The sequence below is a fragment of the Ursus arctos genome, unplaced genomic scaffold (genome assembly GCF_023065955.2).
Source record: "Ursus arctos isolate Adak ecotype North America unplaced genomic scaffold, UrsArc2.0 scaffold_3, whole genome shotgun sequence".
NCBI classification, from domain to species: Eukaryota; Metazoa; Chordata; class Mammalia; order Carnivora; family Ursidae; genus Ursus; species Ursus arctos.
Genome location: NW_026622985.1, coordinates 43,722,368 through 43,866,546, shown reverse-complemented (window position 1 = coordinate 43,866,546; position 144,179 = coordinate 43,722,368). Strand labels below are relative to the sequence as shown.

Genomic DNA, 144,179 nt, shown 5'->3' with positions numbered 1-144,179 from the left:
CAGGTCATAATAGGTTCATGAGCTCTGGGTCAGGCTCCATGCTCAGCGGGAGTCTGCTTCTCCCTCTCCCTCTGCCCCTCCCGTGGCTTGTGCACTCTTTCTTTCTCTCTCTCTCTCTCAAATAAATAAATCTAAAAAAAGGGAGGAAAGGAGGAAGGGAGGGAGGAAGGGAGGGAACAGAAATCATCCATCTAACAAGCACTGCAGTTGAGCTATCTGAGAGCTACAGTAACTTGCCCAAATCATGCTGTTAAGAATGACACTGGGTCCAGCAATAGGTTGGACTAATTCTTTGTCCAAATGAGTTATATATTTATTTTGTCATGAATTAGTACATTTATTTTTCACTTTTGTATAAGGATATTGTATAACCTTGTATAAGTTTATTCTGCTTCAATAATGCTGTATCATCAAGGATCACAGATTTTTATTGGTATACAACGAGAAGCATTGATCCGCACGTTTAGGAATCTGCTGTTGATGGTGCTCTGCTGAGCTACATTGAGTTCTCAGATGCGTCAGCTGGGCTTAGCTACAGACTGGCAGTTGGGTTCAGGTTCTTCACGCATCTTCTTTTGGGGGGCCAAGCTAATGCGGCAGCAGCTACCTGAGGCATTCCTTTCTTGGCATATCACTGGTCCTCAAGACATAGACTGAACTGTCACACTGTCATTTATGCCCACATTCCATTGGCCAAAGAAAGTAATTTGGCAAAACCCATAAAAATTTATCACTATTGAAATTTAGTTTCTATATCTCCATTATGAAACTGGAAAAAAATATGTTTAATTCTGTCTTCATACTTGACAAAATTTTTATAAGATTGGCCTACACTAATCATTCTATTTTACTCGTAATTCTACCAATGTGAGAAATTACAGTGATTTCATTCATGCTAGCAATTTAAAAGAGTAAAACTATACTTTAAAATATTAAGGGATTTGGATTTTGTTTCCTGTTTGCACCAACAAACAGAAGAATGAAAAGGAATAATTTTTAATTTGCAGTGATAAAATTCATGAGAAAATTGCTTAAGATATGAATTTTTAATAATTACCCTGGTTGAGTCTGATGCATGTGGCCTAACATCAGTTTCAGTACACCCGTCCTTAACGGAAACTTCATGGAGCATGTTTATATAAATACACTGCAGAATATTTTACACATTTAAATTGTCTTCTATGTGAAAATGACCTCATTGAAATATTCAACAAAATATTCAACATTTATTAATTTTACCATACCTTTGCCTCCCTGAGTACTTGCCAGTGATTGTCTATAGTCTTAAGTAAAATATTATATAAGAACAGTTTGTTAGGCTATATTCCTTTGCTATGATATTTAATAAGATCTATAACATGCATTTAGCTATACATTTTCTTAACAATTCTGGGACGGTCAAAACTTTACATTCCTTTCTAGTCTTTTGTGTATAAGATAGAACAGTTTTAGAAAGCTCAAAATAATGAAAATTTAGGGCTTAATCTGCTTCACATTTTTCTTCTTGGAAATTAACATGCAACTAGTAACTATTACATAGTAGTTATACTTAAGAGCCTGGGTCTGAAAACAGCATGAAGAGTTGTTTAAAAAGTATTATTGCCACAAATTTAAAGATCCAATATTCTCTTTAACTCTGAATTCTGAATTCTCTTTAACTCTCAATTATTTTGTATCTGTTTGAACTGCCTACCAAAAACCCTTAGCCCAGCTTTATTATTAACTTCATGTCGAAAAGAGCCTTGCGGTTCGGCCTTTGTTTTTCTTTTGCCGCATACAGTTTAATAACTGCTGGCTCTCTCTCTTTTTTCCAGGAGTTCAGAAGAGTGCGTCCCATCGGATGTGTTGTTTGCTCCCGCTTGCCATGAATAGAGAACAGGTGAGAGAAATACCCTAGGAAAATAAGCCCCCAAACTATCATTCCAGCATTAAAGAGGGAACAGAAAGAAATTGACTTATCCCAGTCTAAGCATTTTTACTGTCTGTTGTCTCTGTAAGGTGGGATGGAGAGGCAGGAAGTATGTTCTAACTTGAAGAAATTTGTAATAAAAATGAGTCCTTTATTTCTATATGATTAGTCACTGTCGTATTGTTAGATTTTGTGTCTGTGTGTGTGGTGTTTGATTTTTAACTAGGGTTCAGACCTAGATCAGGCAAGAGCTAAGTGCAAGTTACCTGAAACCATAGTCAGCTTTGACAGTGTTGGTGCTTTAAAAAGTTCTCTGGCTTTCATTACCATCATTTATTCACATTCATAAGGAAAAGTGTTTGAATTTTTCAGTACAAAGAATGCTGGATTGGTAATTAATACTACCTTTACTGAAGTATGTACATGATAAGAAGAAGGATATCTCACTTTGATTCTTAATTTCATTTTTTATAAAATGAAGAATTAGAATTGTATCAGCTCCAGGGTTACCTCTGATAATAGGATGTTGTGATAAAGAATTGTGTTTAGCCATTATTTGTGACCAGTGTACACACCATATTTGTGAGGGTTTTGAGTGTAGAGCGTGTGACAGGATAATTTATTGAGATATTAATTTGTGTTTCATTTTCATTGCTATGAAAGGATCAGAAAAAACAAGAGTTGTTTTTATTTTGGGATCTCTATTTCACACCCTTCCTCATTCCAGAATTTGTGTTCCTTTTGTTACCTAAAGAGAAACTTCCCCCCCATTGCTTGTTTCAAAAGTCTCAGTTTATTGAAGAATTATGCTGGAGGCTAGAGAGAAAGGAATGGAGGAAGATACAGAGGAGCAGAAACACTCAAAGTAGAAAGAGATTGTCTCAACCTGGAAGGTGATGAGCGGCTTTTGGACCCATGATTAACAGGGGTCCCTCCGTCAGTCCTTGCTGACACCACAAGAGTGTGGAAGGATCTACGGTAGGTTAGTTGAGAACATGGGTCTTCTAGGAGGCAGGTCTTGAAGTACTTGACAAAGCTCCTTTGACTGGCAACACCTACCTTTAAGAAGAAGTAGGCTCGCATATTGAGTATGTCATCAGAGTCTGCTTGACTAAAGAACCGAGGCCTTCCCCATGTTCCAGTCATCCTGGAAAACTCCTGCATTCCTTTGTGGTCCCAGAAAGGCAGGTAGATGTTGTCAAAATGACTGAAGTTGGATCTCTTACTAACCAAACAAGAAGAAGCTTGGAGTCAGATTGAGTTTGATATAATGACAAGAAAGATAATGTGACATTTATTGCTTGTGAGTTTAGGAACTAAAAATTTTAATGGCAGCAAGTATTGAGCAGTAAAAAATTCTTTGAAAATGAACTATAAGCATAACTCTGAATAATTAAATTAGAATTATCTTCCTTCCCTCTAAGCATCAAAAAGCAAAATTCAAACTATAGAGAGAGAGAGGGAGACTGAAAATAGTGTTATTGTTTGTTAGAATGGATGATTGCAGATATAAATTCTCTAGGATTTTTTAATGCACAGAAAAATTTAAAGCTCTCAAACTTGTTTTTACACACCCAAGGGGTAAAAATCACCTTTTTTTTTTTTTTTTTTTTTTTTTTAGCTCTTATGAGTGTACATCACTACACATTCAAGAGATTTGCCTTTAAAAAGCTTAGCTACTTCCAGAGAGAGTGCGGTGAACTTGTCACCGTGATGCAGTGGTGGGAAACACCCTCTGCTGTGTCTCAAGTATCCTGACTACTCCCTGTTTCTGACCTTAACTCTATGGACTTGGTTAAATTACTTAACTTCTCTGATTCTCAGTGGTAACGAGAGATGCCAAAGCTTTAGCTAACTTGAATTTTTTATTTTTTCAAATACTTTATTTTCCTGAGTTTTAGCCAAATATCCTAGGAACTACCGTATTCACTGCCATTCATCTGTCAATCTCGCCAGTTAAGGAAGTCTCTGATTCTCGCATCAGCTAACAACTTCAGAATACCCTTTTCTTGTTGTTTTCAGAGTCTATGGGAGTTCCACAACAGAGTGTCAATACTATGACTTTAAACTCACACCAATGTTTTTTACAGATTTTATTTATTTATGTGTCAGAGAGAGCGCACAAGCACGGGGAGCACCGGGCAGAGGGAGAAGCAGGCTCCCTGCTGAGCAGGGAGTCCAGTGATGCCGTTTTTGGGATCATGACCCAAGCTGACAGCAGATGCTTAACCAGCTGAGCCACTCAGGCGTCCCAACCAGTATTTGAACAAAGGCAACATTACCCACCTCTTTTTATTCACAAGATGCCCCCCAAATGGTTTAAGTTGTTTGGAAGAAAACACACATTCAAAGACTCTCTTATATTAAAATTATTCAACAAAAATATGTTGTCAGCATTGCTGACATCTACAAACGATGAAATCTGAGAGTATTTTAGGCAATGGCAGTGTCTTGAAATAAGTATCATCCTTTCATTTATATATTGTATTCATTTCACTAAATATAAGGAATGTAAGTTTGCCTTATTTAGGATTTTCTTTCTTTTTTTGTTTTGAAACATCAGTCAGTTTTTATTAACTGTAGGAAGTACTAGGCGAAGGCCAGAAAAAGTACGTATTTAGATCATTTGCTCTTGTTCAAAATCAAAAGTAATGATATGATACTTATATCAATGTTTAGCAAAAAAAGCTTCATTTTTCTTCATATGTACATTTTTTTTCAGAGATTTTATTTACTTGAGAGAGAGTGAGAGAGAGCATGAGGGGGGAAGGGTCAGAGGGAGAAGCTGACTCCCCACTGAGCAGGAAGCCTATGCGGGGCTCAGTCCCAGGACCCCAGGATCATGACCTGAGATGAAGGCAGACGCTTAACAGACTGAGCCACCCAGGCGCCCCTCTGCATATGTACATTTAACTGAACAGAAGACTATACTTCAGAAATGTAGGGAGGCTGAACTGGAATTTCTGAACTAATTTATTAGAAGGTGAAAAGTAGTAGTTCAAGCATATTTTGTTTTCTCAACACATTGAATATTTTCCTTTTATTTTTTCTTTTTAAAAATTTTCTTTCTTTTTTATTTTTACTTAATCTCTAGAAGTAGTAAATGACAAATATAAATGTGGATATATTAATTAAAGTTGTAACAGCAATACTAGAAAAACTAAAAACAATGTGTATAGCTTTTCAAGACTCCAAGTAAGAAAATAAACATACCAACGTATGCAGGAAGACATGGTAAGCAAAAAACACCCCAGTATTTATGGAAATGCCAATTTCAATCAGGATTTCTAGAGAAGATCTAGATCTCAGAAGAGATAATGACTTAAACTAATAAAACACACCAGAGAACATGCAAAATCATGAATATATTTTTAATTTTTTTATTTGAGTATAGTTGATTTACATGTTACTTTAGTTTCAGGTGTTTACCATAGTGATCCAACATCTATATAAGTTACTCTGTGCTCGCCACAAGTGTAGCTCCCAGTAATCATACATGATATTACAATATAAATGACTGCATTCTCTTTTTTTTTTTTAAAGATTTTATTTATTTATTTGACAGAGACAGCCAGTGAGAGAGGGAACACAAGCAGGGGGAGTGGAAGAGGGAGAAGCAGGCTCCTAGCGGAGGAGCCTGATGTGGGGCTCAATCCCAGAACGCCGGGATCACGCCCTGAGCCGAAGGCAGACGCTTATCGACTGCACCACCCAGGGGCCCAAATGACTGCATTCTCTATGCTGTATTTTTATTCCCATGACTGGAAGCCTGTTTCTCCCATTCCCCTTCCCCCATTTTGCCCATCCTTCCACCTCCCTTCCCTCTGGCAACCATCACTTTGGTCTCTTTATCTATAGGTTTGATTCTACTTTTTTGTTTGTTATTTGTTGTTTTGTTTTCTAGATTCCACATATGAGTGAAATCATATGATATTTGTCTTTCTCAGTCTGACTTATTTCACTTAGCATCATACCCTCTGCACTCATTCATGTATCACAAATGGCATGATCTCATCCTTTTTATGTCCATGTCAAATCCCTTTATGTGTGTGTTTGTGTGTGTGTGTTTGTGTGTGTGTGTTTGTGTGTGTGTGTTTGTGTGTGTGTGTTTGTGTGTGTGTGTTTGTGTGTGACATCCTCCTTATCCACTCATCTATCAGTGGACACTTAGGTTGCTTCCCTATCTTAGCTATTATAAATAATGCTTCAGTAAATATAAGAGTGTATATATCTTTTCAAATTAGCATTTTTTGTTTTCTTTGGGTAGATATCCAGTAGTGGAATTACTGAATCATATGGTATTTCTATTTTTAATTTTTTGAGGAACGTCTGTACTGTTTTCACAGTGGCTGTGAAATTTACTTTGCCACCAACAGTGAAGAGGGTTCTTTTCTCTCCTCATCCTTGCCAACACATGTTGTATCTTATCTTTTCTATTTTAGCCATTCTGACAGGTATAAGGTGATGTCTCATTGTGGTTTTGATGTGCATTTCCCTGATGATTAGTGATGTTGAACAGCTTTTCATGTGTCTGTTGGTTATCTTTTTAAGGGGCTCCTGGGTGACTCAGTGGTTAAGCGTCTGCCTTTGGCTCAGGTCATGTTCCCAGGTTCCTGGGATGGAGCCCCCCATCGGACACCCTGCTGCTCCCACTGCTTGTGCTCTCTCTCTTTCTATAAAATAAATAAAATATTTTCTTAAAAAAAGAAAATATTTTTTCAGGTCCTCTGCCCATTTTTTTAATGGGATTGTTTAGGTTTTTTGCTGTTGAGTTGTATAGGTTGTTTACATATTTTGGATATTAACCTCTTATCAGATATATCATTTTTACAATGATACATATTTATATATATAATATATATAGTATGTAATAATATATAATATAAAAATAATATATATATTTACAAATATCTTCTCATTTAGTAAGCTACGTTTTTGTTTTGTTGATGGTTTCCTTCTCTGTGCAAATCTTTTTATTTTGATGTAGTCTCAACAGTTTATTTTTGCTTTTTGTCCCCTTTCCTTAGGATAGATATCTGGAAAAATGTTGCTATGGCTGATGTGAGAGGAATTGCTGCCTGTGTTATATTCTAGAATTTTTATGGTGTCAGGTCTCACATTTAGGTCTTCAAAACAGTTTGAGTTTATTTTTGTGTATGGTATAAGAAAGTGGTCCAGTTCATTCCTATGCATGTTGCTGCCTAGTTTATTGAAGAGACTGTCTTTTCCCCATTGTATATTCTTGCCTCCTTTGTCACAAATTAATTGATCATATAAGCATGGGTTTATTTCTGGATGCTCTATTTGGTTCTACTGGTCTATAGATCTATAGATCTATGTATCTGTTTTGGTGCCAGTACCATACTGTTTTATTTAAACTACTGTTGTAGTTTATCATAAAACCTGAAATTGTGATAGATCCAGCTTTGTTCTTCTTTCTCAAGATTGCCTGTTCAGGGTCTTTGTGGTTCCATACAAATTTTGGTATTATTTGTTCTAGTTCTGTAAAAACTGCTGTTGATGTTTCAATAGGAATTGCATTGAATCTGTAGATTGCTTTGGGTACTATAAACATTTTAACAATATTAATTCTTCTAGTCCTTCTAGCATGGAATATCTTTCCACTTCTGTCATCTTCAATTTCTTTCATCAGTGTTTTTTAGTTTTTAGAGTACAGGTCTTTCACCTACTTCATTATGTTTATTCCTAGGTATTTTATTATTTTTAGTACAGTTGTAAATGCAATAGTTTCCTTAATTTCTCTTACTGCTACTCTGTTATTAGGGTGTAGAAACACTACTGATTTCTGGGTATTAATTTTGCATCCTGCAAATTTACTGAATTCATTTATTACTTTTAATAGATTTTTGGTGAAGTCTTTAGTGCTTTCTATGTATAGTAGTGCAAATAGTGACAGTTTAACTTCTTCCTTACCAATATGGATGCTTCTTACTTCTTTTTCTTGTCTGATTGTAGTGGCTAGGACTTCCAGTATTATGTTAACTAAAACTGGAGACAGTGGACATTTGTTGTCTTGTTCTTGATCTTAGAGGAAAAGCTCTTAGTTTTTCCTTTGAGTATAATGTTCTCTGCAGATTTTTCTGTATGGCTTTTATTATGTTAAGGTATGTTCTCCCTATTCCCACATTGTTGAGAATTTTTATCATGAACAGATGTTGAATTTTGCTAAATGCTTTTCCTGCATCTATTGAGATGATCACATAATTTTTATTTTTTGTTTTGTTGATGTGTATCACATGGTCATTTAAGTTTGAACTTATTCTTTAAAAAAAAGTTTTTTACTCTCTCCTCCATATCTTATGCGTATGCTGCTATATTTTACATCTATTTATTCATAACTTCCTTGTTCTTTCTTTTGGAACAAATTCCCCTGCCTCCCCATTTTGCTCGACATTCTGTGTTTGTTCGTATAGATTAGGCAGAACAGCTACTTCTTGTAAACTTGAAGGAATGGATTATTTCTCTTGCTATTCTCTTTTGTCATTCATCATTCGCTCTGTCTTTTGTTGTATGGAAGTTGTTCCATCAGCCTTCAGTTCTTCTTCAGGAGGAACTGCTCTCTAAGCAGGTATAATACAGTGTGTTCTATGGAGGAGGCGAATTCAAGATCTTTCTATATCACCATCTTGGACCAGAATCTTTATTTATTATTTTCTTTGAGAAATGCCCTTTTAGAGAGGCATCTGTAGATGTACTGGATTTGTCCACAGGATTTGAAGGCAGGCAAGAAAGCAGAAAAAGGTAATAATTCCATTTTATAGTTAGAAAAGCTAAAGCAGAGACATCATTAAGTGAGTTCCACAAAGTTAGAGAGTAGGCAATGTTAAGTCTAGAACATAAAGAATCTTAAGCCATTATCTTTCAGTCTATGAAAATTAAGTCAGAAGAATTAATTCCGGGTGCCTGGGTGGCTCAGTCGTTTAAGTGTCTGCCTTCTGCTCAGGTTATGATCCTGGGGTCCTGGGATCAAGTCCCACATCGGCCTCCCAGCTCAGTGGGGAGTCTGCTTTTCCCTCTACCGTTCCCGTCTGCTTGTGATCTCTCTCTCTCACACATACATAAATAAAATCTTAAAAAAGAAGAAGAAGAAGAAGGGGAAGGAGAAGGAGAAGAAGAATTAGAAGAATTAGAAGAAGAAGAATTAGAAGAAGAAGAATTAGAAGAAGAAGAATTAGAAGAAGAATTAATCCTCTCAGGAAAACTTCCTGGCCACACTTTGTACTTACGGAAGTACAAGAATTTCTAGCCTATAAAGTAAGTTTTCACCCACTCCCTGAAGAAATAATAATACAAATAGCTAACTACAAATATAAATAACCTTAAATAAATAATACCGTGGTGGGATGCAGCCTGTCTTATGAAGTATCTTTGAAATTTTTACATCACCAGAGAAGTCATCCTTGGTTTCCTTAAACCACAGAAAATAAGCTAAGCAGTCAAACTGTAGGAAAATCTCATATAATAGACAAATATGTTGTAAATACTTTCCTCTGCCCCATATTTTTAAAAGGTATTTATATATTTACGTACACACAGAAATTTATCTGATTTAAAATTTTCAACTTTTTTCTTTGTAGAAAATGCCAGAATATAGGACTTCAGTTGGAAAGCAAATCTTTTTAATAGTACATAAACCACCTCCTGACAATATTGGTAGTCCCTTCTTAATTCCATATATTGTATTCATTTTATCCAACAGGAAATGCAAATTCCCCTTCTTTGTTATTCTTCCATTAAAGATATGCCACTTCATTGAATTAGAGACTTTTGTTGAACACAAGCCAACCATTAAAATGAGATTATGAATATACATCCTACCCCTTTCATTCTTAAAAGTGCTGCCATCTTGTGTCCCCGCATGCGTGCACCTAATTTTAGCTGCTCTGCCCCAGACCCCCTGAGCTCCAACCCTATCACCCTGCAATGAAAGAAACTATCATGAACTAGGAGAAACTCGCCAGACTGCGAGCACAAGTGCGCGTTGGCGGGAGAGGAATTGCTCGTGGAAAGAAGGCGGTGGTTCATAGAATGGCTACAGCAGATGACGAAAAACTTCAGTTGTCCTTAAAGAAGTTAGGGGTAAACAATAGCTCTGGTATTGAAGAAGTGACCAAGGAACCAAGGAACAGTGATCCACTTGAACAACCCCGAGATCAGGCATCGCTGGCCGCGAACACTTCCACCATGACAGGCCATGCTGAGACAGAGCCGCTGACAGAAACGCTGCCCGGGATCTTCAACCAGCCGGGTGCAGACAGTCTGACTAGTTGAAGAGGACCGGCTGAAGCTCCGCGCACACCATCTGTGGATGGAAAAGCACCACTTGCTTCTGGAGAGGAGGAGGAGGAGGATGAAACTCCAGATCTTGGGGAGAATTTTGATGAAGCTTCCAAGGAGGAAGCAAACTGAATTGAGTCAGCTTCTGAAGAAGATAAAACTTGAAGAAGTTACTGGGAGCTGCTATTTTATATTATGACTGCTTTTTAAAAAATTTTGTTCATGGATCTGATAAAATCTAGATCTCGAATATTTTTAAGCTCAAGCCCCTTGGACACTGCAACTCTTTTCAGTTTTTGCTTATACACAATTCATTCTTTGCAGCTAATTAAGCTGAAGAAACCTGGGAATAAAGTTTGAAACAAGGTTAATAAAGTTCTTTGCCTGGAGAGAAAAAAAAGTGTGGAAGAACAGAAGAGACTAAGAGAGAATAATGAAACATCTAAGCAGTCCTGTCCTAACACAAGAGGGGACTCAGCACTTTCCAGGACCCCACACCTGCATGGGCCTTCATTTGTATTTTTCTCCCAAAATATTATTTTATCTTGAAAATATTGAGGATTGGCTTGCATATAAATGTTTCAGTTCTTCTTGAAAATGCTCATTTATCTGAGATTCTTCTTTAGAACCAATGATATGTACAGCAAATTAATTGGAGGTTAAACTTAACATTTCTTTCCTACATCCTGACTTGTTTCTCCCTACCTCCCGGACCCCTCCCACCTTTTTTTTTTTTTTTCAGTAACAGCTAAATTGGTAATACAAATTAAGAAAGGATTTATGTTCGTGGATATTAGTGAGAGAATGGTGAGAAAGATAATTTTTTTTTAAGATTTTTTATTTATTTGAGAGCGAGAGTGAGTGAGAGCATGAGCAGGAGGGAGGGTCAGAGGCAGAGGGAGAAGCCGACTCTCCACTCAGCAAGGAGCCCGATAGCAGGGCTCCATCCCACTAGGACATGACCTGACCAAAGGCAGACGCTTACCCGACTGAGCCACCCAGGCGCCCCAAGAAAGATAATTTTTTAATGATAGAGTTTTTATTTATGTCGTAGGATTTCCTTAGTGTTCAAGTCTCATATTTCTTTACACACTTTGAATCAAGGGAGGAACAGGAGACCACTGTAGTCTCCCTATTGACTGCTGTCACTCGACAGAGTTGGAACCGTGAGCTGGATTCCCAAAAAAGGTGGCAGTAAAAAGGGAGAAGTGGAAAAGTTATGAAGAAATAAATTTTATTATTTATTACATAGCCACCATTATTAAGTATATCCTTAAATGGTTATTTAAGCCAACAATAGCCTTGTAAATTACATGCTATTTTTAATCTATATTTCAAAAGTATAGAAACAGGGCTTAGAGAGATCAAACAGCCTGGCTAGGATCACACACAGCTATGAAGGCCCAGAAGCAAGCTCTGGAATCAGGCAGCCCAGCCCCAAGAATGTATCCCCTCTCAGTGTCTTCTCTCCACAGAATCCGACATAGCTTTTTTATTATTATTTGTCTTCCTAGGCAAGAAGCAGCTAGCTTCCATTCAGAAAAATTTCAGCTGTGATATCAAATTTTTTTAAATAATCAAATAAATGTGTGTATCATCTCGGGGCAAGTGAATGTGACAAGCATTGATCTGCCTGACAAAAGATAATGCTTTTTATCCTTTTATCAACACCGTGATGTAGATATTTTATTTTCCCATTTTGCAGAATAAATGAGGGTGCAGAAAAGTAAAGTAACTTACCTCAGGTCACACATCTGCTAAGCAGAGAAGCTACGATTTGTACCAATGCAGTCTGGCTCTAGAATCTTTGTTCTTAACAGGGGCTGACTTATCCATTAGGCATATAGATACAGTGCCACGGGCCCACCATATTTTAGGGGGTCACAAAAATGTTTCAGTTTGAATTTCCTCTAAAATCAGAAGTAAAATAATATAATAACATTGATTATATAATAAATATAATGAATATAATAATATTGAATAATATTAATATAATAATATAATATAGTAATGATTCCTTATGCCAACAAAAACAAAATATAACAATAAAATTATATATATTTTTTAAATTTAATTTTTTAATTAAATAAATTTATATATATATATAAATTTTTTTTCAATGAAGGAAGCAGTCCATGAAAGCAAATATATTCAGGGCCCACAGATGTCAAACTACAGCCATGTTCTTAACTGCTGTGCTATGCAGCCTCTCATTAATAAATAAAGTTCACAGACACTCATTCTTCGGTTTAGCTGTGGAAATAATCTTCTCCCACAGTTACCTACTTATTATTTACCACTCTTCCTAGTTCCCAGTTAATGGCATTCCATCTACTCTTCCCAACCAAAAGGGATTAAGAAATATGAATCTTCCTTTCCATGCAGATTTCACTCATTACTGCTAAACCCCATACTCAGAATCATAAGAGAAAGTGCTTGTAGACAATAAAATGTAGCTGAGGTCAATTTCACAAAACATAAGACTGAGGTCAAATTAAGTTATTTCACTAAACCTCACTAATTCAGTGGAGAGCCATATTTGGGGGTAGGGGTTAGGGATTGATGACATAGATCTGAAAAAACTATGAAAATCAAAAGGTAGTTTAAATGTTGCATCCTGATCTTTACCGATGTCAAGCCTTGTTACAGTCTACATTTACTTTTTTGTGTGTGTGAATATCCATGTTTTATTGGAGAAATAGTGCTATATTATATTCCAGAGTTCCATACCCTTTAAGTGTTATGTAATATGCAGTGTATTGAGGTATGTATTTCTTTTCTGTGCTCTGAAAAATAATGAGGGTTTTAAATAAGAGATTGAGGGCCCATACTTTGGTTTGGGGATTCACGTTAGGAGAGTGGTTCCCCACTTCTCTCTCAAAGTCAAGTGCCTATACAGTAAAATCTTTTCACAAGTTGTTATGGGCTGCATATTTATGTCCTCCCCAAATTCGTATATTGAAACCCTGTCCACCAATATGGTGGAATTAGGAGGTCAGGCATTGGGAAATAAATAGATTAAGTCAGATAAAGCCCTCATGAATAGGATTAACATCCTTATAGAAGTTGCAGGACTGCTGTCTCCATCATCTGCTGTGTGAGAATACAAGAGAAGTAGGGAATTTGTGATCCAGAAGAGGGCTCTCCCTGGAATATGGCCATGTTGGTGCCTCGATCTTGGACTTGTATTCTTAATGTTCGTAAGTCAGCCAGGGCATGTTTGTTTTAGCAGCTTGAAGAGACTAAGTCACCGACACACATACATACGTATGTACTACATGGGTAGTATGAGATCATAGTAGCTAATTTACAGAATTTTCTCAAGTATATGCTCTTTGGACTTTTAAAATGTTTTGTTAAAATGTATTCTTCCTTCCTTTATAAAAGAATTTTACAGTCAAAGGTAGTATTTCCCCTCTCCAGTGATATCCACCAGCCCCCACCCCTGCCTTTTTTGTTATTCTTGGGTTCTTATCTGGCAAAATAAAGACTGTTAGCTTATGTTAACCCTTTTGTTTTGTTTTAATTTTACCAATCCCCAATCAGACCAAACTGATGAACTACTCAAGAACCCCCAGCTCTTTATAAAGGATGCTCTGGTATTCTAAGTGATGAGCAATTTCTCCTTTTTCCTGAATGAGCTCATTAAGGCTCTAGGTGCCTGAGAGACTGATTGCCTTAGGGCACTACAGAAGAAAAACAAAAACAGAGATGCAAGAAGGGGCCAGGGGCAGCGGTGTGGGTGCAGGGAATCGTTTCATCATATTAATCGATACCAAGTTTCTCCTATTCTTGTTATAACCGTTTCTTAGAAAAGAATGTCTTTTATGTCCACATGGTGATATTGAGTCAATAGCATTAGTAGCTAGTGGTAGACTCCTGCTGCTTTGCTGCTTTGTTTTTGCTCAGGTAATTTACACAACAATTTCACCAACTCTAATCCATAGAGATTTAGTCCTACACAATGTTCCGCCAGGGAAAACTATTAGATGTTCACATACTTGCGTTAGGTTTACTCTGTCTCAACCCCATCCCCCCACCATCCCCATCTCTAGGTGGCCCTAAATCACCTCCACTGAAATTTAGTTCACTGGGGACATTAGCATATGAAAGGCTCTGATAAGTGCCAAAGGGTTATTTATTTTATTTGAAATTGACTTAATTTCATTCAACTCCACATTTCTCAAACTTTCCGCAGCAAACCCCTCCCTCCCCCCAGATGACAGCTATTAGTTTTCCAAGATAATATCCTTCCCTCAGGACAAACTTAGAGAAATTAAAAAAAAAAATTCCCATCCAATTTTTTATAAATTCTGAGGAAATCGTCTACTTTACTCATCTTAGGTTAGTGGGCTACCTGTGATTTCCATGACTACTGAAAAAATAATTTTACATGAGACTAATTGCAAAGCAGATCAATTTTTAGAATAAATGTCCTCGAAAATGTCTCTTTAATTTCCATTTAATTGGAACAGATTCATTCGCCGTCCTTATTCATGCAAAACTCCCATTGACATCACTTAGTTCCAAACTAAATTAGGTAATGTAAATGATAAAAGCAAAATCACTGCACGGAAGCAAGAATACTAGGCTCATTCTGTGGCTCACCGCAAAAGCTAGCAGAAGGGGACTCGGCAAAGCCAAGCCTGTGACCAAAACACAGAGGGGCAAGACCCTAAGCGAAAGCATAAACAAGGGAAAGTAGAATTTGAGGGCCTGTCATGGCCATTCTGAAACAGGATTTATAGAAGAGAGTAAAAGATTCCAGCTCGCCTTGATCATACTTCTAGTGAACTGTATTCACTCGTGTGTGTGGTGCATGCTTAGTTTGAGGCAAGTTCAGTTCTAGGCAGGCTTGTCAATAAAATAATTGTGAAGACCCCCGGGATCCACCCTCCTTTCCAGAGCTTACATCTGGTAGTAGGCAGAGGTAGAGAGAGGAGGGGTCAGGAAGCAAACAAAAACTAGGGACACGTATATACACAAGTAGGAAAATTTTAAGCTAAATCCTATGATGAAAATAAAACAGATTAATATGCTAGAGAGAGAATGAGTTAGGAGAAACATGGGGAGATGTCATGAAAGGCCCCTCCAAAAGGGTGTTTTGCTGTTATTTTATCTCTAAGTTTATGCTTTCCATTTGCTTGGGGGTGCTATATTATCTGTGTATTTCTCATATAATACAATGCCTGGTACACTGTGGTAATGAATGCTGAATAGAGAATTTAATAGGGGGAAATAAATTTAAACTTCGGCATAAGGGATTTAGTTTAGCTATTATTAGACATATCTCAACCCTGAGGTTAATTAAATCCCTAAATGGTATTGTTACTCTAAGTTCTGGATTTCCTTTGTGTCTTAGTCTGCGCAGCCTGCCATTACAAAATACTACAGAATAGGTGCCTTAAATGACTGAAATTTATTTTCTCATTGTTCTTAATATTGGAAATCCAATATCATGGTGCCAGCATGGTCATGTTCTGGTGATCTCTCTTCATGGATTGGCTTTTCACTGTGTACTAACATGGCTTGCTTGTGGAGAGAGGGAGAAGGGGGAGGGAAGAGGTTGAAAAGGAGAGGGACCTTTGGGGCGGAAAGGAGGGAAGAAGAGAGGGACTGAGGGAAGGAATGGGGTGGGGGGTGGGGGGGAGAGAAATCCCTTTCTCTTTTTTTAAAGCCCCTAATCTGTCTTGGGGCCCCACTCTAACAATCTAATTTAACCCAAATTACCTCCCAAAGGCCTCATCTGCCAATGCTATCACATTTCAGTTTGGGCTTCACTATATGCGTTTTGAGAGCTATACAAATATTAGGTGCCTGGAATATTGTTTTAGCAGCTTTAAAAATAGGATGTGTTTACTAAATCTTTCAAGTCATCACTCAATTATGAGTAGGAATACAACCACGAATAAGATAAAGTCCCTGTTGCCCTAGAGCCTTAAGTCTAATTGTGGAAGCCATTTTGAATAAATTAGAATGATAAATCTGTTCACTCTGTGATAGTTTGGACATTTTAAGAGAAAAAAGTCCTTATAGGGGTGCTTGGGTGGCTCAGTAGGTTAAGCATCTGCCTTAGGCTCAGGTCGTGATCCAGGGTCCTGGGATTGACCAGGGAGCCTCCTTCTCCCTCTCCCTCTGCCCCTTCCCTCCACCTCCTTCCCTGCTTATGTTCTCTCAAATAAGTAAATAAATAAAATCTTAAAAAAAAAAAAGTCTTATAGAGACCTCTAAATGGTCCCCAAATGGTCACAGCCTTCTGATAGTCACAGCTTTGTGCCATCCCTCTCTCACATTGTATTGGTCTGTGTGACCAATTGCACATGGTAGAGCTGATGGTTTGTCACTTCCAAGATTGGGTAATAAAAGACCGGGGCCTCCATCTTAACCTTTCTGTCTTTTGGATTATTTGCACTTGGGAAGTCATGTCATCAGCAGCCCTACCGAGAAACCTGCATGGTGGAAAAACTGAGCTGTATAGCCAGTAGTCACAAGGAACTGAGACTGCCAACCACCACATGAGCAAACTTAAAAGCAGATTTCCCTCCAGATGACTGCGGCTCTAGCCCACAGCTTGACTACAATCTCAAAAGAGACCCTGAGCCAGAAACACCCAACTGAGTTGCTTCTAGATTCTTGATTGATAGATACTGTGAGATAATAGTTGTAGATTGATTTAAGCTGCTAAATTTGGAGGGTGTTTGTGACTCAGTATAGATAACTAATGAGGGTCTTTCATTGCAGTTAGTTTGAGAAACAATGATGTGGAGTATTGTTGACAATTAGATATTGAAGGCTTAAGAATTAACAAATTCTTATTAAATATGGCTGGATGTGTTGGAGGATAAGACCAGTTATGGCACTGATATCAAACTAGGTGAGCAACCGATGCGTCTTCCTGATGTAAGATTAAATTATCCAGAATCCAAGCACTAATATCTCCAATATCGTCACAAATGAGTCAAATAAGAGAGCTATTTATAATGAATGTCATGGCCTTTTCCTCTATTTTAACTGATAACACTTGTTATTTTAAGAATTCTGAGTAGATTTCAGTAGGAGGGGGTGTGAGAATGTGTGTATATATGGAAAAAAATATCTGTTTTAACTCTAAATGCAAAATTATTTTTAGTTCTCACCCTATACACATACCTGAGGCAATGGGGTTCTGCTTCCTGAATACCTTTCTGATAATGCCTTCCTTTATTGACTCAAATGATACCCATCTTTCCTAACAAAGGTAAGGCTTTCATTCATAAATAACTTATCTTCTGGGTGGACTATGTTGCCCCGAAATATATTTGATAAACCAATAAGCATTGATAATATTTGACAGAATAGAAACAGGGAGTAACTTCAATTTGGAATATAAAAGTGAACCAAGAATAAAAACCTGAGTTTTATTTAGAGTGTGTCATACAGATACAAAGAAGATTTGTAGCTTTCTTTGATGTGCTTACATGAAATGCCTGTAGTCAAACGGCTATTTTTAAACTTGAGAAGGAATTCAGGACAAAAGGAACATTTTAAATATAAAAGGGAATTCAGGAAGATCACAAAGAAGTGAAATCACTATTACAAAGTTCAAAGACACATTGTTCTTCAAATACCAAGAAGCTGACTTAAGTATGATTGGTGACCCTCATTCAAGGAAGACTTTCCAGGTTTCAAGGAAGTTATGGACATGAGGCCATTCTTTTGCCCCCTTTTCAGAAACTGCTCTGTTTTGGACAACTATTCTGTTTTACTTTCTTGAGATTAATTCCTCTGTTGTGCATTCTTGTCAATTCTTTCTCTCCTTCAACTACTATGCTAGACTTTTTGAACTCAATAATGAGATCTTAAAGGCAAGATCACTGGCTTGTTGTGTCAGGCCTCAAGTCAGCCAAACCACCAGAAAGCAGGGGGAGGGTTCTGGCGTGTCAGTCCCTGTCCTGAGTAGGGTAAGTATTGGAGACCAGGAATTGGCCCCCACATAGATGGCAAGGTAGAAAATTGTTTTAAACATGGGTAGGAAGTCAGGCTGAGTGTTCCCAGGTGTCAAGGACATTTCTAAAAGTCATCTGGAAGGTCATAGAGATATAACTATGGCATCAGTGAGGACTAAGAGTTGAGATCTGTCGTCTGACGTTAGAGAAAAGTTCCAACAGACAAGGAAGGTGACTTTTATGGAGTACCAACTCTGCAGTTCAAATACGTTAGCTCATTTCTTCCCCACAGCAATTTTGAAAAATAGATTTTATATCCATTATATAGATGGGGAAGGTGAGACTTAGAGAAAATGATTTGGCTTGTGGTGGAGCCAGTATTCAAATTCATGACTCTCTGATGCCAAATCCTCATTCTACTATACTGTTTTTTTCTCCCTACCTGTGGTTGAGTTCAACACAGCCATTGATTAAAAATAAGAAAGTCAGGGGATTGCTTTCATAAGGTTTCTAAGGGCTTCACGTATAAACCCTTCATTTAATACACTTTAAAAAGTCATATTTGTACAAACTATGATTCTGAATTACATATTTCAGATACTTTGCTTCTGGCCACATACATATCGCTGCCTTAGAAATCAAAAAGAATGTTTTTGTTTTGCTTTTTTTTAAAAATGAGACAAACCTACAAATATGAGAAATACATTCAGTTGAGTGCAGCTTTTAATTTTCTTTTTGACAATAATTTTAAGAGCAAACTTATCCCAAAGCCATTTCAACTCAGGTAGCCCTTTTCAATTGCCAGTAAACTTTTGTCTGTTTTCAGAAAGTCACTGCTCATTACATTGCTTAAATATTTGAAATTTGTTTATATTTGTAGAGCAAGGCAGTTCAGCATACTATCCATTTACTGATTCTTTCATCCTGCAACAAGCATTTAACGCCTTCTATATGTCAATGACTAAGGACACAATTGGTAATCAAGATCCTTAGGAGTTTATCAAATGAAAGACACTAAGAAACATTTACACATAATTTAGAGCTAAGGAAAAATGTCAGCTTTGAGAGCCCATGAGGAGGAATTCTCCTAATTCTCCTTTGGGAATCTTAACTGAGTAAAACAAACTCTTTCCAGGAAGACTTTCTAGAGGAGGTGCCTTGGGAAGCCAGCCTGGAAATACTATTCCTCCCAATGTCTAATACACGTAAAAGGTTAACTTGTTAGTGATTTAGAGTGTTCTAAATCAAGTTGTGTCCCAGAAGAATAAAATTTCATTTCCTAGAATGGACCTTAGAACCCTTTTTGCCTTTGTTAACTAACCCGTCGTTTACATTTGAGGAAAGCATAACAACCGTATCTTCATTTCTTATTGTGGTCCAGAAGACAGCTATAAGGAACTTTGTTGGTATTTTGCTGTTTTTATTTTATTTTATTTTATTTTTTATTTATTTTATTTTATTTTATTTTATTTTATTTTATTTTATTTTATTTTATTTTTTGCTGTTTGTTTTAAAGTTACCAATGCCATGCTTTTGGTTTTAAAAGAAATGTAAGGTGTCCCCTTTCTAAAGGAAAGTAAAGGATTTGTATTTTGTTCTTTGCTTGTTAATTATTCCAAATTATGTATCACTTAGAAGTTATGACCCCTGACCACCTACATGTATTGCTGTCCTACAAACGGAAACTTCTTCTGTTCTTACAAAACTAATTCTAATTTAAACTACCAATTTATTCATTCTTCCAATGGATTAAAAAACGTGACTATAATACATGCATATTGTACTCAACCATTCTAAGTACTAGAAGAAAAATTCAGTTATCTTCTACTTCACATGAATCAGATCTACTAGAGGTACATGTGAATGAAAATAAAAATGGATGTATCTTTTCTGATGATAAAAAAATCAACATGTTTAGGTAAATATAGTATCTATAGAAAGAAAAAAGAAGTATAGATATATATTGTACATGCTCAGTGGGGGTGATATTGCTCCCAAGTATTGAAAATTGATTCTTGGAGGGATGGATGTTAGGTATTATAATAGTTTGTGACTCTCCAAAGAATTACAGGACATGAACAGATATGCAGTATATCTTTGATATTAAAATTTAATGGGAGAAGGGCAGTTAGGAACAAAAAATGTCCGAAACGTTCATTAAGGGGAAATAATGAAACAGTGTTGAGAAACACTGGTATATATGTACGTATATATATATGTGTATGTGTATATATATATATGAATTTGTATATGTGTATATATGTATACCTTTATGTGCGTTATTTTCAATTTTGAACAAAAAGAGGATATATTATCTCTTTATTCTGTCTCATGCTTTTTTCACTTGACATGATTTGTCACATGTAAATCAGGGTTGACACATTCAAATGCTTACATGGGTCAGCTGGGTAACATGAACAAGAAAAACAGGGATTGGGAAAGAATGTGGACCATAGCAATATTGAGAGCCCATGCTCCTTTATCCTTCATCCTTTAAGGAGTAGCAATGTTCAGCTCCAGCTAATGGTAGCAGTGAAGGAATTTGGACTCAGTGTTATTATATTCTCTGATTTGTCGAGCAGTACTGGAAATCTGAATTTTAGAAGTTGACCGTGATTTCCCCATGAGGGTCAACATTATGTGGGTCGGGTCAAGCCAAACATATCCTTGCTAATAAACATGCAGGCCTCCCTTTGGATTTTAGTAGAAGTCCAATCCGGGGTTTCTTAAGAAAGATTCAGAAACCAGTCACAACAAAATCCCCTGCAACAGAATTTGTATGTGATATGTTTGCTGGGCCCCAGCTGAGGCCTACTGAGTTAGAAACTCTACGGATCTACCCAGGAATATGAACTTTTAACAAGGAGTTTCTTATGCAATCTCAAGTTTGTGAACCAAGGACTTTGCATACTTTTTAACAGCTACACAGCCAGAATTGAACTCCAAAGCATGAAACTCTCATACTTTGTTAAAACCATTCCCTTATTTATACCACGTCTTCTTTATCCATGCATCAATTAATTGATGGATACTAGGCTGCTTCCATGGTTGGACTATTTTAAATAATGCTGCTATAAACATAGGGGCGCATGTATCCCTTTGAATTAGTGTTCCTGTATTCTTTGGGTAGATACCCATAGTGCCATTGCTGGATCATAAGGTAGCTCTATTTTTAACTTTTTGAGGAAACTCCATACAGTTTTCCACAGTGTCTGCGCCAGTTTGCATTCCCACCAGTCATGCACCAGGGTTGCTCTTTCTCCAAATCTTCCCCAACACTTGCTGTTTTTTGTGTTGTTGATTTTAGCCGTTCTGACAGGTGTGAGGTGATACCTCATTGTGGTTTTGATTTGCATTTCCCTGATGATCGGTAATGATGAGCATCTTTTCATGGGTCTCTTGGCCATTTGTGTGTCATCTTTGGAGAAGTGTCTGTTCATGTCTTCTGCCCATTTCTTGACTGGATTATTTGTTTTCTGAGTGTTGAGTTTTATAAATTCTTCATATATTTTGGATAGTAACCCTTTATTCTATATGTCATTTGCAAATATCTTCTCTCATTCCATAGACTGCGTTTTAGTTTTGTTGATTGTTTCCTTCATTATGGAGACGATTTTCATACAATGGAGTCTTATTTAGCCATAAAAAAATAAATAAAATCTTGCCATTTGCAATGACGTGGATGGAGCTAGAGAGTATAACACTAAGCGAAATAAGTCAGAGAAAGGCAAACACCATATGATTTCACTCATGTAGAATTTAAGAAACAAAACAAACAAGTAAAGAAAAATAAATGAGAGACAAATCAAGAAACAAACTCTTAATTATAGAGAATAATTGTTACCAGAGGGGAGGGCTGAGGTGGGATGGGTTAAATAGGTGATGGGATTAAAAGAGTGCACTTGTGAAGAGCAGTGGGTGATATATAAAAGTGTTCAATTACTATATTGTACACCTGAAACTAATATAGCACTGTATGTTAGCTACTGGGAGTGAAAACAAAAACTTGAAAAAAAAAACCATTCCCTTATTGATGGGTATTGAAATTGCTTCTAAATTTTTCCCTCTATAAATAATACTTCAACAAATGTCCTTATGCGCATTGCTTTTATTTTTATAGGGTAGATTCCAAATCCGATTATGGGGGGTCTAATTTTAGGATCCAGTAGATATTGTAAAATTACTTTAAAAATGTTGCATAAAGTCACATTCTGACCAGCAATATATGTGAGTGTCCTTATCCCAACATTGACATCCGTGGGTATTAAACATTTTTTTTTAACATTCTTTATTTATTCTTTTAAAAATTTGTTAAAAGATTTTATTTGACAGGGAGAAAGAGCACAAGCAGGGGGTGGGGCAGGCAGAAGGAGAGGGAGAAGCAGACACCTTGCTGAGCAAGGAGCCCAGATGTGGGGCTAACATTTTTTTATTTTTTAAATGCATAATATCCTGACTTCTAGTGCAGTTAAGAATTTTTTAATCACGTGTTGGCATTTCCTCTTCTTGGGGAGTTTGCAGATATCCCCAAGCTTACAATGGCACATTTGAGGGTGGGAGCCGAGACATTCTACACAACATCAGTTTCTTTGATACCCTTCGCTTCTTCCTATGCTCCACCCTCCCATCAAATCCCTGCTTTTTCTTCTCACAGGGAGTCCACTAAGCCACTAATTATCTTTCACCATTCTGGCAGGTCTCTAAGTTTTCTTTTGGAATTATAGTCATCTGTTTATTTCCTTTGCACATTTGGCGACTTAGTAGTCGATTTTTCTCTTACCTATTTGATGTAGCCCTGTGCAAGCTAGGCCATTAACAATTTGCTTTATATAATATTTTATTTTATTTTTTTTAAAGATTTTATTTATTTATTTGACAGAGATAGAGACAGTCAGCGAGAGAGGGAACACAAGCAGGGGGAGTGGGAGAGGAAGAAGCAGGCTCATAGCGGAGGAGCCTGATGTGGGGCTCGATCCCAGAACGCTGGGATCACGCCCTGAGCCGAAGGCAGACGCTTAATCGCTGTGCCACCCAGGCGCCCCTATATAATATTTTAAAGCAACAAATTATAAAAGTTATCTTACTTAATAATCAACCCAATTTGAACAAATTTTATTTAATTTTAATCATATTAGTAATTTAAAACAAGCAGTATCCTTTTTCTTTTTTTCTGCTTTTAGAAACTCACTTCATTTACCATGCATTTTCAGTATAATGCTATAATAAGTTAACTGCAGAAAAGCCACTAATGAATATTATTTTATTTTATTAAATAACAGCAAAGGAACTGCAAGGATTTAAGTAGCTTATATGAAAGTTAAAAACTTTCCAAACTTGGATATGGATTTTTTTTTAAGGGGGAGCTTTCTCTCAAGAGCTCCTATTTCAAAACCCAAATGGGATTTCAAAATACAAGTAAATAAATGTCAAAGCCTCTTGGCCTCTGCTCTGCCATTCTTTGCCTGAAATCCTGCCAAAATGAAATTTTCCATTCAAGGACTGGCATTTACTAAGTTGATTTTTTTAAAGACTCACTTTCAAAAGTAGTGGAAATTCTGTGCAACTTTTGACGTTCCTCTGTGGATAGAACAGCTGCCTCTCTAGACATTTTCCACAATGGTAACTTTTTCTGAAAAATGAATTTTCAGTCCTTGCAATGTCTTCAGCATCTAGGTCTATTGGGTTTTTTCCCCAGTGCCAAGCACAGAAGATAAACAGCAGCCAAACTAAAAGCTAGTGCTTCACTAGGTATCACAGCACAAAAAGGAAAGAGAAAGGACAGAAGAGAAAGTGGGAGAAAGGAGCATGATCCAATAGTTCACTTGCTAGAGGGGCACATTTATCTCAGAAAAATTGTGCTGTCTCAACAAAACTGAGCTGTAATGAGACTGACTGCTTATTCACATAACATCATTTTCAATTACTGTTAAGATCAAATAGTTGAGAGCCGAGTGCGTTTAAAGAATCCAAAGGCGGAAATATGGAGCCCCCTCACTACAGAGGAAAATCGGAGGATTAGGGCGCAGCTTCTGTTTGCCAGTCCAGCGTTGGTGGGGAGAAGAGGGAGTGCTTTGGGGAGCCCGTGAAAGTTAGAACTTGGGAAATGGAAACTAAAACTGTCAGCCAGAAAAATCCTGCAGTATTCCTAAATGAAACTCAGAAAGTTAACAAGAAAACTGGGATAAATTAAAGGTAAAATTGAAAACTACAGAAAGTTAGGTGAGAAAACTAAAATCTATCTGCAACTGAACTGTTTGCACTTCTGAAAGAATGGCTTGAGGCAGCAAGCAAGTTGCTAGTCTGTCTTTAGGCTTTCTCCCCACTCTCCTTTTCTCTTCCTTTCCTCTTTCGCAGCTTTTCTCGTAGGCAGTGCACTCTGAGATTTTCGCCCTGTGAGCCTTCCTTCAATTTCCGAGTTATTTCTTTCTTTTGCTCTTGTTCTCAGACCTAAGCCTCCTTTTTCTCAGAGTTTTTGTTCAGGGACGAATCATAGAGCAGGTAGAGGGGTAGAAAAAAGTTTTTTGGTTTGGGGAACTTGGGCCTTTGTTGTGTCATTTCCCCTGCCCCTCCACGCCCCCAACCACGTGACCAGGAAAGGCCGGAATTTTGTGAATGGAGCCGAAAGGTGGCTGCAGAGGCGGGACAAGCTCCGCCCCTTCCCTGAAGCGGCCAATCTCCTAGCGGAGCGCTGCGAGGTCAGCAATAAACAACAATGGGCTGGGAACATAAGATACGTTATTGGCTGAGGCGAGAACCTCGCGGGGGCCTACCCTGAGGCTCCGCCCCCTCTCGGTTACCCTGGATACCCGTCAGGCTCTGGCCGCTGAGAAGGTCTTTGGAAACTGTTGCTCACGTTACAGAGGCTGGTTTTTCCCGGGAATGCTGGGCGGCGGGACACCCGTGCTATTGGCTCCTCGCCTGATTGCACCCTCTGAATGTACCCCTCAGCCTCACTATTCCGCTTGGAGAATCAGGCTGTGCCCGGAACCCCTTCGTGGCCGAGGTTAAAGTGCAGTTCCCGCTCAAAATGCTTGTATGTGCTCGCGTTTGCAGGGGCTACTTGGATTAACTAGTTTCAGGGAATGCATGGTGGGTGTCCTTGGCTGTCCACAGTTATTGGGTCTTTCCCCAGTAATACTTTTTCTGTTGTTTATTTAAAAAAATATATATATTTTTGACAGATATTTACCTTTCTAGTTCCCTGCATGGGTCCGGAATTGAGTCCTGTGGGCTCACACTCTCATTTAAATGCGTGTCCATCACGTTCCATTTAAGGAAGGAAACTTTCAAATAGAAATTGAGAACTCCAGCACGTTTCCCTACGGGCGGAACAGCTGCCGGAAACGTCCTTTGGGCTCCAGCTCTGGTCGCCATCAGGATCACAAGTGAATTTCAACACCACAAAGTCCCTGGTCTCATCCCCACGGCCTCCCCATCCACTGTTGGGCCGAGGCTGCTTCCTAAGCGACTTTTTAGAGCTCCAAGCCTCATAGGCGCGTCAAGGCAAAGTGGTTTCAGAGTTGCAGCCCACACTTTTTAACGTCCCGATCATTGTCCTTGAAACCCGAGCCTCATCACCGCTCGCCCCCAGCTCCGGGCTCTGGCGGTTTAAAAGCTGGAGAGGAAGTGAAAGCGTCAAGTACAGTAAGTGACACCCTCCGCCTCCGTGTGTACATAACAAAAGCTCAGGAAACGTGCGGGTCCCTAGGATATCCGAGCCACCCCATTCCCTCCCTGGTCCTCCCCACCTCCACAGTGGACTGGAAGCACCTTGTCCCAGTGCACACGTGGGACACATTTGTTTTTTATACTTTTCCTCACCTAGATTGCTCTGTGGTCCTGCTAAATTTCCCTCCCAACGCAACCGCTCCTAACAAGCAATTCCTCAGTTCCCAGGTGCTTTGGCTCATAGATTCTTTATTTTACTGTCCCATGAACGATAGGATCTTGTTTTACTTGAGGGTGGCCGTTAAAAAGTGGTGCTGGGTGTTGAAAAACGGGAAAATAATTTGGGCCAAAAGCTTAGTGGGAAGGAGTCTGTCGAGCGAGGTGAGCTCCTTATCAGATTAAAAGTGGGGGGGGGGGGAGCTGGAGATCTTGAGGGAGAGGATTCGGGGGAGTAAGGAGGCGTGGGCTTGGTGGATCGCACTTCAGAGTATATACCCAAACCGAACAAAAGTGATTTAGGGAATCAGCCCAATAGTGGACGGAACACACCAGTAAGGAATACTAACGACTCGATACACATGGCTTCAGTGTCCCGGACGCCTAAACAATAAGCCGCGCGTTAGGAAGGCAGTTGATTTCCTCTGTGGCGTTCGTAGGCTGTGGATACTGCGCCAGCCCGCGGAGCATCCGCTAGGAAGAGGGGCGCGAGAGATCCACGAGAAGGGGCAGCAAGCCGCCTGATTGACAGCTAGAAATCTGATCTTGTGAAAGAGACGCGGAGCCAATGGGAGGCAGCGATCCATCAGTTTGGATTGGAGGCCCCTGGAGGAGAAGTAGAGGAAAAACCACCGAATTGAGCTCTGTCAGAGGCGCTTTCGGCTTCCAAAGGGGAAGTGCTGGGCAATAATTAATGTTTTTATTAAATTTGGAGGGAATTTTTTGCAGCCGTTCGCCTAGCGTGGCCTTCAGGTGGGTCTTTCCAACAACTTTTTATGTCTCTCCAGATAATTGCATGGTTGTGGGTTGCAAAAACTATCCTTATGAAAGAGGTGTCTCCGTCTCTTTAGTCCCGTTAGGTGCAAAGCAAGTCTCGTTGATCGCCATTGCTAGTTTTGCACACGTTTGCGAATCAGAGCTGCCCGGGGTACACCGACCGCGCAGGGAAACATCGAGAGTGTAAATAAATACATCGCCTCTTGTTCGGATATTTGCTACTGCCGAAAATATGTAAATTGTGAACTCTCTTGGCTCTCTTTGGATCCAGGTGAAGGAGGCGGTGTAGGGAGGGTTATTTTTGTGAATGGGACTGTCGGAGGGTAATTAGCTATGCAAATTCAAGAGCTTCATTCATGATTTTTTTTTTTTTTTTTTTAGCCTAAAAGCCATCTTGTTCCCCTCTAGGTTGATAGAAGTCCAGATCCCGAGGAAATCTCCAGCTAAATGCTCAAAATATAAAACACTCAGCTGAGATTTGCGAAGAGCAGCAGAATGGATGGATTTTATGACCAGCAAGTGCCTTACATGGTCACCAATGTGAGTGATCAGTTCGAAAGTTGCTGTTTATAAACTTGACTCCAACGGGAGGGGGGGCGGGGGAGGAGGGAGAGAATGAGAAGGGAGGGGGTAAGGGGGCTGGAATTGCAGATACTTTATCTGCTTTGTTGCCACTGTAGGGCGACTCTGCTTCTAGAAGCCCAATCTTCAAAATGAGCTTACCTTTCAGTGATTTGGATAAGGCATAGTTTTGTTTTTAAGACCCCCCCCCTTTTTTTTTCTGATTAAAGTGCCCAAGATGAGTGGAAGAGGAGATGGAGGGCAGCAGCAGCTGCTGCACTCAAAGTTTTTGGCTGGGTTTGTCTGCCACATTGAAAAGAATGAAGTTGAGACAAATGCTGACACTTTCTGTTTACATGGGGTGTTTTTGTTTCTTTTTTTATCGTCTCATTTTTTTCCTCATGTTTTTTATTTCACCACTCTATTTTTATTTTTTGTTTTGGGGGGTGGTATCAGAGAGAATGAAATTCACGGTATTTTAGTCTAGCTTTGATCCAGCTAAAAACGACTTTAAGTGTGATTGCTTAATGTTGTTTTGATGCTGAGATGCCATGAATATATGACTGATAAGTAGTCGTGTGTTACGCTTGGCGCTGGGAAGCAACTCTCCCTGGTTGTTGAATTTTCAGCCTAAGCTTTCACTGTCAAGTGAACGGTGAAAATGAGTATTAGAATTGATACTATGGACTTTTATTTTTCTATTTAGAGAGAGGATCCAGTAGACTTATGTATGCATGTGGTTTTTTGTGTGTGTGACATCTGAGGTTTACATTTTTTTTAAAGGATTTTATCTTTCCCTTTGTAGAATCAGCGTGGGAGAAATTGTAACGAGAAACCAACAAATGTCAGGAAAAGAAAATTCATTAACAGAGATCTGGCTCATGATTCAGAAGGTGAGGTTTGATTTTGGGTTGAATCCCCCCTCTTTACCTATACTCCCCATCCTCATAAAGGTGAGGAGCACTTCAGTCTTAGCTTAAAAATAAGACTCTTTCAAATTACTGCATTTAACTGAGACTTTTACTTGGAGCAATTAACAATGTGACAGTTTGCATTGGAGGGTATTTTATGGCCCTGTCACAAACTAATGAAAGAAGGAAATAAAAACTTAATAGTGGCATCCTTCTTTTAATCATTCTTTTGTGTTTAAGTACTTGTGTCCATATGGCACATAACTAATCCCATACACTGAGGTAACAATTTTAAAATACCCAACGCGGTGGGACAAAGTAAGCAGCTAGGTATACTACTTAATTTCTCCTTTCTACTTTATTAGAAGTTAAAGGATGTAAATCATTGTTTGATTTCCCCTTCCCCTTACACTAAAACCATTTACTGTTATCAAACTTTTCATGGATGATTTTAATGACTTCAGGGTGAGGTCATAATATCTTGTTTATAGGCCTTCAAGTGTTCACTGAATCATAATTAAGGCCTAATTTATAATTAGAATACCTATTTGGGAAATTAGGTTATAGATTTTTTTTTAATGCACTGTTAGGAGGTCAATATATTATAAAGTATTCTAGCCATACGGGAGCATTCATAATGAACTTAATATACTTAGATTTAATTATCAAAGTTCAGTTTGCCGTTTTGATTAGGCATGTTGAATTCTGAAACTTAAATCTTCATACATATTGGACACCCTCTCTCTCCCACTATGACAGAATACACAGTTTCGGACTTGATAATAAACAGGTGCCAGAGAATTATCTCACTTTGACTTTTGTAAATCTGTTAATGTAGAGAATTAAGATCTTGTATTTTAAAAGTTGTCCCTTTTAGTTTTGAGGCATTGAAACTCAAAACATACAGTGCTTTAAGAATTATACCATGTACTGTTACATCTTTTATATAAGGTTCAGAAGATAGAAAAGAAGGTGATTGTCAGCCTTTCTACTCTTTCCTCTGCAAGAGTTGAGTCTATTTAAGAAAGGTTTACCGGAATAGACACACCTTCACCTTGGCCTTTTTGTGAATCCTAGCGCATGTGTGTTTAGTGTCCCTGAGCTTATTTATTGTTTGTTAAAAGGGGAAAATACTGCCTTCATTATTTAATTCACTAAAAGAATTTCTTAAAGAAGTGTTGCTTAATAGCCATTAAAATGGCAGGATTATTGAGCTATTTAAGCCATGAATCCTATTTTCTTTTTATATTGACTCCCCTCCCCAAATTAAATTGATACTTAATACCAATTTCATGACAAACATTTCCATTTAATGGAGCCTAAAGGTTTTTCAAATCTTTTGTTTATGTCTCTGACTTGTTTTTTAGAACTCTTTCAAGATCTAAGTCAATTACAGGAAACATGGCTTGCAGAAGGTAAGGCAAAAAATTGCTTTAAAAGGAGGGGAAAAGCAACTCTAGAAGGGGGGGAAAAAGTCCTGAACTTGCTGTCTTAATGTTCAGCCCAATTAATTGAGCTCTAAAAGAGCCACCTCATGTGTCATGCATACATTAGAGTCTCTGATGAGTTTGTCTTTGGGGAATCTGGGGCTGCACTACCCAGTGTCATCACAAATTACCAGGAGAAATTGCTTCCAGCTCACAATCACATCTGCTTTTGGCAAGAACTAATGCACCAAGACTTCAAGTTCTAAGCCTCTGTTCAGATTTTAATTGCAATTGATCAGGTTTATATTATTGTACCTCGAGAGACCTCCTAGAGCCAGAACCCGGCTTGCTGTTTCTTTTAGAGCAGCGCATATCATTATTTGGTGTTCTGGTGGAGGACTTTTCTGATGGCAGAAATTAGTTTCTCTGGGTTCATCAGGACGGGATGCTTCAAGATTTAAGTGCAAGTGTCTTCTTTCCACCTTGTTCACAACACAGAACGTTAGGTGTGTATCCAATACTTAGGAAATCTATGGCTTTAAAAGAAATCTTTGGGGGATTTGAGGATTTAAAGAAATGTTTTCTATTTGTTACTATTATGTGATATTTGCTGAAATTGATTTTTGCTTTTGTGTCACTTTTATTAGGATTTATTTAATACAGCAAAGTGACATCTAAAGGCATTACTCTTATTTTTAATTACCTTTTACTAAAATTGTGTGTTGCAATCTATTGTTATCTTTTATTGGGTGAAACTTTATTTTATAGGAACAATGAAATATTGCTTCAATACAGCTTACTATAACTTGAGAAATGCCTAATGTTGAGGGACTTCTGTTGCTGTCCACAATTTGAAATTTTTCTTTTCAATTTGTCATAGATGTGAAATATTACTTTTGTCCTATGATGTGTTTTATGGGAAATACAAAGAGAAAATTACATCTATTTAAGCATTGAGTATAATTTGTCTTTCTTTCTGTATTTTATCTGGGAAACACGCAATTTTTGGAACAGATTTTTAAGGTTGTTAGGAGAGACTCTTTAAATGGAACCCAAGTGTTGCTGTTGCTACTTTGAGCCAGACTGCAGTGTTTTATCGGTGGTCTTGCTTGCAGTTCATCAAGTTGCTGTTAGCATGTAAAATAAGTTTCTTTGTTTTGCTGATATTCTAGTTCTCCAAAAAGCTTTTGCAGCCGTTATAGATCTTTTAAGTTAAATAGCTCTTCTAGTAGCCCTTTGAAAGGGTGATTGTATTTGCATGTTCGTAAAAGGTAAGTATTCATGAAAGTTTTAGTTATTTAAAGATCATTTTGCTTGTCTCTGTAAATGAAACTTATTGCAATAGATTACTTACTATTGCAACATAAACCATATATGCAAACCTAACTTTTTCAAGAAAAATGTGCACAGAGGTCGTTGTGTTAACTTTGATCTGTTAGTTTTGCAAAGTTGAAGGTTGTGAGGACATTACATTTATGAGGAAATTTGTTCGCTTCTCTAAAATAACTTGCAATAGCTATTTTAATTGTTCTCGAAGGTTAGTTCTTAGATGTTTAAGTCTCATTGATTCCAAGTCAGTGCACTTGCTGGCAGATTTTGCATGTGCATAGCAACTCTTTTCTGGAATTTTAAAGTGTGGATTCTGTGACAGACTCTTGCCATTTTACAATCAGTTTTAGTACAGTCTCGTACTTTTGACTTGTTTTGTTTATTTGTCGCTCGGTAAGTGATTTGAATAACTTACCAAGTTAATCTTTTAAAACTGCGCTGAATATATTCTTACCCATGATTATTAACATACCTGTAAATCAGCTCTCAAGATTTAACTTTATATAAAACAAACCTAGAAAATGACTGATGTATTTGGAGGAACATGGATGTTTACTTAGAAAATAATTCATAAGCTTAAATAAGTTAAGGAATTAATCCTCGGAGTGTTTTATTGAATACCCAGGTGGGCGACTGTTTACAGACTATGGATAAGACTGCATTTTAGAATAATGTAAACAGTTTTCAAAATAGTTTACATTAATTTATCCTATCATGATATAAGCAAAATATTGTTAATAGGACTTTTAAAATCTAATAATGGAAAGAGAGTTCTTTTTTTTTTTTTTTACTACTTGTTAATAGACTGCATATTTATTTTTATTTTTAGCAATTCTGTATCATTATATTATTTGCTTTGGCATTTTAACTTGACTTATCCCACGTCTTGAACTAAGAAGAGATCTTAAAATTACACTAGGTTTTTTGTAGCTAGATTTGTCCATTTCTGTCCTTCTGGACATCCAGAAGTTAAAACATTGCCAAATTGGCAGACTAGGGTCTGTTTATATATTTCTTTTCATAATGCTTGGTAGCCAAGAAAGTGACCATGGAATTTTTAAGTCATCTTGACCCTTTTAAAAAAGATCATTGGCAATTAACCAAGTTTCTCTCATGAGTTAGAATCCCACTGGGAAGTTAAACAGGTCTAAAAATCTTATTAGACGTGAGAGTCAAGTCGTGTCATATGAAAATCATGTTTTTAAAAAGTGATTAAAGCCCTGAATACTTGGGAAATGATATACACCAAGCTGTTTGTTTTTTCCTAGAAGAATTTTTATAAATTAGAGTTAAAGTGCAACATATGGATTAGTCATAGGTAAATTATTATGGATTATGAAATGTGTTTTATATCTAAGGACCATTCGGGGTAGATAAGGCTGGACTATTTGAGGGCGAGGGTTGGAGCCAGTATTCTCAGTTTGCTGAAGTCCTGTAATTTGGGGCGATGCATGGAAATATATTTTTAATTTCCAAACGGGGATCAAAAATGTTTGTAAAGGATATAACTTTGTATTAGTGTCACTTTCTAAGTACTAACACTGCAATTTAAATATTTTTGACATATCTGCCACATTCAAATATATTCACACCTCATCCTAAAGAAAATTGAAAAGATGTTTTCAGTGACCACAGTAGCGCTTAAAAAAAAAAAGTGTCTATTTTAAATTTTGCCATAGCTACTTTATATTATAATTTTACTATGTACAATTCTTTATTGATTCTTTGTCTTTTGAGTTAGATTGCTGCTGACAGAAAGGCAATTTCAATTATTTGATCCCATGAAATAATGAGTTCATATATCAATCCTATCAGCATCGTGGTAACGTCTTATTCTTAACCCTCTGTTTTAAGTGGTGCTTTAGTGAATGGTGTCCTAAAAATTCATAGTTAAAATGGACCCTTTTGTGCGTGAGGGAGAGAAACAGAAGGATAGAAAATTGAGTTTCAAAAGGATTGCATTCTTCTAAAATTGCTGATTAGAGCTTACCTACTAACAACTGGAAGAGAAGTACTAAATTTCCTGTGTATCTAATATAAATGCGTAGCAACTTTTGAACATTGTTTTTGATGTGGATCTAGGTGTTCTTGAGGTCCCTTTTCATCAGTGAGAGTAAGGACGAAAGTCAACAGTGATTTGCTGCCACAGGGTAGGATGTTTTTCAATGGTGTTACATAGTAAGTCAAGTTTCCTGCTGCCCCCACACTTGAATCAAAGTTTTATCTCCAAGAACAACCTTTCTACACCAAAGGTTATTACTTCGTGCAGATAAGGCTTGTTTTCTTTTGTTTTGTGTGACCTTCAAATAATAGGTTAACTTAACTGTAGAGATGTCATTGTATCCTCTCCATTTACTTCAGAAGCTGATATTAAATTTACATTCAAAATAATTTCCTGTGAAGTTCCTTTAAATAATGTGTGCTGTTGTTACTCACTATCCATGTCATCTGCAAGGCACAGTAGTCATACTGTACTCATTTTTATTTTTCAAACAATTATACTGTTTCTCGTTAAAGTGGAGCATAAATTGGATATGTGCTCATTAATTTTTTTATGTGATATGGTAAGAGCTAAAGACTTTAAAAACTACATTATTTTATGTGGTTTACATGAAAAAGGAAATGAGAATTAAGCATTAAATTACAGAAGTCCATACTTTTTCTTAGTATTGAGCAAGAATTATTTCGTGTGTAGGGGGAGGGGCGCTACTTCGGCCCTTTTTGTTGTACCAGGAAATACTCTAAAATATGAAAAGAAGACTTTTTATTTGGACTTGATTAAAAGAGAGCAGGTAGAGTAAATGTATTATATTTTAAAATAGTTGTTGAAATTATATAAATGTCTTTTCATCTAGGGTCTACTTGCAAAATAAAAAAAAAAAGTTTGTTAAAAATAGAACTTGGATGTGGTATAGCTTTGATATACTTTCCCAGAGGGTCCTAATCAGTGTTAATGAAATATTGCTTTTCTGGTTCAGTTACAAGACATGTGTATTTTCTTGAATTTCATAATTTTATTTCCTTTGACCTGTGTACAAGCTTACAATTAAAAGAATGATAATAATAAAGTCAGACCTCCATAGTATTAGAAAATAGAAACAACAGCTCTTAAGCTGTGCTTGTTTCCAAGTCACTGTAGTAGGTCAGTGTAGAGTTAGAAATGGAAGCTGATCTGAGACTGAAGACAGCTGAAACTTACTGTTTTCTTTCTTTTAGAGCATCAAGTATTAAAGATGTTTCTGTTATGGGGAAATAGCCCCCCCCCCCCGCTTTTTTTTTGTTTGTTTGTTTCTTTAAATATGTTTATACTACTGTATTAATTAATGCTTATACGTCGGTACAATCATTTTTAATTTTAAAAGTGGATGTGGTATAAAACCAGGCTTAGTGGCTTCATGATTATTTTGTTCCATGGCCTGAAGCTTCGTTTCAGGAGTATACAGAATACCACCGTGCAAAGGTTGATTTTCCTGTTGTTTTGCTTTTATTTAAAATAAAATTCAAGTTTATTCAGAGAAACTTGTTGCTAATTCTTTGATTCAAAGTGATATGCTACAAAGTTCAACAATAATCTGTTACCTCAGGAAAAAGAAAATCTGAATAATAGGTAAGAAAAATAAGACATTTCTTGAATGATTTTTTCCTCCCTCCCTCCCTCCACTCTCTTAGTTTCCTTCCTTCCTTCCTTCCTTCCTTCCTTCCTTTTTTCCTTCCTTTTCAGTTTTATACAATTATGGTTTTGTGAATAGTTACCCTATAAAGCCGGATGGGTTAAATATATATATGTATATATATATTTAGATGGATAGATAGATATAGATGTCTGTCTAGCTCTAGATAGATTTAATTTTGTAAACTTGCCACTTATTTAAATGTATACCTTAACAGATCTGAGCAGTATTTGAGATAGAGCAATAAAATTGGTGTGTTTATTGCAAGTTCAAGTTGACTTGCTTTAGCTCTCTGGAAGGGTGTGACATGAAAAGATTGCGGTTGGGCCACATGGCTCATGCTGGACTGTGTTTTTGTGAATGGAGGCAGAACTCCAGTTCTGCCTGCTTGTCTGGAGGAATTGCTGAGGAGATCAGCTGTCTCATTCACAGGCAGAAAGAATGACTCATACATCTTCCGCCTTGTTTGGCTCCAGGTCATTGTTACAGTGGATAGAACTGGTTTTAATTAACTATTAACCCCTTTTATACTTGACATTTGTTCCATTTGTAATTTTTCCACTTTTTTCCTAGCTTTAAAAGAAAACTCCACGGACCCCTAGTTTGTAAGGAACAGAGGATTCTTACTTAACTGCAGCCAACCTTGGAAAATATTTAAAACTCTCACCTTTTCTTAAGTAATTAGTATTTCATTTGAAAGTTTAAGCATAAAATAAAGGAACTCTATTTAAAAATCGCCCTCGCCCCCCGGAAATGTTAGTTAAGGAAGTATGCTGAAGCTAAAAATGAGGATTACTGATTCTGTGGCATCTAGATCATGATTAATATTTTCATGAGCTTATTTCTTATAGTATGTATTGCTATGCAGTAAAAGAGAGAGAGAAAAAACACAACAACTTTGGATAATAATCTAGGTAAAGCAAAGAGCTGAGAGAGCAGATCCTACCCTTTTAAAGCCGGAGTCCTGAGACTTGATGGCAACTTGTCTATTAATGTGCAATGAACTGATAGAGCTGTTCCAGCTATTACCAATAAAATCCACATGCTTAATCTTCTTGAAAGCCTTTTATTGGTCTTTTGGTCTATACTTTTCCCCCTTGTCCTTTCTTACTCTTCCCCTTCCTCTTTAATTACATAGTGTGGGGAAACATTTTCATTCCCCAAAGGTGATTATTCCAAGCCTAGTTTATAGTAGATAGCAGTGAAAATAGTGTTTTTTAAAGGTTGGCCTCTATGGTTAATTTTCCGCTTTGGAGTTGGTATGGCTTGCCACAGATTTTCAGGCGGCTGTAGTTTGCTGCTTCACAGAATTCCCGTGAATTGAGGAAAAAAGGAAACGTATGATATGAGTGTGGCAATACTTTGTCATATTTTCCTTGCCCAGATCCAACGTGTGTTTTTCGTTAACTGCTTTCCTTTTACTCTAACTTGAAATTAGAAGTATACTTAAGCCTTTGTCTATTTAAGTAGCATGCTGCTTCATTTGGTCTAGTCCGTTTCTTAAGATTAGCTTCTGTGAAAATGTGAGTCATATGTTTTTTGTTAAAATGCTGTAATATGTTCAGGCATAAGTGTGAAGTATTTATTCAGTATGTTAAGGAGTTAGAACAGAAATAGCAATTCTTATAGCAATTCTTATTCTTTTTACAAATTGTTATGGACCTATTTTCTATATATTTGTGAAGTATAACTTCCTGCCTCTTCTAAAAATTTGGCTTTTCTCCCCCCCCATGCTTATCCCAACACATACCACATATCCATCAGTGATTTTTATGTCTTTCTTGCAGTGAAACATATCACAGAGTTGCAATTTTGTCTTATGATATGATAGTAAGGAAAAAATAATGTCTGGCCTTTAGGACATTCATACCAGCATATTTGGTTACAAATATATTTTTGTTACTCACCAGCTATTTTTAACTATTCCTGTAAAGGGATATTACACTTTTATTAGATTCTTGTAAATGTTGGCTTTTTATAAGCATAGTAATTGCTGTGGTTGATAATTTTGCATCTCGATAGTTATGTCTGTTTAGCTGTTAATTTAGAAGGAAAACCAAAACATGTGGGTATGATGGAAAAAATGTGTAGGATTTGGTTCTGTCTACCTGCTGTTATTTATTAAATAGATATTGAAAACATTTTTGTATTTTTTTGGTGTGAAGACTTGTTTTAAAGGCTATTTCTCCACTTAGATGAATCTGTGAGAAAAATGAAGCTTGCTATAATGTTAAAAATGTTTATAGTTAAGGGAATACCAATGTACACATTTTAGCTGTTATTTTTATCTCTTTCCAGTGTAATTCAGGAGAAGTGAAGATTTTAAACTTGCATTATAATGACTGAAGTAGTTTTGTGTGTGTGAATTGAAAGAAATGGGTGGGAGGTGAAAGTTTGGAAAAAAGAAGTAACATTTAGGATTTAATTTAATCGCCACAAAAAACCTGTATTACCACTATTAAACTGATGAATAAAATACAGTTCAAATAGGTTAAAATAGTGTACATACTTTACATAGATAGGAAGTCATAGAACTGTGACTTGAAGTTTGCATGGCTTTAGTTGCCCATGGTAGCAGACGTTAGTGGAATATGAAAAGAAAAAAATCTCATCTTCCATTATATGCTGATCATTTATAACTTGGAAGAAAGTTCTTAATTTTTTTGGTGACAGAGGATAGAATTTGTCTTTAATAGGCTGAAGTATTGGTGTACAGAGAACGTTAGGAAATAATTTAATGTCAGGCTGTATATATTTTAACAATCGGCAGGATTATCATTGGTTCTGCTCCTATAATACGATGTAAGTTTTATTGAGCCAAATAGTTCTGCTTTTAAAAATGTGATTAAGCTGATACACAAGAATGTTTAGTCCTGTCTATGTTGTATTTCTTTTTTATATAAATTTTTGAATAGAGAATTTCTTTTTATAGGGAATTTTTTTTAACTCATTCAGCTACCAACCCGAAACTTTTTCCACAGCGAATGATTATGTTCATAAACATTTCCCATTCATAGTAGGCTCTTTTTAAAAAATTAATTGACATCTATTTTAATATGACTTGACTGGATAAAACATTTCAGTATTAGATATTACTAATAAAGTAGTACTAGTAATCAGATCATAGCTAAAGTTAAATAGGATAGCTCCTCTATTTTTTACCAAATTAAAAGGAACTAAATTCTATTTTATGTCGTTTATGTGTGTATGAGGGTGTATATTTGTGTGTGCACGTGAAAACTTGTTTTAGTAATATATTATCAATTTGGAATAGGTTATTTTTATGTCTAAATCAACCGCAATGAAAATATTTTAGAAGTGAAAACGTGTACTTGTGTTTTGATTGCTGCCGAATACATTAAGTCCTTGCTCTTCAGTATTTTTTTCCTTTACTAAAAATAGGGAAGTTCTTTGACACAAGGACTGATGAAATAGTGATATTCTTTTCATGAGTGTTGTATAGTTGCCAGGAAAATATTTTGCAAGAAAAGATGGAATTTATTATTTATAATTTTATTATTATGACATAATCCCTAAAATATATTATTTTCTTCTATATGACCAAAATCAATGGATATGCTTTCAGTAAAAAAAAAAAAAAAAAGCTTTGTAGCATATTTTGGCCAAATTTAGGTCAAACGCTTTTAATTATGGTAGTCTTATTTGCAATTGACTGAGTAGACCAAATGCAGGCATTTCTGTCAAAGCAGAGGGATGTGTGTAAGTGCACATCATTTGAAAGAAGGCTGTAGTTATGGGCTGCTGCAGCACTGGCAGTGGGTGAATTGAACTACTTCTTACTCCCTTCTTGCAGAGAAGCCCCACAGCTAATAGAAATCCTGTAGCTTCTTCTATTTTGTTTGTCTCTTTTATTTCCATCTGGCAGGTGATATTCAGAAGGACCACAACTGCCACAATTAGATTTCTGACACTTGTGTTTTCTAGTTGACATCCATGGTTGCTTCTATTTTCCCTCCCAAGTGTTGCTGTCAATACCATTTTAAACAGGAGCTCATTGGCAAATAATCATAGGTTTGACCTGAGCCGAAAAAGATCTTACTTGACATTCCTTATGCCTTGGCAGTTTCTCTCTTAATTTTTTTTTTAATTTTTTTTTTCTTCAGCTCAGGTACCTGACAATGATGAGCAGTTTGTGCCAGACTATCAGACTGAAAGTTGTAAGTATAGTATGACTCATCTCTTGAATTTTTCTGTCTTTCTTGTTTCCTTCTTTCATTCTTTCTCTTTGGTTGGTTTCCACCTCCAGTGTCTGTTCTCGCGTTACGTTGGTACCTTTTTAGCGTATAGTCAAGAGGTGATTCTGTTTGTGGAGTTGTGACACCAGCGGAATCCCTGTATGATCTGAGTGGAGCTCCACATAGTAGCTGAGGAAAACTGTTCTGATGAAAAGATGGTCCTGTATTTGGTTAATACCTTTGAAGAAGAAATAGTGTGTGATCTATGAATGTGCAAGTGTTTACTTTCAGCTTTTTGGTATGTTCATGAGAAAAAGTCTGAATGCTGATGGGAGAAAGTCAGTAGTTAAGATCCATGGGAGACTGTGTATTGAGTAACTTATAAAAATTTGTTGGTTTGTATTATTTTACATTCATGAACTTTCACCTACTTTGATGTAATTTTTAGCTTCATTTTCTGCCTCCTGGTTGCAGTAAGACAAATGGAAGTAACCCATGGCTTGTCTTAGGATCCCTTCAGTGTTTCTTTCCCTGAGCCTTGCTCCATGGCCTGTCAGAAAATGCATGAGTTGTGATTCATGGGACAGTCGCCTCCTGGTAATCCCTGAGTGAGCGTTATGCCTGTACAAACATGGCTGCCTCCGGCTTCCCTCCTCATATTTATGCTCTGCCATTCTACCAACTAACTGAGGCTGTTGACCTGACATGTAAAGAGTAAAGAAAGGGGTATAAATGCCATCTTGATGACGAAAGTGACCTAATACGTTTTCATTCTGTCAGTATCATTTAGAGCTCTAACTTGTTTCATTTTTCCAGACCATTGACAGTTTCACAGGGGGCAGTATCAGCAGCAACTAGAGATGCTTACTACCTTACAGCTTTTCAGACCCATATTCTCACACGTAATCTCACACGTCTAATACAAATACCTATGTGCTTCAAGGAGCAGATGTCTGTGAGCAATGTTGTCCACTTTTATGTTTGGTATTTTAAATTTCCCAGGTGTCAAGGGTTGTAAGAAGTTACATGCAGATTCCCTCCTGTGTTTAGTTCAGCTTCATTAAAATTTTTTTTGTTCTATTGTGGTAAAGTATACATAAGAGAAAATTTACCATTTTAACCATTTTTTAAGCCTGCAGTTCAGTGGGACTCATATTGTTGCATAAATATCAACACTGCCCACCTCTAGAACTTTCTCATCATCTCATTCTGAGCTCTGTACTTACTAAAAAATAACTTCTCACTGCCCCAAGCCCCTGGTAACTGCTGTTCTGCCAGCTTGATTTTTGATCTAAGAAGAGAATTTTGTGTGCTGTTTGATCTTGGAATATATTTATTAGGCGATTTCAGGAAACCTATTCAGCAATGATATAGACCTTTATTTGAGATCCTTAGAAATTTCCAGAAAGATGACAGCCAAGGACGATGGCTAGGGAAGGCCTTCCTTTCTTCTTTAAAGTGTGGGAAGGGAACGGTCACATTTCCAGCATTTCTCTTTCTTTGGGACACTTGAGTCCTTTCTAAAAGCTAAACCTGTCATCTGAGTGGGAGAATTATTCTCATTGAGTCATTTTACATCTGAAGAAATTGGTAATGATTCCAATACTATACCAAATGCCAGGGTAAAATCACTACCAGAAAGAAATTTTTGTTCTTATCTGACCTCTTTTCATTTTTTTGTATTCTTGACTCTTCCGTCTTCTTGAACTCTTCTCTTGGTCCACGTGGGATGATTTTTCCTTTCTCTTTTAACTACTTTGATTACTTCTTCTCCCTCCCTCCTCTTTCCCCAGGAGGAGGGGAAAGCCTTTGCTCTTTTCTAACATGGACCATCCCTGCACAGTCCCGTAGAACTATCTATGATGATGGAAATCATCTGTTTCTGACCATTCAGTATAGTAGCCACTAACCACGTTGTTCACTGAGACCTGAACTGTGGTTAATGGGACTGAACAAATGAATTTTTTGTTTTATTTAATTTCTGCTACTTTAAAGAGACACATGTGGCTCTTGGTTGCTGTAGCGGTCAGCGCACTTCTGTATAGTGATGTTTCCTACATTGTTATCTCTGGCCTGGGTGTCCCCCTGCCCCCGTCTACTGGGCATCTTCCCCTGATCCTCCATGTGATTCTTGTGCCAAGTCAGAAAAACGCAACACCTTGGGACTCAACCCTCAGCCCTTAGCTAAGCATTGGCATAAAACACCATAACACAAGATGCTCCACAGACAATTCCCACTCGGCTAGGCCAATGTGGAAATTGTTACTACTGTTTTTCCCGATCAGTGTCTCTTTGGACTTCTCTTGCCTTTCCAGGTTGATGGCATAACCAGCTAAGCTGAAAATGTTTATCTGCAATTCTTCCAAGTTCTTTACCGTAGACCTCCACTTGCTTACCAAGTTGTCCATTCTAGCTTTCAAAAATATCTTAATTTTGTGGTTGTTACTTATCTCTATTTGACTGAGTTCACATCCACATTCTGCCTTGACTGATCTTGTGAGTAAGCCTTTTGGTTGGTGTTCTTCTTTTCAGTTTTCCCTCCTCCCAGTCCATTCTCTGCAGGGGCGGTAATGCATAGCTGTCTGACCTTGCTAATTTTCTCCTTAAACTTTCTTCAGAGCAAAGTCCTACAGAACATGATTCTACCATCTGGGCCTTGACTTGTTTCAGTTTTAACTCTTGCCATCCCAGCACCTGGTTCCTCCCTGTCCCCCGAGCTCGAGCCCTTCTAATTTTTCAGTTCTCCAAACAGGTGGAGCTGGTTTATGTCCCTCCGCCTTTGCACATGTTGTTCATTTTGCTTTATAAACTTTTACTTTTGCTTTGTGGTATTGGTAGAGCTCCTCCTCCAGGCTCAGCTTAGACTTGACCACATTGAAGTCTTTCTTGACTTATTCTTGCTATCCTTACCTGCAGAGTTAGACACTACAGTATCTTGTGTCTGGTACTTATTGTAACATTTTAGATACATGTATTTCTTCAATAAGACTGTAAACCTCTGGAGGTTTAGGAGCATGTCCTGCCTAGCACGTTATAGAAGTAAGTAAAACTGATCACATGAATGTGGTCAGGCTCCTAGTGCTCTTCTCCTCCTAAGTGCTTTCAAAACCCTAATTCCCTTCTTAAAGGGAAAGTATATGATCATGCCTTAACACACTAGATGTAGTCTCATTCTGGAAAAACATGCTAAAACCATGAATGTTAAGCATTTTCAGAATGCTGAGGTTTTATTTTTCTTCAATAGTGAATATTTACAGTTTAACAAATATGGCTCTGGGACTTGTGAATAAAGCCCCTAATTTTAAAGGAAACCTCTAAACAAAGGTAAAAATAAATCTGAAATAGTCTAATAAAAAGAAAATGGAGGTGTGCTTTATTTCACGTTTCCACTCTCATAAAGGACTATTGTTCGAAGATGGTGAAAAGCTAATTTCAATGTTCATTGAGAACAGAACAAAGGGAAATGATTCAAAAAGAGAAATAGGGTATATGGATTAAATTCTAATGATTTCTGGATGGAGGAGGTTATCAAACATTGGAACCGAAAGGTTAGATTGTCTGCTAAATGCCTTTTACAAATGTTTGGTTCTTCTCTGGGAATGCTTCGTGGAGCAGAGGGATCCTATCTCTAGGAATAGAAAGAAACCCCACCCCGTCTGTGTGCCCGTCTGTAGACTCTGTGGGGCTGTTTTTTCAAACATAAATGATCAGACTTCCTTACATACCTCAAACAAATAAAATGCCTCTCTTTTTATTGCTTCAGTCCTTTGGTAAATGTAGGTTAGGAGAATGAACAGCCAAAGTCTGTTTGACCATAATGTGTAAATCTATGTGGAAGAGGAGAGAACAGAGAGTTCAAAATTGTGAGAAATGATATTAAACCATAACACTTGGGGATTCTCTAAAACTCTTCCCAAACATTCTTGATTTTTACTTACAAAATACATCAACTGGAAATCTAGAATCTAAAGACCTGTAGCTTGCTGCTAACCTTTGAAGGGTGCTGACTTTTGAAGCACCTGTAGGCACTGAAGGCAAATGAAAACAACTCCCTACAAGTCCATCCTAAGAAGTGAATGGAGGCTGAGAAAAGCTTACTTGGCTCTAACAAAATTGTTTATTTCTTAGAAACAAATCTTTTCAGAACTCAGCCACTGCTGAAAAAAGCAGGATTACTTTAAGATATGCTTTAGTCCAGAGGAAGTAGAAATCTGTCTTTTCAGAAAAGAGAATTTAAAGAGTATTTAGAACATAAATTAGCCTTATCTTTCCAAAGTGGACACAAATTTGTACATAAACTGAATTTTTGTAAATTATGTGTTTTAAATTTAATACATTAATAATCTTATATTTCAAATCACATACTTTAAACATAGTTACAGCATTCATCTTTTGAAATGTACTATCTCTCATTTTTTTCATTACAGTAATATGTTATAATTTTTCCAACTGGTTTGTTTCCATTTGGGTACACTTTCAGTGTTTTCTCTACAGTGATTCACAGGATAGATGATGTTCACATTTACCTTTTACCTCTTCCCAGAACATTCCCAGGGGTATAACCAGGGTTCTGCAAAAATTCCCAGCAGGATAGGTCTTTGTAACTCTACTCCTTTCTCTTGTACTCCAGAAAGAACACAGGAATGCAGGTCAGTTAGAATAGTGTCATTAAAGGAATAACAATAACCTTGACTCTGATATGTTTATATATCAGAAAGTAAACATTGAAAGTTTGCAAGTTTGTATACTTCAATTGAAATTCATAATACAGTACTGGTGACCCAACTGAAAAGAATCAGGGCAAACCAGTGTGTGGGATCTCAACTTAGAGCCACTATTACATGGATGAGTCTTTGTTCAGGTAAATAAAAGTCATAGCTATACTTCAGTTTCTTAGGAATTAAAAAAAAATACAGTAATACTTGGGTCCCTTTTGCAGTTATGTTGGGTGGGGGCAGGGGGTACCTTAACAGATAATGACCACAAATCTGCTTTTTAAAACACTGAAGTCAGAGAAGTCTCCATGCAGACCCTGACTAAATAATTTCTTTTATATTAACCTGTCCTTGCCCTGGATTGGGAAGTTCCATTGGTGGTTTGTGTTTCTTACTTTTCTGCTTTTCTACTAAGCCACCTTCTTGGGTTGTGTTCCTTTTTACACACCTAGTGAGTACTTGATAAAAGTTGGCTTTTTATTACTAATTTTGAAACCTTTCTTGCCTGATTAAATTTTTGGATATGACTGGCTGGGAAGACTTTGTCTGTAATTCCTACAGTTTCTTTTACCAGAAGGTAAGCATACATTCGAAGAGGAAGTCTATTTCTGGGATATGAGAACATGAGTTTGTTACTGTGTCTTGTTTTCTTAAAAAAAAAAAAAAAAAAAAAAAAAGAGGCATGTTTAAACATGCCACTGTACAGACCCAAACTATCCACTTCAAGGATGAATAGCCTGGTGCCTTCCTCATCTTAGAGAGTCTTACTTGAGATCTAAGCTATAACCAGCTCTTGAAGGTTCTGTTTCCTTTGTGTAAGGTTTTTGTTGTTTCAGTTGTTTTGTGTTTGTTTGTCTTTTTTGTCTTTCGCTTTTTTCTTTTTTATATTTTACCAAAGCATTATGTTTACAGAGTGGGGGAAAAAAACACAAATAAGATTGTTCAACAAAGTCCTATTCTCTATAGCAACTTTTTTTTTATGCCTTTCATTTGTCCCACATGCTAAATAATATCCTTACACTGCAACTTCTTGATTTATCAGTTTTAGATTTTTATCTGGCACCCCATTCAGGAAAGTAAGCGTTTGAGATGTGTTTTAATTATTTTACTGAAAGTAATCAGCTATGTAATTCTGCATGAGTCCAGTAATCTTGATTCACATTTGAGTATGAACAAGCATCATTTGGGAAGCCAGTTCAAATGCAGCTCCATTTTCCCTATCCTATGAGAGTTTGACTTTCGGGTTTGGAATTGGGCCCGCACATTTCTAGTGAGCTGTTAGACGATTCTGATGCAGGCTTTCCGTGCAACACAAAGTTAGATCTGTGGCTTATCTTGTCATTTACTTATTTGTGGAACAGTGACAGCGGTGTCAGTCTTTTGAAGTTAAATTGTAGGATGGACTCTCCTGTTCATACACGGATGCAATTCACAAAGTGATAAGAGTTTCTGAAAATGTTTATAGAAGTAATGCACTGTTATTTTGTTATTTAAGTATGCTAGGGAATTAAAAAATGAAGTCTACCTAAAAATGATATTGTTAAAATAGTTTAATTTTTGTCATCTTTGCTAGAATTATTTGTACTATCCAGTTCCAGAGACTGTTTTTTACTTATTTTCTCTTGCTTTACCTGGAGGAAGTGCTCACTGTAGATCCCTGTCGTGCTAGAAACAGCTCTAGTTTAGAAGGAATCCTCCCCTTGCCACTGAAGGAGAGCCAAGCGTTGGTGGCCCCACCGCATCCCAGGTGCCTGGGGGTTTTCATCGTCCGACGGTCTACTCTTTCATTGTTAGTGTACATCTCACCCGGGCTGGGCACAGTTTAGAGTCCAGTGGCCGCCTTTTCAGGAAAACACACATTTTGGTGGGTGCTTGATTGTTTCACAAAGAACATATTTTTCAAATGAAAACAGAAACCCACTGGAAAAAAAGCTACCTCTTACAAGAGATTTTGTTTTAGATAACGAGCTGGAACTATCAAGTTCCATAGAAGAAACGAACTCTAAATCATATACCTCGGGCATGTCAGTTAACCTTTATTTACTTATCTGCAAAATGACAAGGAAATAATAATCTCTCAGGCCCAGAACACATTATGAGTCTATGGTACTTCTTCCACATTCAAGGAAAAAAAGAAAAGATAATATCTAAATATGGTGAATGCTTGCTGAATATAAAAAGGTAGATTTTAGAAAAAACACAATTAATGGGGAAATACATGTAATTAGAAATTACTGTTGGGGCTCCTGGGTGGCACAGCGGTTAAGCGCCTGCCTTTGGCTCAGGGCGTGATCCCGGCGTTATGGGATCGAGCCCCACGTCAGGCTCCTCCGCTGTGAGCCTGCTTCTTCCTCTCCCACTCCCCCTGCTTGTGTTCCCTCTCTCGCTGGCTGTCTCTATCTCTGTCAAATAAATAAATAAAATCTTAAAAAAAAAAAAAAAGAAATTACTGTAAATGACTATGTATAGCTAGAAAATTGCATCAGTTTTAATAAAGTCTTCTCAGGTAGATCCTTTTCAAACTTTTTAGTTTTATGAGCTCCTTCTTCCTCAGGTAGATAGTTCAGATTTAATGCCAAGGTGAAAGCCAAAAAACAGAGCAATGCCAAACCCCCCACAAAACTGGAGTTTGTGGCTGTGTTATAGCTGGAAGCTGAAATTGTATATTTCACCTCAAGTTTTTAGCTTTTTCTTTCCTGTTTTATTTATCCTCTTAAATGTTGCCTTTGGTTTAACCCATTGTCCTAGAAATTGACTTCAGAAACATGATCCAAGGAAGTATGCCAACAAATCTTTTCCACTTACTCTGCCTATAATTAGTAATAAATTATTTTGAGGCAAGTGATCTATGCCATCTTTGGTTAAATTTTGCTTAATATTAAATAAGTATATTGCTGTGCAATTACTGGAGTGGTTAGGCTGAAAGCCCAACAGTATTTGTTGGAAAGTTTAGGTAAAGGATAATGGTGGGAAGTTATTTGCAGGACCAAATATTATATTCTTTGTTCCAGTGTTTTTAATATATATACATATACTTATGCATAGTGGTGATTACAAATAGCAAACACAGCATTTGCTAGTATTTGCAAATAAGGCCAAAGCAGTCATGAAAATGACTACATTTCTGGACCACCATTTCATAGAACATGTGAATTTACAAAATCAGATATAAAGAAGTCATCTGAGCTAAAGTAGTACATGTGAACCTGTATGTCATAACTGTGTGGCTAGTGTTTTTATAGTTTTTATTTTTATCATTTTGCCACTTTTCCCCTTTTATAACATTTAACATCTTAAGATGCACAATGCATATTTGCTTCTGTTACTGAATTTTCTCTTAACGAGAGTTTGTGCTGCGTCTCAGTAAGTAAAAATGATTGGTTTCGTGTGTTTGCCTTTTTTTTTTCTTTTTGGTGCCAACACCCAGGAACGAACCAGTTGTGGTTGCTTTTTTAAAAGCTAATGAATTACACCCCAACAAGCATTACTTGACAGTAGCTGAGAGTGATGTTAACTCAAAAGCTCAATTATTGACAATATATCAGAAATGGCTAGATTAAAAATCCTGTTTATACAATGTCTGATTAAACTTTAAGATAGAAAAAGTGCCTTTGTGTAATGATTTTATATGCAGTCTTTGACTCTTACTTAAATCTAAGGTTTTGCAAAGAAGTTCGTTTTGCTGTGGATGCCACATCGTTAAACCAGTCAGAGGCTTGTTTCATAGTTGCTCCTAGTTTTTGACTTTACAGTCCTGTTAGGGGATATTTTTAGATCCCTAGAAAAGGCTTGAATTGTGATTGCTCCTTTAGGTGTCTTATTACTGTAGGGAATCTTGTATTCATATTTCTGTTTGCAAAATTAGAATGATTGTATTCTTAGAAATGTGAGCCATATTCATTATTTTGATTTTTATGTTTAAAATATGAATAGTGAATCTTAATAGTGTAACAATTCTCATTTTACTTATGAGATTTTAGTTTAAATTTGTTGATACAAATGTTGATAGTTGTATATTTTTATTGAGGATGCTAAGTAGGTTGATAAGACTCTAAAAGTTTATTCATTTAATGAACATGTTTTGAACATGTTTGAACACCTGTGCCGTGTTCTGGCTAGGCACTGATAATAGAGTGGTGGACAAACGAGAAAAATAGCTTTGCGGTCATGGAACTTAAATTCCAAACTGCATGCAACTGATTAAAATAAAGTCTTACTCATCCCATGTCAAGGGATGTGGCATTGTGGGGGGGTCAGCATGTACACATAGTCATGGAATAGTCAGATGCTGATCTGTTACCTTCTGAAGAAAATGTGCTTCGGTGGTTTTGGTTTTTGGGTTTTTTTTTTTTAGTTTTATGTTTATTTCTACAAAAGCACTCTGTTCAAAGGTATGGCCACTGGATTTTCCCGTGGATTACTGTCAGTGTCTTTGTTCGCATCTCTTTAACCCATGCCTTAATTCCTGTGTTAGGGACTAAGAAGGTTATCTTATATCTTTTAATAAATCATGAACACCAGTGGCAATTACATATGCAAAATATTGACCTACTCTGCTTTTGAGATCATACTCATCCTTTAAGATTCTGTTCATTCGTGAATCATTTCATTTATGAATGTCATTTATTCTTTGCTTATCTTAGAATTAACGAATTCTATGTGCTTATAAATGCTTTATATACATCTCAGTGTGAATATTATTTAAATTGGCCTACCGAGGATGGGTCATGTCTTACACATCTTTGTATAATTCACATTTTGTGGGTGTTCAGTGAATTGAATGAATAGCTTCTCAGATATTTAGGGTCTTAAAAAAGTGTTTTAGACATATTCAGGCACAGGTAGCTTAAGTTGTCTGAAATCTAATGCAGCTGTTCTGCTTGTGTTTTCCCATGTTTTGTTTTTCTTTGAGAGATAATGGAAAGCCATTTGCATTTATGTAACATTATCAGTGATCAGTCTCTGTTATCAGATTAGGGCTCTCTAATAAATATTATTTGATAGTCCTATCTCACAATATATTTCTCAGTAATCTCTACTTAACACAAATACTCTGAAATAACTTGGTATTTTCTCCCCATTTTTTGTAGAGCATAAAATTATCTACTAAGGCCTCAGATGATTGAAATTCCATAGGTCAAATCCCCAGCTCATACTTGCATAGACTGGGGATGTCTTCTCCCTTCCCTGAGGGCCAGTACTCAGCCCACTTGTAAAGGTTTCAAAACTGTTAATACTCTTTTTTTCTTTTGGTAGTTTTTTCCCCCCCCCCTAAGTAGGCTCCACGGCCAGCACAGAGCCTGACTCGGGGCTTGAACTCATGACCCTGAGAACAAGATCTGAGCTGAGATGGAGAGTCGGATGCTTAACTGCCTGAGTCACCCAGGTGCCCTGAGAGACGAAAACAATGACCTCTCCTTTGTGCACCAACTGTTACTACTCTTAAAAAAACAACAACAAAAAAAAAAACCCCAAAAAACACTTCATCACTTACAGAGAATGTTCTTCATGTAGGACATGGATATTGTTTGAAAATTCTTATTAAGGCACGATAGATTGAGAGGGACCAAGAGAACCTTCCCATAGGGGTTTGTCCCAAGAAGGATGTTCTGTGAACTTTTTTGAGCCAATAGCTATGGTTGAAGGAAGATGGGAGGACTTGGCACTTGAAAATGTTCTATTTATCATCTAGCCTCTAGTGCTTGCCTTTCCCTACGTCGAAGATTTCCCCTTATCCAGACTTTGAGAGAGACTTATGATACGTCATATGTTTGCCTGTTGTGTATGTGCAGTTTTTGTCCTGCAAATGTTTCAGACATGGTATGTTTTCCTCACTGGGAGAAGAACCTTTGGGCAGATGATAGAGTAGTGGCAGCAGCAGAAGTATTAATATTAGTACTAGTCAGAGTAGTAGGATTCGTGGAATTCCCAGAGTAGTAAATATTCACAAGAATCCCAGAGCTGCAGCTTGAAGAGACATCATTGATGAATGATCTCAGTGCTCCTGTTTTTAAAGATGAAAAACTGAAATCCAGAAAGGTTATTTGGCTCTTTTAAAACAAGAACAATTGTATGCCCTTACTTGTGTGTTGGGAAAATAGTAAATAAGAATTATACAAACTTAGATGCTTTCATTTATTGGTGACCTTTTCTTTATCAAATACTCTGTAACACTGGAGTATGAAATATTTTTCTCAACCGTTTTCTTATTAAAGAAGGCATTTTAAGCTTAGCTACCTCAGTAACACAAATATATTTTAGAGGCAATGAATTAAATTCAATATATCTTTATGCCAGTTTTTTGTTTATTTACTTTATCAATTTTAATGTATTTGCATATAGTTCACAGTTTACAATTACTTAGGTTTTTCACATTATGATAAAGTTCTATAAGCCAATACCAAATTCTGGATAAATTTTGATCAGAAAGAAATATATACCCCCTTTGCCCACTTTTCTCCCTGAACCTTTCAATCCTGATATTGAAGGCCCAAACATAAGATCTTCATCTTAGATTTTTTTTTTCGAGCCACAGAGTAGCCAGCAAAAGTTCTGTCAAATACTATTCAGGCCCCTAGACTCGTTAAAAATGGCTCGTTCCTGTCAAGATGTATGGGTAATATTGAAGTGTTAACTTCAGTAGTGTTAGCTTTTCCTTTGAAATGGCAGTCATGCTGTGAAGTGAACTTTTACTGCTGTTTGAGGTTGTTTTTCTCCATCCTCATGGACACAACAGCCTTATTATGTTGATTTGATTTCACTCTGGTTCTTGGCACTGGGGCTAGAATGTCAGGTGACACAGTTGTCTCAGCTCACGGGTCTGCTGGGAAAGCCAAGAAACTGGATGTCATTGCTCTGTGTTTCTGGATGTTTTGCCATCCTGAGCCTCTCCACATTGTTTTCCTCTAGGATAATCAAACCCTGTATTCCTTTCTGAAAGCTTTCCTTACATTCACTGTTTTATTGCAGATTAAAGGCTGATGCATTAGAAGGTTATCAGCTAATCAATAAACTTCAGTCATCTCTTCTTGTGATAAAGCTGTCTCATTGATCAAAGTGAAAATTTTGGCCCTTGGCTTTTAAGTGGCAGTTTCTGAAGGTTTGGGTAATGTGCTTATGGAATGTATAGACCTCTCTGTTTATGTATATCTAGAGGTCGTCCTATGAATTCATGCGTGTGTGATGTACACATAAGGAGACCCACATGTACGAACTTCTTTATTTCATTTAAAATGTTCCATTCTTACTTCTCCTAAATTTTTGTCATATTTTATTCATCAGCAACCTCCCACCTCCCCCCCTTTCTCTCTAAATATAGGAAACCTTTTTTGTTGTTGTTGTTAGGACTGCTATAAAGTGCCTTCTAAACCCTTCATGCAAAATTGCAATAATTGTATGCGCAGTAAAATACACACAGATCAGAAAAAATATACTCTTATTTTTATATTAATCATATAGTTAAGTGGATAATAGTTTCAGAATCTAAAGATCTGGCATCTTTAATTTGGTAAAATGCAGCATGTCTTTTTGGTTAAGAACCAGAAAGCTTTTTTTCCTCATAATGAAAAGTAAGTTTAGACAACAAACATTCACAATACCAGGTATTGTGCTAGATCCTATGGAATGAAAGATAAAAACAAGAATAGCGATGATCTCACTCTCTCTCTTCTTTCCCCCCTCCCTCTCTCTCTTTTTCTTTCTTTCTTTCTTTCTTTCTTGCTTTCTTGCTTTCTTGCTTTCTTGCTTTCTTGCTTTCTTTCTTTCTTTCTTGTTTGACAGTTTAGAATTCATAGATCATTTTCACATCCCTCATCTGATTTGCTTTTCACAGTGGCCCTGGGATGTAGGCAGAGCACTAAAGGCTCATACAGGTTTAATGCAATAACCAAAGTCTAACAGTAGTAGATGGCAGGACCAAGATTCCTCTTGTATCATTTGCTCTTGTGCACAGAATAGCGCATAGCAAGATGTGGGAATCTCTCATTTTTTGAAATGCTAGGACTCTACAAGTGAAAAAAATTCACATAAATATTTTTGCCAAGTGCATGTGTACGTGTATAAATGTATATGTTTAAACATAAAAATGTTTATAAATTTCTTCTAATTTATAACATAATGTATAAAATAACACATACATGGAAAGCATGGGTGGAGTAGGCAGCTCTTAGTTCCCTGTTACTCTATGAAAATCTTCATCCTCATGCTTTGAATTGTAGAAGTGCGGTTGAGTTCTCTGTATACATAAGCCTTCAGTTTCAGGAATCCTGAATGTGTGCTTAACAAAATAATGGTGCTTTCAAAAGAGAATTTTTAAATTTTGGTTGGGACATTATTTATCTATAAGCATCACATAATTAGGTCAGAAACATATGCTACTATTATGCTGAAGTAAATTGAACATCACATTTGGCATTTTGTCTGATAGCAATTTTTAAATATCTCTTCAAGCTCTTATATGATATTAATGCTACAAACACTGATGTCACGTAATATGAAGTGATGGGATTCTCTTAGGGGACTGAGTTCAGGGTACTGCATACGAGCAAAGTATTGGACCTTGGACAGTGGAGTTCAAATTTCTGCTATTTAATAGTATGTGACTTCTTAGAAGCAATTTCACCTCATTGTACCTTAGTTCCTTCCTGCATGAAACAGGGATAATAATTTTACCTTCCTCTAGAGTAACTTGAATATTAAATGAGCATTACATAGTCACACAAATACACACACACGTATGTATAACATTTTGTGTTTAGATGAAATATATTAGACATATGTTAGGACATAACAGTGGTATAAGCTTTTATATATATATATATATATGCACAAATATGGAAATATACAAAATAATTCATATTAAAATTTTTATGATGAAATGCATTCATTTTGATCAATTTACTTTTCTGTGTTGTTTTTGTTTCTTTGTTTTGCCATGCTCAGAAATGGTATCTATACCTGTCAACTTCTAGGCTGTTTCTGTACATACTGTAAAGTAATTGTAAGAACAACTTGACCTTTTACTGTTGATCACACTGTGCAGTTCAGTACCTATCCACAGTGACACTGTCAGAAGACACTCAGAAGTGTTTGTTCAAACCTACTGTTGCTTTCACCATAGGCATTTACAAGCAGAAAGTTGAGCTGAAGACATTCGGTACTTGTAATACTGGCCTGGTTATAGGATCAGTTAACATCTTATGTTTAAGATTATGGGTTATGAATTCTGGTTGATCGAGGACACTCTAATTTGTGGGTCTAGCAAAATTGCCTGCATCTTCAATGTTTTTGTTGATTTTGAAGTTGATGTATTCACTGAAAGGGAAAAAAGTGTTGATTTTTCAATTAAGATGCAACCTTTACAATGCAAAGCAATAATAATTATAGTGTTCACTCGGTCTGAAGAAAAGAATTTCACTAGTTAAATAGCAATAATCAAGATGAGAACTGTATTAGAAGGGTGCTAATTTTATGATCATCTCTTATTTAAATAATAAAAATCCACGGGACCCTTGCTATAACACCACTTGTGATGAAATGGTATTTGGCTTTAGAGATGGCCTTCTGGAAGCCCATATAAAAGTAATTGGCTGATTAAATTGTGAATGACCTAAGATCATCCTTATAAAATAGCTTCTACTCCAGTGAATCAAGTATTAGGCAGTGGTTGGGCTTTTACCAGACTGGATGTGTTTGACCCAAGGCGTTTCACAGGGATTAGCGTACTCATTCTTCTGGGATAACAAATTCTCATATTTTTAGTTTCCAAGGAAAATGAAAAGCCACAGGGGGAACAAAAAATTCAAATTGAGAGTTTCAACAGTTTGCCCTTGGCATACTAAATGTAAGAAAAATAGATTCTAGCTGTACCTAGACTTACTAACATTTGAGGATTGTTCAGCACTGAAGAAAAGATCTGGACGTAGCTCTAACCTCACAAGGTGAGCTGTTGGATTTGGAGTCCAACTTGTGTAGGATCTTGGACTAATTACCTGACTTTGTTGAGCCTCTTAATAAAAGTTAGGGAAAGTGAATGGGTTGATATAATGATTAAATGAGGTATCTTATGTCAAAATTTGGCACACGGGTTAGTATTTGATAACTCAGTGGTTCTATAGAAATAAGACATTGTCAATATATATTTAACATGTATATTGTTTTGAGGCCAGAGGATTTCATAAGCTCCAGGCTTCAAAAGAGTAACACCGACAGTACAGTTAAAAAGAAATCAAAACAATTGCATTTGATTGGTCTAGCCGTGAAAAAGTTTGTTTTGTGATGTCATTTCCTCTACCTACCAAATGCTACTAGGCTATCTAACATAAGTTGTTATAATGAGTAAATTGTTCTCTAAAAAGTAAACAGCCTTCTTTCCATTTTGCTCCATTACCAACCCAAAAGAAGGAAACACTGCAGTTGTGGCAGCATTTACATTACAAATTTGTGAAAGACCCCGTTCTTTCTCTAGTTTGTATGGTAGGTTGTCTGTGCCTAATGCTCTGTGGGAAACACACGTGACTAGTCATAACTCACAATTAGAAAAAAGTGGTTTGACAGATCAAAACATTTTTAAGCCATGTTTTTGAGTCATTCCGTTTTAGAAACTGTATAAATTACTTGCGTGGTGAACATGCCAAGATAAAAATAGACAAATATTTAAATATTTACTAATTTAGGACAGTTCATATGCATTAAAAAAACCCCAAAAAACAAAAAAACCTCCCCCAAACAAATGATTCCTGACTTCAAAAAGCATACTGGGAAGTTGGAGAAGAGGAGAAAGCATGCTGGGTATAGGTAAGATACATTATAATGATACATTATATACATTATAATAGGTAAGATAAGTTATAAGATACATTATAATGAGTTAACAGCAGTTAAGAGTGCAGCGCCTGAAGTCACTGTCCCGTCTCCTGGGTGACCTTGGTGAGTGTCTTTATTTCTGAATACTTCCTTTTCCTCATCTTACAAGAGGCTCACAGTAGTAAGGATGCCATAGATGTGAAACAAGGACAAAATAAGTCAGGACATTCAAAGTTATTAGCACCATTGTTATTATAATATTAACAATAAAAAAAATTTGACTACAGATTCAATAAATGTTATAGACAGTAAATTCTATAGTTTTTTTTAAGAGATCACCGTAGATTGGAATAGTTGAGAATGGCTTCATGTAGAAAATGAAATGTGACAGGAACTGGAAACCCAGATTCATGAACTGGTAGAGATGAAATGACCTAGAGATTTTACACCCAGTATCTCTACATTTGGTGGATAAGAATAGCTCCTGTTTGTATAGTGCTTACCACTTGGTGGATACTCTTCTAAGCCCTTCACAACAGCCCTCTTTAGTAGAAGCTATCATATGCTTTTTTAGGGGTGAAAAAACAGAGGCCCAGAGTAGTTAAATAGATTGTTTCTTGTCACACAGCAGCCAAGTTGCAGATCTGACCCTGGAATTTACACTCCTAAGCATAACCCTGCATTGTTACAGATAAAGCTGTGTGCCAAAAATAAGGTGGTCAGGGCTAAACAGTTTGCCCAGGTGACAAGAAGTTAGTACCCAAGTAGTTAGTCATAGAAGTGGAATTTAATCCTCCTTGGTAGCTAATTCAATGTATCTGTGCTTACCACACCTCGATTGACTCTTCACTATTTGTGTGATTTATACAGTAATGAAGGGAGGACCTATTAGGCTGGATAAAGACCAGGTGTTAATTGCTGTGAAATAGGCAAGTGCATTCTCTGTCCCTCGAGAGAATGGCAGCGGCATTTGGAGCTAGAGATGTGCATTGGCTGGTGTTGGAGATGAAGTTTGATAGGTCAGAGAAAGTCAAATTTTATGGGTCAGCAAAACTCAATCACATGTATTTGGGGTTTATCCTAAGAACAAATGAGCCAGCCTGGAAATTCCTGAGCATGAAATTTGATGTCACATTATTGAGGAGGAGAAAGTAAAGAAAAAAAACCAAAGGGGAAATAACACATTTTTGGGGAGCAAATGTGTTTTAGCCTATAGGCACACTGGAGTTAACTGTATTTAAAACAAGTAACATATACTACACGTATATCAGAAATTTTATAATTATAATTATGTTTATAATTTTATAATGTGCCATCTAATGTGGTAATTCAGACAAATGTTCACTGGCCAAGAATTCATGCATGCATTGTAAGGGAAGACTCCTTTTAAATCCTGCTTTATCTGATTTAATTTTTACCCGTGCACACCCTCAATTTACAAAGCTTCTATTAACTTCAAAGGGCAAGGAAGAGAATGCAAACCAGGCCTGTTACGTTTGTGATCACACAGTCGTTTTGCAGGTGGTATCCATGTGTTTCTCCAAAGTTCATTTCTATTTGCACACATGGAAGGATAGCAGAAGGACTCTTTCATCTTCATATTTTTCTCATTTCTTGGAACTATCAATTACAAAGGAGGACTGTATGAATCTTTGTGTGGTTAAGTGCTAATATAAGCTGTTGCAGATATCATCTGGCTACAGTATTTGACACACCTCCTGGTCACCTTATACCTGGAGTTCACAGCAGACCCATTGGCAGAGTTCTGTGTTCTGAAGAATTAGAGTGTATTTCAGAATATGCAAGTAAAAGGAAACGTGAGAAACCCATTCTACACATGAGTTTCCTACATTGTGTCGTGTTGGTAAGCCATTAAGGGGCTTGGAAGAATGTTGTTGTCATTGTTTATCATCCTCTTTGATAACTAAATGATAGGAAAATGATGGTTCTTGTATAACCGGTGACCTATAGCAAGGCTTGTAATATCTGTTAATTCACATGGGCATGCTGTTAACGTCTGAGAGTCTCAAAAGGTTAAATTTAAGTAGTGCTTTAGGTTGACAGAGCAGTAAATATAGTTGGACTGTTTAGAAGAAAGCAGTTAAACATGAGACTACATTGAGTGTTCAGATATGCCACTTCACTGAAGAATAGACATCCATTTATACATACCTTACATGTAAATTTTAAAACCCCCAAGGATTAGTGACTGTAATATTTACTTACATGAAATTTATGTGAAAATCAAATCAAGTGTAGAATTTCCATCCCAGCTAGAGTGTCTGTATATTATGAATGACATAAAGACTTGCATCCTGCAAGAATGAGTAGGATTTGATATGTATTTTGATGTTACCATGAAATGCTCTGCCAAAGACAGAAGTGGAAAGATTTGTAATCTTCAAAGATTGTTGCCTTCGTGCTGTGATTTTCTATTTCTGGTAACACCTGTACAACACTGCTACCTAGTTACGCTCTTTATTTTATGTTTAATGTGGTAATCTAATTTCCCCTTATTTGAAGTTAGCAGCTCAAAGTAAAAAAAATATACATTGGAACGTTGCCATGACACTATTGTTATGGAGCCAAATTTGGTTAACTGGTGAGTTGTCTTGATTCCCGTCAGACTGGACTTGGTTCCTGAAGGATCACAATGATCTTATTATGAGGAGTTTTCCCCTGTTCTGTAGCCTCAAGAATGCACTCGTGGGACTGCACATTAGAGAGGTTCTAGAGTCGAAGAAACCAGAAACAGGCACCTTTTGAAGTTACATCAACAACTCTGTAAAGTATAATAAAAATTTAGGGATCATTTTCTATACATTTAAGAAGCCTTTCTGGAATACTGTAAGTAGAGGGAAAATGAAGAAAATGTCTTCAGTTACAAGTCTATATAATTAAAGAACAGTGGCGTCAAACTTGATTTTATATTTTGAGCTTTTCTAAGATATATTCCTAGATCCATATCAACTAAGTCAAATGTAATTGTAACTTTATATCCATCGGTTTTAATATAAATTGGCTGCAGGGTAGAGAAGTCAGACTTAACAAGTTGTACATCCATGATTAAAGTACTTCTCAGGAACTGCTCGGTGTGAAGTTTGTGAAGGTGGACAAGAACAGTTTCTTTAACTTCTTTCAAAATGCTCTTATCTGACTTGATTCATTTGTGATTTGTAACTCCCAACTATTATGCCAGTTAAAAATTAGAGATGTGTTTCACTAGGAAAAAACCAATAATTTTTAATCTAACATATAACACCTTTTCTGAAAGAAGCTTATATTCAAAGGAAGCAATCTATTAAGAAATGAGAATGTTAAGAAATCTCAAAAATTACTTATCAAATGCCAATATAATTCTAAAACCCTGTTCTAGTGACTGTTTTCTTGGGATTATATCCTTTAGCCATGGAGATGTGATCTGTGTATACACTGATCATTCACATTTGCTTCATATAAAACACATTGTATGGTGGATCTTACCTGATCTCTCTCTCTTTTTTTAAAGATTTTTATTTATTTAAGACAGAGACAACAATAGAGGGAATGCAAGCAGGGGGGGTGGGAGAGGGAGAAGCAAGCTTCCCGCTGAGCAGGGAGCCCGATGCGGGGCTTGATCCCAGGACCCTGGGATCACGACCTGAGCCGAAGGCAGACGCTTAACAGCTGAGCCTCCCAGGCACCCCGTTATAAGATATCTTTTGACAATTCATTTCATGGCTGTGGCAAAGCCTATCCATAGCTCTCTGGGTTGGTTTTCTTTATTACCATTCAGTTGTTTGTTTCTTGTTTTATTGGTGAAGGCTGGGCTTATGTCAGTAGAGACTTTTTATAGTTCATTATTCTGATATAACTCTTGAGCTGTAGATGTTTTTTAAATTTATATTGTTAAGAAGTGACGCAGAAGGCTTGATGGGCGTCTGGAGGTGATGATGGTGGTGTCACAGTTGAGGAAACAACACTGGTACTTAGCAGCGAGTCTTTGTAAGAAAGTCTCATGGACTTTTACAAGACAGTTTGGCCAGCATCAGTATTACCTGCTGTATGAAGAATGAAGTGTACTTTTCTAAATAATATTGATGGATTTTTTTCCCTGCATATGGATATATTTTAAGACTATTTTGGGGTGAATAATGTGACTCCTAAGGCATAGTCTTTACTATTACATATCTTATATCTCTCATTTCTTTTGGGGGGACTTCTTAATCTGATACTTTTAAGTGAACATTTTTAAAGATGGGGAAAACTCTTTGGGTAAAGGCTTTTCTGTAGGAATGGTGATTCCTCATGGAAATTGCTCTAATATACACTGAATTTAATGTTACAAGTCATTTTTAAAGAAAATCCAAAAATTTATTTTGGGAAAGAAATTATAAACATTTTGTGCAAATTCATAGTTGGTTCAAATAAACTGTAGGATTTACCGTAGCTAGTATTAACAGCTTAACAATTGAGGCCAGGTGACAGACAATTTCTTTTTAAGAACGTGTTTATTATCAGGAAAATTGCAAAGTTTCCTTTGTAATTATTCTATCATTGTTATTTTGGCAGCCTGTAAAGTTTTATTGGCATTTACTGAAAAGGTACTTTTTTTTGTTTTTTTTTTGGCGCTAGCCAGCTGGCTTTCTTTTTTTGGGCAAACTTTTCTAGCTCTGGTATTCAGAACATATTTTCAACTTTGATTGTCTACCAGTGGGATCTTTTTGAACAAGGAGCCAAATGGCTAATAATAACTGAATTGATCTCAATCATGCCTTCAGTAGCGTGACATCAGAAGGCTGCAGGTGTATTTTGGCGCTGGAGTGTGGCTTCCTCCTCATCCAGTGGGTTATTTTGGTACTGAAGGACGGAAGTGGTCAATTTAAGACCATGCAAATTACAGACTCTTTTCGCATACAGCCTGGAAGAAAAGTATGTTGAAATTATGAATGAAAAGTGAGTATTTCACTAACTTGAAAGAAAATAGAATTTTTCAAGCAGTCTAGGTTCACCAAATGAAAAAATGAAAAGATACTTTTCAGGGGGTATATATTAAAACAAGGAAAACACAAACATTTGAAGAAGTGGGATGATCATAGAATATTATTGGATTTGTGAGGGAGGTGTGCAGGTCCAGAGTTTCAGCTGGCTTGCTGGTGGTATTCACTCTAGATGCCGTGGACCATTTTTCTTACCTCTGGGCTTATTTAAAGACTTTTTCAGATCATGCTGATGCATGTGAGATGAATTCTAAATTTAGAATTCTGTTGCTTTAGTTCTGAAGAACACAAGAATAAATTCATTCAAGCAAGTATTTGCATCACTAATTACTTCATTGTTTTTAAAATGATACCAGATATAATAGTTACACTTTATTTCATAAAAATCTTACTTGTTTGAATACTTGTTCTTAGTGAGTGAAACTTACAAACCCTAGAAACTGCTGGTCTTTTTAGTAATTATTATTCCAAAGTGATGACAGGCATATTAGTAGTTGGCAGTCTTCTTTGGCAATGAAATATTATCTTCATTTTGGCTTTTCATGTTAGTATGGTCTGTGGAGTAATGAGTGTAAAATTTTAGGTCAGAGCTCCTGTGTTTGTGATTTAATACAAGGGGAAAATTGAAGATCACATTTATCACTTCTTACTTCTTAGTAAAATACCTCTGGATGTTTCCATCCACATTGATTCTTCTCTATTGCCTGTTATCTGTCTTCTTCATCTTTTTTTTTTTTTTTTTTTTTTTTTTGGTATCAGAGGATTTCAAGTAATACTATATTTACCCCCCACCTTTTGTTTTTTTCCTGAACTGTTTGTCAGAGATCTGGATTGATGGTCTACAGAGGGGGGCAGTCTGGGGTTTGTTCTGGAGAGGGCTAGAGGATGCCCACCTTTTACATGTTCTTCCTATGGGAAGGACCTGTTTCCCTGTCACACGGTAGTGAGGACAAAGCGCTCTTGGTGTCTCGGTATTGTGCAGGGCCCATCTGTCATAGCATTCCTCAGAACTTCATGCTAGACCGAGAAACACCAGGTAGTGATGGGCTCTTCCAGCCTCTCCTCAGCTAGGAATAGTAAGTACTGCCCAGTCTTTTCCAAACAATATTCTCTATTATTAGAAAGGAATTGCAGAATTACGAGGCAGGAAAGTAATATTTATTTTTGTAACTTTGTAGGGCTTAAAGGGCATCCATATTAAAGCGAAGTGAAACCATTTCTGCACAAGAGGTGTTTTCCATATTCATAAAGGTCATAATTAGGTAATTTATTAAGTGGAGCAAATTTTGAGAGGTATAGATTTCGTTGGGCATCTTCAGAACTTTACTTCATTTTATTAGATCTGTTCCTCAAATAGCTGCATTTTGTTCAGGTTTTATTCCTGCCAGTTGGATATGAAGTGCTGTATGTTTGGGCTCACTGTACGGAATTTGTTTCCAAAAAAATAGTGTCGTGCTGCTTTCCATCTACTGGACCAGTAGGGGTAGGAAGATCTGATTTGAAGCCAATGCAAAATGCAAACTGATTAGATTTGGATTGTTCATACATTAGGTCTTCCTTTCCCTGTTCTTACCCTTTTCCAGATGGAAGGACCCGTTTCCTCCCAGGGCACTTTCTCCTGGCAATTAGACTGTGAAGATGAGGTTCGTTTAGTGCCACTACTGTGGAAGTACTGTTAGAATTGGGCTTTACAGTTTAGAGGAAGGAATCAATACATTCTGTACTCTCTTTATTTTTCAATTAATGGTGCCTGTGATGCTTTTAAAATTAGGAATATAACTTGCTGTCTTTGGATTCTGCTCTTTGTTTTATTAATATAATAACATATTCCTTGCATCAGCTGGGAAGTAGGTGGTCCATGAAATACCTTTTAAAGCATTGAGCTTTTTAAAATGCTGACATATTGCATGTACAGCTTTCTAATGTGTGTTATGTACCCTCCCTTGTTGAATATAGTGGATTACACCTGATTTTGCCCTTTCAGGATGATTAAGTCTCATGATTATAAATTTCAGGGACCACTATTTGCTCAAATGCAGTAATGCCCTCAATTATTAATGAAGTGTGTCGAGTTCTGTGTAGACTCAGAACATTACGCCCTTTGAATTCTTGTATCAAAACTTTACATTTTCCTCTTCTCTCCGACATTAGTAAGCAAGTACTTACACCCAGACATTAAATTTTAAAGCTATAAGGAAAGATTGCTTGTCTAATGCCCTCATTTTATAGGTAGGAACGGAAGCCCGGAAAGGCTCTACAGTTTATCCATGAGCACACAGCTAATTACGGGTGAGGTAGGAGCTAGGTAGATATTACAGTTGACTCTTGAGCATCGGGGTTAGGGATGCTGAGCCCGTGCACAGTGGAAAATTCATGTTTAACTTTTGACTCCCCCACAAACTTAACTACTGATAGCCTCCTATTAGATTGGAAAACTTATGTTACTAGTCGATTACCACATATTTTCTTCTTTTTTTTTTAAGATTTTATTTGTCAGAGAGAGAGAGAGGGAGAAAGAGAGAGCACAAGCAGGGGGAGCAGCAGGCAGAGGGAGAGCAAGAAGCAGGTTTCCCACTGAGCAGGGAGTCTGATGCAGGACTCAATCCCAGGACCCTGGGGTCATGACCTGAGCTGAAGGCAGACACTTAACCGACTGAGCCACCCAGGCGCCCCAACACATATTTTCTATGTTTTATGTATTATATACTATCTTCTAAAAGCTAGAGAAAAGGAAACATTATTAAGAAAATTATAAGAGAAGGGGCGCCTGGGTAGCGCAGTCGTTAAGCGTCTGCCTTCGGCTCAGGGTGTGATCCCGGTGATCTGGGATCGAGCCCCACAACAGGCTCTTCCGCTGGGAGCCTGCTTCCTCCTCTCCCACTCCCCCTGCTTGTGTTCCCTCTGTCGCTGGCTGTCTCTCTGTCAAATAAATAAATAAAATCTTTAAAAAAATTATAAGAGAAAACACATTTACATTTCTGTCCTGTATTGGTCAAAAAATCCACATGTACGGGGACCTGCACCGTTCAAACCCGTGTTGTTCCAGGGTCAACTATATTTGATTCCTAATCTAGTGTTCATTCTGCCAGGCCACCGTGTTTGCTTTTTCCTTCTGTCGGACCACCTCTTCCTCACAGATTTTTCTCCATGTATAATGTTTTGCTCTTGGTATGTAGTTGATGGGCACCGAATAAAATTGGGAACAGGACACAGAAGGAGTAGGGAAAGAATAGTCTGGTGGCTGGAAGACATGTTCCTTCAATGTCTCTCTGCTTCCTTGAGTCTTGCTTTAGCCTCCGGAAGAGGAAGTGGTTGAACTAATAGTGGTGGTAACTAACATTTACTATTTGCCACGTTCCAGGTACTGTTCTAAGTTCTCATGTGCATTACTTCACATAGTGTTTACACAGACCCCAAGAGGAAGGTCTCATATTACATAGGGAGAAACTGAATCACATAAGCAGTTACTTGGTTTACCAGGAGTCATTCAGCATATATGTAACAAAGCCAAGATTCAGCCTCCACGCTGGTAACTGCTCTGGTCTTTTGTTTCTGAATGATCTGTGAGCTCCCTTCTTGAAGTTATGGGGTTGAGTGATGACAGCACTGATAGCTCACAATATTGAGTACTTCCTATTATATTTTACCCAGTGTCTCATTTAATCATATCAGCAACTCCATGAGGCAAGTACTATTAGTATCTCCTGTTTTTTTTTTTTTTTTTAAATAAATGAAGAAAGTGAAACACAAAGAGGTTAACTGGCTTGCCCCTTCTAGCTGGTAAGCAGCCATGGAAGATTTGAAACCCAGCAGGTGTAAGTGTCTGTTAGCTCTGCCACTATGCCTTATTGCTGGAGAATGAGTACTCGAGTATCTAAGACACAGAGTCATGTGAGTTTTATAATATTTTGTTGTTTAGAGGTGGTGTGCGTGTGTGTGTGTGTGTGTGTGTGTGTGTGTGTAAACGCATGCACTAATGGTTTCTTACCTACGTGTTCTCTAAACAGTAGGAAATGGCATGCCAAGGATGTAAGTGAGTGAAGTGAATTTCGTGCAAGAGATAATGGGGTGTGGAGTGGTGGGGGTGGTGGGGACCGCACCAAATAGGAAAATGCACGTCTTGGCCAAAGGGGCAGCTGATAACGGGACTCAGCTAAGTCCTGCCCTGCTTTTCAGGCTGGAAAGTGGACTTTAGTGTTGCTGGATATTGTGTTTTTTTCCTAGAGAAGCCAGAAGTTTGGATTTTTAAACCAGAAAGAGATTTTGAAGGTGATTTTAAAGAGATCACAACAAGAAATTATTTGAAACCATTCCATGAGCCAAATGGGAACATTGGCAGCCTCTGGTTTAGATCATCAGGACTGGTAGATAAATAACCTTCAGATGAGTAAGAGTTGGCCGCATCTCTGTATCAAGGCTATTTTTTGAAGAGAAGCCGCACAAGTCCAAACCCAGAACATTTGTCCATTCTATTCTGCCTATGAAGAGGGTATAATGGCCCTTGGCAATGTAGAGAAAGTTGAATTATTCAGTGTACTTTTAAGAAATAACTGTCTTGTGAGGCTGTAACATCATCAGAAGGCTTTACTCTGTACATTATGAGGATTCCTGGCTTCTGACATTCCCAAGTCCATGGACTCCTGATTCTGGATGGGCTGTGAGGTACAGGATCGTCTCCTGGACTTTGTCAAAGCACATCTCTTTTATTCAGAAGTACCCCTGGCGGATCCAGTAAGGAAAGTCTGAGATTGAGTGTGTAGTCACTGAGACTGATAGGAGTTTGGTATTAGGAGAAAAATAGTGTGGGGGCGCCTTGGTGGCTCAGTCGGTTAAGTGCCTTCTGCTCAGGTCATGATCCCAGCGTCCTGGGATCAAGCCCTGCATCAGGCTCCCTGCTCAGTAGGGAGCCTGCTTCTCCTTCTCCCTCTGTCCCCGGCTCATGTGCTCTCTGTCTCACCTTCTCTCTCAAATAAATAAATAAAATCTTTAAATTTAAAAGAAAAGGAAAAAAAATAGTTCATTACCTTCTTCTGAGAAACGCCTGATTTCTCTGAGCTCAGTCTTGGTTTTACGTATTTACTTCCAGGAGCAAGGCAGGGGCAGATTGATGACCATTTGCCTTCTTCTAATAAACATAGCTCCTCTTTTTTATCTTTTTACCCGGTTGACTTCTACTTGTGATTTCTTTAGTACAGTGATTTCTGAGTATAAACCCTAGCTCAATCCCTAAAACTGGATCATACCTAATGTCCTCTATAATTCAGAAACTGTTAGATTCATAACATGGGTAAGAGTTTCCCTTATTTTGCCTTTGTGATTACTACCACGCCACACCTTATATATTGCCAAAATAACATCAAAGGGCAAACTAGGTTTGGGATCTAGGCCAACTGGTAATATTCCTTTGAAAACATTGTATCATTTTTTAAAAAAAATAACTACTCCACTTAAAGAGCATTATTTAAGAAAAAAATAAATATCACCTTGCTGCACTATGGTCTAAATTCCTGTCTTGGAAATATTATAGTTGAATGTATTTCCAGAAGCTGCAAATAATGGAAAATCATGAAAACTCGAATCAGGGTCCCTGTCCTTAAATGTGTTTCAGTTTGCATTTTGATAGCAGTTTAGAAATGTTATCGCTTGTTTTGTCACAGACATAATTCACATCTTTCTTCAGGCACTGTAAACAAGAGAAATGGTTTAATGGCCCCATAAAGGCACTCTGCTGATATCTGAGATTAGGCCCTTTAGTAATGGATGTTGGTGCGTGTATGTGTGAGTGGTATGTGTGCACAGTGGGGGCGGGGAGGACCTGGAAGAGGTAAATGTACTGGAAAAGATTCTTTGAGAGGCTCCGATGCAGCGGAAGTGCCTTCTGTTTTTCTGTGTGTCTTGGAAGATGGATTTATGGAACATGTGACACTATTGTCTTTATTTGTATACAGGCCTTCCCCTTTGCTTCTGGAATTTAACTGAGTACTAATTGAGGTCATTGCCATCCATTTATCACCTGAAATTGAAATGATATTAACTTAAAGTGAATGCTTTTCATCTAGTGAGTGTATTCCCAGCTACACATATTTGTATAAAAGGCTGCATGCATTTTTCATGCCATGCTTGTATCTGGTATTAAATAATCTAATTTATGTATACCATTTATTTTTTTCCGCTTTTACAGAGTTGTTGCTTTTTTTTTTAATTTGCTTCTATGGCCAAGTGAAAGTTTTCTGTTTTTTTGTTTCTTTTTTTTTTTTTTTTTTTTTACAAGCACTTTAGTGTCCACAAAATTTGTTTTGACTTTCTCAGTTACATTTTATAGACAAGTGTAAAAAATTATATATTATACATAACCATGGTCTATGTAAATGCTTTAAAATTCTTCAAAGAACATAAATTTGTATTGTTTTAGAGGCTCAGAATCACGTCATTTTCATCATCTTGTTTGTGTATACCCCTGTAAGTTGGCGACATAAGGCTGCACACTTGGTTTTGAGAGTCAATATAAACAGAGTTAATAAAGCAAAATCAGTTGGTCTTTGTTAACTAATTTACCTAAACCTTATCAGTAGCAGGTGTCATTGTTCTACCCATTCACTTTTATGTTTTCTTTCTCCTCTTTCATTATAGACCATAATTTCACATAATCTAGAACAGGTGCCAGCAAACTTTTTTTTTCTGTAAAGGGTCAGACAGTAAATATTTTAAAAAGATGTATTTATTAGAGAGAGAGGGTGTGTGTGTGTGTGTGTGTGTGTGTGCGCGCGCGCGCGCACGCAAGTGGAGCAAAGGGCAGAGGGAAAGGGAGAATCCTCAAGCGGACTCCCTGATGAGCGAGGAGCCTGACACGGGGCTCGAACCCAGGACTGGGATCATAGCCTGAGCCAAAATCAAAAGAGTCAGACACTCAACCAACTGAGCCACCTAGGTGCCCCCAGACAGTAAATATTTTACACTTCGCAGGTCATGAGGTTTCTGTCACGAATACTTCATTGTAAATCCAAATAGCCCTAGTCTACCTCCGTGAAAGGGTGGGACAGTGTTCCAATAAAACCTCATTTATCACAATAAGTGGGAAGCCAGATTTGACCTGTGTGTGTAATTTGCCAGCCCCTGTTCTGGAACATCATAAAGTAGACTATTCTAAAGCAGAATTTTTGAGCAGATCAGAAATCTCAACATCAAAATCAGGAGACGTCATAAAGGCGCTCTATTCCTAGGTCGTTTTTGATAAAGAACTACAGATTTGAAAATGTTTTTAAAAAGCTACAGATTTGATTCAAAGACATAGTTCTTTTTAGTGAAGAAGTAATTAAAAATGTGATGGGTTTCTCTTCCCAGAGTAATTGTTTTGTACTCACAGAAATTGCTCCTCTATTTCACTCTTAGATAAGGATTGCGAGGAAAGCAGAGTAAAAGGTCAGAGCCAAGGCAACTTATCACTGTAATTATATTCACTGTCCACATATAGAAGGGGACCCATCACTTGTGACATTTTGGTTATCAGACTCTAGGGGAAGCTTTAGATTCTGGACGGCAGCATTTTTCCTTAGTGGAATATGAGTGGTGTGAATTTTTAAATACTTTCAGTCACAGTAATAAATTGAAAGAAAGCAGAATGCCTAGAAGTAGGCCTGAATACTCTGAGAAGTGTTTTGGATACAAGTGGCACAAATATATTATTAAGGTCATATATATATAAACATGCATTCCACACACATGAATTTATCACACTTAAAGGAGACTGGCTAATATCTTTATGAGAGAAAACACTTTAAAAAACTAAATAAAGCTCTAATAGGACTTCTTTGAGTTCTTGAAGATAAGACTGTGTCTTACTGTTCATCCTTACTCTACAGCTTTATATTCTGTCCTCCTCTCAGCACCTGGCATAGTATCTAGGCCATAGTAAGTGAATTAATTAATGACAGAACGAATGGATAAACATCTGATAGGAGGTTATAGTGGTGCTTTTACATGAAGGAAATAATAATTGTGTTTATTCAAAATAAATTTGAATGACGTGCTCAAGAGTTGTCACCAGGGTGTAGGACTCTTTATTCTTAACCTATTGTAAGTTAGTCCCAGGTCTTGTGATAGATATTAAGCTTAGCTTTTCTATGCCTTTTGAAAAAAATTAGCAGAAGTGGGAGTTATAATAAAGGTCCTTCTTGTCTTGACTGATGAGAATCAAATACAGTAGGTGAAGATTCTTTGAAAACTTTGTAATACTTTATAAATTTGAGGGTTTTTAAAAATCATTATAGCTAGTATTTTCTATTGTGATTCTAAATTCAACCACAGTTCCGTAAGTCCCCATCTATAGTTAAACCTCTTATCTTTCTTGAATGTATCAGAAGACGACATCATCTTCACTCTAGAGATATAAACAGAAACTCGATGTATAGATTAAATTGTTTATTCTCAGGACTAACATGAACCAGTCTGTTAAAACAAACATGGTCTGTTTTCAATTTAATGGTACAAAAATGTTCCAATGTCATGATTGTTTAGGAGATTACTCTCCTGTGAGTAAATTTTTAAATTCATTATCTTCATCTGTATTTTAAGGTGTTCAAATGTAGTTTGAACAAATGACATGGTTATTAGCATCGTTGCACTCTGGAAAGGTGGAGGGCATTTCTGCGCTCCAGTAGAATAAGGACAAGATTTTGCCTCTGTTCTAGAATGTAGACAGAAAAAAAAAAAAATGGGAGCAAGATGATGCCTTGAAGTTCATAGTTCTAAAATGAAAACAATTATTAATTTAACCAATATTTTATGAGAATACCATAACCCCAAGTAAACTTTTAAATTAAGAAGTGGTTGAGTTTATTTTGGAAGTGCACTTTTAAAAGTCCTGGTATTTTGGAGCTCTTAAATTTAACCATTAGAAGAACTCAGTCATCATTAGTCAGCCTTAAGATGTGGTTTTAAAGGTCAAGTCTCCATCAAAGAAAAAATGCAAGATGCAGCTCTTGCGTGTTCTTTCTGCTTCTCCTCCTAAAGATCTGGTTGTCCAAAGGGGCTGGGGGTCATAAAAGTTTGCGTGGAAACGCGTTTTGAGGAATGCCTGAGAAAGACTGTAGATTTCATAGATACATTTTCTGAACTGTGCGAAGTCAGGGATAAAGATATAAAGTAATATTATTTGAACTATCGCTTCTTTGCAAATGAAATGAAGGAGTTAACTCACTGGATTTGACACACTGAAAGAAGGAAAGATTCACTTTAATTAAAACTACCAGCAATGCAGATGCATGTCGTTCTCTGCTTCAGACCCAGCAAGGACCGTACAGTAAGCGAAATGAAATGTGTACCTAGCAGCCTCGGCAGCAGGCTGGAGCCGTGTTCAGTGCAAGTAATTTAATTAGTGTTGATCATGACTCCAGATGATGGTGATTTGATAAGGAATAATTTAGTACTTAACAGCCTTTTACATGCACCAACTCCATGTGGGAAGGTAAAGCAAATTGCACAAAATGAATGTGCTGCTTTCACTTGTGCCTGTGCCAGTGAGCTGGAAAACTGCCTGTTAGCAGACGCTCAGACTCTCAGCCCGGTGAAGAAATACCCAGCGCGTGCTCAGCTCAGCCCGCTCTGGTGGGAGTCTCTGTACTGTCCTTATTTAAGAATAAATAAGAGAAATCACTTTTGTGGTACAGGATCTCCAAGAAGCAGGAAAGTGAAAATGGGAACAATAAAGTCGCATGTGGTTCTTGTGCAAAATGTTGGAGATCTTCAGGTTGGCTTCCTTTTTTTCCCCCACAGCAATGAAAAATTCCAAGCCAACTCAAATTTGTTGAATTACTTATTTGTCTTACGATTAGGAAAAAAAAAAAAATCACAGTTCCGAGGGCCCGTGATGCTTAAGAGGCCCACACACGTTGCATGTGTTAGAGACACATGATGTTGTGGAGTTACGTTAGGAGTAGGGGAGCCCGAAAGTTCGGGATTTGGAGAACCTGGGAGAATCCTCAAGGGTGGGCATCTACTGAATAGAAAGACATTGTTAGATCTTTTTTTTTTTTTTTTTTTTTTTTTTAAGTCTCTGCAAGTACTGGATCTATTTCAGTGCAGCACACACTGGATCCAGGTATGGGTTCGCATCACAGTGGATTCGAAATTAGCCCAGTTATGAGAATCACCTAGAAATTTTTGTAAGATACGGAATCCTGATCTCTGTCCCAGTCTTAGTGAATCGTCATTTCTGGAAGTGGTGTATTAGTTTGCTTAGGGCTGCCAGAACGAAGTACCACAAACTGAGTGGCTTAAAAAACAGACATTTATTGTCTCACAGTTCTGGAGGCTTGAGGTGTTAAGATGAGGGTGTCGGTAGGGGGTTCTGAGCGCTCTCAGAGAGAAGCTGTTCCACGCATCTCTCCTGGCCTCTGCTGGTTTGCTGGCAGTCTTTGGCAGTCTTTGGCTTGTAGGAGCATCGTATCATCTCTGCCTTTGTCTTCATGCGGCGTTGTCCTGCGTGAGGGTCTCTGTATCCTAGTTCCTTTTTATAAGGACATGAGTCATATTGGATTAGATTCCCCAGATTGACCTCATCTTAACTAGTCTTCTCAAGAAGTTACATACTCAGGTGTATTGGGGTTAGGACTTTGCCGTGAATTTTGGAGGGGGCATAATTCAACCTATAGGAGGTTGAATAAACATAAACATAATAACCATGTGAGGTCTGGGAATCCCTGTTGTTGTTGTTGTTTTTCAAAAGTACCTGGTTAAATTTGATGATCGGTCAGATTTGAGCATCCTGAGTTTAGGAATCAACTTGCCTCTGATAGCATTGTGGGAATCCTTACATCCTTTCATCTGAAGTCAAGTTAGCGAGCCCACGGAGCCCGTTTGAAAGCATTAGCACTCTAGACAGTGTCTTTCTAGGATAGATCAAGTTTTTCCTTCCAAGTCCATGTCAATAGACACTTTGATAGGAGGCTACTGTTAGGCTAGCAAGCCTTCCTGACGGTACCCCAGACTTGTCATTCCTCCCCTGCCTCATCTGGAATCATTTATCCTGTGAAATTACAAACAAAACACACTTCCAAGGACCTGTTCTCAGATGTCTCTGATGGAACAGGAGGCCAGACATATTCAGATATTTTAAGTTGTATAGCATTGATTGATGCCCCTCATATTTTTAACCTTTTAGTTGAGAGATGCACTCATTATAATGTAAAATTTTAACTGCACAGTTTGATGAATTTTCCATATGTATACATTCACAGAAGTGCCCCTCGGAGCAAGGTATATAATATTCCCAGTACTGTAGCAGGTTGCAAGTGTGCTTTCTCAGTAAGTAACACTCCCATCTACCAGCAGAAGGGAACTCTTTCACTGTCACTCAGTTTGGTCTGTTCTTGAAGTTCAAATGCTACATTACTGTTTTGTGCTTTGACTTCTTTTACTCAATTTCACATCTGTGAGACCACCTATATTTCTGTGTGTCAGTCATTTGTTCTACGTTGATCCTGCATAGCATTTCATTGTGTGAATATGCCATGAATATTTACCTATTAGCCTGCTAATGAACATTGGAGTTTTTCTGGTTTTTGCTATTTTGAACAAAGTTGCTATAAACATTCTGAGACATATCTTTTGGTGAACATAAGCAGTCCTGTCTCTTAGATATATACCTAAGAGTGAAATTACTGGATCATGGGGTACATTTATATTCAGCCTTAGTGGATACTGCCAAAAAGTTTGCCAAGGTGTTGATATCAATTTATACTCTCAGCAGCATATATAAAAGTTGCTGTTGGCTCTAGGTTTTCTTCAAAACTTGGTAATGTCAGTCTTTTGCAGCTTAGCCATTCTGGTGTGTGTATAATGATTATCTTATGTGGTTTCATTTGCATTTTCCTGATAAGTACCAATATTGACTACCTTTTTACATAGGCTTTTTGTTGTTGCTCATTTGTTTGTTTTACCATTTGGATGTCTTTTCTTATGAAATGCCTGTTCAAGGCTTTTGCCCATTTTTAATTGGCTTATTTGTTTTGACTTGCTTATTCTGAATATGAGCTTTTTGTCAGATCTTTCTATAGAAAACATCTTCTGGAAGTCCACAGCTTATGTGGACTTATGTCTTTTAATAGTGTTTTTGATGAAGAGAAGTTCTGAATTTCATTGAAGCATAATTTGTAGGTTATTCTCTTTTATTGTTAGTGCTTTTAGTGTCCTGTTCATTAACGCTATTCTCGCTCATGGTCCCAAAGACTTTTAAAATATACTATTGGATATAGTAGTCTCTGATAAATCTGGTATTTTGATAAATTTGATAAACTTTGCATCATACTGTGTATTTATTAATTCCTGAGGTCTCACCTATTTTTATTCATATGAGTTAGATCTGATTTCTCAGGTATAATGATTTGGTGCTGCTATGAATGACAAACTGAGTTCCCGATGTGTTGCTACTGCTTTTTCTTAGGAAAATGTAAAACCCAATATGTAATCCAAAGTGCTAAACTTGGGCATATGCGTTTTACTGTTTATGTTCAAAGAAGTAGTAAATAGTTGAAAACTGTTCACTAAGAAAGAAACACATGTATGGTCAGTGATTTCATCATACAATATTTGTCATTCTAAGAAGTAGCATACACACACATAGGCAGTGAATTTTCTTATACAGTACTACTTTAAATCTTTTGTGGATTTTTTCACATTTTAAAAAGTTTTTATTGTGCAAATTTGGGACTTAATTAAAAGGAAAGAGAATAATGTAATGAACTTCCACCTACCCATCAATCAGCTTTTAACATTTATCAGTATTTGATTTCTCCCTAATACATTATTTTTTTTTAGTCTATTTTAAAGAAATTCACAGATATCTTCTTATTTTCTGTAAATACTTTATGAATCTCTAACTTTAAATCTTTTTTTGTGTGTAATTGCCATTCCATTATCACATCCAACAAAATGAACACTAATTTCTTCAGTATCTAATATCTAGCCCATATTTAGATGTCTTATTTGTCACCAAGTTGCCTTTTTATAGTTGTTTTTTTTCAAATTAGAATCCTAACAAGTCTTCATGTTCTTAAATCTCTTCTGTCTTAGTGGTTAATAAATTATAACTTTCTGACTTGGTAAAGTTAATAAGCATGAGTACCCTTGACACATGAAAACACATGTAATTTCTCCTTTGTTTCTGTCCTCTATTCTCTACTTTAAGTAGGCATGTTAAACTCACAGTGTATCAAGAAAATATTTTGAAATAGACCACCCAGTGGAATTATTTTATTACTATTTATTAAGTTTTTCTTAGACAACTAATTTAGATGAAATTTGTTTATTTCTTTGGCAAATGTATATTCTACAGTGTTTCAGATGGCTCTTGAGTACCATAGAACATTTCTGTCAAAATTATGTACATATCCAACCAAATAGCATATATTTGCCCATAGCTTGGTAGCTTTTGATATCAAATTATTATGTTAAATTATATATGATGTTCAAACTAGTACAAGTTTATAATGCTGTCATGCCACAATCAAGATTGAATGGCATTATAAATCATGAAGTTTCTCTTGTCATATCTTCCTTTATAGAAAACAGTATTTTGTGTTTTAATTCCCGTTCTTATAGGAGTTAGAATAAATCTCCAGAATGTGTGTTCTTTTTGTGTTTATCCCTTGATTAGTCATATTTGTGTACATTGTACATGAAAATAAAATCCATTCTCATGTGTACTTTCCTTTGTCTTTTTATGCGTTTTCCATTTATACTCAAACTTCTAATGGGATCTCTAGTAGGAAAAAGAATAAAAACATACATAGTGTTATTTATTTATTGGTTTTAAAGTTGTCTCTTCCTACACATACATATTTTCTCTAGCCTTCATATTTTATATGATGTTTGTATTAAGCATTAACGAATATAAGTATAACCATTAAGTCACATGAAAGAGGGTAAAACATCATTTGATTTAGAAAAATTGTTTTATGGTGGATTACATTTGACACATAATTTTCACATGTTTCTCCTCACATTTTATCTCATAACTCTGGTAAGTAGATAGGCAGGTACTTTTACCTTTATTTTATAAATGAGCATTGGCCTCAAAGATGTTGAGTTTTTGCCCAGATTATCTTCAGTTACCACTGGACCTGCATTTGGATTTTTTTTCTTATACTTCAGTTGTCATTCCGTGAAACCATTACTATTCATGGGCTTGAGATATTTTCCTTTCAGTAATGGTGAAAATTATGTTCCGGTCCTCACTTAATTTTCAGATGATCAGTTGAGCCTTTTCTTCTTTAATCACTGGAAATTTTTTGGAAATATTTTTAAAACTTTCTGAAAACTGAGCTTCTAGTATTGTTAATATCAGCTAAGCAAATTATAAGTGATTCACTTTAATGAGAGTTCAAGCATGCATTTTGTTAAGCAGTAAAAGCAGAAAAAGAATATACAGGGATTCTCTAGAATCTTTTCTTCCATGAAATTCATTACATGTGTTTTTTCTTTTTCAATATGAAATGTTAGTGATATTTTAACCAAGAGAAGTCGAGCAGATTACTTAATTCCTAACTCCATTTCATTTGTGTGGATATTTTTTGTTTTGTTTTCTAGTGGCTTTTCATGGCCTACCACTGAAAATCAAGAAGGAACCCCACAGTCCATGTTCAGAACTCGGCTCTGCCTGCAGTCAGGAGCAGCCCTTTAAATTCAGCTATGGAGAGAAGTGCCTGTATAATGTCAGGTAAAGCCATCAGGTGTATAGAGAGGGTGGTGTTTCTGACTAAAACAAAAAATCCAGAATAATACCAATTCTCAAGGTCTATTTTATATGAGTTACATCTTCAGCATATAACAAGCTAATTAGCTAATGTGTTTAGCCGAGCTCTGAAGAACCATACACTATCCAATCAAACACTTTTAGAATCATTTTAAAGCAATAATTTTCATCCAAATCGTTAGCTGCTTTTCTACTGTAGTGATGCGTCCTGGGTTTGAGAAGAGGGTCTTACTTGGCATGAACAGCTATTGAAAGTTCTCATTAGAATGAATGCATTATGCACTTTAGATAGAGTCTGTAGAAAAAAATGAAACATTTGGCAGGTCTGAGCAGTACATTAGTTATCTGACAGGCTTTGCAGATGATCTATAAGATGCGTTCACGGAGAATTGCAATAAAGTTAGAATTTTATACGGCTTAGTACAGGCTATTAGCTATTAAAAAGCCAGTTGTTCCTTTTGATGATAATAAAGGGTGGAGCAGTAAAATTACTTTGTTCATTTGTTAGAAGATTTGATAACATATATGTTCATTAAAAACCCTTCACAGTAAATTGCATTCTGTTACTTTTCATATTGGCCTCTAATTGCATGAAGAGAGGTTGGCTCTGTGTATTAAGTATCATTATTCTCAATTACAGTAGAAACTTAGTTCTTAAAAGGAGCTCATTTGGAAACTTACAAAAATGATTACAAATATTTGCAGTTTTAGAAGTTATATAGATTCAAGTTCATAATACATTATGATCCAAAGGAGTATTCTATATTCTCATATATTTACAGAATGTAATATTCTATCCAAGATACATAAGATTCAAGAAACTTAGATTTGTGCAGTCTCATGGCAGCTGACCAGTGTTGGGGTATTCTATTCCTATTTGCTCTCGCAAACTTGTCTTTTATATCTGCTTTTCTAGGAGGATCACCAGAGCCTGAAATTATGAGCCAGCTCACTTGAAACTGCAAAGCTTTTATTTAAAAAGATCTCTTGTAGAAGCCATTAAAGCATACTGAGTTCAGTTAAAATCATATTGATCAATCTGAGTTTTATTTATAGTGTTTTTAATTTTTGTATTTTCTCTTTAAGAGTACTATATATTCACAGAGTAACTATTTAACATACTGAAAAATTTCAAGTTAATGAACCAGATAGATATGGAATTGTCATTGCATTTCAGCATTGATCAGAAGTGTGACTATGAAATCACTCCTGCTTTGTATGACCTATCTGACATTCATAAATTGTAGATAAATCACCTGAGTATTTTGAGGTCCTTCTTGGGGACCAGTAGTTTCCACAGTGATATATGGATTAAATCCTAGTACTTCCATTTCTATATGAACAATATAACTCAATACAGTATTTCATGGAGGAAAAAAAAAAGCGTCCTAGGGCAGAAGATATATCATTTTTTTTCTTTTTACATGGGAATAAGATGGGCAAGCTATTTTGTAGAAGAAGGGTTTCTCATTCAGAAATATTGGTAAAGGAAATAGGTAGAACCAAACATAATATGAGTACTGTTGACTTTGCTTTAAAGCCAAGAGTTGACTTACCCAGCACACACTTCTGCAGTTCTGTGAAGTATTTTTGCGCTTGGATGTAATTCTGTGGTATAGATGTAGCAACTGAATAAATTATTTCATAAGTTAATCCAAAAAGAACGTTTCTTTTTTAAAAAGGAAAAACTGTGTATTGATGATTGCTTTTTATTTTAGAAGAAAATGTATTATTTTAACCTAGAAATACCTTTCTTATTCAGAAATTTAAGTAAAATTTATTCTCAGTAAAATATTTTTTAGATTATAAAAATTAGTTAAATCATATTCCCAAGAGGAAATGCAACAAAGGAAAGCAACTTAAATCCATAATGTATATAAAAACAAGCTTACTCATTTTATTCCTTGGTAATTGTGTTTAGAAGTTAGACTATGACAATAGGATTTTCTTTTTAAGAACCTCATTTTGTACCTATTCTTATACTCCAAGAAAAGTTAACTATATCAGAGACATTTTAATTTGCCTCATTACTCTTTATTATCCCATGCAAGGAAGTTAATGCCAGGCATCATTTATCTTATATTAAAAAAATGAAAATAAAGCAAAAGGATTGCCTTCTTAAAAATTATATCACAAATAAAGGCAAGCCAAGAATGGTCTCTATCTTATGAAATTCAGGTTAATGTCTTTTTCTAAAATCTTATGTAATATGGAACTATGATAATATCAGAAATATTTAATGATTTAGAAAAGATCTATCCAACTTGCTCAAGGAGACATATCAAGAATATATATGTCAATAATTATTTCCATAGTTCCCCTGCTGTCATAGTGATTTTCTGAATACTAAGTTGTTTGTGTAGGTATTAAAACACATGTTTTGTATTTATGCTGATACCGAGTTATATAGTAATTATCCTATTTTCTGTTTAAGTGGTGGGTGATTCTGAAGATGACATGTTTTAGGATTATAAAAAACCAATACATATAAAATTCTCACTTCCTTATGACTTGAGCCTAGAATATTTTTTGCTTTTCTTGGGTTGGAAGAAAAATTGTTTAATCGTTCCAAAGAAACAGATGTTCTCTTCTCTTTTGTTCCTCGGGTAGTGCCTATGATCAGAAGCCACAAGTGGGAATGAGGCCCTCCAACCCCCCAACACCATCCAGCACCCCAGTGTCCCCACTACATCATGCATCTCCAAACTCGACTCACACTCCGAAGCCTGACCGCGCCTTCCCAGCTCACCTCCCTCCTTCGCAGCCCATACAAGACAGCAGCTACCCCATGGACCACAGGTAAACTGCAAGTAGTATTTTTTTTAAATGTCTTTAGCATCTTGGAGGAAAATTCTATTACTAATTCCTAAGACCTATGGTAGATTTAAGGTGAGCATATTAATTTTGCACATCTTTGCAAAATATTTTTAGAAGGAGCTTGCCCTATCTATAGTTATAAATAATTTGTGGAGAAGGTCATTTATAAACATTCCTTTTATAAACATTTAAATTGGTTGCTAAAGTGGAAAATTAATCTATATACCGACATTTGAACATTTCCCTTTCACTTTGCCTGAATTAAATTGCCTCACTTAAACTTTAAATCAGATCATCCCATTTTTATGAGCATATGTGTGTACTTGTTCTATAAAGTTAGGAGACTAATTTTAGTAGGTGGCTTATGGAATTAGGTTCTTTACCTTAGATTGAATGGTTTAGCTGTACATAGTTTTGCAGAATAGAACTTATTTGATTAAAACTATTTTCCATCCTTTCCAAGTGAATGAGCATTTAATGTCAGTAGATGCGTGACCCTGGACACGGAGGATATAAAGTTAAGAGATAGAAACTGAATTATTATTACTTAGAAAGAAGGAAGGCAAGAGCCAGAACGTGGAGCTAGGTAGTATGCTGTGGTGGATAATTCTGGACTCCTAGAGATGAATTCATATTTAAATAAAATATTGTAGTAACTTCAGCACTTTTAATATACTGCTTAAAACACAAGTGGATTGTAGACAGCGTCCTTCCTTTCCCTTCTGCCTTGTAATTATATGGAGCCAGTGGTGTCCTGGGAAATGTTTAACAATGAGCTTGATGGGAGAAAAGCCCAAAGACGTCATCTGTGGTGTTTGATAGTCTGTGATGTCATTATCCGACTCCGAGCGATCAGTGTGACAGCTCTGGAGGCGGAGTCAGAAAGAGATGGTAGTAGTAGCACACCTTTATTTAGTATTTCTACAATACAGATAAAATGGATATAAGCTCCGGAACATAGTTAGTGGTAATGTGTAGTGAAATAATATGCAAGGGATAAGTTTTGAGTACCTATCGCCTTTATTTTTAACATAATATTTAGAAAGTTATAAATTGACATCATTTAATTCTTAATAATCCTGTGTTTAGCAATTGGCTCACTGTACTTCTGAGAATTTAACAATAAGCCAGTGCAAACTGGCTCTGACACGCCATTATAAAAATAACTCAGCTAAAGGAATCCTCTGGATCAGCAGAGGAAACCAGAAGATGTGTCACTGGCAACTTTCTGAAAATACGGGAAGACTCGGATCTGCTTTTTATAGGTTATTTAATGTGACTCAATCTCAAATTCAGTTGAATCTCTTTTGGTGTGATGGATAAGATTAAAGCATTCTTTACACTGTGAGACTAAGCCGTATCTTTGCTACCTTCGTCTCCACCACTGAGTCCTTTTGTGCTTTGGTTATGAAATGCGTCCTATGATCTTTCCCTTCTCACTCCGTAGACTGGAGACCTTGTCAGAACGTGATGGTATGTGCATCTGTGTAAACAGTTTTGTAAATACAGATGAAAGAAATCTTATTGCAGGGTGGGCCATTAAACAGATGCACATTGTGCAGGACTGAAAGGGAGGAAGAGTACAAACAAGAAAAGCAAGTTTTATTTTGTCCACTTCCGGTGACTTCCCCGATCCCCCCCCTACACGAGGCTCTCCCACTTGTGGCAACTGCCAGCATGACAGCTTGTGTCGTCGGCCATTTGCATGGAGCAGTTCTTTCTTCGGGAAGGTGACTGCAGAACCCACAGAATGCCTGTGTTTAGGTGACCTAACTTGAAAGGCTTTAATCCAGTTAAGTTTCTCTACTTGAAGTCAAATATTTGAGACTGAGAACAGCCGGCCCGGAACTATAAGAGGGAAGCTTGGGGTCTTTTCCCACTGCCCCCCACCGAGTTTTGAGGACAGTACCAGCTGGCCAATCCCAGGAAAATCTCCGAAGCCGTATGTTTCTGAGGAGGATTTCTTGGAGGGTTCTAGCCAACAAATGACAGTCCCTCGGTTATAAATGGCAAATTTGCTCTGGGAACAGATCCTTTGTCCAGATAGCCCCCTCCAGCCCGGGCACCCCGCCTCACTCTGGGAATGCTCTGTGGCCAACTGGGCTGCCCCCTGCTTCCTTTCCTCAGGCTCGTTCTGTTCTTCGGGCCAGCCCTTTGGCACTTGTTCCTGAACCCACTGTGCTGGAGCCCTGTCTCTCTCTCTCAGTGTTTCCCGCCGCTGATCCACTGTTTCCCTGTATCCAAGAATCATCAGTGCGCTCTCCTTACCCATTAACTCTCTCCCAGAAGCTCCTGGAGTCACTTCACCTTGATCACTGCCCAGTGCCTCCTCAGAACGGCACGAGCCACTTGTAGCTTCCTCCAAAGCATGCGTGTTGAATATATATGTGGTCCTCAGCAGGTACCAGCTAGAATCGGGTCGACTCGTGAAAACAAATGGCTTGATTCCTTACAAAGCTTTTAGTATAAGTATTATTAACTTCCTTTTAAGGCTTTCACAAGTGAGCTGGTTTCTTATTTTAACTTCAAGTTACGATTTTCTGATTCACTCCTTGACAGTTCTTAATGATAATTTCTGTTTCTTTTTTTGGCTAATGAAATAAGCAAGAGAAGGGAAATGAATGCAGTGCCAGTCAGCCTGTTTTGCAATATCCGAGTTTCTAAGTTTATTTTCTGCAGGTGTAGGTGGAATTTCAGTGCTTTCTAAGGCAGCCAGCAAACTTAGAGTTAAATTGCGGGATAGAGAGGAAAGCGTGTTCATGGAAATGGTAAAGTGATCGCTTTGCCGTTCTTCAGCTTTTACCTTATTTTTGTTTAACATTACCAAAATTAAATGTTAACTTTCTCAATTAAAGTCTTGGGAATGCTTTTAGTGCTGGGGGTTGGGGGTCGGTTAATAGGTTTATATTTGCTCATAGAAATGTTGGGTAGGTTATTTTTAAGCACTCTTGGGGCATTTTAGAGTACTTTTAAATCTTTAATTAATCCACATCTTTGTGGTGGGTCAATGATATTATGGATGAGAAACCCAGAACCGAACGATTATGTGATTAGCCAATCATTACACAGCATAACCAAGAAGGAAGGAAGATAGGGACTCACTGTCGGCCTTTACTGAGGCTTCAGAACTTCACATGACCTACAGCACAACGTGTCCCAAACCTGTTCAACGCATACATCTTCTTTCCATCTGTATATTTGCTGCTTATTTTTATCAATCTGAGATTTTGTTTGAAGCTCTCAAGCTGCTGTGTTCTCCGCTGCTGTTTGACAGGAAAGAGGTGGTCTTTAAAAACCAGCTTGGATTTTAGTCTCTGTAATACTTTCCCATTTTGTTTCTCACTGGAATGCAATGTTATTTAGAACATTGTTGAAGATTTAAGAGTCCTGCCCATTTGCGAGGAGGGTCATTCCTCTCTTGCTTCCTCAGTAACTGATGGAACGGGAAGGAAGACCAATTAAGTAGGTTAATAATAAGCTGGTTGATTTTTTTTTTTTTTGGTATGTTTGTTGATTAGTTTGGTAACAAGAGACAGAGGATGTACTTTGGAATCATATTCTGTTTTTCCTGGTTTGTTTTTTCTTGTATATAATTACTGGAAACTCTTAATATGGAAATTTGGCAAATAATCCAATTTGTTTAGAATTGAGCATTTTAGCTGTTAGGGGGTGTTTCCTCAAAATAATACCCTGCTCTCCTATCCCTCTTCAAAGCACACCTTTAACTCACTGCGGTGTACCAAAATGGTGCTGCAAGGGACAGTTTATCAAGGAAAAAAGTCACACTGTGATTAAAAAACACGGTGCTACTGACCCAGGAAGGAGAAATCCAGTCCTTGTTAAAGATCTGCACTTCGGGTCAGTTGGTATCATGCTCACTAACAAAACAGTTGAAAATTGTAGCCGTATTTTAAGGAGCATTCCTTATTACCCTTTTATGTAAAATATGCTCTCTTATTTCCCAGATTTCGCCGCCAGCTTTCTGAACCCTGTAATTCTTTTCCTCCTTTGCCGACAATGCCAAGGGAAGGACGTCCTATGTACCAACGGCAGATGTCTGAGCCAAACATCCCCTTCCCACCTCAAGGCTTTAAGCAGGAGTACCACGACCCAGTGTACGAACACAACACCATGGTTGGTGGTGCGGCCAGCCAAAGCTTCCCTCCTCCTCTGATGATTAAACAGGAACCCAGAGACTTTGCGTATGACTCAGGTAGGCCCGGGCTTTCAGCTGCAATTAAGACATCTTTTCACTTGCTTGCCACTTTGATTAGCGTTGGCGTCAGATTGGGTAGCTCATAACCATTTGGTGTGGACTCTTCCTGATTTTATCCCTTCTTTGAATCTTTCTCTCTATGTGAAGTTGGGCTATCAAACCATTTTGGCCTGAGCTGATGGTTGAAATAGTATCTAGAAATGAAACCAGTCCAAAGAAAAGTGTAATTTGTAAAATTAGGCACACTCTTAGTCCAAGAGAGTAACACTGTCATTCTTTTCTTGATTTTGGGCTTTTTTTTCCATTTTGCTGCTGCAGCATGATTTAATAACAATGCTTCCAGGAAGTAGTACTCTTTTGTATTGGCTCATTTACTACTTATAACTGTTTGTTTTTCCCTTTATTGATGGCAAGATTCCACTGGTCCAAAAGTAAGGATTCTTACATATTAGAAGAAGAAGGGCAAAAATACAATATCTGAGTTTCAAAATGGTTTATTCCTTGAGCTTAGCTTTGGTCCCACTGAGCCAGAAAGCCCCCACAGAGTAGTATATCAAGATGGAGAAAGGGGGTCTTCTGAAAGTAAGGAAATGTAAATGGGTTACAAGTGTTATCACCAACTTCGCCAACATGTGACCTTGAGACTTTAGAAGAATTACTTTTTTTTTTTTAAGATTTTATTTATTTATTTGACAGAGAGAGAGCCAGCGAGAGAGGGAACACAAGCAGGGGGAGTGGGAGAGGAAGAAGCAGGCTCCTAGTGGAGGAGCCTGATGTGGGGCTCGATCCCAGAACGCTGGGATCACGCCCTGAGCCGAAGGCAGACGCTTAACAACTGCGCCACCGAGGCGCCCCTAGAAGAATTACTTAATTCAATTCATTTTCACCCATTATAATCTCAAAATCAGGATGTCTGCTTTTCAGACCTCTCAGGAATTTTGAAAGAAACTATGAAATAAAAGCTAATGCTTATAAGAAGGGCACCATGTTCCTACAAAACATTATTAACATTATTGTAACTGGTGAGTAGATGTTTGTGGACTTGGAAATACTTGAAAACAATGTAATTTCCTCTTGTTTAGATGTAATGTTATGGTTGTTCTTTATGAGGGAACTGTTGCTTCTCTAGGAATAACTGCTGAGTTTTTCTATCAGTTTTCTTGAGGAAAGAAAATTGTCCTTAATTTGAGTTTTTAACTTGCATAAAATTACCTGCTTTATTGTAAACTGCTCTTGAAGCTCAGCAAGGGGGAGCCCTACAACTCAGAGTCTTCCTTCATTGGGCAAGAGATTCAAAGGAGTGTCCGAGGAATTGCCGAGTACCAGCTACCAAGGACCCATGAATTCCCTGCCTAATTGGCCCTAAGTCCACTCCCAGAGCCTGAGCAGTTGGTTCTAAAGTCGACATGGCCTTCCAGCTTGTTGAGAATGGTGTATTTTCAAGGTGTGGGAGGAGAACACATTTATTTATCTGTTTTTTGGTTGGTTTACAATTGTAAAAATTTAAACATATGGCGTGAGGGCCTTTATTTGAATGCTTGCCTCTCACGCTCTGTCATTTGGAGACTAAATGTACCTGAAATATATCCTAGCAGTTTCAGTTTAGAACCTTGTATAGTTGTCCATAGTTTCTGTTCATAATTATTAAGAACCCTGTAATATAATGGATTTTATTATAGATGGGATTCATTTTTCTCTGTAAATTTCAAATTCTTTTAACTGATGTTCTCTTTTTCCCCCAAACCATATTTTTATTTGCTGCACAGTTTTTTGAAGTCACCATGATTTCAAGAAACTTTACATAGAAAATACATATAAAATAGCCCAAATAATTTGTTCAAAAGGACTTATAAAGCATAGCATTTAGAGAGTATCTGTGTGTTCTAGAAATGTTTTTATGTGTATAATCTAGCAAGATTGACATTGAAACCATTTTCTTGATTCTGTAGTTAGCTCCATATATCTCTTTTCCTCATATTTATGTTACATGTAAAATTATGTATAACATGGTGTTGAGTGTGGGTAACTTTGCTTGAGAAGATGCATTATTTGTGAGCCATGCATAATGTGAATTTCAGAGTCAGTCACTGTCCGACCCTCAAAAGCACCAATGTAACCTAAAAAGCATCATCCGTGGCTTAGCTCAGGCTGCTCTAATAAAATACCATCGACCCGGAAGCTCAACAACACACCTTTACTGCTCATAGTTCTGCAGGCTGGGAGGTCCCAAGATCGAGGTGCTGGCAGATATAATTCCTGGGAAGAACTCTCTTGCAGATGATCACTTTCTCACTGTGTCCTTGTGTGACAGAGAGAGAAAGCTCTGATCCCTCTTCCTCTTCTTATAAGGGCACCCATTCCATCATGGGGGTCCCACCGTCATGACCTCATTCAACCCTTATTACCTCTCACAAGCCCTGTCTTCAAATGCAATCACACTGGGCATTAGGGCATCTACAGTGAATTGTGGGGGACATAATCATTCTGCACAACTGTCTAGTAACCTCTTTTAAAGGGATATAGGGCATGTCTTCTGTTAAGTGTACCATAATACCTTGCAAATGACTTGTAGAATAGTTGTCTAACTTTTGAGAAACTGTTAATTTATATTCCTTTCTTCCCTCTAAATTCTGTTGCAGATTGCTAAAGAAGTTGTATGGCACCTTTGAATTCTAATTTCAATATTGCCAATAGGATGCAGTTCTGTTCTGTTTGAATAGTTACATTGTAAAGTTGCATCTTCTGCTTGTGGTCTAAAAAGACTTTAGTAACAGCGTGTAACCAAGGCCTGTGAAAAATTAATATGCAAGTATCAAAATGTATTTCCCTCGCCACTAAATTGCTGCAGTTGAGTTGACACGTCTGTGTATGTCATACATTCATACATTGCAGTCAACAAGTATGATCTCCAGATATTTTGTTTTGTGGTCATTAGTTCTTTCATCCTTGCTGAGAGCACATTAAATAATCTTTTTAGGGAATCTAATGTATTTATCGCTGGATCATTGATTTCTTGGTTCACTTACTGATGTTGAGCAAATGGGACATTAGAAAATAGTTTATGTGATTTAAAAATAATGCAGAAACGTTTCATAGTTTACTTAGCATCTGTGATCCAAAGGTTTTCCTTTCAGAAGGCCTCTAGAACTCTTTATTGCTTAATTCAATATAACATAAATGTTGTGAAAATAAAAGAAGCTTTGTAAGTGAAAAGGCAGCATGATTATGCTCTAATAAAGCCTGACATTAATTATGACATGGGAAATGGAAGGTCTATTAGTTATAATTATAATTACAGGAATGCAATTTCAACTGCCGAGTATTCAAGCTAAAAAAATGCAAAATAGTAGAGTAGAAATTTTTATTCAGGAGAAGAGAAGAAACCCTGGATCAGAGGACACTTGGAGAAGATTTTAAAGAAATGTATTTAGGGCCAATTTGGTGACCCAGTACAGTGTGATCACAATTATATTGGGATATTGAGTTCTAAATAATCACATGTTATTATTGTTTTCTTTCTCATCTTCTGTAGCCTAATAGTACTGCACAAAGCAGTACACAGGTTTTTTGTTAGTTGGTTTCTCCTGAGTCCAACATGATTTTCTCTTTCTTGCCCTAATGGCCAAGTGACTACATTAATTGAATGTGCCTTGAGTGCTTTCCATGAGAGTTCCTTATGCAGTGCCCCACTTTCATAGAATCATAGTTGTTTTTTCATTTTCATGTTTGCAAATGAGGTTTTGCAGATTCATAATGCCCAAGGAGGCAAATATTTTATATATTCAGAGCAACATATTTCATTGGAATTGGAATTGTTTGTGTTGGTTCGTTGGTCTTTTGTTTCTTTTTCTTTTCTTTTCTTTTCTTTTCTTTCTTTCTTTCTTTTTTCTTTCTTTCTTTCTTTCTTTCTTTCTTTCTTTCTTTCTTTCTTTCTTTCTTTCTTTCAATAGTTTACATGGTAGTATTTTTAAGGGGGTGGGGAGAACCTGAAACTAAAGTTTGGCTCAAGAAATTATCAGCACACAATGTTCATACATTGTGATCAGGTCATTTCACCCTAGAAATTATGTTAAGGAATTAGAAGGCACAATGAATGTTTGAGTGAGAAATATTACAAATATATAGCAATTGAAAGGTAGAATAAGTTATAGCTATCCATTTGAGAAATATTATGCTGCCATTTGAAGTCAGGTTTTAAAAAGATATATTTAATGAGGGGCACTTGGCTGGCTCAGTCAGTAAAGCTTGTGACTCTTGATCTCAGGATTGTTGACTTTGAGCCCCATGTTGGATATAGAGATGACTTAAAAATAAAAAATTTTTTAAAAATTTAATGAAATGAGACTTGAGTAAAAAAAGAATTTTACATATGTAATGTATGACTCATGCAAAATAAGACCCAGTACAGACATGCTGTGGCTCTATATGGATGACGATACTCTAAGCAATTTGTTTTGTCTGTAAAGTGCTTTGCATTTTAACAATGCTTAGGTACTACTTTTCTAATCAGATGGACAAAATATTATATTTTAATATATCAACCCGTTTGGAGTTGCAGAAGTGTCCAGATTAACCACATCAGTCCTTTAAGTGAAAAGAGCGCTAAGTAAAGGATGATATTACAGTCCCACATGTTGCAAACCTAACTGACTTGCTATTAGTTTGTGCCCAGGACTGCCTTAGAGGTGGGAGCAGAATTAATATGTTACTTGATGGGTTTCCGGTTCATTCCTGTAAGATGTTTGCAATCCACAATTAGTGCTTTGTTCCTTTGCATTTTGGGATACGGTGAAAATCTCAACCTAAGAGTTGATTGGAGGGGTAGTACATTAGTAAGACGTTTTTAGCCCTCAGGGCCTATTCTGTTACTCTACTTAGTTTAAGAGATGCCTTCCAGGCAAGTGGTGGAGCAGTTTAAGAGCTGGGGGTGAAGGGGGGAAAGGCAAACTTCCAAGGACAGGAAGAAAGTTGCTGAAATCAGAAAATGGGGGAGAAGGCTTGAGCTTCAGGAGAGGAGGAAGTAGAAGGAGAGGGTAGTGGAGAAAGCTGACATCCTGTGTCTCCTAAGAAAGGGGTTTCTATTTTTTAATGGTGTTTCGTAGGGCCACTCTGCTGGTACTGATGAGGCCTTCCTTCAGTTTGGAGGCATGTAACATACATGTGGTAGCAGATGTGGTGAACGCTCATTTTAAATTGGTAAACTGACGCAAGGAGTTGTTTTTCAGGATTAGAAATTTTTGAACGCCTGAAAGCTCTTGGAGATCACCTAGTTCACATTACTTCTCCACGTCTCAATTGTACAGATAAAATGCCTGAGCTCATTCCTATTAACTTCCCTCCAGGTACACAGATGATGTGTGAAACAGTCAAAACTGGAACCACAATTTTCTTAGTTTAGTACACTGTTCATCAATGTCTTTCTACATAACTGTCCAAAATAAGGTACTTTAATCCACAATTTCTTACCATATTATTGATCCTATACTCTAATTTTTGGACTAAGTGTTTCTATGGTTTTTCAGTCTACCTGATTCAGAGCAATAAAAGCATCTTCATTGAGACCTAAGGTGTGCTTTTCCTTTACATTAGTGGTCCCCAAATTTTATTCTAATTATTAGGTGCTCATTGTTGTAAGATAGGAAAATATGGACTATCCAATGACATTTAGGATAAAGATGCATTCTGTTTCCTTTAAAAAGATACATAACATGAACATGATCAATAGTTGAGATTATCAAGGAAATGACTTACCATAATATGTCTTCTAGAAAAGGCTTTAGTAATAATTAGAAGGAAAAGTCAGCTAATTAACAGCTCATCCACCTCTAAAATGCTTGGATTATATATGAAATTTGAGTTTATCTTAGCCTTCTTATTGGGTATCACCCATTCTTTGTTAAAATTTTTGGTAGCTCAGAGCGCCTGGCTGGCTCAGTCAGTAGAGTACGTGACTTGATCATGGGGTTGTAGGTTCCAGCCCCATGTTGAGTGTAGAGATTACTTAAAATCTTAGAAAAAAATTTTTTTGATAGCTCTCAAAGGCTTAGAATTTAACTAGAATAGTCATTTTGAAACTTCTATCAGCTGAATCCATTTTTCACCAGAAAGCTTATGAGGGACCGCATTAGATACAAGGAAAGCTTACATTTGAAGAATATGGTAGGACTCTTCCATCCTCCGTTTTTAAATCTATTCTTCACCCAAGCAACCTTCCCAAGTTCTCCCATATTCTTTGTCACTTTAGGACTTAGATAAAAGCCAATAGACAAACTTTTATAAATTTAAAGAAAGATTTTCTGTCTTTATCATGTAGAAAAATTATATATAAGCAGAGAAATGATGAAATAAATACTGAAAACATATTTTACCTCATGTTAAGTATGTGAAAACTAAGAATATGTTCAACTTTCAGCTTTCAGAGCTGACAAAGCACTTCAGGCAAGAGAGTTAAATATAAATACTCTTGGGTTTCTAAGATGGCAAGGGAGGAAGATTTTTCCATTGTCATTGTTATTCTGTGTTTTTGCTGTGTTGGTGGCTACTCATCTTTGTCAAATCGTAGGAAAAGTAGTCAAGCAATTTTTAATGCTGTTTCTAGTAAGCTTTGCTTGGGATTCCCCTTGCAAAGTTTATAATAAGGTTTTAAAGTGAAAGTTATAGGTTGGAGTCAGTGGATAACAGAGCAAGATGAACATAATTTCTGCAGCCACATAGAAATAAAATAAATAGTGCTTTATAAGTTTGGAGAAGATTCTTCAGAGCCTCAGTCGATTGATTAAACGTACCAAATTTCAAAAAAGTGAAAATGAGAACAAAATTCAGAAGACCACAATTACCTAGTAGTTTATCTCTAAACTATCACTAGAATGAGTGTTACTATTACTACTAGTGTAGTATCTCAAAAATTCTGTCATCAGCATTTATTATTTTTTAAATGATTTTTATTATTTGTTTACAAGAGGAGATACATATTTTAGAGAAATTGACCTCATGCATATTTTCTAATAAATTTTCTTACGTCTTTTCTGAACAATTGAGTTACACATAAGTAAACAACCAAATATATTGTTCAAGAAATACAAAGAATGCAGTGATTACAAAAGAAAACTGTTGAAAAATGCTAATTAAAGTCAGATGGAACAGAGGAAGTAAGAGCTCCTGATACTTACTTTAAACATCCAGGCCTGACATAAACTAGCAGGCTTCCTTCTCTCCGAAATGGAAGGTCCTATGGCCAGTAATCATAATTTTTAAATTTCTAAATATGAAATACTACATTTGAAAATAGCTTAATTTCATCATTTATTTACATATCATTGAATCACCTCAAATAGAAGGAAAAAAATTTAAAGCATTGAATAAAGAGTGTAATTTAGGAATTAATAATTCAGTGTATGTTCACGCTTCAGTGGTCTTGCCTCTGTTCACTATTTTCTCTGGCTGAGAGATTATAGAATTCTTTATTATCTCCCTGCCTGGCTATGCCAGTATTTTAATTTTGAATTCCAAAATATATTGGTAACTTTATGTATTCTCTGCTCTTTTATTTATCAGATACTGGAAATTGGAGGATACGTAGTAAATTGTCATGACGCCACAGTAGACAGTCCATCACAGGTTTAAAGCCAAAGCCTAGGCATCTTTTATGGTTTTCCTCATTCCTTCTTCAACAGGCATGGTAAAGATTTCGTGAGAAATTGTTTGGAGATGTATAGAGATTGTTGGCTGCAACTGTTTCCCCATATGGCTTTAGATCCCTGGAAGAGAGAAGTGGTTTCTTCCCTCTGGAGTCAAGGACCAAGTTACAGATGGCTGATAAAACCTATTATGTGTTTAACAGTGTTTGGTATATGACCTACTCTTCACAAATCATTCCCATAATTGCTCATAAATAGCTTTTTTCTTTCTAAAAACTCTAGATATTTTTAAGCATTACCATCTTTAGTAATTTCCAGCGCAGCGCTGATTATGGTTTCATGAACTTTGGCTTTTTGTACCTGATATTCAACACTCCCAAAGGCCAGGCCTTGGCCCTAGTCCATTAGTAAGCATCATTTGCTCATGGCTACATTTTCTCCTGAAACATGGCAGCTCACTTTTTTTCCCCCATCCTAACTTTAAAACTATTGCTTCAAGAAATTCAGCTGGAGAAAAACTTGGGAATTTAAAGGACTGAGCTATTGATCCTTCAGAAAATGTTAACATTCTGTTTCTCTAACATCCAGAGAGAATTTTCTTTTCCTCAGCCAGTGATCTGTGGACTGGTGGATCACTTAATCTCTGATTTTTAGGTGCTTCACTTGTGAAAAGTGATGATGATGTCTTCCTGATAGAGGTTAGGGATTGGCCTCACAACCTGACTTTGGTTTTTATTGGCCCGCGTGCCTCGTATGGGTTTTCCTCACTTTTCCGAGTTAAAATAGAGAATCTCCCCAAACAGTACTCTGGTCTACTCTATCGCTTTTTCTAAGAAATACTTAAATATGCTCTAAATCTACAGTTACAGTAAGTGGCACTGGCTAGTGATTTGATTTGAGAATTGAGACTATGGTCTGGATTTACTCTTTATGCATTAACACAGGTCAAATGGACAGGGACTGCATTTTAAGTCAGTAATGGAAGGCTGAAGGCTGTCTTAAACCAATCATATCAGTTTTACCCATGACTGATTGATCCCTGGGGGCAGAGCCCTGGAAGCATTTGTCTTACATGAATGGACTCTATAGAGCCTGGAGTTTCATTCATAAAATGGAGACTGAAAGGAAACACACACACACACACACACACACACACACACACACACACTCTGGAATGTCCATTTATACAGAGCTGAAGGGTGTAGTGTTCCATCAGCTGCTGCTTTTGCCAGTTGACTGGAAGTAATGATTAATGCTCATTGGTTCTGCCTGCATGTAACCCAACACTATTTACGGCCTAGCAGTGTTCCTAATGTATAGTGAATGGGAAGACAGCATTCTCAAATCAGAAACATAAACAGGAACTGGTGGGTCTGAATTCCATTCAAATATGTCATTTCAGCCACACAGTGTTTGTCTAACTTGGATTTTACAGGCAGGAAAGGGGGAAGGGAGGGATAATCTGCTTGTGACTTGTACTAGCATCAAAAAAGGGAATTAAAAGGGGGAGGGGGGAAGGACTTTTATAGTGTGGGATTTTTAGTTTCTTTTTAAAGAAAACCATCAGGATGCTTAGGCCCAGAACTGCTTATTGCAAGAGGACAAAATGAACATACAACTGTTTTTGTATGTGCAACTAAGATTTGAAATTAAATGAAACAGTTTAAGGGTGCATATTTGGATCCGTGTGTGTGTGTGTGTGTGTGTGTGTGCACGTACATGTTTCATGAATGTGAACAAGAGAGATAAGATAAATATTTATTTTTTAAAAAGTGTTTGAATATAGATTTTTAAGTATAGAATGTGGTTACAGAATTTTTTTCACTTATAAGATTTGTATACTTAAGTGAGTTAACTGATAGTTTAGAGGAAAAGGAAGACTTTTTATTTCCATAAAATATTTTTACCTAACACATGAATAACTTAATTGAAACCTTTTCAAGGAATTTTTGTCACATTAAATAGATGATTACAGTTTTTATCTTGTGTGTGTGTGAGAGAGAGAATTTTTAGTTAATTGTTTGAGATATCGTCTGGAAAATTTTACAATAAGTGATATTCAAAGATATATGCAAAAAGCAACCAAAACAAAACTGAGAGAACGGCAAGCATGTGTCATTGTGATTTATTGACCATTTTCTTAAATTTAGAGAAGAATCTTGCAATACTCTGTCCTGGTGACCCTTCACTTCAGTGTGTGGGCCTCCACCGTGCGCTCTTCACACGCCTGTTTTTGTTATTCTTAGCAATAAAAAACAAAGCCACCCACTTCGTATGACACTGGAAATATTACACTGAATTCTGGGCCCAGATGACTATTTACTCTCTCTGTCGTATCAAGCATGTTTTGTTGTACCGTTTGTCCTTCATCTCCTCATTTATAAAAAGGGACACTTAATTCCTCTACCTTTTTGTTTTTGTAAGGATACAATAGGATTATGTTTGTAAAGTTACTCATACCTATAGAAGTTGGGGTCCAGGCAAGAGGAAGGTGTGATTTTTATCTTGACTCCTAGAGATTTCCTGAGAGACTGCTAGTCCTTGAATAAGATGCCATTATTATTTCTAATGTTTACAAATACCATTTTGGGGGTTAGAGAATAAGACATAGGGAGAGAGAGATACTCTTCGTTGAAGAGAGTCCTGTTGTGTAAGAACAACAAAATACTGTACTGTTAGGCTGTCTGCAATGGAGTGAAGCCATCATATGGAACTCCACACTAATATTATTCATGTTCAGAGCAAGCAGAATAAATATCTGAGTATTGCAGTGATCCAAGGAGCGATGACAGGGAGGGGACAAAGCAATTCATGATGTGTTTGCTTCACATCATGAAGATTCCAGAAGGGGAATGATTCAGTATTGAAACTCAACATTAAATTGTTCCCCTCTTCAGAATTCTCTTGTGGCCCCATGTTAGCAGCTAATGGCATCTTTTCTTGTATTTTCTTTTAAACTTCAGTAAACTGTTGGAGTACAGTAATATCTAAGAAACAGTCAAAGTTACAGTTGTACTTGTATTTCCTATCACTTCAATTTTATTTTTGACTCTAACTTAATAAAATCTCACAGGCTTGTAAAACTTGTAAAGTTGTCAGCCTACGAGATCATATAAACTAAACCTGAATCTGGTTATTATTGGTATAGGATACTGTTTTCCCCCAAAACACACATGCTTACAAGAGAAGTTTGTGGTCTCCTACCGATACTATTCTATACTGTTACTTCATGTTACATAGCCTTTATGTTTTAAAAGTACCTACATGCAGAGAACAGCATTACTTTTTTTTTTTTTTTTTTGGTATCTTGAAAGCACTGTACTAGGCATATAAAGACTAATGCGGTACTCTTTCTGTCCTCAAAGTCTATCAACAATAGATTCTGTATCTCTGAGCTGTGGTGGAAGAGAATACCTCTGCAGATTTTACATCATTTATATTCATAGTTTACTAAAACTCCTAATGAAAAAGATCCCATGTAAGTGTGAATGAGGTCATACTAAATTCATCATTCTCTTAAGATTTCAGCCAACTCCAACTTTCTTGCTTTTTTTATATGCGGTTCAGTGACTAAGTTGTTATTACATCCATGTAGAGCTTTTGTGACTGATGACAAACAGGTCCTGTAAAACTTCATTTTTGTGCCATCCCACTTGCCTTCTTTCTCAAGTGAATTCAGACATACTCACCCTGGGCCTTATTTTTAGAGTTTTGTTCTATCAGAGAGAGATCACATGGGTGTAAAAAAATTCCTTCCCCTTAGCATCCGTTTCAGAAAACTTTATAAAATATAATTTTCTCGATTAGCCACATGAAATCTGTTCATGGGGCAAGTGGAAACGCATAGTAAAATGACGCTACACGAGGGTGTATGTGAATGCATTTGCATTTAAATACATCTTCATAAAGCTCATGTTATTTATGCACTCTAGAAAAGCTTTGGAATTTAAACACTGTGCCAGGAAATGGGAAGAAACAAACAAAGCAGTAAAACATGAAGTTTAAGATGGGTAAAACTTCGGCAGGATATGTCATAATGCTCCTCTTTCTTGAATGAGAATAGTGTCATTAGTTCTTGGTATAACTCAGTATTTCTTAAGATAATAGATACGTGTCTTTGAAAAACTTGTTGAAACTCCTGTGTATGCATTGAATTACACCACACACGCATGTTTTCCACCAAGTATCTGATAATTTTAGATGTGTGTCCACACGCATATTTTAGCCCTGGACATTTAATGTGCCAAGTTTTCCACCATCATTGATGTATGACGCACAAGTTTAGGTAGACTTGATTTTGTCACCTCACCTCCTCAAGGAGTTGGTCAAATGTATAGAAAATCGGTCTTTTTCCATCGCATACTCATATGAAAGCCAGATCACGTTAAAACACAACATTGAGCTTACTCCTCTTTTATAGGGATTTCTCATTTACTCTCAGAGACTTGAATGCCTAATTAAGTTATCACTGATTATTGCTACAAGAATTTAACCAAAAGCATCCAGTGAAAGAGAGGCATTTTTCCTTCTTGCTCAAAGTTTACAAAATCAAATATTTCCAGGTTTGTACACTATTTGATAACAAACAATTTCAGCAAAGTGTAGAGATGTGACATAGAGTCGTGGCAAATATTTTGTCTCCGATCTGGCCTAATACAGTTCGTAAGAGCTTTTGGCAAACTGTGCCCTGAAGGGACCCGTTCCTTCTTTACTACTGGGCAGCAGTGTGCAAACCCACCAATCAGAGTGGTGTATAACTCTATCAAGTGCAAAGTCAAAACTGCACTTTGTGGTCAGACCTTAGGTGAAGCTCCCCACATCAATTTCCCAATATGGCTTTAAGATGCAAGAGACAGAAGAATCAACGTTTTAGTTTCATACCTGAGTATCTTAATTTAAGGGTAATTTTAACAGTGTAACCAGAGGTGAAGGCTAAATCAGGTAGTTTGAGGTGTTAGTTTACTATTCTTCTTCACTGCCCCTGCATGAACTGTGCCTTCAAATGACAGCGGTGCTTTGCAGCTTTGAATTTTTATAGCATATTAGACCGGCTAGTCATCCCCCGAATTCATGTGTGACAAATTATAGGTAGGTAAGTTTCTGCAAGCTGACTGGGCCCATGCTAAGTGTCATGTTGTCGTGCTTTTTGATCCGTAAGTTTCAAAATAATACAAAATCCTTTGTCTTAAATTTACATAATTCAATTTATAGATTGAATTTAAAACTTTTTATTTTTTTATTTGAAAGAGACAGAACAGGAGTTGGGGGGAGGGGCAGAGGGAGAGGGGCAAGCAGACTCCCTGCTGAGCACTGGGCTCAGTGGGGGCACGAGGCAGGGCTCCACATGGGGCTCTACACCGGGATCCATCCCAGGACCCTTAGTATCATGACCTGAGCCAAAGTCAGACACTTAACCGACTGAGCCACCCAGGCACCCCTGAATTTAAAACTTTTAAACCAAAGTCATTTAGCAGCAAATATCAGGGCATAACATTGTAAATAGACGCTCTAAAGAGGTACCTCCAAATATTTTGAAAATGTATGGAGATTCTTGCTTAAACCTGATAAATCATAAATTTATAATGAATTTTAAATCAATATATTTTAAATATCACAGGTTCAACCTTCTCAGTAATTGTTTTAAGAACAGCAAATTAAGATATAAAAATGATTTAAAATATATAATTTTTAGTTTTAAGTACTGTGGTTTGCTCACTTTAAATAGTCATGAAGGACAATTAAAAACAGTTTCTGTTATTAATGATAAGCACCATTTCTTGAATCCTTACTGTTGGTGTCAAGTGAAATGTTGCCCATATGGTCCCTCTTCATAGTCCTTTGAAGGATATCATGTATTATTCCCATCTTACAGATGTGAAAGTTGAGAGTTAGAGATGTTAAATAACTAAGAAAACATCATCCTCCCACGAAATACCAGAACTGAGGTTCAAAACCAGGTCTGTTAGAAGATAAGGAGCACATTTGTAATCAGTGCTGTGCTTGTGATCCTAACTTTATAATCTATGGACACGTAATAGAACGGTATAAACACGCTGTCATAGTAACATTTGGGCATGGGTTAAACTGCAGTTTATTATTGTTGCTGACTTTGTGAGCTTTATTCCGTGAAAAAACATGAATGCACATGTATGCAATGCCTCCATTCCCTGCCACAGAACATTTGCCTTTGAAGTCACCGCTTAGCTAGTTTGGTTCTTAGTTGAGCATTTAGCAAAAGTTAAAATGTAATGCCAAACTTCATTGGTTGGATTTTTTATTAGATAAGGTAGAAATGAAAGCAGCAGGCAATTTAATTAGCAGTAATTTTTCTGGGCAAGTCATTACTTTGATGAACTTCAGAGCAATGTTTATGGCTCCTAATTAACCATGTTAGTCATTTGATTGAATAATCACTTTGGAAATGTTTCTACAATTTGATTAGAGTCTGACCCACTCTGATAGTCATAAATTAACTGATACCACTTTAGGATAACATGACTTTAGTTACTTTAGGGGAATAAACTCCTCTTAGCCATATTTTTTCAGGCTTCTTGTGACTGTATAAAGGATACCAATTTTAAGGATAGACTGGATTTAAACAATGCTAGCCAAGTGTCTCAATTTCAAGAGCTAGATGTTAATTTTATTTATTCTGGAGTATAATAAATAGTATTAAAATGGCAGAAAATTATATTCATATATATGTATATATATTTTTCATACACATATATATGGCAGAAACACAATTATATTCATATATACATATATGAATATATATATATATTTTTTCCTTAATTGCCATTCATGGCTTTTCTTAGACCTTAGATCACAAGTTTGGTCTGTGGAGCTATAATGGAGGTTCTGGCTTTAGCCTTATTATAAATCATTAATTTATTATGAATTTTAAATCAGTATACTTTAAATGTCATATAGATAAATAGAATTTATGAAAAATATTACAGAATTAGCACAAGAAATAAATCATCAAGGTCAATCGATACACGGGAATTAGTGAAATGATCATCAGATTCTATCTTTGATGTCAAATGTCCAGGATCATGCTTATTTTATATTATGTTAGAGTACTTTTATAAGATGTTTCTTCAACTTTGAATAGTAGGTTACTTATAAATGCTTGAATTTCCTCTCCTCCTCTCTTTCTCCCCCTCTGGGGAGGAAAGACTACATTTAGTCACACTTATATATAATAGAGTTTAATCTATATGTTTTCCTCTAGCTGCCTCCAGAGCCAGCCAGCTGTTTTTACAGCCATACTCCAGCTGGGCAGCAGTCAGTAAAAGTATTTTGTGGCAGGGTGTCAACATTGGTACAACAAAATTCTTACCTCTAAACAGCTGCTGAGCTGATGGCAGAGTCATTAACACTGTCACTCCTAGACCCAGCTGCTTTGAGGGTCCTATGCCTGGCAATAAATCAACATAACATTAAAAATTAATTTGAAGTACCACTGGTTAAAAAGTATGGATACAGTGGATTGCTAGCTATTTGGTAACCCAGAAGTTCAACTACTCTGCAACCTCATAAAAGGATTTCAGGAAACAAGATTAACTCTGTCTTTTGTAGGGTCAGAATTCTATACTAGATCATATTTTATATAAAGAAGGCATGGTGTTCTAAAATGTTTGATAATGAGTTTTATATTGTTTTCAACTCATGCCATTAAGATATTTTTGACTAAAACCATGTAAACTTTTTTTCTGTGAAAAATTATCTCATATTTTGGTTGACATCACCAGGCAAATTTTTAAAAAATCAGATAGACTTTAAAAATGGAACATTCCAGACCAAGAAAGAATGGCCTCTGGGCCAAATAAATAGTGCTAATTATCAGTTATAACATGAAAGTCTGTGGATGGATAGGTAAGAAGCAATGAGGGTCTTTAGCTCCCAGTTCATTTAAATGTTCTTTATTACTTGTTCAGAAATCATATACTTGCTACAAGTGGTAGAATGGAGGGCATACTCTTATATGAAATAGGACATTGGTTCTATGTATCTTATAAGTTTATTTTTGTATGTGTTAAAAGTTTCAAAAACTTGTAGAAGATAGAATTAATTTAGTCACATATATTTCTACATTCCTGTAGAATCTGTATATGTTATGTACAGGCTTGGGCCCGGGTTTATGGGACCTGAAACATAAAATTTGGGGAATCTTCTGAAGGAAAAAGAAAAAGAAACAACATCTACAAAATGAGGTGTAGGGCATCAGAAGGGATTCCTGTAGGTGAAGGGTCCTTCCTGAAGCTACACCTTCTTTGGCTTTACCAGAAATCAACCTCTGGTCTTGTGAGTGACTTTCTGTTCAGAATCAAAGAACTTGAGCCTATAATAGACTTTAGGTAACACCTGGTCCAACCCTTTATTTTATATAAGCTTAGATACAGAATGACTTATCTAAAGTCACTTAGCTTTATTAGTAGTAAGTTAAGGACTCAGTTTTAATCTTTTGTCTCCTAATCCGTATTCCTGTCCTTTTCCCTATTTCTAAGCTAATAAACATGTTAAATACACAGCCATCACTATGACTCAAGTTTAACCATTAACGAAGTTTATTTCCTCAGTGATGAGTTAGCTTGGTCAGGTAGGCAAAGCCTCACCCCTAGCATCATAATGGTGTTTGCTATGAAATTGTTGGATTTCTGTTTTATAGACCCATTCGCTCTGAATATGACCTATGCGCTTAACAAAATAAAAAGGCAGTCATACTTTTATCTGGGGGTAGAAAATAGCAGTCACGTTAAAAGGCTAGAGTAATTTTAAGAGATGTGGCAATTTTGTCTTTTCATAATAATTTCTACCAGTGTTCATGAAATAAACCATGACTAAATCTTTGTTGATCTTTGATTTGAATACCATGGGATATACAAACTTATTCCATAAATGCCCCCAAATGTATCTTAACTCATGACACCATTTGTTTCAAGGGCACTCTCACATTCATGTGCAGTTGCCAGAGAGCCTTCCTTTAGTAAATATGGGTAAAACTTTGAATTTACATGTCTGTTGAAGAATCGTGTCCGCCATGATATGCTTTTCATTTTCCATTGCTTCTTTTTTAAAAAATGTTTATTCATTTAGTTGAGCGAGAGTGTGAGTGCGTGAGCTGGGGGAAGGCAGAGGTAGAGAGAGAGAATTTTCAAGCAGACTCCCTGCTGAGCTTGGAGCCTCATGCGGGCTCAATCTCACAATCCTGAGATCATGACCTGAGCCAAGTTAAGAGTCGGTGAGCCACGAGAGACTATGGACTCTGGGAAACAGACTGAGGGCTTCAGAGTGGAGGGGGTGGGGGTTTGGGATAGGCCAGTGATGGGTATTAAGGAGGGCACATATTGCATGGAGCACTGGGTGTTATATGCAAATAATGAATCATGGAACATTGTATCAAAAACTAAGGATGTACTGTATGGTGACTAACATAATAAAAAATTATTATTAAAAAAAAAAAAAAAGAGTCGGTCACTGAGCCACCCAGGCACCCCTCATTTTCCCATTTCCTGTGTGGGCTCTGCCTGAAATGTTAACTGCGTGTTGACAGGCTCCCCTCATGGAGACTCATGTCAGTTTCTTTCATTTTCCTGTCTGCACTCTGTCTATTGGTAACAGCACATTTTCAGCTCCAAACTTCTCTTTGACTGATATTGTTTCTTCTTCCAGAAGTGCCTAGCTGCCACTCCATTTATATGAGGCAAGAAGGCTTCCTGGCTCATCCCAGCAGAACAGAAGTTAAGTTTTCCATTATTGAAATTCCTTGTAAATACGGTCAAAATTATCAGACGTACCAAAGACGCAGTCATTTGATCAATCATTATAGTTTACGGGAAAAATCACTTATGTTCCCTAAACCACTATTTTAAAACTTTATCTTTTTAAAGTAAAAGGAGGATGTTTCGGGTCATGTTATCTTGAAGTTGGTTGTTAACATGAGTCATGTGAGTATAAACAGCTGAAAAGTAGATTTCTGTGTTCTTTTTTTTTGCCAACAACCACATCCTTTTAAAATAGAACATGTGCTTTATAGATTAGCCTACCTTCCTACTCTCTACTGAAATGTATCTTCGAGGAATTTCAGTTTTGCTTTAAGACCTAAATCTGTGTTTTGAAATGAAAGAGAGTAGATTTAAATATATTTGCCTTTATATATTGTGGATTTTTCATTTTTATACAAGTAATTGTTACGGATGGAATTTCACATAAGAGGTCTGCAGAAGGAGTTTTTATTGTGGGTGTGTTCATGGTAACCATGGTGGGAAAGCTTTGATCTACTGGACTTTGATACCTGCAAAGTAATGGATGAAAAGGATCTTCTCTGGATACATTCCCTATTAAGGTGTTCCTGGAAATATGTGCATGGTTCATGACATAAATGTTCTGTGTCCTCAGTAAGATGACATAGGTGAATCTTTTTAGGTTAGGTGTAATACTGGTTGCTTTGTATAAGTGATACTGATAGAAGTAAATTCTTATATTTAAAGAAGAGTGTAATAAGCTGGTAAATCCAAAATATTTGGGACCAAAAATTTAGCAGAAATGCAGTGTAATTATTGTCACTGCTATCATTAATATTATGTACTCACCATAGAGACCAGGACATCTGAGAAAGAAAACTGTGACTAAAGTATATGCAATTTCGTACTGGTAATTAAAGTCGACAATGATTCAGTGAAGGTCACAGTCGAGGATATATGGGGGAGAAAGTGATTGCTAAAAGCTGTTGATTTATTTTGTATTTTTTCTGTGGACTTAGTTTTGTTACAGGAAAAAAGAAAAGTTAAAAAAGAAAATTAAAACTATCTTGGCTGTGGAAGATGAAAACATGAGGTTAGCCTAGCTAAATATTTCTCTGGGGAAGTAAGAGGTAAACTGAATGTGTTTCAGTTTATCAGGGTAATTGTGCAAGGTAAATATAAGTAACGCATCTTGATTTTCCTCCTGTCTCATGAATAACAAAACTTGGAAGAAAACGAAAAAGGAGATGACATATTGTAATTTCTAGATTTGCCAGGGTTGACCTGCTTTGTGCTTGGGGTAGTAATAATATAAATATCTACCTGTCATATATCACTGTGCTCTAGATACTATTCTAAACTTGCATGTATTAAATCAGTTAATCCTCACAACAACCCCTTGAAGATAGGTGATTTATTATCATTCCCATTTTATAGGTGAGGAAACAGACACAGAGACTAAATAGTGTGTCTAAGGTCACAGAGCTGAAAAATGGCAGAGTCCTTTTCTACCCCAGTTTTTGTGTTAATGGCTACATTTTTAATTGCTTGTGAGTTTCATTTGTATCAAATGTATCCTATTTCCTCCCACAGGCTGTATGTTTGAGAAGGGCCCCAGGCAGTTTTACGATGACACCTGTGTTGTCCCAGAGAAATTCGATGGTAGGTTTCTCCTTGTGCTTCAAGTTTGTTTTTTTTAAGAGGGAGTGGAGAGATCACCCGCGACTCCCCTGAAAACAGTTGACATCCCTACTTAAAGATTTCTGTGCACATCATTTATGACGCATTCAACTCATGGTAAACTTTGACCTTTTATAAATTCTCTCTTCCTTCCCCTATTCAGAAGCTTTTTCTTTTGTCCTATGAGAGATCTCATTTTTAAAGATAGAACCAGAGAGTATCGTTCTTGCTGAGCCTTGTGTGAGTACGAGGGGTCTTTCCATTGCCCTGCTGAGCACATGCAGCTTGTTGCTCGAGATTTATTGAAAGCTGATCCCGTAATTAACAAAGCAGAACAGAGAGCGTGCTGCTGAGGGTGCGCAGATGACTAATGCGGCCTCTTTCCTTTTAGTGTTCGTGAAAAGATGCGTTATGGAACGCAGAACAACATAGCTGCCCGTTTAGTGAGTGTTAGTCCTTATTTTTTGTTTTTCCTTTTTTTCCCCCCGGGAAGATGTTCTTTACTAATGTGTAATTACTTCGCAATTGTTTAAGATGGAATTAGGAAAGCATTACCTTTTTAATATCACTTGCTAGTGCAGTGACAAGGTCCCAGACTTTAGAAAAAAGTGTCAAGTTAGATAGAAATTTTTTTTTTCCCTTGACAAAGGTGGCAGAAGTCAGCATCTACGAGGAAGCTTGGGGAAAAGTAACAGTTACTTGATTTAGTGGTTCTTCAGAGTGGTCTCCCTATTTCCTGCTTTGATTGTTTAACAGGAAACGAGCAGGGACCCTCTGATTAGCTGATTGCACAAACTTTGGGGATCATGGCTGTAATGACTTGGTAGCTCTCAGAAGTTTTTAATTGTCATTATTTAAACAGCAAAGTGCACGCTCAGATTGCTTCTCCCTCTCTAATTAGTTTCTTGAAGACTACTCTGTTCCTGAGGTTTTTGCTACCCTGGTCCTTCTCAGAAAGAATGATAATTTGGGGAAGATCTGTTTCCTTAGTCTTCTTTAAATGGCTAAATTCATTCAGGGTCATAGGGTTAAGCTCCTGCAGAGTCACTTTTTTGGTCTTCTTCTAAATAGATGTTAGTTTTAGGCTTGGAGCTTCAGTGTGATATGTGTGGTTACAATCATTATCAGAGTGTCACAGTTCTTAACATACAGCTTCTCTCTTAAGACGAAGCATAAAGCCTTTGCTTTTTGGAATGACCTTCATCATTTTTTTGTTTTGTTTTGTTTTTAATTCTTAGTGAGCTTAACATTTTAAGAAATCTCGATTACCAGTATGGGCACATAAGGAAGGAAATATAGCTCCAAACTACCAGTAGGATTATGATATAATCTAAAAGGCCTAAGTCAGACTAATGTTTAGGAAAGCAATCTATCTTGATTATTTATTCCCTTTGACTTTTAAATATTCTTCAATTTTGTACTAAGAAAATGTTTTTTGGAAGATAGTGCTAGTGTTTTATAAGGAATAGAGAGCAAGAGAATAGAAAAGCAAAGGGTTATTTTTTCATTGACAAGGCTAGTATAGTCTGTCACATTTATAGGCAGAAGCAATCTAGAGATTATAAAATTTGACAGTGTTTCACTCTCTCTGCATAATTGCTCAGTTACCCCCATGAAAAAATTTGTAAGTCTCAGAAGGAAAAACTGAGATAAATAAAACTGTCATCGAAATCAATATGAAGAGACACTTCTGTATATCTAGCTTAGACCAGAATGACATAATGATTTCTAGCAGCTATTGACTGAATAATTTTATTTTGGTTGTGGTTTTTAAAGTGTCGTTCTTTTTGTAATTATTTTAAGAGGTGTGTGTCTGTCTAGTTACCAAAGGAAAGTTTTAAGAAGCTTCTGATTTGGTCTGTTTTATAATTCACATTTACTGTGAATAGATTGGCTTGAATATATTCTGTCTGAATTGTTTCAAGAGTGGAGAAGAGAAATTCATGCATTAACGATGATATGTTTGTAGGGCCCTAGACATTCAATCCCCTGTGTGACCAATTCCACATATTTTTGGGGATGGTTGGCCAGAGGTAGATGTCAATAATCAGGAGTTATGACTGAATTTTTGTTTGGTAAAAATAAGATAACTGACCAGATTTATACCAGAAGAATTAATAACACTAATACCCTTATTGCTGTAATCTATTTAATAGGTTTTTACACTATATATAAATAGCAAATAAATGTAACACAAACTGGCCTTCATTGATTAAAAATAATAGATTTACAGAAAGCTCCTGTATATGTGTTTTTAGACTGCACTTTTAGAAAAAGACTAGCAAGCTAAATTCACGTGACTGAAATGCAAACAAGAGATAAAGAAAAATGAAGGAATTTTTATTTGCTGCCAGTTAAGACAGTGGTAGTGCCAGTATGAAGGTATGGGAAAAAGGTGGTACGATGATAATCCAATATGCCCAGATCTACCTGAGATTTTCCTAATTTATATAAAGTACAGATTACTTAACTCAGAGTTTAAGATGCTATTAAATTTCCTTTGAGATGGGACGCCTGGGTGGCTCCATCCATTGAGTGTCCAACTCTTGCTTTTGGCTCAGGTCATGATCTTGGGGTCGTGGGATTAAGTCTCACATCGGGCTCCTCAAGGCCTGGGATTCTCTTCCTCTTGGGATTCTCTCCCTCTCCTTCTGCCTCTCCCCCTGCTCTCTCTCTCTCAAATAAACAAATCCGTAAAAATAAGTAAATAAACAAAAGAGTAAATTTGCTTTGAAATATTTGCATTAAAATTTGCAAATTTTTTCATGTGTAGGTCAGTGAGGTATTACAAATTATAGTTTGCAGAACTTGTACGAATAAAATGCCCAGAGCTTAAAATCGATTACTCCCTCTTCCATGTTGCTTAGAGCAGTGAATGATGTCATTAACAATAAAAGCAAGAAGAAGTGTGATTGGATGGTATGGTTTTTAAATAAATGAGTGAAAACAAAAAGATGGTTATACAGAATTTTAATAAGAAAATGACATTCGTGGATTTATTCTGCACCTGTATGCATTTGTTTTGACCCTTATGTTACATATAGTTGTTTGTAAGTTTGCACAGGTTCTTGGTTTACATTAAGTCCTTTAACTGTTTTAAAGCCCATTTAAAGTGGTAACATTATATTTCATAGAAACCCCTAAAGTGGTTGTGGTTTAAACATTTTAATGATTGATTTAATGTAAATTTTATTTTATGTAAATGTCATAGTATTGCTAATAATAGAAACTTTAACATATTTTGATTTAGGAGACATCAAACAGGAGCCAGGGATGTATCGGGAAGGGCCCACATACCAGCGGCGGGGATCACTTCAGCTCTGGCAGTTTTTGGTAGCTCTTCTGGATGACCCTTCAAATTCTCATTTCATTGCGTGGACTGGGCGAGGCATGGAATTTAAACTGATTGAGCCTGAAGAGGTGGGTTTAGTAGATTTTTGTTAGGAAAATTGGATATATTACAATGCAAAGAAACATATATTGATTAATATGCTGAAAAAAAATTTTTTTTTAATTTTAAAACTTTAGGGAAACCTTCTTGGAATTAGAAAGTGGGCGAAGGAAAAAAAATGTGTACATTTAAAATAAGAAATGAATATGACCCCCATGCACTGGAGTGTTTTCCTGAAGAACTTCTCAGTTCAATTTTTATTCTCCCCAAGTCTAGCTTTAGGCTTAAAACTACTATTATTATTACAGCATAACCCACCGATAGTATTATGGACCTCTATAGAAAGGTGACCTTTATATAAAATGTTTATATCTTACTAAAGGTGCTTTCTTGGCTACTATTAAAGTTGACTTTAGTTTTCATTAGTCAAGGAAGGAATAGATAACTTTTTTTAAAAAGATTTTATTTATTTATTTACTTGTCAGAAAGATAGAGAGAGCACAAGCAGGGGGAATGGCAGGCAGAGGGAAAAGCAGGCTCCCGGCTGAGCAGGGAGTCCCAATGCAGGACTCCATCCCAGGACCCTGGGATCATGACCTGAGCTGAAGGCAGACACTTAACTGACTGAGCCACCCAGTTGTCCCTACATGACTTTCAATTAACATGCCTATAACTGCTCATACTGGCTGTAGGGTCTAAACGCATTAGAAACATGTAGTAGGATATCCAGCTATTTTTGAACCCAAAGTAGTTAGTTTAGATTAGTATAGACTGGACATTTACAGCCTAGGCTAATGGGCCCGTACATCTTAAATTTTCTGCCCTCTGAAACCATATATTTATTCATAATCAGGTAACATCCAGGAAATAAGTCATCTTCCTTATTTAAGAGATGGTCTAATTCAAATTTGTATTAAAAGAAGTTTGAAATAAGAGGAGCTGGTTAGCATGATTACTTCAGATTATCTCAATACACTAGTAGTCTAGAAGGTTAGCTTTGCATCTCCATTGCCCTGACGAAACACTCATGCATAGAGGGCTCAATGTCAGAATTTGAAAGTATCTATTATCTAGTATGGGCTAAGTATTTGGGTGTTTGAATTTCATAGTGTGTCTAAGGCTTAATTTGTCTGTCAAAGGAAATTCATATTTATGTAGATGTACTTAAATGATGTAAGTGAAAGACCGGTGACAGTGTGAAGCACTAACAAAGGGAGACTGGAAACACTTAATATAAAGTAACTTGAAAGCCCTTTAACATGATGGGAATGTGTGCTCTTCACCTCATCACACATGTTAATAATCACTGCAAGAGTTGGTTCATCCTAGAGCTGAGTACGTTCAACAGGAATTTGTAGCAGTTATTTCCCTTTTCCTCTGACTAAAATGAGATGAGCACAAACAGAACTTTTTGTTTTTCCCATATATTTGTTAAGGTGGAAAAATTACTGAATTATGTTGGCCATTACTGACCTCAGAAGAATAAATCTTTATGAACATCATCAAGGTCTTTATTTAGCATTGTTGACTTTCGTGAGCTTTCATGACGGTCGGGTTGAATAAGTAGAATAGAAGACTTGAACAGGTGACCCTCAACTTTATCAGATTCTAAATTTCTGTGATTTTTAAATGCAGGAAAGACATACCATTACATCTGTTCAGTACAGCAAACAAACATTTCGATACCTTTTCTGTGGTAGACTCACAAAGTAAAAGAGGGCCAGGTGATTCAGAGTCAGTAGACCATTTCCAAAGAGTAACTAACTCAGTGGTAATTGTTCAGAAAGTACTAAGTCTCCTAAGGCTTTTGTTCAAAATGAAACATCACATTTCTAATGCCGCTTTACTCACTGTTGGCAACTGCTTCCATTAGGCAACGGCTGTGCCATTTAAACTTACTCTTTGGAAAGTCTTAGTGAAATTTCTTTGCCGCTGTGGCCCACAGTCACCCTCCTTCTTGTACCACACAAGAGATCTTTGAGGGTCTCTGTCAGCATGGCTCCTGGAAGGCGCCTCTGGAGCCATCCTTGTAGGAGATACTCATTGGTTCATTTCTTTCTATTTCATTGTGCAGTTTAAAATGATATTGAGTGAGACTGTCGTCCTGTGCTGATTATTTGCTTGGTGTGTTTGGGTAACATTCGCAGGCACAGGCTCTTTAACATCTCTTTTTGAGATATTTGAGATAATGAGACGTTATTTTCAAATTAATCATGGATCCTAGGGAATTGTCTCAGGAACAATTATTAACATAGTAAAACATCTCTAGGACTTAGAGAAGAAGTCTTTCAAAGATATTCAAACGTGTTGAGCTAGAAGAGTTACCAGAAAGTCTGATAACCAGGACCTGATTGTGGTTTCCAGGTTTACTGTTGGGTATTCAAACATGGTTTTAAAAATCCGTTAATGCTTGAGCTATTACATTGTCTTAACTTAATTCATTTGATAATAAGAGTGATTTTCTTAAAAGATTTTATTTATGCACGTATTTGAGAGAGAGAGTGTGCATGGGGGGAGGAGCAGAGGGAGAGGAGCAAGCAAACTCCACGTTGGGCGCCGAGCCCGACATGGGACTCCATCCCACGACCCTGAGATGATGACCTGAACGGCAACCAAGAGTTCGACCCTTAACTGCTTAACCGACTGTGCCACCCAAGTGCCCCAAGAGAGATTTTTATAGTGCAGTTGCCTTTTCAGTTTCCTTACTAATAGTCGAAGTTTTCACTTGAAGGAGTATCGTAAGGAAGCCACTGGAAGTGTTGCCACCACTGCACCCACTCTACGTTGAGAATGCTGCCTTGGCTTTTAGCCGTGCTGGAGATAGCCGTGGTGGGTGGCTCACACAGGAGGGCTGAATGGGCTTTTGAGTTCATAGGTGGTCTAACCTATCCTGGAAATTATTTGTATTATCTGTTGAGTTTACGTTTCAATCTGTTTTATTTTTATTATTGTGATGATAATATTTAACATGGGATCTGCCCTCTTGTCAGATTTTGAGTGTCCAATACAGTATGGTTAACTGTGGGCACGTTGTGGTAGAGCAGATCTCTAGAACTTACTCACCCTGCATAACTTGTCTGCATCTCATAGGCATTTTGGTGTGTCCCACTTCTCTTTATGATGAATGTGACGTTGAATGAATCCAAACAGCTCTAGGAATATATTTTATTCTTTTAAAATGTCTACTAATACCCACTTGTGCTGAGAATTAACTGGCATCCTAAGAGTCAGACTCTGCTGATGGTATCAAAAAAAATCATCTTTCTTTCCCTAGAGACTTCCACTGGGGTGTCTGGGTTTTTTTGTTTTTTTGTTTTTAATTTTTATTTATTTTTGCGAGACAGCGAGCCAGCAAGAGCTGGTGGGGCGGGCAGAGGGCGAAGCAGACTCCCCGCTGTGTAGGGAGCCCAGTGCAGGACTCGACCCCGAGACCCTGGGATCATGACCTGAACTGAAGGCAGATGCTTAACTGACTGAGCCACCCAGGCACCGTCCACTGGGTTGTCTTAAAGTTTGCAAGTATTTTACTTTCTAGGTGCATCTTGGTGAATTTCTAGAGGAGAATCATTTACAAATGAAAAGGTATTCAGAAACTGGTGTTCAATTTAAGGAAACAGTAAGAGTTTCTTTTCATGGCCCTTCCCGGTTAGCGTGCTGTTCACTTGCCAAATCTGTTAAAGATTTGCTGATGTCCATTGTTAGGTTTTGAAAAGACATTTTACTCAGATAGTATGGCTTTCATTTCTTATTGCCACCCCCCCATTGCGCTATGGCTTCGAACGCTTACATTCAAATGTAATTTATCTTTGGAAATTCAGATGTACTTGCCCTGGTGACTGCTTGCATGTGTAGTCACGTGTCTGTTACATCACATCTCTCTGCTCTTAAAAAAGTATACTGATGCATGTGGCTAAATTACATTGTATCTTCATTCAGGAAATACAAATTAGGGAGGGAGAAAATAGCAAGGATCAGTATTTTTGAAAGAAAAAAACAAACCCTGGGGAAAGGTAATTGCTAATAAAGTAGAGAGAGACAGAATGATCTCTCTGAAAAGCAGTCTATTTTAGGATATGTGACATAGCAACAACTTGGAATTTCATAGAAATGAAGGAAAACACTAACCCTATTAGATAATGTTCTCTTGGGGTTGCCTAGGTATGCATGACAGCTGCAGTTTCTGCTCAGACTAATAAAATACGGAAATTAACGAGAATCTGACTTTAGCTGGGGTTGCAAAAGCAGGCTACACGGTTCAGTGTGATGCTTCAGCCAGCCCAGGATGGTGGTTAGGTGGGGGGTACTTGTACATTGGGGAAGGAGTTTTCCTTGAAACACTCTGCTTTGCCTGATAAGTTGCTCCCCCAAAGCCACATTCTCAAAAGCTCTGAGATTTTTCACTAAACAACAAAGTAGACATTCTGCTTTAGAGGTTTTTGTTTGTGGACTCATGTACGTGGTGACCTTTTCCACTTCCTTCTTATTTTTAGTATCCAATTACTGTTCTCTAAATGAATTCTTAATTCCCCAGTTTAGTACTGGTTACAGTTTTATTCTGGTGCTGCTTTGGGCAATAAAAATTATTTGCAGTTCAGATTATGAATTTGTATACTGTTTCCTCTGCTACACATACAATGCCACTTGTTCATTCTTTTATTTGGTATCAAACAGGATATTTTTTTCTTTAGTGTATCATAACGTCAGAAAACACCTTCACAAAGAGATCAGTAAGCTGTTCTTGGTCTGTAGGTTTTATCTGAAAAACTAAGAAGCAAAGAACAGGCAGTATATCTCAGAATGGTGAATTGCAGCCTGTTCATTCCCATTGTAAACACATCCCCTTATTTCCATTTAATTTTGTATCCAAAACAATAGTGACAAAGAATTCTATTGTGAAGTTTCAGAATGATCACTGCATGCCTGGCTTAAAAGCAAACCAGGACACAGGAAAATTCAGATCATGATAGCTTTTGCCTCTTTACTTATGTCTTTAATTTGGATGTGTTTTGGAAGATTTGGAAGTAACTGATTAATTCACTAATGTTTTATGAAAGATCTTGATAAGGTAATACTTAACACTACAATGTAAATTCTGTTTTGGTGGCAGGTGGCCCGGCGTTGGGGCATTCAGAAAAACAGGCCAGCTATGAACTATGATAAACTTAGCCGTTCGCTTCGCTATTACTATGAGAAAGGAATCATGCAAAAGGTGAGCAGCTACAACAGCATTAAAATTCATTGAAATGTCGCACATTAATCTGCATGTCATACTTTAAAAGCCACATATCATTGCATTGCTGAAGCAAGGTTTTCACTCATTTTAACATATGCTTAGCTCTTGGTTTTGATATAACAAGCCTTTCTATTTATAAATTCATGGGCATTATAGACCTATGTAATCATATCTTCTAGAAACCAGTAGACTTTCTGGGAGTCCCAATTACCGTATTTGGTAAAAAATGTTGTTTCAGTACTAATATTCCCATATATCCCCAGAAGTTGTCGGTAGTCTGCTGCATTCGCCACAATTACATAATTTTGAAATGCTTTTGTTTATGGATTCCAGCGGTAACTGAATTCTTACTTTTCCCCTCCTTGTTCTGATTCTTAAAACTTTCAGAACATTTCTTATTCTCCTGAAAATGCTTTTCTTCTTGTCTGAAGTCTTGCCTGGTTTTGCTGTTTGAAAGTGAAACTGTTTATTAAAAATAAGTATTTGATATTATTTCATTGGTGAGTGAAGTTAATTGTATTTTATCTCAAATGAGCTTCTCTTAATAGTTGAAGGTGGCTTAAAAAAAAGGATTAAGATAAAACAAATGAAGTACACTTAGAACAAAATATACAATTTTTGAAGAAGGCAAAGAATAAATGAATAAAGATTAAACACTGGCTATTACTGTTACATCCTTCAGCTCTGCATGTGTATTCATTCCAATTGTCTAGACTGTGAACTAAGTTTATGATGTATCTCTTGTGAACATTACTGTTTTATTTTGCATCCTTTGTTCATTTGGGGGACACAAACATAGTTAGATATTGCAGATTGTGGCATATTTTTATACCACTATAGTTATGCCAAGAAAAACTAGACCAGTTGCTACATGAAACCTACTAGAGTAGAGGAAACAGCATCATTGAGTTTTTAGACCGAAGGGAATCGGTGCTCTGGAGTTTGCTAGCTCAGACGTTAGAATGCCCAAGATCCTCAAAAGATAAGGCTGAATTCGTTACTTCCTATTTCCCTGAATCTCACCTTCAAGATATATAACCGTTTACTACCTGTTCCCCTGTCCTCTCCACCTCAACCCTGGGGTCGTTTTTTAATTCTTCCCTTCCTCCTACCCACCTTTTCTATTTGCAGCCAAATCCTTTGAGACGCGGTCCATTCCTTTCATTTCCCTCACCGACTCGCTAACTCCTGGCGCGTGCGGTGGGCTGGCGCTGTAGGTGCCCAGTTCCCCTGGGCAGTGGTGCGCAGCGGTCAAAGCAAGTGCAGACAGGATTTAGGTTTGCGTGCTGCCTTCTCAGTGGGTCACCTTTTGAACAGATTCCTTTTCTGCTATATGGTGGTGTTCTTCATAAAGTTGTCATCATTAAATGAAATAAGGTAAAAGAAACTATTTGCAACAACTTATTTATCAGCTGATACAGACTAGCAAAATGTCTGTATGTGACAGAACTTTTGGGGTGTTGCTGCATAATATAAGAAAGCATAGTTTGTTTAATGGTGAAACGTACAAAATTGAAGTGTACTTGTAACTAGCGCAAAAATGAAGGCTTTTTACAATTTTTACAGACATATTCACACTTCTTCCTCATGTGCCGAGGCATTTTACTTGCTACCATTTGACACAACTGTGACTCCCTCATTGCTTCACTGATATTGTTCCCTCTGTATAGAGTGTCTTACCTTCTGATTTTACCTAACATCTGTACCGTACTAAAAGTTAAGAAAATTCTAAGAGTCGTGCAGAGGGAAATTATGCTGTCCTTAAAAAACAAAAAACCTATGATGTAGAATTTCATATTTCAGCGTGTAGGGGAAAATGTTTTTATGACCACACTTGTTTATAAACTTAAATTATGTATGTATGTGGTGTGTATGAAGGACAATTAAATGGAAAGCTTAGAAATTGAAATAAAAATAATCAAATGGATCTAAACATGTAAAAAAACCCCTGCTTATTTCAGTAGTTCTGGAAGAGATAAGAAATGATGGAGTGTGGCTTTTAGACTGTGCATGTGTGAACCTTCTATTTCAAAACTTAGAAATGCCTAGAGAAATCTATGCAAATACTTTAACAGTAGATATTTGTGGATGATATAATGACAAAGCATTATTTCTTTTGGTTTAATCTATAATTTTTAATTTTCTGCCCGTTTTTTTATGTTGCTTCTGAGATTTAAAAAGTTAACACATAATTTAAATGTCTAGTATTTCAAAGCACAGTTCAAAAGCTACTTCCTTGTTAACTTCTGATTCATCTCTCCTATAAAATTCATGTTTTATCTATCTCAGCTTTGCGGTTTGGGTATATTTAAGGTACAGCATTTTCTAGATTGTAATTGTATTACTAATAATGAAAGACATGATTTCCCTTGGTAATTATCAGCCCTTGTTCTAAACTCCATGACATTTAGCGTAGTTTAGTAAGTATGGTAGTAGTTCCAAAAATGTTTTTTCATAAGAAAAGTAGTAGGAAGCCGTGACTTAAGGCCGACTCCTTTAAGAGATTTTATAATCTTGATTGCGTGCTCTACATTTTAATTCCCCACAGTGATTTATCAGATCATTTCTAATTATAACCAATAGCAACAAGTTGAATAAAAAAGCTACCAGTAGCCTGAAGCAAATACCTCTTTTTCTACAGCTCCAAACAAAACAAAGCAGGTTATTAAATGCTCTAAGGTATGCAGGCCATTTATATATTTTTTTCCCCTCAAAATGCTTTGAATAAAGAAAAACAGGAAAACTAGGATTTCATATCTTAGCTTTGTTTCTGATATTGCCTGTTTTTATTTTTATGGCAGTTTCGCCTTCATGAACTTAATTTCCTTTTTATATGGGATTAAAGTAAATAAATTTACACCAGCTCCTCTGTTTGCTGTGCAATGTCCTAGAGACTTCCATCTCAGTTTTACGAGAAGCTTTCCAAAGGAGCTGTTCCCACCTCTATTGCACAAAAAAAGGGGAACTGAGGACTGATTAAGTAACCTGTCCAAACTCATAAAAACTAAGTGTTCACTGTTTTCAAACCTAAGGATATTCATATTCTTCGGATTCTCTCAATTGGTTCCTCTTACGAGGTAAAACATCCAGGACGAAACAGTGTTCTAAATCTTGAGTCCAGAACAGTAGCACTCTTGGTAGTTGATTCTTATTTTCCAAACATATACAGATAATTTATAAACCATGAACTTAACATCCTCCTACATCACAAAGCAGCTAGCAGTGCCTTTTTTTGATACATAGGAACCCAGAGGCATTGAATAATTTTCGCCTTTCTAAAATTACTAATCTCTGCATACACATGAAGATTTACCTCAATGTCAATACAAAGAATTGTATTCATACACACACCCCCTCCCACCCTCCTCGACCCCCCCCCCCATTTTTTTGAGAACCTCAGTTTTGTCTGTTAATGGCGGGGGGCGGGGATGTGCATATTTATTTCACTCAATTGTTTATAATTTCCTAGAGAAACATTATTCTTCAAAATTTAAGTTTGGGACATGTCATTCCCTACAAATTATGCTACTTCTCCTTTATTTCAGGCAGCTGTCACATTTCTTTTTCTCATTTCCTCCTTATGCATTGTATATTTTAAATTCCTTTCACTTTTTACACCTCTTACTTCAATTTGACACTTTACACACATCCTTAACTTCTGTCTAATGCATCTTGCCTTCAGTTTTAAAAGTGATGTACCCAGGATAATGCTGTCCCTTGATCCATCTTTCATTTAAATAAAGCTATGCATCTTTTTTTTTTTAGATTAGAATACACATTGCCAAAAAAAAAAAAAGAGAGAAAGAGAGAGAAAAGAGAAAAGAACCAGTTCACCTTGTGAATCAGTGAGTCACTAGTCTAGACTTATTAGGAACACAGCACATTTTTCTTTTAAGGTTTGGAAGTTTAGGTTTTCTACAATTTCAGAAATGTAATATTAAGAGGGAGACACTACAACTTAAAGGTCCAGTTATTTTATAAATAAAGATATTACCATTTAAAGCAAAGGAAAAAAATTTCAATGTAAGATGCCCACATGAAATCATTGATTTCCCCCCCCCCCCAAATAACAATGTAAGTTTACCTTTATATTAAAACGAGCAAACTGCTAAGCTTTCTAGCTGTGCCTGGAATGAATGTAATGTATTATTACTCAAGGTCAATCATTACTCAAGGTCACATCTCTCTCTATTGGACTGAAGTTTATTCTACAAATTAAGGACTTTTTTTTTTTCTTTTTGCTTTAATGTTATCTGCTAACTCTTGATTGCTTTCCTTTTGTTATACATGCTTTCTGACATATTAAACCATGTTTTTGTTCTTTTCTTTCCCATTTGGGGATGGTGAAGGTTGTGGTTCTTCTGAACTTAATTGACATATAACCTTATGTCAGTTTCAGGTTCACAACATAGCGATTCACTGTTTGTATATATCATGGCATGATCACCCCGGTAAGCTTAGTTAACGTCCCTCACCATACATAAGGATGGGTTTTTCTCTTCCGTGTTTTCATCAGGTGGCCGGAGAGAGATATGTCTACAAATTTGTGTGTGATCCGGAAGCCCTGTTCTCCATGGCCTTCCCAGATAATCAGCGCCCGCTGCTGAAGACGGACATGGAACGTCACATCAATGAAGAGGACACGGTGCCTCTGTCTCACTTTGACGAGAGCATGGCCTACATGCCGGAAGGGGGCTGCTGCAACCCCCACCCCTACAATGAAGGCTATGTGTATTAACATAAGTGACAGTCATGCAGGGCCTCCTCGCGCTTCTCCTCTTCTTGCAGGATGCAGAGAATCTCCGAGTTCTCTTCGATCTTTGTTTGATTTTTGTTGTTTGTATTTTATTTTTAAATAATAATACACAAAAAGGGGCTTTCCTGTTGCATTATTCTATGGTCTGCCATGGACTGCGCACTTTATTTGAGGGCGGGTGGGAGTAATCTAAACATTTATTCTGTGTAACAGGAAGATAATGGGTGAATGGGTGGGGGAATATGGGGATTACTTTTTACTTAGGCTTGGGATGGGGTCCTACAGGTTTTAAGTATGATGAAGCTATATCATGTTTATTTGATTTCATAACAACATAAGAAAATGTTCATTTTCTCTGGGTATCTATGGTACAGTTAATTCACATTTGTAAATATCCACTTGGAGACTATTTGCCTTGGGCATTTTCCCCTATCATTTCTGAGTCTCTGCAAGGTGTACAAAAAACAAACAAACAAAAAAAACTTAAAAAACAAAAAAAAAAACAAAAAAAAAACTACTGTAAATGGCAGTTTAATTGTTAGAAATGACTGGTTTTGCACCTGTTGTAAAAAGGTATTTAGAGATCGCCTTTGCTGTTTTTTGTTTTGTTTTGCTTTCTATCTGACTCACAGAGGATAACCATAAAATGGGTAATTCTCTCTGAAGTTGAGTGATCACCATGACTGTAAATGAGGGGCACAATTTTGGACTCTGGCTCCAAACTGAGTCACAGGCCAGTAGCATTCCGTGTACCTGGTGCCACCTTGCTGTTTAGACACAAATCATACTGTCGTTTAAATATTTTGAAGCCCATTTCAGTTAAATAATGATATGTCATGGTCCTTTGAGATCTTCATTTAAATGTTAAATCTGGGATCACAGTGAAGCAAAAAAAAATATCTATCTCACTTCCTTCAGTACATAAACATTATTTAATCGATAAGAATTAACTGTACTAAATCACATATTATGCTGTTCTAGATACAGCAAGCACTCCTTAAGAAAAATATCCAATACACTAAATAGGTACTATAGTAATTTTTAGACATGGTACCCGTTGATATGCATTTAAACCTTTTACTGCTGTGTTATGTTGATAACATATATAAATATTAGATAATGCTAATGCTTCTGCTGCTGTCTTTTCTGTAATATTCTCTTTCATGCTGAATTTACTATGACCATTTATAAGCAATGCAGTTAACTACAGATAGCATTTCAGGACAAAATAGATGACTCAAACCATTTATTGCTTAAAAAATCGCTTACGCCATGCTATGCTATAAGCAGCTTGTATGCACATTGACAAATGAAGAGTAAGCTTCAGCTTGCTAAGGGAAACTGTGGAAACTTTTGTAACTTTTGGTGAAATAGAAAATTACTTACAAACTGTCGAAGAACCTGAGGAAGTTGCTGTATATGACATAGTGCTGGCACTGATATTCATCTTGTTTTAGACACTTGTGTAAATGTGATTGGATTGTTTGAAAGAAGACTTAAAGATTTAAAGTTTCAAAGGTTTTTGTTTTGTTTGTGTTTGGCATTTGGAGAAAATAATTGAAAGCGGAATATGTTGTTTCATTCACCTTGGACCAAAAAAAAAAAAAAAAAAACCCCAAAAAACCCAACAAAGTAAACGGTGTTATAAATCTTTGAATAGCTTGCTAAACCATTCAAACAAGAAACCTGAATTTTGTTCAGTCCATCAATATCCCAGAGGAACAACATTTTTTAAGCGTCTACAGTGAAATGTTAAGAAAAAAAAATCCTAAACACAAAGCCGAAATGAACCTATAAAAGCATTTCTTGACGAGCACAGGAAAGATGGTTGAAAGATGATTTCCTGGCTACCCATTTTCCAGTGTGGCACAGATCACAGCCCATGTATCCAAATTGAACAGTTATTGGGAAACCCACATACCGTAATCAATACTACTCACATTTAATCCTACAAAAAGGCCTATTTTAATTTCAACGTATGTATGTAACCTGTGATTTCAATGATCGTTCTGCATATACATTATATATCATTTGGCCCATTATGGGCTAAGAAGTATGCCTTAAAAATGAGAACTTCCCCCCCCCCCCACTATTGCCATTTACAGCACTTAGAGTAAAAACAAATTTTAAAATATTCAGCTAAAGATTTATTAGAGAATTAACATATTTGGAGAAATTGAAGGAGAAATTAGAAGTGGGTCTTTAAAATATCATCTAAATGAAATTGTATTGAGGATTTTTCCTTTTTTTTTTCCCCTCTTTTTCTTTTTTTTTTTTCCTTTTTCTTTTTTCTTTTTAAAATTCTAGTTCTAATTTCCCATTGGGGAAGAATTGGACTATGAGTTATCTTAAGGGATCAAAGGAAGAACTGGTATTAATTATATAATATTTAAGGACAAACTATTTTTATGCTTAATGTAGTGACTCACAAAAAAAATGAGTAATTGGCCAACATTAAGGATATTTCTAATACAGAAGGGTTCAAAACATTGCATTATAAACTCTTTCGGGAAATGTATTCTAAAGTTTTTTTTTTTTAAGTTCTGTTTTTATTCTACTTTTTGTTCACTTGTGTTTTTATTTTCGGATAGATTAATAAATCTGGCAGCTGATTTCTGCAAGAATCTCGTGTTTTGAATTTCTAAATGAATTGGCTACTCAAACATAGAAAATTAATTAAAAATATAACATTTTCCTTCCACTGTGTAAACTAAAAGAAGTATCTCCCCTAGTGTTTGCTGCCTCTTGATGATGACATGCTATTTATTACCCAACAGACTGATTCCAACAAAGAATCAAAGGATATTATATCCTGAATAACTCATGAAAAATGACTTTTTATAAGTTATGCCTGTGAAAAATGCTGAAAAATAAAAGTCCACAAAGCTAACTGTGCAGAGCAGTTCTCTCAAATCCTAGAAGGATTTTAGAGGTCGTTTATTTGAACCTCCTTTTTACAGATTGTTTTAACTTCTTGTAGCTGCTATAACAAAGTTAATGGTCTGAAGCTACACAGATGTATGCTTTTGTAGTCCTGAAGATCAGAAATCCAAAATGAGTCTAAAGGTGCTAAAATCAAAGTGTGTGTGTAGGGCTTCCTGTCAAAGGCTCCAGGGGAGAATCCCATTCTAACTTCTACTTTTAGAGGCTGCTGGCATTCTCCCAGCTCCTGGCTTCTTCATTCAGACCTCTGTTTCTATGGTCACATCCCTTTGTCTACTAAAGTCTAATCTTCCTCTGCCTACCTCTTCTAATCTGTCCCTCTCAAGATCTTTAACTCGATCACATCTTCGAAGTCGGTATCATTCACGGGTTCCCAGTAGCTATGGAGGGGCCTGAGGAGGGTACTGTTACTCAGCTGCGTGATAACGTAGATGAAGACCCTTATAAATACACTGATTGATTTACCGATGGGCAAAAATGGTCGGTTGATGGAGGTAGGATTAGAAGTTACTGAAGAACATTTTTGTTTACCATCGAAATAGTTTTACTTGGCAGAAATGGTACTGAAAGCATTCTATTAAAGTTCACCTGTTCCACTAAAGCATCTGGTAATTGCATCAAGCTTTGATATGATTTAATAACCCCTCATGTAAATATTATGTAATGAGAGAAAAAAAGTAAGGTGTGATCATTATAGAGTAGTAGCACAGTTAATTCTGTTGTCCAACCCAGAGTTATATTTTTTAAATAAATTTCTTTTTGTGCTAGTATGACTTGTTACTATATGATCTTAACATCTGCAAGGGATTACTATTTTTTAGGTAAGAATTATAGAGTATGTCTGTTACTCAAAAGAAGAGTTCTAAAATATGAGTTGACTTATCTTTATATGACAAGGACAGAAATCTTTTACCCACTGTGATAGCAGTTAACTAGATCATGGAAGTTTCTAAAATGAGTTACTTGGTCTATCAAGCAACACTTTCAAGAGCTTATAAAGACAAAACATTAGAAGGCCATTTGAATGTTTCATACTGGGTATCTTAAAAGAGAAAAAAAATTTTAAAATAAGTGAGTGAGCTATTTTCCAGTTGGAGTTTGGCATGAAGGGGGAGAAAATAGAGTTGTAAAAAAAAGAAAGAAAGAAATTAGGTCAAAATAATAAAAGGAAATTAAAAAGCATATTGAGCATATTAAGCAATTGTGATAAGAATTTCATAACAGCCAAGATTCCAGAAGATATCAGTGTTGACATGATACTGAGGAATTTGGCCTAATACTCAGAACTGAACTAGTACTTTCAGGGCTTGACTTTAATTTTTTTTTTTAACATGAGACTCCTTTAGAAAGATTTATTTATAAAAACATTATGGAAACATATAGTTTAAGAAAGTGGACACCTTTATAGAAGTAATGATGATTTTGGAATGTTAAATTATATATAAAATAGGTATGGTTTAGGAATTATATGTAGGGTAGGGTTTTTTTGTTTTGTTTTTCTTTTTATTCTGCTCGTAGACTCCAAATATTCTTATTTACTTCCATTCTAAAATGATATTTATGTTTCTATGGGGAAGACATTTTTAGTTCACTTGGATGTATTGAAATTATGGTTTGAGAAAACATGCTATGAAATTTGCGATGAGAGCAAATTAAATATGCTCAAAATTTAAATCTCAAAGTCCAGAAACTGAAAGTATTATCATGATCACTCTGGATGGTGACACATCTAAAACTGATAAAGGTTGCCTGAAGTTTTGACTTGCTTCTAACCATCTGAATCATTTAAATCATTTAATGTATGACCAAGGCACTTGAGAAATGTCTTTGCTGCCCTTCCCCCACTTTCGGTCTGTTCTCTTTCCGGTGAGTAAGCTCCCAAGACACCTGATAAATGTTTTTCTAGTTTTATGTTCTAATCTTTTTTAATACATTATTTCACTTAATCCTTTCAGCAACTATATTAGGAAGAAATTTAGGGAAGGTAGCTATCTAAATTATGACTCCCATGTGCCAGCCTGCACGCATGCCTCTATCACTCATTGGCTTTATCGAGGAGAAGCTGAGGCTCGTGGCAAAACCAAATGTCCTTGTGTCAAGATGTCATGTGATCACAGGCAAATTCCTAAACTCTACTTTTTCTGTAACTTGGACCTAACTACACTCTTAATTTAAATTTCTAATGACTTAAAAATGTATGTAACAATGATTCACATTTTGCTGAGACACAGTCTTACTTAAAACGTTTCCTTAACCATTTTTGAATAATCTTTATAGAAAAATCTGACAAAGAAATCAAGTGCTATTTAAACACAGCAACATCAAACTCTGTTTTTTTCCCCCAAGTCTTTAAGCATTTAGAAATCAAAATGATTGAAGTACCACTTTGTTGGTGGTGGTGTCTTGTTTTTGTGGTTTTTTTTCCCCTACTGGTGAAGGATATAGCTTAATGCTACCAAAAGAGACAGATGTACTGATCAAATTCGTCAGAAAGTTGTAAACACTGCCCCCATGATTTATGCTATTAGACATGACTTCTGAAAGTAATAGATTTTCCAGAAAACTTTTAAAGCACAGTAAATTTGAATTTATATGATTCAGAAGAAGCAGCAGATTTTCAAATTAGAAAGTAGAACTCAAAGCATAGAAACTGTTTTATAGAGAAATCTTAATTTTGTTAATGTCACATTACTGCAAAGGGGACTGTGACATCTTACATACATTTGAATTTTCTGAATAGCTAGTAAAAGTACTTGTCCTGTAGTTCAACGTGAATTTAATTGGAGGAAGAAAAATGGGGGGAAAAAATGGGAGGGAAAAAAAACGCAGATGGCACTACTTTTTAAACTGCAATTTAAAATGCTATCCTACTTTTAATACTGCAGAAACATTTTACTTTATACTTAATCATAAATATTAAATTATTTAATTTTTTGTTTTAAAAATGTGGTATAATATATATAACATGAAACCTGACATTTTAACTGTTTAAGTGTGTGATCCGGTGGCATTAGTTACGTGCAGAATGTGTGCAACCATCACCACTATTTCCGAATCATCTAGATCCTTTTATTCTTTAAGTATTATTAAAACTACCACAGGAGGTACTTTGTTATATGTAGAAATTAAAAAGGTAAAAAATGCAGCTTTTTCTGCTTTCTAATAATTTATAGCAGTTTCTTCATTAATAGGTCGTTCTTGGTTTTACCCTGTAGTTTAATGGCTTTATTAAAGAAAAAAATAGACCTTATGCATAAACCCTACGTCTACAAAGCCCCAATTATTGTTGCAGGGGGAAAAGTTCAATTAGATAACCAGCTTATTGGCTGTTTTGAAAATAACCGTGTTATTTGGGGGTATGTTAACAAATAAAAACAGTCCCTTTACACAAGCCATGTCAAGCAGTGACTGTTTTGCATTCATGTTTTTTAAATTTGAAGTGACAGATTTGATTAACATATCGTAAAAGCACCAACACACTGAAAGTATGTTTAAAACTCTGTAAGAGTGATAATTTCAGATAATTTTTTTTAAAAATTCATAAACATGCTGGATTAGATAACAATAGTTAATTAATTAAACTAGGCTATCAAGATAACATGGGCATCTCTCCACCAGACCCTCTCACCATATTCTTAAGTCTAAACACTAAGAACTTTCTAAATGAAAAGAAATAGAATATTTTTCTCTGACTTGCCAAATCTCTTATAGGTTCCTTTCAAAATCTATTGCTTGCATTGTGGTGCTCGGTCACAGAGATTAAGGTGGCTTGTTTAGAATGATGCACTTACGGAGTAAACTTTTGCTTCATTATTGAAAGGGTAGCATGTGAAGAGGTAAGAATCTATTCTTATATTTAGTTTTTTTCTCAGATGTATAATACCAGGCCCAAATGGGATACATTCCAATTTTGTTTGTTGATTTTTACTTGTTTCATGAATAGCTTATAAATAGTAAATGTTACAAATAACATGCAAAATTGCCATTCTAATTATTTTGCATGCTTATCTCTGAAATTCCAGTATCAAGGAAATGATGAAATAGAATCAACTGAAAAATGACTTCTGCACGATTTGCTGTTTACTTATTTTCACAAAAAATTGTGATTATGTAGTAACCCTGAGGCAGTATTTCTAAAACCAAAGCAAGGAGAAAAATGAAAATAAATGTTTGGATAGTTTAGATCCCAAAGGAAAAGTACATCACACACTGATTTATTCATTGAGTGAATATTAATTCATTCATATTAGAACAGACTTGAGATTATTCATTTCGATTTGTTCTATGTTGGGAAATCCATTGATTTAATCTCTCAAAATTCCTTGATAACAATCTTCCACAAATTGATATTAAACACTGCTACAAAATCAGCTGATTGTGCACTTTCTGAAGCATTCAAATTAAATGCCCCATTCCATAGGTAGACCGTATGGAATATACAACAGATTTATAAAAAGTGATCCCTGCACTCAAACTAAATAAGACTAACCCATGTAGATCTAACACACACTTGGAGAGTGGTATGACGTGGTGTACCAGCTGGGCTGAAATAGTCTATCACTTAGTGCACAGACTCTGTGCAAAAGGTGTATGATAAAGAAGTAGCCATAAGAATGCTAGTGACAGTGAGAAGCAGAGATTCTTTTTTTTTTAAATATAATGAGTAAATTCAATCCTGCTAATTACCATAAAATGAAGCATTTAATTAATCACTAAGTGTAATGTGGCCCATAATGCAGGAGGATGGTCCAAATTTATAAATCAAGGCAGGGCAGACTGCTGACTCTACCTGTTGGACTGCCTTGATCCTGAACATCTTGATTAAAAATGTTTATCAAATGCCCTCTTGCTGTGTACGTGTACAGACTGGGATTTCTCACTGTGTCTTGACGGGGCTATTGTATTAGTTATGGTTGTTGGTTTGATGGTTCCAAGCAACAGTAACCAATGGATGAGGTGGTTTTCAACCCCCAGAGGCCCCATTTTGCAGATGCTGTGGCTTGTTACCCGCCCTGACAAGGGACCCCCTGTCCCCAACCTAGGATAGAAGCTTAAAAAGGTCGACAGAGATGAATAAAGCATCTCCTACGCTGAGTTATTTCTGGTCTTTGACGCATTCCACCTCAACATTGCAGTGGCAATGACTGTTTCATAGCAGAGAGCTCATAGGCTGATACCTGCCTAAGAACCTCTGGGATACTGGGGTAGTCCCTGTCTGCCTGGAACAATTCACTTCTGGTCCCTGCATATTATTGACAGTGCCCACTTTTCACTCTCAAACTTTGGAAAATAAATTCACTCTTTACCTGAACTGTGTAGATCAGAAGGCCTGATTAGAACGCTCTTTTTGGGTTGCCCTGTGCGATGACTTTTTGTGATTGAATCATCGCACCATCCCTGCAGGACAGATATACTTGAGGGAGTCTTTCCTGGACCTCAGGACCTCATAAAATTAACCTCCCTCCCCCCCATATCTGTGGTGACTCATAATATTTATTAAAACATTTATTTTTTATATTCCTGTATCTTCTATTTTATCAGTCCAGGAATGGTGGCAGTTCATAAGCGCTCGGGACCTAGGCATCTATATGAGTGTCTGGGGGGCTGAGCTGGATAGATTTTAAGGCTTATGAATTTTAGATATGTCCTCATGAAAATGAATGCACTGCGACTCTACTTGTTTTAAGTGGAAAAGGAGTTTAGTAGAAGGATAGTAAGATGGCAAAACCCATGGCTATGATAAAGAACCGGGGTTTTTAAAAAAACTCCAGGTAGCAAGAAATAATGATAAATCTTTTCAGGTCACCATTCCTGAAATCAATTATTACCAACTATCTTCCCATGCTAACATCACTTTACTTAAGATTCAGAGCCCAGGAGAGAAAACCCAAGAGTACCCTTGGTTTCTGTCCTGACTCCTTGCCTGTAAAGGGCGTGGTGGAGTCTTTCTTCGGCCCCATCAAGCCCTTGTACAATTGATGAGAAGTCATTGCCTCAAGTCATCGGCAACTTAAAAAGAAACAGAATTGACTGCTGGGAGTCCAGTCTTTTTCACCGTCCCTAATATTATTATCGTTCACCTTCCGAATGGGAAGACTGCTGAATATAGAATGTACTTTTCGTTCCTCGCTTTCCTTCAAGAGTTCTTTGATTCCTACAGGACCTTAAAGGCTGCTAATGTGCTGCATGGGCATAAAGCAGTGGTTAGCAAGAAACAGAAATGTTGACCAAGTTCTCAAAAAGTCTACTCTAAGAGGAATAATGATGAGAACAAATAATACGGATGTAGGGCAGGTACTCTGAGTTTGCTAGGGCTGCCCTAACAATGCGCAGACAGGGTAGTTTAAGCGGCAGAAATGTTGTGTCAAGTTCTGGAGAGTTTAAAATCAAGGTGCTGGTAGGCTTGGTACTTTCTGAGGGCTGGGTCTGCTCCAGGACCCTCTCCTTGGCTTATGGTTGGCCTTTTCCCCCTGCGTCTCTTCACATTGTCTTCCCTCTGCTTTGGCCCCCGGTCCAATTTATCCTCTTCAGAGAGATGTCAGTCATATTCCATTAGGGCTCACCTTCATGACCTCCATTTAATTCACCTCTGTAAAAACCCTGTTTCTAATGAGGATCACATTCCAAAGCCCTGCAGTTAGCAGGCCACATACCTCCTTTTTGGAGGGAGGATACAATTCAACCCATAACCAGTATTTAAGTTACGGTCAAGTGAAAATGAAAGAATCCATTAAAATGAAATAATTACCATCCATTAAGTATGAGATTCAGACTTAAGAGAAAAATGACAACTCTATCTTTCTTAGTTACATGACTAATATGGCTAAAGGCATTGCATAAATATAACGAAGGCATTGCCCTTTACTCTCAGAGATGTTTGAAATAAATTGTATTCTCACAGTGTTCTTGTCCCTCCCCAGTTACCACCTTCCTGAAAAGATGCTATAGGAACATGGGAATAAAGGGACCGCTCACATAATAAATTTAATGAAAATCTCATAGGAAAACGTAGGGATAATAAATGGAAAAAACAAGCAATGGAAAAGAAAAAAAAAAGAAAAGAAAAATGGTACTGTAATAAAACTAGTACGTTCTGGTGTGTAGGACCTAGAAACTAGCTATGTGCCAGGAGAAAAATCTAGGAACAAAAAAACACTATAGACTTTTCTGAGCTAAAATGAGAAGTTAGATGAGGAAATTTGCGTTGAGCACTACTTATCATTTAAGCACCATTGAGCAGTAAGCAGCATGGGTTTACACAGAACAAATCATGCCAAACAAATCTGATTGCTTTTTTTATTGAATTACAAGATTAGTGGATGAATGCAATGTGGGAGATGTAATACATTTGGATTTTAGCAAAACATTTGATACGGCATCTCACGAACTCAAAAATGAATTCAAATAGTCAGGAATATTAACACCGATGTAAGGAGGGGAAATTAAATGAAGGATTGCCAAGGAAAAGAAGTAATAATCAACCGTGATAGGGCAGCTTGGGAACACATCATTAGAAGGTGCTACAGGGATCCCAGGATTTATTCAGCACATATTAACATTCACACAGCTTTCTCAGGCTTGATAAAAAGAAATGGAATAAAAGATTCAGCATGCACCCCATGATTTCAGACAATGTGTACAATCCAGATTTAGGGGAAGGAGAAAATAGATTTGACCTCAAACATTTTTGTTGCTTTTGAAAGTAGTTACTGATGTTACTAGATCATTTAATTCACTTCGGGTTCTAAGATTCTGTCACGGTGCTGTTATTTGATCTTTCTCTGTGTCTCAGGACGAGCCGGGGCTTTGTCATCTAATCTGCCTAGCTTTACACAAAAGACCTGCCAAGAAGATAGCACAAGCTCTCTTGGTCGCTTGACTCCTCGGCGTTCAGGAGACTTGAATTCTACCCTGGTATGTGGACCTCATGATAGCAACTGCCCTCAAGGTGCAGGTTAAATATGATACCGAAGGAAAAAAATAGAAAGGAGTGGAAGCATGGCAGTGAAATTCACAGCTGATACTAAGTTGGGAAGTATTGCTAAAAGCAGTGAGGCCAGTAGGAAGACAGTGGTGCTGGCACAACTGAGACATGCTTATGTCACATGCAAAGCACAAAGGTGACTAGGAAAGGAGAAAATTCAGCACAAATGCAGCGGATGCAGCAAGGTGACAGGGAACAGCAAGGCGCTTGTGAGTTTACCGTGGCAGCCGTCCCCCAGGAGATGCAACACGCTGTTTGAGCTAATAGATGAGTTTGAAAAGGATTCATCAGTTTCTGAATACAATGCTAAAGTCCCTTCTGGAGGCCCAAATGGATTCCCTTTGGAACATCCTTTTCTAGAATAACAGGAAGGTACACGGGGAAATCCTAGCCTAGCCACAAAGAATGGCTCTCAAGTGCCAGGCTGGGCTCGTGGCGAAGGATGAAGATGTGTGCAGTGCTGTTCAGAGGGGAAGGGGCGATAACGCTTGTCAGCAGATGTAGAACATCTGTCAAGAAAAGTAGCAAAAGAGAATAAATACTTCTGTAAAGGGCAGGAAAAACACGCAACTGGAAAAAAAAAAGATAATAAATTCATAGCCGCATTAGTAAAAATGAAAATCCTGAGAGCGGGACACACTATATATCTGAGAAATAGTCTTTAAATTTCACCCTTTGATTAAAGAACTGAGTCAAGAATATGCCATAAAATTAGAAATATAATGGCTTTTTGAACAAGGATTTGTCAGGAACATCAGAATATTCGTGACAACCAGATTCAATAATCTATTTGAATAAAAATTCAAATTCTAATGTACCCACTTTTCATTTGTCCATTGTAAACATAACTATTGAATCTGCATGTTTCTCTCTCTCCCTCCCTTCCTTTCTCCTTTTCTTTTTCTCCCTTCTTTCTCTTTCTTTCTTTTCTTTTTCTTTTCTTTCTCTCTCTCTCCTTCCTTCCTTCTTTCCTTCCTTCTTTCTTTCTCCCTCCCCTCCCCTCCTCTTCCCTTCCCTTCCTTCCTTCCTCCCTCCCTCCCTTCTTTTCTTTTTCCTTTCTTTCTTTCTTTCTTTCTTTCTTTCTTTCTTTCTTTCTTTCTTTCTTTCTTTTCCTTTCTTCCTCCCTTCCCCCTTCCCTTCCCTCCCCTTCCCTCTTTTCCTTCCTTCCTCCCTCCCTCCCTTTTCTTTCTTTTTCTTTCTTTCTTTCTTTCTTTCTTTCTTTCTTTCTTTCTTTCTTTCTCTTTCAATATAATTAACTTGCATGTTTTTTAAGTATTTTGTGTGGTCCAGTGTTCTCCACCAGAGCAGTGGTGGAGATTTAGGCTACACAGTTTTTGAGCAAGACTCTCATGCATTGTAGGATATATAGGATCTGAAACCCCCAAGGCACCACGTGCCAGTGAGACCTCCAGTAACTATAACCAAACCCCTAAATACACACACACACACACACACACACTCCTAAGTGCCCCTAATGTAACCCCCACCCCAAAAGCTCAAAAAAAATTTTGAGCACACTCACCATAACTAGCCCAATAGGTAAGGTTTCCACATTCAGGTTTATTGCCATACCCTTGGGAACTCCAAGATGCTTGTGGTTGTTCAAGATCCAATGTTTCAAGAGCCTTGTATCAGCCAGTATATTCCAGATTGTGTTAAGTGGCTTACACAAAGTTTCTTTCTCTCTCTATGTACCCACCATGGATCAGCTGCAGTCCTGTTTAAGAATTCCTACTGACGGTGCAGTCACAACCCAGAACAGTAATGGTTGTTATGGCATAGGTAGGGAAAAAGAACATGGTAACCATCAGCTGGCTCTTGGAGCTTCTGCTCTGAACTTAAACTAGCATTTCAGTTAATAGTCACTGGCCAAAGAATGTCCCTTAGCCATTCTTGTGTTCCAGAAAGTGGGAATATATAACCTTTCTGCAGAGGGATGTTTAATATGAGTAAACAAACTATTATCAGCCCTTACTATTCTTTTTTAATTTCAAAGAAAATAATACTGAAATTTATCATGAAGTTTCCCATAGTGGAAATGTCACCTTTAAAGGAGATGGAAGTTAGTACACTGATATTCATAGTAAGAAATTTAGGAAAACATGGATCAGAGCTGCTTTGTTTTCCAGAGATGGGAGAATTAAAATCACCATGCTAGAAACTATCTCACTGACTTTCCTGTTGTTGTTACTGAGGTATTTGTCTTGCTGTGTTTATTAAACATGTAATTTGTAATTACTTCAGCACAGACTTATTGAACCAGCTCTGGAGATGACAAAAAATGAAGAAGACACAGCTCTTTCTCTTGAGGATCTCACAGTCTAGGAGGCAAGAAAGAAACAGATCACTGACTATAATTCAGTATGTGAAATTTTGTATTATAAATATCTAACAAGTATTTGAGTACAGTTATGAGAGCAGTTAATCTTTCCTGAATGTGGATATGGAGACATCTTTATAGACGAAATGATATATCACCCAAGCATATAAATTTGGTGGACAATTTCAGGTAGATAATAGGGACTGGCAGGTGAGAGAAAGAGAGACAGAAAGAAAGAAAATCTGGGACTGTCAGAATCTTCTGGGAGACATTCTTAAGACATGCACTTCATCTCCCAACTCCCAGTGACACCCCAAAAGAGCTGGGGTATGCTCTTCCGTATAAAGCTTCCAGGATGATTGCACCCTCGACCGAGATGAACCCCACACCCATTCCATGTTTTGATCTACTGAAACTACGTTCTTTAACAGTAGGGTAGGATCACTTGGGGTTTTGTTTTAAAACAAAGATCCCTGGCTTTCAGATTCAGTAGGTCTGGGATAGGGTCCAGAAATCCTAATCCCATATGATTCTGCTATCGGTGGTCTGCTGACCTTATATGGGATGGAAGATAGGTGGAAGTATGCCTGGGGTTGAGGTTATTGAGAGAGGCTGAAACCAGAGTTTGAAATTTTTCTCTGGCAAGACAAAGGATTCAGGGTCCATATAAATTGGGGCCACCATTCTGCCTACAATGACATGTGTTAAAATTCATTGACTGTAAACCAAAAGAAAAGAGTCAGGTTTGCTGTATGCTAATTGAATTCATAAAATAAGACTGTAGTGATTCTTAATATAAAGCATATTTTAGAAACTGAGCTTTGAGTCATCAAAGACTATAAAGCAGAAAGGTGAAGAGTGATATTTTTGTTTTAAAAATGTTCTTTTGTAGATACGTGTAGGCTATATTGGGGCGTATCAGGAGCGGAGGCAAGCTGATCAATTAGGATGCAATTAGTTGACACAAGAGATGGAAGAGGACTGTAATTAGACTCTGGAGCCTCATTTTCTAGGAACTGTGAGTACCTCTGGGAAAAGCCTAAGAGAAGGGCCCTAGGTTTGTTCTCCTCCTTATCCCCCATCCAACGTTATTGTCTGTTTTCTATGTTAAAAGCACAGGGAGATTGATTGCGGAGAATACAAAGTTCTCATTTTCATTTCTGTTCTCAAGGATATTAAACAATGACATTCCTAAAGACAAAAAGAAATAAACCAAGAAAAGGTGTACGGGAAAGTTCTGAGTACAGGTTTGGTCTAGAATAAGAGCAGTGGTGCCCTGGTGTGGAGAGACTGCTTGTAGATACATCACCAGGGATGCTGGGGAGACCCGTATATCTAGATCTGAAACAGGCTGACAGATGGTCTTTTAAATTCTGCCCCCAAGTCAGCTCAGTGGTAGCATCCTGGCTCATTTATACATGACAGAAGAGATGAGATGGACAGGTCTACTTAAGCAGTTATTCAGTGTTGCAACTTACTGCAGAACACTGCATGGGCTTGAAGATTGGGAGGTGGACGTGTGACTTAATTCTTCACCCATCATGAGTCATCAAACTGCTCTAATAGAAGATTCCAGAATTGAGGTTTGGGGGCTTCCAGCTTGAGAAAAATGGCTTTTTCTGCATTATTGAATAGAGCGTCTTTGAGTTGAAGTTTGGAGATGACCCTTTATACATTATTTGAGTAGAGTGTCTGGATATGTTTGAAGATATCTAGCATAAGCTAGTTAGTGGATCAATCTGGCCTCTGTTACCAATGCCCCAAATACAGGTCATAAAAAGATTAGAAATAGGATGCTAAAAGAGAAAAATTAGCCCTATCATAGCATATAATAATAACTGGGGTATATTAGAATAACTGGCATTGAGAAAAAAAAAGAGGATTGCTAAAAATTTTTGACGCCAGTGGAAACCAGATAAGGGGTCTGGCGGCATTGCAGCATGAACAGGAGTGGATGGGGACTGGACAGGAACAGAAGAGCCAAAACAAAATGAGTAACTGTTCAAGGCCCATCATCAAGGTGAACTGGAGCCAGTGGAACAGGAAGGATCATAACAGGACCTCGAGCTTGATCCAGCCAGGGTCAATGCACGCATGTATGTAGGCTACACAAAGGACAAATGGAAGGAACCTTCTTGTCATGCCCCAGATACCTCAGAACAGAATGTGCAATTTTTCCTCTGCATGGAGACAGTATGTTATGATAAATACATTGCTAGTATTTACAGAAATTTGAGTTCTAGGATGACATGTGTGGGACTTAGAGACAAACCAAACCTTTTGGTAACACTTGGTTACATTTTATGTCTTTAAGAGTTATTGCTCTGTCCTGCCTTTTTAGTTACACCTGTCAGTTCCCTCATTCTGGTCTGTTGCCCATCCTTGGCCTTTTTCTGGTCTCACATTATGTATTCTCTCTGGATTAACTCTTTGCCGCCTATGGTTTCAACCACCACTTATTCTGATTCGTTCTAAACATCTAATTCTCAACCCCTGCTCCATATCCCAATTTCAGACTTACTGCTGGATATCTCAAACTGGATAGTCTGTAAGTCTTTCAAATTTAATGTGTTCCAAACAAAACTCAATAATTATGGTCTAACTCAACAATTACGATCTAACACAATCTTTGTTCCCTTTGTACACACATTTACTCTGAAAAATCTAAAACTTACCTTCGGATGTATCTCCCTACTCGTTCTACCTATACTCTGTATTAGTATGTCATAACCAATTGAAATAATAAGTTGTTTAAATTTGGCCTTCTATAAGATGTACTTATAAAACATTAAGCGAACGTTGAATAATCATTTTCTATTGCTAGTTTGATAAACATGGCAGGAGGACAATGGGGCAATGGAATTCCAAATATCTTAAATATATAAACATGAAGAAGATCAGGGATATAAATGAGCTAAGCAGTCTAGAGCCATTCCCTGCCTCTGCATGTGGCCCAAGGAAGGCATTAAACCTGTCTGTTACTATCCTCTGCATCTATTGTCTTGAAGCAGAACATAAAAGCCATGAAGATCATGTGCAAAGTCATCCTGGACCCTGCTGACTGGGTGTTGTAGTCCTGACTTGCTCTTCTTTACCTTGCCTGGGATAATCAGCTGCAGAGCCCATACTGTGTTCAATGTTTCCCACTTCGAGAGAACTTAGTCATTCTGTTTCTGGCATAAGATACACCCCAACTTTGCCTATGGGCTGGAGGGAGGGCAAGGGAGAGTTTTGTTATGTTCCTTGTTTGTCCCACCCTGCTGAGAACACATAGCAAGAGCCTTTGAGTTGACCACGAGTGATGGGTTATAGAAGAGGAATATAAACTGTATATGCTGCTGAGAGAATCCGGCTCTCCCACTGAGTTTGGTAAGGTCCTGGGTTGAGTCATCGGTGTGGCAGGCACAGAGCCTAAATATAAGGAAGCCCTGTATTTGACAGTCAAGCAGCCATGAGGGAGCTATTCTTATCAATGTATAGTATTATTGAAGATTATTAATATAGAAGACACTATACAAGACAGATTTTGGGCCAGAAAACAGAAAAAAAAGTCTTTTGGGCTTCTTATATTTTATTTATAGTTTCTCTCAAGAACATTACTAATTTTTGCTTTAATCTCTGTTTACCTTTTGTCTCCAGTGTAAGAAATCTATGTAATCCCAATTTTTGCTACCTAGCATAGAGCAATTCTAGAATAATCAGTTTATAACCTGATTTATAACCTGATTTATTTATATTTTTTTGCATTATTATAAATTTCAGATAGACTATCTTTGTATTTTTATCTTATCATTTTTTGAGAGTGGGTTTAAGTTCCTAGGAGTGAAAGTGCTAGGTCACAGGAAATGCTGTTGTGCCATTATTTTTTAAGTTTTGCTGAAGTTTAAGCAACTGGCAACAACAACAAAAATCATGTCAAGGTCATTTTAGAGAAAATAACAAAGCCATATTCCTGAATAAAAGGTAACCATGCAAAAACAAATCAATGACATTTTTTCAGTTAAGGTAAGTGACTGAAAGTTCAGGATGGTTTATTGAATATTCAGGTAATCGACTTATTTCTACCTACAGGAAGATGTAAATACACTCTGGGCTTAGGAGGAACATTGGTGAAGACCTGGGAACATTGTTTCCCTTCTACTTGTGAAAAAAAAATTTTTTTTAAAGATTTTATTTATTTATTTGAGAGAGAGAGACAGAGATAGCGACAGAGGGCATGAGTCAGGAGAAGAGGGAGAAGCAGGCTCCCCCCGCCGAGCAAGAAGCTAAGGCAGGACTGGATCCCAGGACCCTGGTACCACGACCTGAGCAGAAGGCAGAAGCTTAATGGACTGAGCCACCCAGGCGCCCCTGATTTATTTTTTCCTTAGAGTGAATAATATCTTATGTCCATAGGATCATAGAATCTCAAAGTCCATGCAGACCTAGGTATAGCTGCTGGCATCGGAATGGGATAAACACAGTGGTGTAGCTATATATAGCAGGAGAAAGGAGGGGGCACCAACTGTATGTTTGGATCTCATGGAGGCAACACAGAGAAGAAATGAGAAAAGGAAATAGCACAGGGCAATAAGACAAGGAGACACAGAAAATAGGCTACTATGGTATACAGAGGTACAGAAGGTATAGGATCAAAATTAGTGTGTAATAAAAAGAGGACCCTAGCTATCCGACATTGGAAAATTGGTTAAATACAATGTGACAATTAATCAAAATTGAATATGGACTATACATTATACGATAGTATTGTGTCGATGTAAAATTTTCTGGTTTTTACAATTGTGCTCTAATATGCAAAAGAATGCCTTTGTACTTAGGAAATGAATGCTGAGAAGGGTAAAGTCATGATTTTTGCAACGTGCTGTGAGATGGTTTAGAAACAGAAGCCCGCACGTGCGCACACGCATGCACTCTGCTAATTTAAACATTGTGACCAAATGTTAAGAGTTAGTGAATTCGGGTAAGGAAATAGGGGGGTTCTTTATAATATTGTTTCAACCCTTATGAGATTTGAAATTATTTCCAAATAAAAAGTTGAAAGAGAAAGAATAAGAATATTACATTCCCTTGGCTAAAATTATTCAAGGATGAATTTGTGACCCCAAATGGACCAATTATAATTCTTGTAATTTTTCTATTATGATGTGGTATCAGAGACTATCTTTGGGGGTCACAGTTCTGGAAGACAGAAGTTTAGAGCTTCTTATGAAGTCATAAAACATTTTTATTTGCCAAACTCCTGTCCTGCTCCATGGTATTTTAATAAGGCTGCTGCAGAATTAGATCCTTGACCCATCTTCCTGTCCTCAATGTTTAACTCGGGGGTTAGCAGGAGACCAAAGCCAGGTCAAATATTCTCCAAATCTTCTTAGCAACTGCTACTAGGGATGACTGCCTTTTGCCTTTAGAATTTCAGTGCTAGAATAATGTAAATTTAGAATTGCTTGGGTCCATATTCCTAGGCCTCAGAAAGACAGGTTATTTGCAGCAGGAGCTAAGGAGATCAACATGTAAAATAAAGCAGAACTGAGTTAGGAAAAAAAATTAAAAATCTATAAGGTATTTTTAACTCCTAGGGTCCAATGTCTGAAACCTAAGATTCGAGCACATACTTGCCTGTTATAATGAATTATAATAAGCCAATTAATTCCCTCTATTTTAGTTTAAATTAGTTTATATTCTGAAGTTGTTGGGTCAGATATTCCATATTCACCATTTATGTCAAGTTGGTTAATTATGTTGTTCAACTCTTCTGTAGCCTTACTGATTTATCTGCTTGTCCTATCAGTTGCTGAGAGAGTTGTTTCAAAGTCTTTCAATATAGGGGTGCCTCGCTGGCTCAGTCCATTGGCAACCAACTCTTGGTTTCGGCTCAGGTCATAGTCTCAGGGTTGTGAGATGGAGACTTGCGCCTGGCTCCACACTCAACAGGGAGTCGGCTTGAGATTATCGCCCTATTTCTCTGCCCCTCCCCCACTCATGCACAAGTGTGTGTGCTCTCAAATAGTCTTTCAATATGAAGTTTCAATGAAACTATTTTTCATATAGTTCTGTAAAATTTTTCATTATTTATTTTGAGGCTATGTTATAAGGTGTGTAAAAACTTAAAACTATTATCTTTTCCTAGTGGTTTTACCCTTTTATCAATATGAAATGTCTCTTTGATCTTTAATAATGTGTCTTGCATTAGAGTCTGCTTTGTCTGATATTAATGTAGTTTTAAAAATCTTTCTTTTAGTGTTGTTCAGTATTCTTTTATTATTCTTTTACTTTTAAGTTTTCTGAATTTTAATATTGAAAGTATGTCTATTATAAGTAACGTTTATTTGAGTTCAGTTTCTTTAAAGTATTTTAATCTTCATTTTAAAATTATAATTATAATTAAATTACATTTATTGTATTTATTTATATATCAGTGTTTAAGTCTACCAACTTTCAACTTGTTTTCTATTTCTTCTATCTGTTCTATGTACCTTGTTTTCTCCAAGTCTGTTTTGTGTATATTTTCTTCTGTTTGTGTTTATTTAAATTCAATTTTTTGTGTTTGTGTTTACTAAACACGACAACCATTTGCTTGTTAGTTACACATTTTTATACTATTTTTTACTATTACAACATTCCTTGACATATTAACATCTACCCTAGAGATTATGACACTCCTATTTGGCTGATGAAAGTCAAATATGAATTAATGTTTTTGAGACACTCCAGTGACCTTTAAACACTAGGTTTTTTAAACCTAAAACATTTTATTTCTTTTATACTGTCAATATCCATTTAGGTTTGCCTATCGCCTTCCAAATATATTGTTCTTCCAAATATTTTCCCTTCATCTCTCTGTTTCTCTCTTTTATCAATTTCATCCGCCTGAAGAACTCCCTTTGGAATATGTTGAGTAAAGCATCTGGTGGTGAGGGTATCTGATCAGAGATGAATATAGCCCTCTTCCATAGAGGCAGATCAGGGATAAATTACAGGTAGGTCTAATTCCTTCCAGCTGAGAAACTGCAGCAGTATCTATGTGGCTGTCAGGGTAAACAAACTCTTAGACTTCTCCTACCGTAGACTTACTCTACGGTAATCTCCTGTCTTTGAATTTTGGGCTCAGATCCTAACACTACCTATTAAACGTCCAGATCTTTGTTTTGGATTCATAGATTGAGACCCACATTTCTTTCTGGCAATCTACTTGACTTCTCCATGGCCAAAACAGCCTCACAGAGACAAGATTAGCCATAGATTAATCTGGTTAAACTTGAACTCGTGAGTCTGGAAGTTTTAGGAAATGATGCTTATTAGTTGATCTATGATGAACAAAATTTACCCCCTTAATAATGTGTACATCTCAAAACCATGTAAACAACAAAACATTTTTATTTCTGCTTTATGCTGAAGAACATATATTATTAGTTTTCCACGAAAATACTAAACTATGTTGCTGATTTTATAAAATCAAGACTCTTTAAAATGTTTTTGAATTGAACTTCAAATCTATTAATGTATACACATTGTAGATAACTATGAAAAATTACTGACAATAGTTCAATGGGTTTTAGCTGCACTATTCAACTGCAACAACCCTTTGAGTAAAAAAGCACTTCATGTTCTCAGCATAAAGTTCTTTGTTACCGAGAATGTGCTTTTTCTGCATCTGAACAGCCTGAATTGAGTTTTATTTTGAGTTTGTACCTGCTTCAAAGGTTGTTGGCACACAGATAAAGCTTCATGAAAATACATGGAGGTTGTAAATGCCACAAAAATGCTAGTTTTCTACTCTTGAAATATATGTCTGTAAATGACAGATGATTATTGATTCATTGGTGGAAAAATACACAAAAAGTACCAAGACCTAACTGACATCTCAACTATACATGTCTTACATTTAGCAAAGAAATCACAAATACTATTTACTTTTCAACTAGAGCTCTTAACAATGAAATTGATAGTATCACCCCACCCGTGTTTCTCTCCATTCTGAGTCTGAGACTAGTCTCGTAAATATGTCCCTTACCAACTCTGACTCCCTCCCACGTACTTGAACTGAAAACAAGTAAAATGATCCTTTATAAAGGATTATAGTCAAAAGAAAAAAAAAAAAAAACTGTCCTCTTAAGTTGATCTACTGGAGGCAAACCCAATGCAACTTGCAGCAAAACACACCTTTATCTCACTTAGTCCATCAGAGATGAAAAACAGCCACCTTTTGCCTCATCAAAAGCTTAAAGCTGTTCACAGGCTTTACAGCCCAGCATTGTACTATTGTATATTGATTGTGCCGGAGGACCTCCTTGTGGAGAACAATTGATTTTTCTTTGTTAGCAAAGCGATTTTAATAGTCTTTCTACAGGCTGTCATGTTTCAAGGCCCCAGAAACAAGATGCACCTGTTACTAGAACTTAGTGATCAATCGCTCAACCCACAGAAAATGTGCCCGTCTGCTATGCTAAAACACCTCCAACAGCAGTGACTCAGAAGGGGACTTGAACTCGTTTTGATAAATATGCTTCCTGGGAGTCTCAGGTGGGTTATCTTAACCATTTTTACCCCTGAGCCTGAAGTGAGGTGTTTTGCTAAATTGCCATTAAGAGAGCGTGGTTACAAGAACAGATTTTTGCTGTTTAATGTTACTTTCGTAGCTACGTGCCAAACTTCCTTGCCAAAGAAGCTAGCCCAAAGTAAAGGTCACTGCTTTGAAGAGTGAGTGATGATAATAACTGTATTTGTATTGCCCTTGGTATTTGAAAACGGCTCCTGTGGCTAATTGTGTGGCGTGACAGAAAAGTCAAAGGTAGGATCTGTAGCTTCAATCCGGCACAATTGCCGACTGTTCTCCTTGACCAGTGGTGACCACTGTTTCCTTAATGTTATACAAAGTGTCCCTATTTTTTTTTCCTCTTGGTGAATCTGGCTCACAATGTTTCTTTATGCGCGCGTGGAGGCCTTTCTGTGATCTCTAGTCACGCTAAGTTCTTCACATCTTCTTGCGAGTTTTTAGAAACGTGTCAGCACTTCAGGCTTGCAGCTGCCCTACACGCCCGTAGCGTTAGCGGCCATTGCTGGGGGGTGCTGTGCGGTCATCGTTGAGTCAAATGCTCCAAGGCAGCGCGGGTTACAGGTCATGCTTTATAGAGGAGGGAATCTGAGAGAGACTTGCGAGGGGTTAAGTAACATCACTAGGCGGTACGCATGCATACGTGACAAAATCCTTGTTTGAACATAGTCCTCTTGGCCATGGTGTTCTGCCGTCTCTGTCTCTCAGCGTTGCGGCGTCAAACCGGGTAGCCCTTGCCGGACCCCGGCCACGTAGAAATGCTTTTCGCCTCTAGGGGACAGAAACCTCGCGAACTCGGCAAACCTTTTTGGAAGGCCTGCTACCTGTCAAACAGTATGATCGACTTTGGGGATGGAGTAGAAATGGAGAAAAACACAATCTCTATTTCAAGAGCTTTGCCATGAAGTGGGGGGAGGAAATTATCGTAAAGGGGCTTAGCAAGGGAAAACAGTCTCTCAGCCAGGGCGGGGAAATGTTTCACGGAAGACACTGCTTTTGTGTAAGGCCTGGAAATACGAATGGGGTTGCTATGGGTTTAATCGTGCGTCTCCGCCCCTCCCCCCAAATTCATATATTAAATTACTAATCCCCAGTACCTCACAGTGTGGCCTTATTTGAAAATAGGGTTCTTGCAGATGTAGCCAAGTTCAGATGAGGTCATTAGGGTGTGCCCTAATCTAATACGTTTGGTGTCCTTATAGAAAGGGGGAAACTTGGACACAGAGACACAGGGAGAACGCCATGTAAAGACTGGAATTGCGCGGCCACAACCAAGGAATGTGGAAGATTGCCAGCTAGGAGAGAGGCTCAAACAGATTTTCCCTCACGACCCTCAGGAAAACACAACCCTTTCAAATACACTTTCGGAAATGTGCTAACCTCGAGTTTGGACTTCTAGCCTCCAGGACTGGGAGACAATACTGTTCTGTTGTGTAAGCCACCGGCCTGTGGGACTTCATTAGGGCAGCTCTGGGAAACTAATACAAGGGTTTTGACAAAGTAATAGTAAGAGATAAAGAGGTGCTTTGTGTGTTTGTTTTGGTTGTAGGTGAAGGAAAAAGAAAAGCAAAATTTGAAGATTAGGAAATACTTGTGTGAGGAAGCAGTGAGGACCCTCTAAATGCTTTTTGAGTGAAGAGAGTGGCGTTTTCAGAATTGTGCTTCAGGAAAATTCATCTTATAGGTAGAAAAACAAAGGACAGGTGTAGCTCGCCCTGAAATTTTTTGCAGGTGAGAAAGAAAGACACTTGATTTTAGAAAAGTATTTAAAGTTGAAATTTCTTTAAAGACGTAACCAACTCTAAACCTTGTATTTGCAGATGTGGAAAGAAGCCCCAGTCATTATTTTGCCTGAGTGATTAGAACTAGGAATAATGATACAGTGTGTCAGATCAATAAAACCACATTTTAGAAACGCTCTTTCTTTCCATCTGTTCAGACCACGGGTAGGTAGAAAAAAAATCCTAGATGGTGAATCAGCAGAGTTCAATTTAAGGGTCAGCTCTGCAGTAAACTTTATAACCAGTCGGGAAATTTCTCCCAATTTCTCTCATTTTTCTCTCTCCCTTCCTTCTCCCTCTCCCTCCCTTATTTTCCTTTCTTTCTTTGAAAAAAGGTGGTGTGTGTACTGGTAGTTACATTCCTTTTGGCTCTTATCCAAGTCTCTTTGAGGAATGTGGTGGGTTTACTTTCACTTCAGGTTTTGTTTCATCTTGTATGTCTTTCTCTGTGCCTCTCTGTCGCATTAACACAATTCAACTTTTGAACAACATTGAACTCTTAAGAGTTTGCCCACCCAGTGCTAATCCTCTCATCATTTCAAGTGTTCGTAGAATTTATGTGGCGTCCGCAGAAACACAGATGCTATAGGTATAAATAAATGTGTTGCAATCACAGCTGCGTATGGGAAATAGGGACTGCAACTGGAAAAAAAAAATCACAGATTTAAAGAAAAAAATAAAAAGGTAGCTTAGAAGTAAAATGGAAAGAGGAGCTGGGCCAGGACAGGTGTCAGAAAAGATCAGGGTAAATGTAAGCAAGCGGCATACAGGCGAGGAACAGGTGCAGCCAAAGAGGTGCAAAAATTAATGATTTATTTTGGAAAACTCACATCAAGGGTCTGTTTCTAGCTCTGTTACCAAAGGGACTAGTCTCACCAAGTGAAACAAATCAGTGCTGATTACTAACATCTAGCAGTTTCGCAAGAGTTAAGAGTCAAAGAAGAGAAAGAGGTAGTTGGGGCTTAAATGCTGTTTTTATATGACAGGTTTTCATGGCTGAGCAAATCATTTGCCACAGCAGTTAAAAGAAGGCAAGGATGGCAAACTATAGCCTGTGGATCAAATCTGGACGATGCCAGTGTTTGGAATAAGCTTTTATTGGAACACAGCCATGCCCATTTGTACACATATTGTCTGTGGCTGCTTTTACATTAGGATGACAAAGTTAAATAGTTGCAACGGTGACCAGAGAATATTTACTAGCTGAACTTTTATAGAAAAAAAATGGTTTTTAAGAAGCACTTTAGAAAATTCTCGGCTCTGGAAATCCTATTGCTTGGATTAAAATACTTTCTCTTCTGCTAACTTGGTGGTCTCGGACTACACTTCGCCAATGTTCAACCTTCAGTTTCTCTCGTGTTATCGAATGGGCCTGGTACTAATCCTTCTCTATTAGCATTGTTGTCAGGACAAATGAAATATGTCAAGCATTATCAGTACCACTGTTCCTACTTTTCAGATCTGTCTAACCTATTGTACTGCTCCTTCCCTGTTGGTATCCTGCAGGGACTACTGCTGTTTCTGATACCCATGCTGAGACTGTGTGAGGTTACATTTGTGACCATCGGCATGACAGAGGTCCTCAAAGTTCCAGAGCTTCATAGATATTTGGAGCAGTTTAGACTAGAATGCCTTGTACTACCATTCTGTTTTAAAATTTTTTAGAGGCCTACCAAAATAATGCAAGTCATGCTCCAGAGTTTTTAAGTTTTCAGTGAAATCGTCCTTTGGATTTTAAAAAAATTATTATTTTTTTTTTTTAGTTTTTATTTGAGTATAGTTGACACACAGTGTTACATTAGTTTCAAGTATATGACATAAGGATTCAAAAAAGAAGGAAACTGAACCATTTTCTAACACCATACACAAAAATTAACTCAAAATGTCCTTTTGGTTTTAACCCAGAGTCTCTCTCTCCATTAGCAGTCAAGACAGAAATTTGTGGTACTAAGCTAGTGACAGTTTGGCATGAGACTATGCCCTTCCGAAAATAAGCATGTAGTATGGAAGCAAGTTGGTCATTGATAGCTCTCTCTTCCCTTGGGATGGGTACTTGCCTCGAAGGCTTCCCACTTCTCCATCCAAGTAGCCTTTAATTCTTTTCATCGTTTTTACAGACGTTACCAGAATATGTGAACTCAGATGACACAGTGAGGGCTAAAGCTGGTGACTTCTCTGTCCCCTCCTTACTATTTATTATTTTAAAGATTTTTTTTTTACATTTTCCTACTTTTTATTGAGAGATAATTGACATACATAGCTATATAAATTGAAGGTATACTGCATGATGGTTCGATTTACATATACTGTGAAATGATGAGTACGATAGGTTTAGCTAGCATCCTTCTCATGTAGAAACAACAGAAAGAAAAGAAGAAAAAATTTTTTTTTCTCCTTGTGATAAAATCTCTTAGGATTTATTCGCAGCAATGTTACTAAATACCATATAGCATTGTTAACTATAACTGTCATGTTGTACATTACATCCCTAGTACTTACTTATCTTATAACCAGAAGTTTGTAGCTTTTGACCACCTTCCTCCAATTCCCTTTCCATGTCTTGTAACTACAAATCTGCTTGTTCTCTGAGTTTGCTTTTTGTTTTTGTTTGTTTTGGATTCTACCCATTGTGAGATCATATACTATTTGTCTTTCTTTTTCTGACTAATTTCACTTAGCATAATGCTTTCAAGGTCCATTTGTTGTTGGAAATGATAGGATTTCCTCAATTTTTTCTGGCCAAATAATATTCCGTTGTATACATTTACATTAACTTCTTTGCCCATTTATCCACTGATGGACTCTTAGGTTGTTTCCAGGTCTTAATTATTGTAAATAATGCTGCTATAAACATGGGGTGCAGATCTCTCTTTGACAACGTATTTCATTTCCTTTGGATATATTCCTAGAAGTGGAATTGCTGGCCCATATGGTTATTCTATTTGGAATTTTTTTGAGGGTCCTACATCTTATTTTCCATAGTGGCTATACCAATTTATAATTCCACCAACATTGCAGAAGGGTTCCCTTTTGTCCATATTCATGTCAGTATTTGTCATCTTTTGTCTTTTTGATGATGGCCATTCTAACATGCGTGTGGTGATATCTCACTGTGTGGTTTTTTAATTAAAGTATAATTAATCTACAATGTTATTTTAGTTTCATGTGTACACCATTATCTTGTGGTTTAATTTGCATTTCCCTAATGACCAGTGATGTTGAGCATCTTTTCATATGGCTGTTGGTCTTTTGTATATCTTCTTTGGAAAAATATCTATCTAGATCCTTTAACTGTTTTTTAATTGGGTGGTTGTTGTTGTTGTTGTTGTTGTTGTTATTTTTGTGTTGTAGGAGTTCTTTTTATGTTTTGGGTGTTAACCCCTTAACAGATACATAGTTTGCAAATATTTTTCCACTCCCTATTTTTTTTTTCATTTTGTTGATGGTTTCTTTTGCTGTGCAGAAGCTTTTTTGTTTGATATATTCCCACTTGTTTACTTTTGATTTGGTTGCTTATGCTTTAGGTGTCATATCTAAAAAATCATTACCAAGATCCATGTTAAGGAGCTTTATTCCTATGTTTTTTTCTAGAATTTTCATGTTTTCAGGTCTTGCATTTAAGTTTTTAGTTCATTTCAAGTTAATTTTTGTGGATGGTTTAAGATATGTATCCAGTTTTATTCTTTTAAGATCCAGTTATTCCAACACCATTATTAAAGAGACTTTCTCCATCAAGTATTCTTGGCTTCCTTGTCCAATATTAGTTAATTATTTATGATTAGGTTTATTTCTGGACTCTCTGTTCAGTTTCATTGGTCTATTTGTATGTTTTTATGCCAGGGCCATACTGTTTTGAAGACTACAAGTTTATAATAGGGCTTGAAATCAGGGAGTGTGATCCTTCCTGCTTTGATCTTCTTTCTCAGGATTTCTTTGGCTATTTGGAATATTTAGGAATATTTCTTCTACCTCTGTAAAAAATACCTTAGAATCTTGAGAGGGATCACATTGGATCGGTAAGTGGCTTTTGATAGTATTGACATTTTAACAATATTGATTCTAATCCATGAACACAGGGTACCTTTCCATTTATTTGTGTCTTCTTTGATTTATTTTATCAATGTCTTTAAGTTTTCAGAGTAGAGATCTTTCATCTCCTTGGTTAAATTAATTCCAAAGTATTCCATTGTATTTCTGAAGCAATTATAAATGGGATTGATTTCTTTGTTTCTTTTTTGGAAAATCTGTTGTTAGTATGTAAAAACACTACTGATGTTATTGTCTAGAAACACTCCCCTATGTTAATTTTCTGTGCTTCAACTTTATTGAATTCATTGATTAGATCTACCAGTTTTTTTGGTTGAGTATTTAGGATTTTCTATATATAAAGCCATGTCATCTGCAAATAGAGACAAATCTACTTCTTACTTTTTGATTCTGATACCTTTTATTTCTTTTTCTTGCCTGATTGCTCTAGCTAGGGCTTCCAGTACTATGTTGAATAGGAGTGGTGACAGTGGGCACCCTTTTCTTGTTCTTGATCTTAGAGGAAATACTTTCAACCTTTTACAATTGAGTATGATGTTTATTGTGTACTTGTCATATATGGCCTTTATTTTGTTGAGATATGCTTCTTTTATGCCTAATTTGTTGAGTTTTTTTTTTTAAATCATGAATGGATATTGAATTTTGTCCCTCCTGACTATTTAATTACTAAATAACTTTTGGGATATTGCCATTATTCCTAACTTATGCATTGAAAAAACTAAATCTTACCAGGAAGGTTAAATAAATTGACTGAGGTCATAGTTAGTGATAGAAGGAGGCTTTGAAATGAAAACTTTTTCATTCCAAAGCCTATACTACTGTCACCCTGTATTATTTCTTTCTTTTTTTTAAAGATTTTATTTATTTATTTGACAGAGATAGAGACAGCCAGCGAGAGAGGGAACACAAGCAGGGGGAGTGGGAGAGGAAGAAGCAGGCTCACAGCGGAGGAGCCTGATGTGGGGCTCGATCCCATAACGCCAGGATCACGCCCTGAGCCCTGAGCCGAAGGCAGACACTTAACCGCTGTGCCACCCAGGCGCCCCACCCTGTATTATTTCTTAATATCAGTAATTGTTATGGGTTTGCATTATTTCTCACATGAAAATGGGTGTGTTGAAAACCTAACCTCCAGTACCTCCAAATCTGACTTTATTTGGAATTAGGGTCATTGTAGATGTAATTTAAGGGGAGATCCTACTGGACTAGGGTGGGCCCCTAACCCAGTGTATCTGGTGTCCTTATAAGAAGATTGCTATGGGAAGAGAGAAATACACAGCAGAATCCCATGTGACAAAGAAGGCAGAGATTGGGCTTAAGCAGTTTCAAACCAAAGGACGCCAAAGACTGCTAGCAAACCGTTAGAAACTAGAAAGGGCCATGGAGAGATTCCTCTACAGTTTTCAGAAGAAAAATGGTCCTTCCAATACCTTGGTTTTAGACTTCTGGCCTTCAGAATCATGAGACAATAAATTTCTGTTGTTTTAAGCCATTTAGTTTGTGGTACTTTTTTCTTTTTTCATAGTCATAGGAAACTATTATAGTAACATAGATTAATCTATAGTATATTATTCTGTATTTCTATAGAAACTCTAAGGAAAAATGTGTTATTAGGCCATGAATAGAGAATCTAAAATGTAATATAGCCCAAGAGGGAAAACAGACTCCAAACCAAAACAACTTTCAAAGTAGAAAGAAAAAAAGAAGAGGAAAAGGGAAACAACAAAAGGCAATTTGATTAAAAAGTTACATCTCTGATGATATCTGACTTTAATAGGACATTCATGAAGAATGCAAATAGGAAAGTAAAACCAAAGTAAATGAATACCTTTACCTCATTATTAACAGGGTTAACATTTGGTGGTTTAGTGGTGGTGACCTGAGAGAAGGTAGTTACAGATAACTAAAGACCAAAACTAAACAAATACAGATTAGATTTAATATAAATTTCTCAATGTTAAAATGACATCAAATGTGGCATTGTAGAAATGGCATCCAAAGAAGGTAATAAAACCAGAATAATTGTTTAGATCTACAACCATAGACTGTCTGATGAAGAGCAGCTATAATTGCTTTCTGTTGGAATAGTCTACTTTTAAAAAAGAAAGAAGAAAAGAAAAGTGTGATTATTGTTGCCTATCCCATCTCAGCTGAGCTAAGCTCTCTTTTTTGCCATTATTGGAAGATAACATTAAGGTCTCCCCACTCTGCAACAGACTCAAGCCAATTACTATTTTTTTTCCATATGGTTCCAAATAATAGACACATTCTAATACACAGATACTTTCAACCATTCCTAAAACCATTCCTAAAACCATTCCTAAAACCATTCAAAAACATGTATTTTTTTTTTACCCTGATTAATCTGAAAATGTCAGTCTCCCTTTGGAAATTAGAATTGTGTATGCAAGAAGTATCTGAAATATCAAGTGTGCAAATGCTTTATGTCTAAAACCGTGGTCCTTTTTTGCTCTTTGCTTTGTAGCTGCTTGGAGTCCCCTTCATCCAGCATGGTCTACCTCACCAATCCTGCCCTTCCTTTAAGGTGAGTTTAAGAGTCACATTCTCTGTCAAGTCTGCCAAGCTGCCCATCACTTAGCCCACATTGCCACCTCTCCTTTATGGTAACAGCTCACTTTTTAGATATTGTCTATTACATTATCTGGCGTGTTTGTGTCCTTACCTATACAATGCGGGCCTCTTGTGAGCAGGGCCATGCCTTATTAATATTTCTATACCTAACATCTAGTACAGTGTCTGGCATAGGATAACCCCTCTCTAGAGAATGAATGAATGAACAAATGTAATTTGAGAAAAAAATATTAGAGAAAATACGAAAGAATTCATTAATAATATCATTGAATTTCTCTACTTCAAACCCTTCCATGACATTTGGAATGTGAACAGAATGAGCTGTTCTTCTCAGGCAGAAGCGCCAGA

General features: G+C 36.9%; 1 protein-coding gene and 1 pseudogene across 9 annotated transcripts; both read left to right on the top strand.

Moving 5' to 3' along the window:
- The first annotated feature begins 9,868 nt into the window (after positions 1-9,868).
- On the top strand, positions 9,869-10,398 carry LOC113266357 (transcription factor BTF3-like; annotated as a pseudogene).
- A 15,091-nt stretch (positions 10,399-25,489) lies between these two features.
- On the top strand, positions 25,490-117,280 carry ETV1 (ETS variant transcription factor 1). 9 transcript variants are annotated; one of them, XM_026506727.4, is made up of 14 exons: positions 26,354-26,769; positions 26,868-27,064; positions 27,202-27,333; positions 28,160-28,247; positions 29,633-29,680; positions 38,817-38,870; positions 73,969-74,098; positions 76,745-76,933; positions 80,917-81,164; positions 98,483-98,551; positions 100,147-100,215; positions 103,484-103,653; positions 108,732-108,833; positions 113,374-117,272. In XM_026506727.4, the coding sequence occupies exons 3-14, from the start codon at positions 27,289-27,291 to the stop codon at positions 113,593-113,595; spliced, it is 1,434 nt and encodes a 477-aa protein (XP_026362512.1). In that variant the 5' UTR covers positions 26,354-26,769; positions 26,868-27,064; positions 27,202-27,288; the 3' UTR covers positions 113,596-117,272. The 9 variants fall into 9 exon arrangements, with proteins under 9 accessions (XP_057160296.1, XP_057160295.1, XP_026362512.1 ...); XM_026506720.4 differs by having other exon boundaries at positions 27,175-27,333; XM_057304313.1 differs by lacking the exons at positions 26,354-26,769; positions 26,868-27,064 and adding an exon at positions 25,490-25,776.
- The last annotated feature ends 26,899 nt before the right edge of the window (positions 117,281-144,179 follow it).

Coding starts and splice junctions, on each gene's coding strand:
- ETV1 (XM_048213012.2), top strand. CDS start 27,593: ATGAGTGGAAGAGGAGATGGAGGGCAGCAGCAGCTGCTGCACTCAAAG. Junction 76,934..80,916: donor AGCTACCCCATGGACCACAG/GTAAACTGCAAG, acceptor CTTATTTCCCAG/ATTTCGCCGCCAGCTTTCTG. Junction 81,165..98,482: donor AGACTTTGCGTATGACTCAG/GTAGGCCCGGGC, acceptor TTCTTCTTCCAG/AAGTGCCTAGCTGCCACTCC.